Source organism: Bos indicus, chromosome 13 (assembly GCF_029378745.1).
Source record: "Bos indicus isolate NIAB-ARS_2022 breed Sahiwal x Tharparkar chromosome 13, NIAB-ARS_B.indTharparkar_mat_pri_1.0, whole genome shotgun sequence".
Lineage (NCBI taxonomy): Eukaryota > Metazoa > Chordata > Mammalia > Artiodactyla > Bovidae > Bos > Bos indicus.
Window position 1 is genome coordinate 522,512 of NC_091772.1, and position 144,179 is coordinate 666,690.

Sequence of the window (144,179 nt, forward strand, 5' to 3'; positions counted from 1 at the left end):
CGTGGCACAGAGGGCAGGCCTGGGTAGCCGAGAGTGGGGAGGCATACAAAACTCCAGCACACACAACCCTTGCAGTGCAGAGGGTAGGCCCAGGGTGCTGAGAGAGGGGAGGCATACAAACCTCTGCAGCACACACAACACTCGCAGCACAGGGGGATGGCCTGGGGAGCCAAAAGAAGAACACATAAGCCCCCCAGTGGGCCGGATGAAACAAGTGCACACAAGCCCCGCGATACAGAGGGTGAGCTCTGAGGGAAGCCCACACAAGTCTCCGTGATTCAGAGGGCATGATCAGGGAGCCAAGAAAAGATCCACACAAGCCCCTACCTAGCAAGTTTGGGACAGCAATGCAGGGCGGGACCAGGAACAGAAGCACCAGCCTTGATTTTAGGGACAAGTAGGGGGCTGGTGGCAGTGAAGATATACTGAGAGGGCTACTTTGAAGTGGCTGTGGAAATAGATTAGTCTAACACTTCCAAAGCCAGGACTGCCCAAAGACATTCTGAACACCCCAAACCCTACGGACGCTGCATTGCCCTTCAGAGAGACGAGATCCAGCTCCATCAACCAGAAAACACACAACCCAGCCCCCCACCCCCGCCAACTAGGAAGACATCAAAGGACACTAACCCAACCCCATCCATGGGGGCAGACGCCACAACCAAGAACGATGAGCTTGAGAACATTTTTTTTTTCTTTTTTCTTATAAATCATACTATTTACTCCCTCTAGTATTTCTGCCTTTTGTGGTGCTGTGGAGTTTCTCTTTTCTTTCTTTTTTTTTTTTTTCTCTATGCTTTTCTTGTGAAAAAAGTTCATTTTAAGATTTTTTTTTCTTTTTTTGTTCCTTTTTCACCCCTCTCCTTTTGGGTGATTTTTCTTTTGATACATTCAACTGCTTTTTTTAAATAGTTCTATACCAGCTATAGCTATTCCTGAATATATAAAAATCTTTTTCACATACATCTATTTATCTTTGCTTTTCTATTTTTTCTTTTCTCTCTCTTTTTTAACCCTCTTTTCCATCCCCTCCATTTCTCTTTTCCCTCCCTTGTCCTCTTTTTTTCCTTCTCTTTTTCCTTCTCCCTTTTTTCCTTGCTGGAGCTACTGTGAGCTGTGAGCTACTTTTTTCATAGCTGGAGCTACGTCCAAGGGCAGAGAAGCCCCAACAAGATGGTAGGCACTGGAGCAGCATCTGCGTGGCGCTAGAGCATCGACTGCATGATGCTGAGAGATTTTGAGGAGATATACCATATCCAAGGGCAAAGGAGAAGCCCAAGCAAGGTGGTAGGAGGGGTGAAATTGAGTTTAGAATCAAACCTCATATCCACCAGAGACATTTAGAGGGCTCAAACATACCTTGTGTGCACCAGAACCTAGAGACCCCACAGAGACTGAGACAGAACTGTGTTTGGGTGCCTTCTGAGGAGGTAGGGGTCAGTAGTGGACTGCTTTGGGGACAGAGGCTCTGGGTGCAGTAGACCTGGGTATGGGATAAGCCATCTTGCAGGAGATCGCTATTAACCCACCATAGAGCCACCAGAACTTACACAGGACTGGGGAAACAGACGCTGCGAGGGCACAAACAGAACCTTGTGCAAAACAGGGCCCAGGAGAAAGGAGCAGTGACCCAACAAGAGACTGACCCAGACTTGCCCTTGGGTATCCAGGAGTCTCTGGTGGAGGCTTCGGTCGGCAGTGGCCTGCTGCAGAGTTGGGGCCACTGAGTGGATCAGTGCATGCCTGGGACCTTTTGAAGGAGGTCTTCATTACCTCCATCAGAGTTTGGCCTCAGGTCAATTAACAGGAAGAGAATACAGCTCCGCCCTTCAACTGAAAATTGGACTAAGGTTTACTGAACCTGGCCCCACCCATCAGAACAAGACCTGGTTTCCCCCTCAGTCAGTCTCTCCCATCAGGAAGATTCCATAAGCCTCTTATCCTTCTCCATCAGAGGAAAGACAGACTGAAAACCACAGTCACAGAAAACTAATCAATCTGATCACATGGACCACACCCTTGTCTAACTCAATGAAACTATGAGCCACTGTGTAGGGCAACCTAAGATGGACGGGACATGTTGGAACATTCTGACAAAAACGTGATCCACTCGAGAAGGGAATGGCTAACCAATTCAGTATTCTTGCCTTGAGAACCCCATGAACAGTATGAAAAGGCAAAAAGATAGGACACTGAAAGATGAGCTCCCCAGGTCAGTAGGTATCCAATATATTACTGGAGATCAGTGGAGAACTAACTCCAGAAAGAATGAAGAGATGGAGCCAAAGCAAAAACAACACCCTGTTGTGGATGTGACTGGTGATGGAAGTAAAGTCTGATGCTGTAAAGAGCAATATTGCGTAGGAACCTGGAATATTAGGTCCATGAATCAAGGCAAATTGGAAGTGGTCAACAGGAGATGTCAAGAGTGAACATCGACATTTTTGGAATCAGCAAACTAAAATGGGCTGGAATGGGTGAATTTAACTCAGATGACCATTATATCTACTACTTTGGGAAAGAATCCCTTACAAGAAATGGAGTAGCCACACTAGTCAACTAAAGAGTCCAAAATGTAGTACTTGGGTGCAACCTCAAAAACGACAGAATGACCTCTGTTCATTTCCAAGGCAAACCATTCAATATCACAGTAGTCCAAGTCTATGCCCCGACCAGTAATGCTGAAGAAGCTGAAGTTGAATGGTTCCATGAAGACCTATAAGACGTTCTAGAACTAACACCCAAAAAAGATGCCCTTTTCATTATAGGTGACTGGAATGCAAAAGTAGGAAGTCAAGAAATACTTGGAGTAACAGGCAAATTTGGCTTTGGAGTACAGCATGAAGCAGGGCAAAGGCTAATAGAGTTTTGCCAAGAGAGCAAGCACATTGGTCATAGCAAACACACTCTTTCAACAACACAAGAGAAGACTCTACACATGGATATCACCAGATGGTCAATACTGAAATCAGATTGATTATATTCTTTTCAGCCAAAGATGGAGAAGCTCTATACAGTCAGCAAAAACACCACCAGGAGTTGACTGTGGCTCAGATCATGAACTCCTAACTGCCAATTCAGACTTAAATTGAAAAAAGTAGGGAAAACCAATAGACCATTCATGTATGACCTAAATCAAATCCCTTATGACTATACAGTGGAAGTGACAAGTAGATTCAAGGGATTAGATCTGATAGACAGAGTGCCTGAATAACTATGGACTTGAAAATAGAATGGAAGAAATAAGAGTTATTTTATTATTTTATTAACAGTTAATAAAATGGAAGGAACAACAGAGTTAATACAATCACCAAGGACATAGAAGAAATGAAGAATAAACAAATAGAGATGAATAACACAATTACTGAAATTAAAAATACTCTAGAAGGAACCAAGAGCAGAATAACTGAGCTAGAGGAACAGATAAGTGAGCTGGAAGATAGAATGGGGGAAATAAGTGCTGAAGAACAGAATAAAGGGGAAAGAATGAAAAGAATTGAGGATAGGCTTAGAGACAAGATTTGGCAATATTAAATGCACCAACATTTGAGTATAGGGGTCCCAAAGGAAGAAGAAAAAAAGAAAGGCACTGAGAAATGTTTGAAGAAATTATAGTTGAAAGTTTCCCCATCGTGGGAATGAAAACAGTCAGTCAATCCCAAGAAGTGCAGAGTCCCTTACAGGATAAACCCAAGGAAAAATACATCAAGACACATATTAATCAAGCTAACAGAGATTAAGCACAAAGAAATAATATTAAAAGCAGCAAGGGAAAGGCAGCAAGTAACATACAAGGGAAAACCCATACAATTAACAGCAAATCTTTCAGCAGAAACTCTGTAGGCTAGAAGGGAATGGCAGGATATATTTAAAGAACTGAAAGGGTGGGGGGGGGGGGGGAATCTACAACCAAGATTACTATACTCAGCAAAGATCTCATTCAAAATTGATGGAGAAATCAAAAGCTTACAGACAAGAAAAAGTTAAGAGAATTTAGCACACCAAACTAGCCTTACAGTGAATAGTAAAAGGACTTACATAGCCAGTAAACACAAGAGAAAGGAAAGACCTATAAATACAAACCCAAAACAATCAAGAAAATGCCAATAGGAACACATATATCAATAATTACCTTAAATGTAAATGGATTAAATACACCAACAAAAAGATAGAAAGTGACTGAATGGATACAAAAACAAGACCCATATATATGCTGCCTACAAGAGACCCACTTCAGAGCTAGAGACACATACAGACTGAAAGCAAAAGGATGTAAAAAGATATTCCATGTGAATGAAAACCAAAAGAATCCCAGAGTGGCAACCCTTATTTCAGATATTAATAGACTGTAAAGAATATTTTAAGAGACAAAGACACTGCATAATGATCAAGGAATCAGTCCAAGAAGAAGATTGTAAAAATTTATGCACACAACATAAGAGCACCTCAATACATAAAGCAACACTAACAAGCATAAGAGGGGAAATCTACAGTAACACAATAATAGTAGGGGACTTTAACACCCCACTTATCCCAATGGACAGGTCATCAAAACAGAAAATCAATAAGGAAACACAAACCTTAAATGAAACATTAGATCACATGGACCTAATTGATATATTTAGGACTTTCCATCCAAATCCAAAAGAATACACTTTATTCTCAAGAGCACATGGAACATTTTCCAAGATAGACTACATTTTGGGTCACAAATCAAGCCTCAGTAAATGTAAGAAAATTAAAATTATATCAAGTATCTTTTCTGACCACATTATGAAACTATATATCAACTACAGGGGGGAAAAAAACTGAAAAAACAAACTATGGGGAAAAACAAAGGTTAAAGTCAAAGAGATCCACTACATAGTCATAATTTGCTCTTCCCTACAACAAAATGAGCCCTTTCTTGGAAATACAGTGACTCCAGGAGTCTTGAAGCAGGAATAAAATTCTGGCCTTGTACAGAACTTTTGCTCCATGTAATGGATTCTCAAGCCCTGCCAGCAAGGAGAGCAGCAATGGCCCCTGAGAGGTTTATTCTCCAAAAGAGTTTCATTGTATGAAGATAAATACTTCATCTTCCTGCTAAAAATTAATCCCATAGGCTGCATCTTGAACAATAGCCTCAGGACCACACAATCTGACCACCCCTCATAACTCTGAGTCGGGAAGGGAATATTTTCTGAAGTTGTTTGACTCAGGGTAGATGTCTTGAGATCACTCTGTCAATCATAAACAGAAGTATGGCTTTGGGTTCTCAGCTGTGAAGAAGCAACACTGCAAATTTTCTTAGGTGCCTCTAGTGTTGTGTTAATCATTCTGCTGACCGGATCACAAACCCTTGGTATTTCCAATGATCTGGGTTGTTTACAAGTCATCTCTGGTTGGCTCTCATTGCCACTGAAGTATCATGATAAAATTTGACAAGCTGGGTTAGTTGAGGTCTTCTTCAGAGATTAAATGCTCAGTAAGCACCCTCAAACAGGAGAGGTTCAAATAAAACTTATTATTTATAGATTCTCAGAGTCTTCTAGCATTATATATGGGAGCCTTCATTTGAAAAAATACTGACAGCTTCCATCTGCCTGAGTCTGCCTCAGTCTTGCAACATTCCTATCTCAACACCTTTTGCTCTCTGCCCACTGCTTCCAACTTGTGCAAGTATAATATTTGGGAGGATTTACATATTATTCTCCTTATTTTGGAGGTGGGGTAAAACATAAATCAACCTAAATTAGTCTCTGGAATGATTGAGTGGTTGAGATCTCAACATGGGAAAGAAAAGCCCTTGTCAATGAAATTCTAACATTTATCTGGATGGGTTTGACATTCTACCACTGATGTCTCAGCCCTTCCTTCCTTCTGTCCCATCCAGTCATATCTCAAACCAGCACCAGGATTTGTTTTTTTCTTTTTTTTTTCCTCTTTTTTATTTATTTTAATTGGAGGCTAATTACTTTATGATATTGTGGTGGTTTTTGCCATACATTCACATGAATCAGCCATGGGTGTACATGTTTTCCCCATCCTGACCTTCCTTCCCACCTGCCTCCCCATACCATCCCTCAGGGTCATCCCAGGACTCCAGCCCTGAGCACCCTGTCTCATGCATCAAACCTGGACTGGCGATCTAATTCCCATATGATAATATACATGTTTCAGTGCTATTCTCTCAAATCATCCCACCCTCTCCTCCCAGAGTCCAAAAGTCTGTTCTTTACATCTGTGTCTCTTTTGCTGTCTCACATATAGGGTCAGTATTACCATCTTTCTGAATTCTATATATATATGTGTTAATATACTGTATTGGTGCTTTTCTTTCTGACTTACTTCATTCTGTATGCTGCTGCTAAGTCGCTTCAGTTGTATCCAACTCTGTGCGACCCCATAGACGGCAGCCCACCAGGCTCCCCGTCCCTGGGATTCTCCAGGCAAGAACACTGGAGTGGGTTGCCATTTCCTTCTCCAATGCATGAAAGTAAAAAGTGAAAGTGAAGTCGCTCAGTCGTGTCCGACTCCTAGAGACCCCATGGACTGCAGCCTACCAGGCTCCTCCGTCCATGGGATTTTCCAGGCAAGAGTACTGGAATGGGGTGCCATTGCCTTCTCTGTCATTCTGTATAATGGGCTCCAGTTTCATCCACCTCTTTAGAACGGATTCAAGTGCATTATTCTTAATAGCTGAGTAATATTCCATTGTGTATATGTACCACATCTTTCTTTCCACTTTATTTTTTTTATGTTTTTTTTTAATTAATTTTATTTTATTTTTAAACTTTACGTAATTGTATTAGTTTTGCCAAATATCAAAATGAATCCACCACAGGTACACATCTTTCTTATCCATTCATCTGCCGATGGACATCTAGGTTACTTTCATGTCCTGGCTATTGTAAACAGCAGCACCAGGATTTCTTACACTCAGATACCTCCTAGGTTGTGCAATTGCCTAAATATAAAGTCTAGACTCTCCAGCCCAACATTCAAACTTGCCTACTCTCCCATTCCCTCTCCAAAGGAGATCCTAACCTACTTTTCCAAGTATCTTTCCCATTTATTTTTTACTTCAAAAGTCACATTGCTTTTTGTAAAAATTACTACAGATGTGTTAATTACCAGATCCCAAAGCATTGTCCAAGTTCTTGTCTTCCTAAAGGCCTCTACCTTGTTTGGCATCTGAAAACTACTCACCAGTCCTGGTTTCTTAAATGTCTCATTGCCTTCCCTCCTACCATTCTTGCTTGGGTTTTGTTTGTTTAGTTTTATTTTTGTCTAGCTTTTTAACAACAACTACACTCCATGAAATTAAAAGATGCTTACTCCTTGAAAGAAAAGTTATGACCAACCTAGATAGCATATTGAAAAGCAGAGACATTACTTTGCCAATAAAGGTCCATCTAGTCAAGGCTATGATTTTTCCAGTGGTCATGTATGGATGTGAGAGTTGGACTGTGAAGAAAGCTGAGCACCGAAGAGTTGATGCTTTTGAACTGTGGCGTTGGAGAAGACTCTTGAGAATCCCTTGGACTGCAAGGAGATCCAACCAGTCCATCCTGAAGGAGATCAGTCCTGGCTGTTCATTGGAAGGACTGATGCTGAAGCTGAAACTCCAATACTTTGGTCACCTCATGCGAAGAGGTGACCTCTAAAACACACCTCATTGGAAAAGACTCTGATACTGGGAGGGATTGGAGGCAGGAGGAGAAGGGGACAACAGAGAATGAGATGGCTGGATGGCATCACTGACTCAATGGACGTGAATCTGAGTGAACTCTGGGAGTTGGTGATGGACAGGGAGGCCTGGCGTGCTGTGATTTATGGGGTCGCAAAGAGTCGGACACGACTGAGTGAATGAACTGAAGTGAACTGAACTTAACACTCCATTCACCCTTTCCCTAGCTCTTCTTTCTTCTTCTACCCATTTAATTCATATTTTATAATAATCATAATTGATACTATTAAGGGCCTTGTGGGGCCCCTGGGCACAAAGCCTTTGTGTCCCCCATTTCTTTGATTACAGACCTTCATTCAGCCTCCATGACCCTATCTGAGTTCCAGTGGGTAGATTCAAGCAGTTGTCAATTAGAGAAGGAGGAAACAGGAGACTATGAAGAAACAAACAATAAAGAGCAGCCTTGGGGCAAGGTTCTATTTCCCCAACAAAAGATACACACAAAATCTTTGAGCTATTTTGCAGATATTGAAACTCCTTCCACGTGGGAGAAGTTAATGATTCATGATGGCATGCTTGTCTATGTCCACAAGCATACAGACATAAAATTAGTTGGAAGTGAAGGCTGACAATGTGGACCCCTACTTACCTCACCACTAACCCATCAGAATAATGTCCATGAGCTGATCATGCCCTCTTTTGAACAATTACTATAAAACTTATCAAACTTGTCATTATCTTCCCCAAATTGAGACACTTGGTTTTGAAGTCATTAGTCTGCTGGGGCCCACTTTGCCTGGAAAAGCAATAAAGCCATCCTTTTCTACTTCACCCAAACTCTTGTCTCTGAGATTTCATTTGGCATTGGTGTACAGAGAAGTAGAACTCTTTGCTTCCTACTGCCTTGTAAGGGTATGCCACCATAATGAGAAGTACCAGTTCAAAACACTTCCTTCCTTGAAAACACCTGTGTATTTGCACTGCTGGGACAATGCAAGGAAATATGCTGGGTGTGAAAATGCTAATTTCGGTCCACTGGCAAAAAAAAGAAAAAGAAAAAGAAAATTGTTCTCACCATGTGAAAGCTAGCATGTTTCACTCTAAAACACACCTCAGAAAACTCCTTGGGTTCTGATTCTCTCTGCAGTATAGTTAGTGCTCTGTGCAAGCCGGGGAATTCTCTGCAAGGAACACTGTGCTTGGATTCCTGACTAAGAGTGCATCTCCTAGAACTCCTTGGTTCCTACTGCCTTGTATGGGTATGACACCACACCGAGAAGTACTACCTTATAACACTTCCTTCATGGAAAACATCAGTTTGTCCCCATTGTGTAGTTTTACTGCTGGGACAATGCAGGGGAATACGCTAGGTGTGAAAATGCTAGGGAGACATTATTTTGCCAACAAAGGTCCAGCTAGTCAAAGCTGTGGTTTTTCCAGTAGTCATGTATGGATGTGATTGAGAGTTGGACCATTAAAATAGCTGAGCCCCAAAGAATTGATGTTTTTGAACTGTGGTTCAAAAACACCACTCTTGAGAGTCCCTTGGACTGCAGGGAGATCCAACCTGTCTATCCTAAAGGTAATCAGTCCTGAATATTCATTGGAAGGACTGATGCTGAAGCTGAAACTCCAATATTTTGGCCACCTGATGTGAAGAACTGACTCATTGGAAAAGACCCTGATGCTGAGAAAGATTGAAGGTGGAAGGAGAAGGGGACAACAGAGGATGAGATGGTTGGATGGCATCACTGACTTGATGGACATGAGTTAGAGCACACTCCAAGCATTGGTAATGGACAGAGAAGCCTGGTGTACTGCAGCCCATGGGTGGCAAAGAGTCAGACACGACTGAGCGAGTGAACGGAACTGAACTGTGTCAAAGCTAGAATGTTTCACTCACAGAACCACCTTGGAAAACTCCTCGTGTTCTGATTCTCTCCACAATATATTTAATACCAAGTGGAAGCAGTGGCCTTCTCTGAAAGAAATCCTGTGTGTGGATCTCCTGCCTAAGAGCACATCTCTGAGAAAACTTAGGTTCCTTGTATGGGTATGCTGCTCACCAACAGAGAACAACCAGTTCACAGCACTTCCTTCATCAAAAGCATCAGTAGTCCCCAGTGTGTATTTTCAGTGCTGGGACACTGCGGGGAAATATGCTGGGTGTCTAAATGCTTATTTGTTGCTTTCTGGCAGAAACAATGTCCATACAGTCTAAAAAGCTAGAACGTTTCACTCAATCCCACCTAAGAAAGCCTCCTAGGTTCCGATTGTCTCTTCACAAAGTTAATTCTCAGTGCACGAGTTACTTTTCTAAAGGAAACCCAGTGCCTGGATGTCCTTACTAGGCGTGCATCTCTTAGTACACCTACCTTCAGAAGGCATCATATGAGTATGCCAGTGGCCACATAGTGAATTAAAAATTGACACCACTTCCCTCATGGAAAAGACCAGTTCCCCCCAAGTTTGTATTTTTGTGCTGGAACACTGCGGGGATACAGGCTGGGTGTGAACCTTCTCATCAGGGTCTGCTGGACAAAAGAGTGTTCTAACTGTGTCAAAACGGGGTCCACTGGAGAAAGGAATGGCAAACCACGTCAGTATTCTTGCCTTGAGAACCCCATGAACAGTATGAAAAGGCAAAAATATAGGACACTGAAAGATGAACTCCCCAGGTCAGTAGGTGCCCAGTATGCTACTGGAGATCAGTGGAGAAGTAGCTCCAGAAAGAATGAAGGGATGGAGCCAAAGTGAAAACCAGGCCCAGTTGTGGATATGACTGGTGATGGAAGTAAAATCTGATGCTATTAAAAAAAAAAATCTTGCATAGGAACCTAGAATGTTAGGTCCATGAATCAAGGCAAATTTGGAAGTGGTCAAACAGAAGAGGGCAAGAGTAAATGTCGACATTTTAGGAATCTGTGAACTAAAATGGACTGGAATGGGCAAATCTAATTCAGATGGTCATTATGTCTACTATTGTGGGCAAAACCCTTTAGAAGACATGGAGTAGTCCTCAGTCAAAAAAAGAGCCTGAAATGCAGTACTTGGGTGTAATCTCAAAAACGACAGAAAGATCTCTGCTTGTTTCCAAGGCAAGCCCTTCAATATCAGGGTAATCCAAGTCTATGCCCCAATCAGTAGTGCTGAAGAAGCTGAAGCTCAATGGTTCTATGAAGACTTACAGGACCTTCTAGAGCTAACACCAAAAGAAGATGTCCTTTTCATCATAGGGGACTGGAATGCAAAGTAGGAAGTCAAGAGATACCATTAGTAACAGGAAAATTTGGCCTTGGAGTGCAAAATGAAGCAGGGCAAAGGCTAACAGAGATTTGCCAAGAGAATGCACTGGTCATACCAAACACCCTCTTCCAACAACACAAGAGAACACTACAAATGGACATCATCAGATGGTCAATACCAAAATCAGATTGATTATATTCTTTGCAGCCAAAGATGGAGAAGCACTATACAGACAGCCAAAACAAGACCGAGAGCTGACTGTGGATCAGATCATGAACTCCTTGCTGCAAAATTTAGACTTAAATTGAAGAAAGTAGGCAAAACCACTCAGAGAAGGCAATGGCACCCCACTCCAGTACTCTTGCCTGGAAAATCCCATGGACGGAGGAGGCTGCAGTCCACGGGGTCACAAAGAATCTAAAATGACTGAGCAACTTCACTTTCACTTTTCACTTTCATGCATTGGAGAAGGAAATGGCAACCCACTCCAGTGTTCTTGCCTGGAGAATCCCAGGGACAGGGAAGTCTGGTGGGCTGCCGTCTATGGGGTCGCACAGAGTCAGACATGACTGAAGCAACTTAGCAGCAGTAGCAGCAGCAGGCAAAACCACTAGACCATTCAGGTATGATCTAAATCAAACCCCTTACGACTATACAGTGGAAGTGACAAATAGATTCCAGGGATTATATCAGAAATACAGAGTGCCTAAAGAACTACAGATAGAGGTTCATGACATTGTTGAGGAGGAAGGGATCAAGACAATCCCCAATAAAAGAGATGCAAAAAGCCAAAATGGCTATATGAGGAGACCTTACAAATAGAGGCCTTACAAAATGAAGAGAAGGGAAAGGAAAGAAGAAAAGGAAAGATATACCCATTTGGATGCAGAGCTCCAAAGAAGAGCTAGGAGAGATAAGAAAGACTTCCTCAGTGATCAATGCAAAGAAATAGAGGAAAACAATAGAATGGGAAAGACCATAAGTCTCTTTAGAAAAGTTAGAGATACCAAGGGATCACTTCATGCAAAGATGGGCACAATAGAGGACAGAAACAGTATGAACCTAAAAGAAGAAGAAAATATTAAGATGAGGTGGCAAGAACACACCGCAGAACTATACAGAAAAGATCTCCATGATGCAGATAATCACAATTGTATGATCACTCACCTAGACATCCTGGAATGCAAAGTCTAGTGGGCCATAGGAAGCATCACTATGAACAAAGCTAGTGGAGGTGATGGAATTCCAGTTGAGCTATTTCAAATCCTAAAAGATGATGCTGTTAAAGTGCTGCACTCAATATGCCAGCCATGGCATATTGGAAATATGGAAATTTGGAAAATGCAGCCATGGCCACCGACAGGAAATGGTCAGTTTTCATTCCAATCCCAAAGAAAGGCAGTGCCAAATAGTATTCAAACTACCACAGAATTACATTCATCTCACAGGCTAGCAAAGCAATTCTCAAAATTCTCCAAGCCAGGTTTTAAGAGTACATGAACCGTAAACTTCATGATGTTCAAGCTGGATTTAGAAAAGGCATAGGGACCAGACATCAAATTTCCAACATCCATTGGATCATACAAAAAGCAAGAGTTCCAGAAAAACATCTACATCTGCTTTATTGACTATGCAAAAGCCTTTGACTGTGTGGATCACAACAAACTGTGGAAAATTCTTCAAGAGGTGGGAATACCACCTGACCTGCCTCCTGAGAAATCTGTATGCAGGTCAAGAAGCAATAGTTAGAACTGGACATGGAACAACAGACAGATTCCAAATTGGAAAGGAATACGTCAGGGCTGTGTATTGTCACCCTGCTTATTTAACTTATATGCAGGGTACATCATGCAAAATGCCAGGATGAATGAAGCACAAGGTGGAATCAAGATTGCCAGGAGAAATATCAGTAACTTCAGATATGTAGATGACACCACCCTTATGTCAGAAAGCAAAGAAGAACTAAAGATTCTCTTGATGAAAGTGAAAAAGGAGAGTGAAAAAGTGGGCTTAAAACTCAATATCCAAAAAATGAAGTTCATGGCATCTGGTCCCATCACTTCATGGCAAATAGATGGGGAAACAGTGACAGAATTTATCTTTTTGGGCTCCAAAATCACTGCAGGGGTGACTGCAGCCATGAAATTAAAAGACACTTGCTCCTTGGAAGAGAAGTTACAACCAACCTAGACAGCAAATTAAAAAGGGGAGTCATTACTTTGCTGACAAAAATTCGTCTAGTCAAAGCTATGGTTTTTCCAGTAGTCATGTATGCGTGTGAGTGAGAGTTGAACCGTAAAGAAAGCTGAGTGCCAAAGAACTGATGCTTTTTAACTGTGGTGTTGAAGAAGACACTTAAGAGTCCCTTGGACTTCAGGAAGATCAAACCCATCAGTGCTCAAGGAATCAGTCCTGAATATTCATTGGAAGGACTGATGTTGAAGCTGAAACTCCAATATTTTGGCCACCTAAAGCAAAGAACTGGAAAAAACCCTGATGCTGGGAAAAACTGAAGGCAGGAGGAGAAGGGGACAACCGAGGATGAGATGGTTGAATGGCATCACCGACTTGATGGACATGAATTAGAACAAGCTCCAGGGGCTGGTGATGGACAGTGAAGCCTGGCATGCTGCAGTCCTGGGGTTGCAAAGAGTCAGACATGACTGAGTGAGTGAACAGAACTGAACTGTGTCAAAACTAGACTGTTTCACACACAGATCCACCTCGGAAAACTCCTTGGGTTCTGCTTCTGTCAGCAATATAATTAATACTAAGTGGAAGAAGGGGCCTTCTGTGAAAAAAGCACAATGCTTGGATCTCCTGCCTAAGAGTGCATCTCTTACAACACTTAGGTTCTTAATGCCTTGTAAGAGTATGCCACCACCAACAGAGAATTACCAATTCACAGCATTTCCTTCATCGAAAGCATCAGTTAGTCCCCGGCGTGTATTTACAGTGCTGGGACACTGCAAGGAATATGCGGGGTGTGAAAATGCTAATTTGGGTCTGCAATCCAAATGGCTGTTCTCAACGTGTGAAAACTAGTATGTTTCACTCTGAAGCACACCTCTGAAAACTCCTTGGGTTCAGATTCTCTCCTCACTATAGTTAATGCTTGGTGCAAGCAGGGGAATTCTCTGTAATAAACACTGTGCTTGGATCCTTGCCTAAGAGCGCACCTCCTAGAACTCTTTGAGAAGTACCAGTTCACAACACTTCCTTCATGGAAAGCATCAGTTTGTCCCCCATGTGCAGTTGCACTCTTGGGACAATACAGGGAAATATGCTAGGTGTTAAATGCTAACTTGGGGTCTCCTGACAAAAACGAAGTTCACCCCGTTTGAAAGCTAGAACGATTCACTCTCAAACACAGCTAGGAAGACCTCCTAGGTTCTGATTTTCTCTTCACTATAGTTAATTCTGGGCCCATACATGTCTTTTTAAAGGGAACACTGTGTCTGGAATTCCTTACTGGGAGCTCATCTCAAAGAACATTTAGGTTCATAAGGTGTCATATGGGTAGGCCACTGGCCACATAGTGAATTACCAGCTCACACCACTTCACTCACAGAAAAGACCAGTTCTTTCCAGGTGTGCATTTTTGTGCTGGAACACTGCAGTGAAACATGCTGGATTTGAACCTTCTCATTGGGGTCTGCTGGCATTATCAGTGTTCTCACCGTGTCTCAGCTAGAATATTTCCCTGTCAAACCCACCTTGGAAAACTCCTTGGGTTCTGATTGTCCCCACACTATAGGTAATTCTTGGCACAAGCAGGGGACTTCTCTGAAAGAAACACTGCCCTTGGATCTCCTGCCTAAGAGAGCATCTCCTAGAACTTGGGGATGCCACTCACTAACAGAGAACTACCAATTCACAGCACATCCTTCACAGAAAGCATCTGTTTGTCCCACATGGGTCCTTTCAGTCCTGGTACACTGAAGGGAAATATGCTGGGTGAGAACCAGCCAATTTGGGTCTGTTGGAATAAAAAGTGTTCTCACCCTGTGAAAGTGAGCATGATTCACTCTCAAACACACCTCGGAAAGCTTCCTGGGTTCAGATGCTCTTCTCACTATAGTTCAGTTCAGTTCAGTTCAGTCAGACACTCAGTCGTGTCTGACTCTTTGCAACCCCATGAATTGTAGCATGCCAGGCCTCCCTGTCCATCACCAACCCCCAGAGTTCACTCAAACTCACATCCATCGAGTTGGTGATGCCATCCAGCCATCTCACCCTCTGTCATCCCCTTTTCCTCCTGCCCCCAATCCCTCCCAGCATCAGAGTCTTTTCCAATGAGTCAACTCTTCTCTAGATTTAATGCTTAGCAGAAGCAGGGGAATTCTCTGCAAGTAACACTATACTTGGATTCCTGCCCTTAGAGCACATCTCTTAGAATTCTTTGGTTCCTACTGCCTTGTATGGGTATGAAACTGTACAGAAGTACGAGTTCACAACCCTTCCTTCATGGAAAACATCAGTCTGTCCTCAGTGTGTATTTGCACCCCTGGGACAATGTAGGGAAATATGATGGGTGTAAATGCTAATTGGGATCTGCTGGCCAGATGAGTGTTCTCAATGTGTGAGAGCAACCATGCTTAGCTCGCAAACATGCCTCAAAAAAGCCTTTGGGTACTGACTGTCTCCACACTATAGTTAAGGTTTGGCACAGCAAGGGAATTCTCTCAAAGAAACACTGTGCTTGGATTCCTGCCTAAGAGCCCATCTCTTAGAACTCTTTGCTTCCTACTGCCTTCTATGGGTATGACACCACACTCAGAAGTACCAGTTCATAACACTTACTTCATGGAAAACATCAGTGTCTCCCCAGGGTGTATTTGCACTGCTGGGACAATGCAGGGAAATCGGCTGGCTGTGAAAATGCTAATTTGGAGTCTGGACAAAAACATTGTTCTCACCGTCTGAAAGCTAGAACATTTCACTTTTAAAGCCCATTAGGAAAACCTCCTAGGTTCTGATTCTGTCTTCTCTCTAGTTCATTCTGGGTGCAACAGAATGACTTTTCTAAAGGAAATACTGTTCTTCATCTTCTTACTGTGAGCTCATCTCAAAGAACATTTAGGCGCCTAAGGCATCATATAGGTAGGCCACTGGCAGATGGTCAATTACCAGCTCTCAATACTTCCCTCAAGGAAAAGACCAGTTCCTCCCAAGTGTGTATTATTGTGCTGGAACACTGCAGGGACACATGCTGGGTTTGAATGTTTCCATTGGGCTCTCTTGGAAAATAGAGTGTTCTCACCATGTCAAAGCTGGAATGTTTCACTCTCAAATCTCCCCCAGAAAACTCCTTGGGTTCTGACTCTCTCTGCACTATAGTTAATTCTTGGCCCAAGCAGGGGACTTCTCTGATAGAAACACTGTGCTTGGATCTCCTGCCTAAGAGTGCATCTTCTGAACTCTTAAGTATGCTCCTCGGTAACAGAGAACTACCAGTTATCAGCACTTCCTTCATGGAACGCATCAGTTTGTCCCACACATGTAGTTTCAGTTCTGGGACACTGCAGGGAAATACACTAGGCATCAACCTATTGGCATCCCTGTTGGCAAGACCAACATTCCCAGCCTATAAAAGTAAGAATATTTCACTCTCAAACCCACCTAGGAAAACACCTTGGGTGCTGATTCTGTCTTCACTACAATCCATTTTTGGTGAAGCAAGTGACTTTTCTGAAGGAAACACTTTGCTTGCATCTCCTACTAGGAGCATATCTCATAAAACACATAGGTTCTTACTGCCTTGAATGGGCATGCCACTCACCACAAAAGTAACTACCAGTTCACACCATTTCCTCCATGGATAAGATCGGTTTTTTCCATGTGTGTATTTTCAGTGCTATGACACTGCAGGGAAATATGCTGGGTGTGAACCTGTCAATTGGGGTCTGCTTGCCAAAACAGTGTTTTTGCCTTGTGTCAGCTAAAATGTTTCACACTCAGAATACCTAGGAAAACACTCTGGATGAAGACTCTGTTCACTACCATCAATTTTTGCCCAAGCAACTCACTTTTCTGAGAAAAGAATCATTCAGGATCTCTTTCTTAGCAGTCATCTCATAGAACACCTAGGTTCATAATGCCTTGTACTATTCAGAAAATAAGTTTGGGAGACTATTCTGTACAAGTGGACAGCCATGCCTGTTGTTACCCTGATTGGGTGAAACTGTACTGTCAGATGTTTCCCCACAAAAATGTGGCAAGTAGCCTGTTTCTTACAGAAAACTAACAATTACTTCAAAATTTTTGTTGTAGTTAAGAGAAAAAGAACCCATGTGCTTGTCTCACAGGTTTGAGGCTGCCACTATCCACCTTTCACAGTTGGAAATACTTTTTGTCATCCAGCTACCATTCTGAGGTTCACAAAACATGTTTCCCTGACTTTTCAGAGCTTTGTAATGGCAAACCTAAGAAACTCTGTACCATTCCATGAGAAAAGCAGTCGGGGAGAATATTCGTTGAATGTTGCCTGCCATACCAGACATTACCCTGATTAGGTGAAATGGTAGTGTCAGATGTGTTTCCAGAAAGAAGTAGGAAGCAGCATGTTTCTTTCAGAAAACTCAAAAACATGAGTAGAGTAGTTGTAATAAAGAGAAAATTGAAGCAGTGGGTTTTTCTGGCAGGTTTGAGGCTTTACAGGTGGAAAATATTGCTTTTACCATAAGGGCTCTATTCAGTTTCTCAAAGCATGTTTACTGGCTGTTTTAGAGTTGTACAAAGACACACCAAGGGCACAGTGCACCATTCCATGAGAAAAAAATGTCAGGGGAGAGTGTTCTGTGAGCTTTGACTGCCATACTTGTTATTCCCCTGATTGCGTGAAACTGTACTGTCAGATCACTGTCAAGCCAGATGTAGGAAGCAGCCTTTTTATTTCAAAATCGTGACCACAACTGTTGTTGTAATGCAGAGAAAGAAACTCTGTGTTTTTCTGGTAAGTTTAAGGCTGCAACTCTCCAGTTTTCACCTGGGAAAAATAATTCTTTTGCCATCAGGTCCCAATTCCCAGGTTCAAACCTATATGTTTCCCTGCAGTTTCAGAGCTGTGAAAAGACACTCCTTGGACACATTGTACCATTCCATGAGAAAATATGTTAGGGGAGAGTGTTTTGACTTCCACAACATTTTTAACTCTGATTAGGTGAAGCTGTACCATAAGATGACTCTCCAGCAAGAAGTGGCAAGCAACCTGTTGCATTCAGAAAACCAAAAACTTGACCAAAGCTGTTGTTGTAATGAAGAGAAAAATGAACCACCATGATTTTGTCTGGTTTGAAGCTGCAATTATCCAGGATCCAAAAAAGAAAAATATTGGTTTTACCATAAGGGCCTAATTCCCAGGTTCACAAAAACATGTTTCCTGGCTGTTTTAAAGTTGTGTAAAGACACACCTAGGACATGCTGCGCCATTCCATGAGAAAAAAATTCCAGGGAAGAGTGTTCTGTGAATTTTGACACCATAAATGTTGTTACCCTCATCTGGTGAAACGGTACTGTCAGGAGACTTCACAGCAAGAAGTCAGAGACATCATTTTATTTCAGAAAACTCAAAATCATGACCAAAGCTGTTGTTGTCATGGAGAGAAAAATGAACCAGTGTGTTTTTCTGGCAAGTTTAATACTGCAACTATCCAGCTTTCAGTGGGGGAAACACTTATTTTTTTGCCATCCAGCCACAATTCACAGGTTCACAAAAGTATGTTTCCTTTCAGTTTCATAGTTGTGCAAGACGCTTCTAGGACATACTCTACCATTCCATGAGGCTTCCCAGCCAGAAGAAGGAAGCAGCCCGTTACTTTCAGAAAGCTCAAAAACTTGACCAAAGCTGTTGTAATGAAGAGAAAAGTGAACCACTGTGCTTTTCTTGCATATTTGAGGTTGCAATAATCCAGCTTCCACAGGTGGAAAATATTGTTTTTACCATAAGGGCCCAATTCCCAGGTTCACAAAATCATGTTTCCTGGTTGCTTCAGAGTTGTGTAAAGACACATCTAGCATACACTGTACCACTGTATATGAGAAAAAAGGTCACAGAACACTGTGAGTGTTGGCTGACGTACCTCTAGTTAACACGCTGAGGTGAAACTGTAGTGTCACATGACTTCCCAGCATGAAGTGGCAAGCAGCCTGTTTTTTCCAGAAAACTCAAAAAGTTGACTAAAGATGTTGTAATGCATAGAAAAATGAACCGGTGTGTTTTTTCTGGCAGGTTTGAAGCTGCAATTACCTAGCTTCTACAGGTGGAAAATACTGCTTTTACCATAAGGGACCATTTCCCAGATTCACAAAATCATGTTTCCTGGCTGCTTCAGATTTGTATAAAGACACACCTAGGACACACTGTACCATTTTATGAGAAAAGAAGTCTGGGGAGAGTGTACCACAAGTGTTGACTACCATACCTCTAGATTAGATGAAACTGTACTCTCAGATGACCTCCAAGTAATAAGTAGCAGCCAGCCTGCTGCCTTCAGATAACTCGAAACTTGACCAAAGCTGTTATTGGAATGAAGAGAGAAATGAACCAGTGTGTTTTCCCTCCATGTTTAAAGCTGCAAATATCCAGTTTTCACAGAAGGAAAATACCTCTTTTGCCATCAGGCCCCAATTTCAGGTTCACAAAACATGTTTCCCTGCACTTTCAAAACTGTGAAAAGAGACTCCTAGGACACATTGTTCCATTCCATGAGAAAAAAAGTTCAGGGAAGGGTTTTCTTGAGTGTTGACTGCCATACCTCTTGTTTCCTGATTAAGTGAAAGTATACTGTCAGATGTTTTTCCAGCAAGAAGTGTCAAGAAGCCTGTTTCTTTCAGAAAACTCAAATACTTGAACAAAGCTGTGGTTGTAATGAAAAGAAAATGAACCAGAATCTCTTCAAGACAAACACAATCCTGGTCAACTATTTGAGTTTGTTGAATGAAACAGGCTGCTTGAGACTTTTAGTTGGGATGGATGTCATCTGACAGTACACTTTCACCTAACCAGAGTAACAACATGTATGGCAGTCAGTACCCAAAGAACACTTTCCACTGGCCTCTTTTCTCATTGAATGGTACAGTGTGTCCTAGGAGTGTCTTTACAAACCTCTGAAACTGTGAGAAAGATGATTTTTTGAACCTGGGAACTCGGGCCTGATGGCAAAAGCAATAATTTCTCCCTGTGTAAGCAGGATAGTTGCACCCTCAAACCTACTAGAAAGACACACTGCTTCATTTTTCTCTTCATTTCAACAACACATTTGGTCAAATATCTGAGTTTTCTGGAGGAGAAATGCTGCATGCCACATCTTGCTTGGAATTCATCTGACAGGACAGTTTCACCTGATCAGGGTGACAACAGGTATGCCAGTCACACTCACAGAAGACTCTCCCCTGACCTCTTTTCTCATGGAATAGTACAGGGTGTTTATGGGTGTGTTTATAAGGCACAAAAACTCCAGCAAAGCATGTTTTTGCAAACCTGGGAATTGAGGCCTGATGGCAAAAGAAGTATTTTCCCCCTGTGAAAGCTGGATAATTGCCTCCTCAAAACTGCAAGGAAAACACCCTATTTCATTTTTCTCTTTATTACAGCAACAGCTTTGGTCAAGCATTTGAATTTTCTAGTAACAGGCTGCTTGTCACGTCTTGCTGGGAAGTCATCTGACAGTACAGTTTCACCTGATCAAAGTAACAACAATTATGCCAGTGAACACTCACAGAACATGCTCCCCTGACCTCACTGCTCCTGGGATGGTTCTGTGTGTCCCAGGAGTGTCTTTACATACCTCTGAAACTTCTGGGAAACATGATTTTGTGAACCTTGGAATTGGGGCCTGAGTGAAAAGGCAGTACATTCCACCTGTGAAACCTGGATAGTTGCTGCCTCAAACCTGCCACAGAAACACTCTGGTTCATTTTTCTTTTCATAACAATGACAACTTTGGTCAAGTGTTTGAGTTTTCTAAAACAAACAGGTTGCTGGGAAGTCATCTGACAGTATCTTTTCAGCTAATCATGGTAACAATAGATATGGCAGTCAACACTCATTGAACACTATCCCCTGATCTCTTTTCTCAGTGTCCTAGGAATGTCTTTACACAACTCTGATGCTGCAGGGAAATTTGCTTTTGTGAACCTTGGAATTGAGGTCTGATGGCAAAGAAAGCTTTATAGATGTCTCCTCAAACCTGCTGCAAAAACACCCTTGTTAATTTTTCTCTTCAAAACGACTTTCTTCATGTATTTTTTTCCGAAAGAAACAAGGATGCATGCCACTACTTGTGGGATGACATATGACAATTAAGTTTTATTTATTCAGGGTAACAATAAGTATGACAGTCAAAACTCAAAAAACACCGTCCCCTGATCTATTTTCTCATGGAATGGTACTGTATATCCTAAGAGTATGTTTACACAGCTCTGAAATTGCAGGAAAACATGTTTTTATTTTAACCTGGGAATTAGAGCCTCATGGCAAAAGCAGTATTTTCCCCCTGTGAAAGCTAGATAGTTGCAGCCTCAAGCCTGCCAGAAAAGCAATCTGGTTCATTTCTCTCTTAATTACAACAACAAATTTGGACAAGTATTTGAGTTTTCTGAAAGAAAGACCCTGAGTGCGATTCTTGCTGGGATGTCACCTGACCGTAAGGTCTCACTTAATTAGGGTAGCTGCAGGTGTGGTAGTCAACACTTACAAAACACTCTCCCTTGACCATGGAATGGTACTGTGTTTCCCAGGTGTTGTTTTCCCAGCTCTGAAGCTGCAGGGGAATGTTTTTGTGAACCTGGAAATTGGGGCCTGATGGTAAAGCAATATTATCCCCCTGTGAAAGCTGGAGAGTTGCAGCCTCAAAGCTGACAGAAAAACATCCTGATGAATTTTTCACTACAGCAAGAACTTTGGTCAAGTTTTGAGTTTTTGAGTCTTTTGAAAGAAACTGCTTACTTGGCACTTCTTGCTGGGAAGTCATTTGACAGTACAGTTTCATCTTATCTGGGTAACAATTATGGGAGTCAACACATACAGAACACACTTCTGTAACTGATTTTCTCATGGAATTGTACAATTCCATGTGTCCTAGGCATGTCTTTACTCAGCTTGAAACTGCAGGGGAATATGTTTTTCTGAATCTGGGAATTAGGGCCTGATGGTAAAGGCAGTATTTTTCTTCTGTGAAAACCTGCAAGAAAAATACATTGATTCATTTTTCTCTTCATTACAACAACTTTTTTCAAGTATTTGGTTTTACTAAAAAACAGACTGCTTGCCACTTCTTACTGGGAAGTCATTTGACAGTATGGTTTCACCTAATTAGCATAACAATAGGTATGGCAGCCAACACTCACAGAACACTCTCTCCTAACCTCTTTTCTCACGGGATGCTACAGTTTATCGTAGGTGTGTTTTTTCACCACTCTGAGAATGTGAGAATCTATCACATGTTTTTGTGAACCTGGGAATTTGGGCCTCATAGTAAACGCACTATTTTCCTCTGGTGAAATCTGGACAGTTGCAACCTCAACCCTGCCAAAAAATATACTGGTTCATTTTTCTCTTTATTACAACCACAACTTTTATCACATAGTTTAGTGTTTTGAGAGAAACAAGCTGTTTCCCACTTCTTGCGGGGACATCTGACATTGCAGTTTCACCTTACCAGGGTAACAACAGGTATAGTAGTCAACACTCACAGAACACACTCTCCTGACATCTTTTCTCATGGGGACACAATGTACAATTGTGTCCCTGAGTGTCTTCACACAGTTATGAAACTCCAGGGAAATATGTCTTTGTGAGCCTAGGAATTGGGGCCTGATTGTAAAAGCAGTATTTTACTTCTGTGAAATCTGGATAGAGGAGAGTGAAAAAGCTGGCTTGGAGCTCAACATTCAGAAAACTAAGATCATGGCATCTGGTCCCATCACTTCATGGGAAATAGATGGGGAAACAGTAGAAACAGTGTCAGACTTTATTTTTTAGGGCTCCAAAATCACTGCAGATGGTGATTGCAGCCATGAAATTAAAAGACGCTTACTCCTTGGAAGGAAAGTTATGACCAACCTAGATAGCATATTTTAAAGCAGAGACATTACTTTGCCAACAAAGGTCCGTCTAGTCAAGGCTATGGTTTTTCCAATAGTCATTTATGGATATGAGAGTTGGATGGTGAAGAAAGCTGAGCGCCAAAGAATTGATGCTTTTGAACTGTGGTGTTGGAGAAGACTCTTGAGAGTCCCTTGGACTGCAAGAAGATGCAACCAGTCCATCCTAAAAGAGATCAGTCCTGGGTGTTCACTGGAACGACTGATGTTGAAGCTGAAACTTCAATACTTTGGCCACCTCACGCAAAGAGTTGACTCATTGGAAAAGACCCTGATGATGGGAAGGATTGAGGGCAGGAGGAGAAGGGGACAACAGAGAATGAGATGGCTGGATGGCATCACCAACTTGATGGACATGGGTTGGGGTAGACTCCAGGAATTGGTGACGGACAGGGAACCCTGGCATGCTGCGATTCATGGTATCGCAAAGAGTCAGACACGACTGAGTGGCTAAACTGAACTGAACTGAAGCCTCAAACCTGCCAGAAAAAGCACTGTGTTTCATTTTTATCCTCACTAAAAAAACAAATTTGGTCAACTATTAGAGTTTTCTGGAACAAACACTTCTTGCTGGGAAGTCATCTGACATTTCAGTTTCACCTAAATATGGTAACAACAGGTATGGCAGTCAGCACTCACAGAAAAGTCTCCCCTGACCTCTTTCCTCCTGGAATGGTTCAGAGTGACTTAGGAGTGTCTTTACACAGCTCTGAAACTGTAGGGAAACCTGTTTTTGTGAACCTGGGACCTGGCACCTGTTGGTAAAAGCAGTGCTTTTCTCCTATGAAAAATGAATAGTTGCAGCTTCAAAACTGGCAGAAAAAAGCACAGTGGTTCATTTTCCTCTTCATTTCAAAACAACCTTGTATTTGAGTTTTTGAATTTACTGTATTTGAGTTTCCTGAAAGAAATAACTGCTTACTATTCCTTGCTGTGACATCACCTGACATTGTAGTTTCACCTGATCATGGTAACAAGTATGGCAATCAGTGCTCACAAAACACACTCCCATGACATCTTTCCTCCTGGAATGGTAGAGTGTGTCCTAGGAGTGCCTTTACAGAGTCTGAAACTGTAAGCACACATACTTTTGTGAAACTGTTAATTGGGGTCTGATGGCATAATTAGGATATTAACCTGTGAAAGCTGGATAGATGCACTGTCAAACCTGCCTGAAAAACACACTGGTTCATTTTTCTCTTTATTACAACAACAACCGTGGTCAAGTATTTGAGTCTTCTGAAAGAAAGAGGCTGCTTGCCACTTCTTTTTGGGAAGTCATCTGACAGTAAAGTTTTACCTATTCATGGTAACAATAGATATGGCAGTCAACACACACAGAAATCTCTCCCCTATCCTCTCTTCTCATGGAATGTTACAGTGTGCCCTAGTATAGTTTTTACATAACTCTGAAACTTAAGGGAAACATGTACTTGTAAATCTGGGAATTGGGGCCTAATGACAAAAGTCATATTTTCTCACTGTGAAAGCTGAATACATACAGCCTGAAACCAGCAATAAAAACACACTGGTTCATTTTCCTCTATATTACGATGAGAACTTTGTTCAAGTATTTGAGTTTTCTGTAAGAAAACTCTTTGCTGGAAAGTCATCTGACATTACAGTTTCACTTTATCAGGGTAATAACAGGTAATGTAGTTAACACTCACAAAACACAATCCCCTGACATCTTTTCTCAAATAATGGCACAAAGTGCCCTAGGAGTAATTTTAAACAGTCTGATACTGCAGGTAAATATGTTTTTGGAAACCTGAGAACTGGGGGCTGGTGGTAACAACAGTATTTTCCTCCTGCGAAAAGTAGATAGTTGCAGCCTCAAAATTGCCACCAAAAAAAAAAAAAAAAAAAATACCAATGGTTCAGTTCTCTCCTCATTACAACTACAACTTTGGTCAAACATTTGAATTTTCTGAAAGAGACGGGCTGTTTTCCACTTCTTCTTTTTTTTTTTTTTTTTTACTTTTAAACTTTACAATATTGTATTAGTTTTGCCAAATATAGAAATGAATCCGCCACAGGTATACCTGTGTTCCCCATCCTGAACCTTCCTCCCTCCTCCCTCCCCATACCATCCCTCTGGGTCGTCCCAGTGCACCAGCCCCAAGCATCCAGTATCGTGCATCGAACCTGGACTGGTGACTCATTTCATACATGTTATTATACATGTTTCAATGCCATTCTCCCAAATCTCCCCACCCTCTCCCTCTCCCACAGAGTCCATAAGGCTGATCATCAGTGTCTCTTTTGCTGTCTCATACACAGGGTTATTGTTACCATCTTTCTAAATCCCATATATATGCGTTAGTATACTGTATTGGTGTTTTTCTTTCTGGCTTACTTCACTCTGTATAATAGGTTCCAGTTTCATCCACCTCATTAGACTTATTCATATGTATTCTTTTTAATGGCTGAGTAATACTCCATTGTGTATATGTACCACAGCTTTCTTATTCATTCATCTGCTGATGGACATCTAGGTTTCTTCCATATCCTGGCTATTATAAACAGTGCTGTGATGAACATTGGGGTACACATGTCTCTTTCCCTTCTGGTTTCCTCAGTGTGTATGCCCAGCAGTGAGATTGCTGGGTCATAAGGCAGTTTTATTTCCAGTTTTTTAAGGAATCTCCACACTGTTCTCCATAGTGGCTATACTAGTTTGCATTCCCACCAACAGTGTAAGAGAGTTCCCTTTTCTCCACACCCTCTCCAGCATTTATTGCTTGTAGACTTTTGGATCGCAGCCATTCTGACTGGTGTGAAATGGTACTTCATAGTGGTTTTGATTTGCATTTCTCTGATAATGAGTGATGTTGAGCATCTTTTCATGTGTTTGTTAGCCATCTGTATGTCTTTTTTGGAGAAATGTCTATTTAGTTCTTTGGCCCATTTTTTGATTGGGTCATTTATTTTTCTGGTTTGAGCTGTAGGAATTCCTTGTATATTTTTGAGAATAGTTGTCAGTTGCTTCATTTGCTATTATTTTCTCCCATTCTGAAGGCTGCCCTTTCACCTTGCTAATAGTTTCCTTTGTTGTGCAGAAGCTTTTAAGTTTAATTAGGTCCCATTTGTTTATTTTTGCTTTTATTTCCAATATTCTGGGAGGTGGGTCATAGAGGATCCTGCTGTGATGTATGTCGGAGAGTGTTTTGCCTATGTTCTCCTCTAGGAGTTTTACAGTTTCTGGTCTTACGTTTAGATCTTTAATCCATTTTGAGTTTATTTTTGTGTATGGTGTTAGAAAGTGTTCTAGTTTCATTCTCCTACAAGTGGTTGACCAGTTTTCCCAGCACCACTTGTTAAAGAGATTGTCTTTAATCCATTGTATATTCTTGCCTCCTTTGTCAAAGACAAGGTGTCCATATGTATGTGGATTTATCTCTGGGCTTTCTATTTTGTTCCATTGATCAATATTTCTGTCTTTGTGCCAGTACCATACTGTCTTGATAACTGTGGCTTTGTAATAGAGCCTGAAGTCAGGTAGGTTGATTCCTCCAGTTCCATTCTTCTTTCTCAAGATTGCTTTGGCTATTCGAGGTTTTTTGTATTTCCATACAAACTGTGAAATTATTTGTTCTAACTCTGTGAAGAATACCATTGGTACCTTGATAGGGATTGCATTTCACTATATTGATTCTTCCAATCCATGAACATGGTATATTTCTCCATCTGTTAGTGTCCTCTTTGATTTCTTTCACCAGTGTGTTATAGTATTCTATATGTAGGTCTTTTGTTTCTTTAGGTAGATATATTCCTAAGTATTTTATTCTTTCCATTGCAATGGTGAATGGAATTGTTTCCTTAATTTCTCTTTCTGTTTTCTCATTGTTAGGGTATAGGAATGCAAGGGATATCTGTGTGTTGATTTTATATCCTGCAACTTTACTATAATCATTGATTAGTTCTAGTAATTTTCTGGTGGAATCTTTAGGGTTTTCTATGTAGAGGATCATGTCATCTGCAAATAGAGAGAGTTTTACTTCTTCTTTTCCAATTTGGATTCCTTGTATTTCTTTTTCTGCTCTGATTGCTGTGGCCAAAACTTCCAAAACTATGTTGAATAGTAATGGTGAAAGTGGGCACCCTTGTCTTGTTCCTGACTTTAGAGGAAATGCTTTCAATTTTTCACCATTGAGGATAATGTTTGCTGTGGGTTTGTCATATATAGCCTTTATTATGTTGAGGTATGTTTCTTCTATTCCTGCTTTCTGGAGAGTTTTTATCATAAATGGACATTGAATTTTGTCAAAGGCTTTCTCTGCATCTATTGAGATAATCATATGGTTTTTATTTTTCAATTTGTTAATGTAATGTATTATATTGATTGATTTGTGGATATTGAAGAATCTTTGCATCCCTGGGATAAAGCCCACTTGGTCATGGTGTATGATCTTTTTAATGTGTTGTTGGATTCTGATTGCTAGAATTTTGTTAAGGATTTTTGCATCTATGTTCATCAGTGCTATTGGCCTGTAGTTTTCTTTTTTTGTGGGATCTTTGTCAGGTTTTGGTATTAGGGTGATGGTGACCTCATAGAATGAGTTTGGAAGTTTACCTTCCTCTGCAATTTTCTGAAAGAGTTTGAGCAGGATAGGTGTTAGCTCTTCTCTAAATTTTTGGTAGAATTCAGCTGTGAAGCCGTCTGGACCTGGGCTTTTGTTTTCTGGAAGATTTCTGACTACAGTTTCAATTTCCGTGCTTGTGATGGGTCTGTTAAGATTTTCTATTTCTTCCTGGTCCAGTTTTGGAAAGTTGTACTTTTCTAAGAATTTGTCCATTTCTTCCACATTGTCCATGTTATTGGCATATAATTGTTGATAGTAGTCTCTTATGATCCTTTTGTTTCTGTGTTGTCTGTTGTGATCTCTCCATTTTCATTTCTAATTTTATTGATTTGATTTTTCTCCCTTTGTTTCTTGATGAGTCTGGCTAATGGTTTGTCAATTTTATTTATCCTTTCAAAGAACCAGCTTTTGGCTTTGTTGATTTTTGCTATGGTCTCTTTTGATTCTTTTGCATTTATTTCTGCCCTAATTTTTAAGATTTCTTTCCTTCTACTAATCCTGGGGTTCTTCATGTCTTCCTTTTCTAGTTGCTTTAGGTGTAGGGTTAGATTATTTATTTGACTTTTTTCTTGTTTCTTGAGGTATGCCTGTATTGCTATGAACTTTCCCCTTAGGACTGCTTTTAAAGTGTCCCACAGGCTTTGGGTTGTTGTGTTTTCATTTTCGTTAGTTTCTATGCAAATTTTGATTTCTTTTTTGATTTCTTCTGTGATTTGTTGGTTATTCAGCAGCGTGTTGTTCAACCTCCATATGTTGGGATTTTTGATAGTTTTTCTCCTGTAATTGAGATCTAATCTTACTGCATTGTGGTCAGAAAAGAGGCTTGGAATGATTTCAATTTTTTTGAATTTACCAAGACTAGATTTATGGCCCAGGATGTGATCTATCCTGGAGAAGGTTCCATGTGCGCTTGAGAAAAAGGTGAAATTCATTGTTTTGGGATGAAATGTCCTATAGATATCAATTAGGTCTAACTGGTCTATTGTATCGTTTAAAGTTTGTGTTTCCTTGTTAATTTTCTGTTTAGTTGATCTATCCATAGGTGTGAGTGGGGTATTAAAGTCTCCCACTATTATTGTGTTATTGTTAATTTCTCCTTTCATACTTGTTAGCATTTGTCTTACATATTGCGGCGCTCCCGTGTTGGGTGCATATATATTTATAATTGTTATATCTTCTTCTTGGGTTGATCCTTTGATCATTATGTAGTGTCCTTCTTTGTCTCTTTTCACAGCCTTTGTTTTAAAGTCTATTTTATCTGATATAATATTGCCACTCCTGCTTTCTTTTGGTCCCTATTTTCATGGAAAATCTTTTTCCAGCCCTTCACTTTCAGTCAGTATGTGTCCCCTGTTTTGAGGTGTGTCTCTTGTAGACAACATATGTAGGGGTCTTGTTTTTGTATCCATTCAGCCAGTCTTTGTCTTTTGGTTGGGGCATTCAACCCATTTACGTTTAAGGTAATTACTGATAAGTATGATCCCATTGCCATTTACTTTATTATTTTGGGTTAGAGTTTATACACCGTTTTTGTGTTTCCTGTCTAGAGAATATCCTTTAGTATTTGTTGGAGAGCTGGTTTGGTGGTGCTGAATTCTCTCAGCTTTTGCTTGTCTGAGAAGCTTTTGATTTCTCCTTCATATTTGAATGAGATCCTTGCTGGGTACAATAATCTGGGCTGTAGGTTATTTTCTTTCATCACTTTAACTATGTCTTGCCATTCCCTCCTGGCTTGGAGAGTTTCTATTGAAAGATCAGCTGTTATCCTTATGGGAATTCCCTTGTGTGTTATTTATTGTTTTTCCCTTGCTGCTTTTAATATTTGTTCTTTGTGTTTGATCTTTGTTAATTTGATTAATATGTGTCTTGGGGTGTTTCACCTTGGGTTTATCCTGTTTGGGACTCTCTGGGTTTCTTGGACTTGGGTGATTATTTCCTTCCCCATTTTAGGGAAGTTTTCAAGTATTTTCTCACAGTCTTTCTTTTTGTCTTCTGGGACCCCTATGATTCGAATGTTGTAGCGTTTAATATTGTCCTGGAGATCTCTGAGATTGTCCTCATTTCTTTTAATTCGTTTTTCTTTTATCCTCTCTGATTCATTTATTTCTACCATCTATCTTCTAACTCACTAATCCTATCTTCTGCCTCTGTTATTCTACTATTTTTTGCCTCCAGAGTGTTTTTAATTTCATTTATTGCATTATTCATTATATATTGACTCTCTTTTATTTCTTCTAGGTCCTTGTTAAACCTTTCTTGCATCTTCTCAATCTTTGTCTCCAGGCTATTTATCTGTGATTCCATTTTGATTTCAAGATTTTTGATCAATTTCACTATCATTATTTGGAATTCTTTATCAGGTAGATTCCCTATCTCTTCCTCTTTTGTTTGGTTTGGTGGGCATTTATCCTGTTCCTTTATCTGCTGGGTATTCCTCTGTCTCTTCATCTTGTTTAAATTGCTGAGTTTGGGGTGTCCTTTCTGTATTCTGGCAGTTTGTGGAGTTCTCTTTATTGTGGCGTTGCCTCACTCTGTGTGGGTTTGTACAGGTGGCTTATCAAGGTTTCTTGGTTAGGGAAGCTTGTGTCGGTGTTCTGGTGGGTGGAGCTGTATTTCTTTTCTCTGGAGTGCAATGAAATGTCCAGTAATGAGTTATGGGATGTCTATGGTTTTGGGGTGACTTTGGGCTGCCTGTATGTTCGAGCTCAGGGCTGTGTTCCTTGCTGCTGGAGAATTTGCTTGGTATGTCTTGCCCTGAAACTTGTTGGCCCTTGTGTGGTGCTTGATTTCAGTGAAGGTATGGAGGCATTTGATGAGCTCCTGTCAATTAATGTTCCTTGGAGTCAGGAGCTCCCTGGAGTCAGGGTTTGGACTTAAGCCTCCTGCTTCCAGTTATCGGTCTCATTTTTACAGTAGTTTCAAAGCTTCTCCTTCTATACAGCACCATTGATAAAACATCTACATTAAAGATGAAAAGTTTCTCTACCGTGAGTGTCACCCAGAGAGGTTTACAGCGTTATATGGAGAAGAGTGAGGAGGGAGTTAGAGGTGACCCGAATGAGATGAGATGGAATCAATAGAGGAGAGTGGGCTATTCAGTAATCTCTTTCTTATGTGCACTCCACAACTGGACTGCTCAGAGTTGTTCACAGAGTTATACAGAGAAGAGAAGAAGGAGGAAGGTGACAGAGGTGGCCAGTAGGATAAATGGGGGGAATGAAAAGGAGGGAGACAGATCCAGCCAGTAATCAGTTCCCTAAGTGTTCTCCACCATCTGGAACACACAGAAATTCACAGAGTTGGGTAGAGTAGAGAGGGGTTAGGGAGGAGACACAGACGACCTGGTGGAGAAAAAGGAGAGTCCAAAGGGAGAGAGAGCAGTTAAGCCAGTAATCTCACTTCCTAGTGAAAAATGGGTACTGAAGATTGGGTTCTTAAGGGTACAAAATTGGTAACAAATACATAAAAGCAAAAATTAAAAATCTAGAGTAGAGTTTGGAATTTCAAAAATATGATGTTAAAGAAAAGAAGAAGGAAAAGAAAGAGAGAAAAAATGAACAAACAAAAACAAACAAGGTCACGAAAATTATAAAGAAAATATAGGTACAAAATTGATAACTAATACCAAAAAGCAAAAGTTAAAAATCTAGAGTAGAGTTTGGAATTTCAAAAATACAATGTTAAAAAAAGAAGAAAAAGAAAGAGAAAAAAAACAAACAAACAAAGTTGCATAAATTATATATAAAAAAAATACAGGTTCAAAATTGATAACAAATACCAAAAGGCATAAATTAAAAATCTAGAGTAGAGTTTCGAATTTCAGATATACAATGCTATTTAAAAGAAGAAGGGAAAGAAACAGAGAAAAAGAAAAGAAAAAATAAAAAATGGTCACAGAAATTATTAAAAAAAAAACTATAGGTACAAAATTGATAACAAATACCAAAAAGCTAAAATTAAAAATCTAGAATAGAGTTTGGAATTTCAAAAATACAATGTTAAAGAAAAGAAGGAAAAAAAAAGGTCAAAAAATTATAAAAAATATGTATATATGAAGTTTGCTTTTAAAAAAAATAGGGTCTTCTTCCTTTTTTTTTTTTTGTGCAAAGTAATCAGTTATAAAAGTGGAAATTAAAGGAATATTAGAGGACTTTAAATTTTTTTTAATAAAAAAAAGAAACAATGATCGTACAAATAGAAAAAATATATCTAGGACTTTCTCCAGTTTTGTTGTGAGTATTGTGGGTTCAGTTAATTTTTGGTTAGTTCCTTGGTCTGATTTATATTTCTCAAGATCTATAGGCCCCTTCCTATGTAGTTGGTAATAACCACAGGGTTTTAATCTATTGCCTGTAGCTTCCAAGTCGGTTCCCTCTCTTATAGCTTCTTCTGTTTGCTGGTCTCTTCAGTGTCTGGTTTCTGCACTGACACAAAGGGGACGGTGGAGGACACTTTTTTTTTTTTTGGCTCACTTGTTCAGTTGTGCTGAGGGGAGGTAGGGAGGGATGCTGCAAACAAATAACACTGGCGTGTGCTCGCAGTGCCTCAGCCACACTGGGTCTGCCCCCCCCCCCCCCCCCCCCCCCCCCCCCCCGGTTCACGGCGCGTGTAGCCTCTTTGCCCACGCTGCTCAGGCTCTAGGTTGCTCCACCAGGAACCATCCGTGGCCGGCCCTGGGCTGCCTGTACTTCCCAGGTCCAAGCCGCTCAGGTTCAGGCACTTGGGTAGTCCTCAGACGCGCAGACTCTTGGTTGGGCCTGCATTTTGTGCCGTTCCCCGATCTGAGCAGCTCAGGTGATGAGGTGTTTGGAGCGCGATTGCTGCGACTTATCGCCCCCCCGCCGCTCGGTTATCTAGGTGTGCACCGGCACACCTTCTCAGGCAGATGTTGACCGTCCCGACCCCCAAGAAGTTTTAGTTAGCAAAGAAGCCTGCTTACAGTTTTATAGATAATGTCTCTGGGGCTGCGATTGTCCCCTTCCGGCTCTGGCTGCCTATCACCGGAGGGGGATGGTCTGCTGCCGGCTATCTCTGTTCAGTCCATTGTTCTGTGCGCGGGCCTGGCGATGTCATAGGTTAGGGCTGGCTTTTCGCGTGGTAGATATCCCACAGTCTGGTTGCTAGCCCAAATTATTTCACTCAGATAGCGCTCGGGGTATTCAGGCCAGATTCTTGCGATGCAGCCTGCGCCGCGCCTCCCTGCCCAGCCCCCACTTGCTAATGGCGGATGCAGGCATCTGCGCTGCTTCTTCGCTGGGGGAGTTACTGTAGGGCTCGCAATGTATGGGTTTTAATTGTTTATTTATTTTTCCTCCTGTTATGTTGCCCTCTGTGCTTCCAAGGCTCAGCATAGATTCGTCAGTGAGAAGGTTTCCTGGTGTTTGGAAACTTCTCTCTTTTTAAGACTCCCTTCCCGGGACGGAACTCCGTCCCTCCCTCTTTTGTCACTTTTTTTGTCTTTTATATTTTTTCCTACCTCCTTTCAAAGACTTGGGTTGCTTTTCTGGGTGCCTGATGTCCTCTGCCAGCATTCAGAAGTTGTTTTGTGGAATTTACTCAGCGTTTAAATGTTCTTTTGATGAATTTGTGGGGAAGAAAGTGTTCTCCCCGTCCTACTCCTCCACCATCTTAGCTCCCCCCTCCTGTTTTCCACTTCTTTGGGGATCTCATCTGATAGTATAGTTTCACTAAGCAGGGTAACAACAGGTATGGCAGTCAACAGTGACAGAACACTCTCCCTTCATTATTTTTTCCATGGAGTGGTACAGTGTGTGTAGGTGTGTATTTACACAGCTCTGAAAGTGTGGGGAAACACTTTTTTTGGATACTGGGAACTGTAGCCTAATGATAAAATCAGTATTTTCCTCCTCTGAAAGGTGGATGGCTGTAGTCTCAAACTTGCCAGAAAAACACATGGGTTCATTTTTCTCCTCATTACAACCACAATTTTGGTCAAGTATTTGAGTTTTCTGAAAGAAACAGGTTCCTTGAAAATTACTGCTGGAACTCGTCTGACATTATTAGAGTGTCACTGATCGGGATAACAATAGATATGGTAGTAAACACTCACAGAACACACCCCCTGGCATCTTTTCTCATGGAAATGTACAGTGTGTCCTTGAACTGTTTTTAGACAGCTGTGAAACTGCAGAGACACATGTTTTTTGGAACCTGAGAATTGTGGCCTGATGGCTAATATCCTTGTGAAAGCTGGAAAGTTGAACCCTCAAACCTGCCAGATAAACACACTGATTTATTTTTCTTTTCATTGTAACAACTTTCATCAAGTATTTGATTTTTCTGAAAGAAACAAGCTACTTGCCACATCTCCCTGGGAAGTTGTCTGATAGTAGAGTTTCACCTAATCAGGGCAACAACAATTATGGCAGTCAACACACAGAACACTCACCCATGACCTCTTTTATAACAGGATAAAACGGTGTGTCCTACGTGTGTCTTTACACAGCTCTGAAACTCCAAACATGTTTTTGTGAAACTTGGAACTGAGCCTGATGGTAAAAGCAATATTTTATTCCTGTGAATGCTAGATATTTGAAGAGTTACTTGTGGGAAAAAAACACCGTCGTTTATTTTTCTCTCCATTACAACAACTGTGGTCATGTATTTGAGTTTTCTGAAGTAGCAAGCTGCTTGCCACTTCTTACTGGGAATTCATCTGACACTAGTTTTACCTAATCAGTTGGTGATAAGTATGGCAGTCAACACTCACAGAACCCTCTCCTGCTGTCAGTTCAGTTCAGTTCAGTTCAGTCATTCAGTCGTGTCTGACTCTTTGCGACCCCATGAATCGCAGCACACCAGGCCTCCCTATCCATCACCAAATCCTGGGGTTCACTCAGACTCATGTCCATCGAGTCAGTGATGCCATCCAGCCATCTCATCCTCTGTCATCCCCTTCTCCTCCTGCCCCCAATGCCTCCCAGCATCAGACTCTTTTCCAATGAGTCAACTCTTCACATGAGGTGGCCAAAGTACTGGAGTTTCAGCTTTAGCATCATTCCTTCCAAAGAAATCCCAGGGCTGATCTCCTTAACAATGGACTGGTTGGATCTCCTTGCAGTCCAAGGGACTCTCAAGAGTCTTATCAAAAACCACAGTTCAAAAGCATCAATTCTTCGGTGCTCAGCCTTCTTCACAGTCCAACTCTCACATCCATACATGACCACTGGAAAAACCATAGCCTTCACTAGATGGACCTTCGTTGGCAAAGTAATGTCTCTGCTTTTGAATATGCTATCTAGGTTGGTCATGACTTTCCTTCTAAGGAGTAAGCATCAGGGAATGTTTAATAGGAGGATTCCTACGTGCTGTTTCTCATAAATCCTCTGTTCCTTTTCAGTTTCTGGAAACAGAAACCAGTGGAATGGCATGCCACTCCCAGGACTGAGGTCATAGGATGAGACAGGCTTGAATCTCCTTCAGTAAACATTCTTCTTATGACAAAACTGCTTAGTCTCAATCCTCTTTCTTGAGATATGGATTGTCTCCTGACCTTGTGACCATTATTAATCCCTTGTCCCTTGGTAATGGTTGCTGTACATTTGGTTTTCTGATCTTTATCATTGTCAAAAGAAATTCCTTGTACAAAGTCCTATATATACTCACAGAAAGATCATTAAAGCACCCTTCCTCCACCAGAGGCTTGGGTCCCCATGTCTTTCTTTCTCTCTCTCTCTTTCTGGTTAATTCTCTGGAGTGTAGAAACCCACCAAGTTCATTCTCCTGCCTGGGTTCCAAGACCTCCTCCAGAAGGCACCCTGTGCCTTTGTGAGTGGTGCAAGCCCTGCTCAAGGGTTTTATTGGTTCTCTGCATAAACCAGGGAATATTTGCTTCTTTCTTTCTTTCATTTTCTTATTGTTGACTCTGGACTTCCAGGTTCTGGTCCATTAAAGGACCGCAACATCCCACGACCACCTTTGTTATGAAATGGTAGAGTATATCCTAGGTGTGTCTCTACAATGCTGAGAACGTGCAGGGAAGCATATTTTTTTGAACCTGGGTTTGGGCTCTAATGGCAAAAGAAGTATTTTTCCACTGTGAAAGTTAAATAGTTGCAGCCACAAACCTGCCAGAAAAAATCCAGGTTCATTTTTCTCTTCATTACACTAATAACTTTGGTCAAGTTATTGAGTTTTTTAAAGATAAGGCTGCTATCCACTTCTTGCTGTGTGTCATCCGACAGTACAGTTTCACCTAATTGGTTTAACAACATTACAGCAGTCAGCACATAGAAAACTCTCCCCTGACCCCTTTGCTCATGGAATGGTTCAGTGCATTCCAGGAGTGTTTTTACACAGCTCTGAAACGCAGAGAAACATGCTTTTGTGAACATGGGAATTGAGACCTGTTGACAAAAGCAGTGTTTTCACCTTATGAAAGTTGAATAGTTGCAGCCTAAAATCTGTCAGAAAAAAAACAATGGTTAACTTTACTCTTCATTACAACCACAACTTTGGTCAAGCATTTGAGTTTTCTTAAAGAAATTGGCAAGTGAGAGGTGCTCACCACCTGTTGCTGGGTAGTCATCTGATAATACAGTATCACCTAATTAGGGTAACAACATGTATGGCATTCAACCCTCACAGAACACTCTCTCTGACCTTTTTTTCTCATAAAATGGTACAGTGTGTACCTAGGAGTATCTTTACAGAACTCTGAAACTGCCAGGAGACATGCTTTTTTGAGTCTGGGAATTGGGCCTGATGGGAAAATTAGTACATTTCCTCTGTGAAAGCTGGATAGTTACACCCTTAAATCTGCCAGAAATGCACACTGGCTTATTTTCCTCGTCATTAAAAGTACAATTTTGTTCATGTATTTTAGTTTTCTGAGACAAATAGGCTGCTTGCTACTTCTTGCTGAGAACTCAAACAGTACAGTTTCTCTTATTCAGGGTAACAACAGGTATGCCAGTCAACCCTCACAGAGCACTCTCCCCTGATCTGTTTTCTCCTGGAATGGTACAGTGTGTTCTAGGTGCATCTTTACACAGCTCTGAGCCTGCAGGGAAAACTTTTTTGGGGAATCTGGGAACTGTGTGTATTTTCCTCCTGTGAAAAGTGGATATTTGTAGCCTCAAACCAGCCAGAAAAACACACTGATTTTTCTCTTCATCACGACAAAAATTTGGTCAAGTATTTGAGTTTTCTGACAGGAACAGGATGCTTGCCCCTTCTTGCTAGGAAGTCCTCTCACAGGACAGTTTCACCTAATCAGGGCAACAAGAGTTACCTGTACACAGGTACACTTTCCCCTGACTTCTTTCCCATGGGTTCTTACAGTGTGTACTTGGTGTATCATTAAGATCTCTGAAACTGCAGGTAAGCACGTTTTTATGAACCTGTGACCTGGGCCTAATGGTAAAAGCAGTGTTTTTCCCCCCACGAAAGCAGGATAGTTGTAGTGTCAAACCTGCCAGAAAAATACACTCGTTCATTTTTTTCTCATTACAGCAAATACTTTGGTCAAGCATTTGAATTTTGTGAAAGAAACTATCTGCTTATCACTCCTTGCTGGAAAGTCATCTTATATTACAGTTTCACTTTATCAGGTAACAACAGATATGGTAGTCGAAGCTCACAAAACACACTCCCCTGACATAGTTTTCATGGAATGGTACAGGGTATTTTAAGAGTGTCTTTACACAGTCTAAAACTGCAGGAAAACATGCTTTTACGAAACCATTAATTGGGATCTAATGGCAAAATTAGTATATTCGCCCTGTGTAATCTGGATAGCTGCAGCCTCAAACCTGTCAGAAAACACACTAGTTTATTTTTCTCTTCATTACAACAGCTTTGGTCAAGTATTTGAGTTTTCTGAAAGAAAACAGGCTGCTTGACACTTATCACTAGCAAGTCATCTGACAGTACAGTTTCACCTAATCAGGGTAACAACAATTATGCCAGTCAACACTCACAGAATACTCTAACCTGACCTTTTTTTCTCATGGGATGGTAGAGTGTGTCCTAGGTGTGTCTTTACACAGCTCTGAAACATCAGGGAAACACTTTTTTTGTGAACAGGGAACTGGAGCCTGATGAAGGAAGCACTATTTTCTTCTTGTGAGAGCTGGATAGTTGCAGCCTTAAATCTGCCAGAAAAATACTCAGGTTCATTTTTCTCTTTATTACAACAATTTTGGTCTATTATTTGAGTGGTCCGAAATAAACAGGCTGCTTGCCATTTGTTGCTGGAAAGTCATCTGATAGTACAGTTTCACCTCATCAGGGTAACAACAGGTATGGCAGTCAACACTCTCAGAACACTCTTTCTTGATATATTTTCTCATGGAATGGTACAGTATTTCCTAGGAGTGTCTTTACACAGTTTGGAAACTGCAGGGAAACAAGTTTTTGTGAAACAGGTAATTGGGGCCTGATACCAAAATACTATGTCCCCCTTTGAAACCTGGATAGTTGCAGCTTTAACCCAGCCAGAAAAACACACTGGTTCATCTTTCTCTTCATTAAGCAACAACTTTGGTCATGTATTTGAGTTTTCTGAAAGAAACAGGCTGTTTGACTCCCACTTCATGCTGGGAGTCATCTGACAGTACAGTTTCACCTTATCAGGGTAACAACAGGTATGACAGTCAACACAGAACACTGTCCACTGATCTCTTTTCTCATGCAATGGTACAGTATGTCCTAGGATTATCTTTACACAGCTCTGAAATGGCAGGTAAACATGCTGTTGTGAACCTGTGAATTGGGGCCTGATGGCAAAATTAGTATTTCTGCTTTGGAAGCTAGATAATTGTACACTCTGACCTACCAGAAAAATACATTTGTTCATTTTTATCTTCATTACAACAACTGGAGTCAAGTTTTAGAGGCTACTTTGCCACTTACTACTGGGAAGTAAGCTGACAGTACAATTACACCTAATTAGGGTTACAACAGGTATGGCAGTCAGCACTTACAGAACACTTTTACTGAAAGGTTGTTGCTGAACCATGAAAGATGCTGGGATTCTTGGCATCCAGAGGAGAAGAATTCAATCAGGGCCCAGTGACGAGGCTTGATCATTCAGAGCTTTTGTGTAATAAAGTTTTATTAAAGTATAAAAGAGATAAAGCTTCTGACATAGACGGCAGAAGGGCACCCCTCTAATAGTCTTTAGCTGGATGTTATATAGCTACTAGCAGTCTGCTAATTAGAGAAAGGAAATGTCTCAAAACTCAGAGACTGGCACCAGGCCCCTCACCCACAACATGCATCTTGAGATAACATTGGCACAAAATGAGTTGTCCAGGGCCATAATCTGTTGACATGAATCTTGAAGAAAGGCAAGTTGCCAAGCAAATACAGTCTCATTAACATAGCTTAAGAGAACATTTGCATGAGTAAAACATACTGGTTTGTCAAGTTGGTTCTGAGTCTTAGGCAAACCAACTTGAAGATGGAGTCTAAGGTAAATAACATAGGGTTCATTAACATAGCTTAAGAAAAACATTGCCATAAGAAAAACACATTGGTTAGCTCAAGGTTTGAGAAAAGTTAAGCTCAGGTGGCGCCAGATGTCATCATGGCAACACATAATTTTTAAGAGAAATCTCCTTTTAAATTTGTATAGAGAAGGGGAAAAAATCTTACCACTTGTAGTTTGTTTCCTCCTGCTGCCTAAGAGAGACATAAAAAATGTCTGACGCTTGAGCCTATTTCCTCTGTTTGGAGACCCCTGGCCTTCCTGCCTGTTAACCTCTCATTACTTGATATTTTTTCTCATGAAATGGTACAGTGTCCTAGGGGTATATTTAAATAGCTTTGCAACTGCAGGGAAACATGCTTTTGTGAACTTAGGAACTGGGGCCTGATGGTAAAGCAGTAGTCTCCTCCTGTGAAAACTGGATAGTTGGTGCTTCAAGCCTGCCAGAAAAACACCCTGGTTCATTGTTCTCTTCCTTTTCAACAACAGCTTTTTTCAAGTATTTGAGTTTTCTGGTTGAAACAGCTGCTTGCCACTCCTTTCTGGGAAGTCATCTTGACACTCCATGTTCACCTTATTAGGGTAACAATACATATGGTCGTCAATGATTACAAAACACACTGCCTTCACATCTATTCTCATGGAATGGTACAGTGTGCCCTAGGAGTGTCTTTTCACAGCTCTGAAACTGCAGGAAAAAAAAATGTGCTTTTGTGAACCTGGATAAAGGGGCATGATGTTAAAAGGCATATTTTCCTCCTGTGAAAGCTGGTTAGTTGCAGCCTCATACCTGCCCCCAAAATATACTGGTTTATTTTTCTCTTCATTACAAAAATTTTAGTCACGTATTTATGTTTTCTGAAAGAAACTGCCTGCTTGAAACTTCTTGCTGGGAAGTTATCTGAAAGTACAGTTTCACCTAATCAGGGTAACAACAGGTATGGCAGTCAACACTCACAGGACACTCTTCCTTGATATCTTTTCTCATGAAATAGTACATTGTGCCCAAGTGTGTACTTACTTAGCTCTGAAACTGTAAGGAACCATGTTTTTGTAAACCTTGGATTTGGGGTCTGATGGAACAGGCAGTATTTTCCCCCTGCAAAAGCTGGATGGTTGCAGGCTCAAACCTACCAGGAAAACACACTGTTTCATTTTTCTCTTCATTAAAACATCGACTTTGGTCAATATTTGAGTTTTCTAAACAGTTTTCCAAAGAAACAGGCTGCTTACCACTACCTGTTGGAAATTTATATGACATTACAGTTTCACCTTATCAAGGTAAACAAAGTATGGTAGTCAACAATCACAAAACACACTATCCTGACATAATTTCTCATTGACTGGTACAGTGTGTCCTAGGAGGATCTTTACACAGCTCTTAAACTACAGGGAGACATACTTTTGTGAGCCTGTGTATTGGGGTCTGATGGCAAAATTGGTATATTCCCCCTGTGAAACCTGAAAAATCATATCCTCAAATCTGCCAGAAAAACACAATTTCGATTCTTTAAAACAATAACTATGGTCAAGTATTTTGAGTTTCCTGAAGGAAACAGGCTGTCTGACACTTCTTGCTGGGATGTCATCTGACAGTACAATTTCACCTAATCACAGTAAAAATAGGTATGGCAGTCAACACTCACAGAACACTCTCCTGACTTCTTTTCTCAAGCATGGTACGGTGGGTCCCAGGAGTGTCTTTATACCACTATGGAATTGCAGGGAAACATATCTTTGTGAACTGGGGAATTGAGGCCTGATATAAAAGCAGTTTTACCCCTGTGAAAGCTGGATAATTGCCTCCTCAAACCTGCCAGAAAAACACTCTGGCATTTCATTTTTCTCTGCATTACAACAACTATTATGGTCAAGTATTTGAGTAGTCTGAAAGAAGCAGGCTGCTCGCCACTTCTTGTGGGAAGTCATCTGACAGTGAAGTTTCACCAAATCCAGGTAACAACAGGTATGGCAGTCAACACTCACAGAACACTCTCCCCTAACCTTTTTTTCTCATGGAATGGTACAGTGTGTCCAAGATGTGTCTTTATACAGCTCTGAAACTACAGGCTTGCTTTAGTGCTTGGAAGTCACTCAGTCGTGTCTGCCTCTTTGTGACCCCATGGACTATACAGACCATGGAATTCTCCAGGCTAGAATACTGGAGTAGGTAGTTTTTCCCTTCTCCAGGGGATCTTCCCAAGCCAGGGATTGAACCCAGGTTTCCTGCACTGCAGGTGGATTCTTTACCAGCTGAGCCACAAGGGAAGCCCTTCTCATTCTTATGGAGTGGCACAGTATCCTGTACACACACACAGTGTGTCTTGTGTCCTGTCTTTACACAGCTCTGAAACTGAAGGAAAACATGTTTTTTGTGAACCTGGGAATTGGGCCTGATTGTAAAAGCAGTATTTTTCCTGGTGCTGAATTCTGGGGGATCTGGCTTCTGGCTGTTGCTGTGGGAGTTGACTTCAGAATTTTGAGCCACCAGAACAAAATAATTGCCCCCAGAACATTGTGAAATCTGTGGGAAATACCATGCAAGGAAGGGTCAAATAAAAAACATAGTTTTAATTTGACCATTCTACTAAAATGATACAAATATGTACAGACACAGAAATAGTGAGATGCTATAACATCTAACATCCGACACCATGACTGACTTAGGAAGTCAGAAGCTATACAAGCTGCAATTAATGTAGAATGGTTTTGAGAGGATGTGCCCATATGTGGCAGAAAGTATGCTTAAGGTGGTCTGTCTGCCAAGGGTGATGGAATGAGGCTTGGCAAACCTCCTGGTTGGAACAATTAGATAAGGGAGCAAAATTTGCTGGATTTTAATCTTAAAGCAAGAGCCTCATGAATTCTCTCTACTGATGAAGGATACCTAGGCTGAAGAGGATAAAGAAAGAATATTTACAGCCTTTAGGATCACCTAGTGGGGCTCATGCCAGAGGCCTGGAGTAGAATTAGGGAACTGGAAATCACAGCAGGGATACTCCCTCTCATTGAAGTTTTCTCATGGAAGCATAAACAAAACCCAAGTCCCAATCAGAGACCCTGAAAGACAGGTCTTCTCACAGGGTGGGCACTAATGTGCTTCCAATGCAGTAGTTTTTCAACAGCAAGTGGAAACCAGAAAGAAGTCAGCAGGAATGGTCCACGCAGGGTTCACCCTCCACCTCTGTGGTTGGACCTGGAAGGCCGTGTGTGCCCACTGTCCCCATCTGCCACAGAGGAGAGGGGCATCTAGTGGGGCCTCTGCCTCGAGGAGGTTTGTCAAATGAATCAGACTTCCCTATTTGAAGAATGGGCACTGGATCAGAGGGCCTGAGATTCTCTGGGCAGGCAGGGGGATTTGTTACTCAATCTCATATGTTTCTAGAAATTCTAGTAGTGAGTTTTCCCATTTTCTGCCTCCAGTGATGAATGTTGGCAGAAGCTGCTGAATTTTACAGTGTCTCCTGACAGAGACCCCTGACAGGGATTTTGATCTTCCTGGTATGAGCCAGGGAAGGTGGAGGCAGCAAATGGAAAGTGTAATCAGCACAGTTTCTTTTGACACATGTCCTTGCATAGCCTCTCTTCCACTTCCCCTCACAATCAAGCAAAACTCTGGCAATGTCATTTTGGTATTTACAACTTTCCTGGACTACATGGCTTAATTGTACAGTGAAAGAAACTTAGGAGCTGAGATGGGGTATCTCTATCAGAAAGGATCTATAGAAAAAGTGTCTTTCTCCAGAAAGTGTAAGAAAGGAGAGGTGGTAGCTGACAGGAAAGTGTAGGTGAGGTGAGATTGATTAATGCTCAGTCTTTGGGAATAGCAGAGAGAAGTATTTGGGGATAGACTAGAGATTAAAAGGAGGGAATAGTGTTGGCTTGCAGAAGGGGATTGATCACTTTGGGACTAAATGAGGCAGAGAAAGAAAGGAATATATGGAAATCAGAGTTTACTTTTGATTGCTAGATTATGGTCCTTTGAATGCAATAATCCACAGGGCTTTATGAGATGCAGGATTTATTTAGATCATGAAATCCTACCTCACAGCAAAGTGAAAAGTGCAAGAGAGTCCTCCACTCAACTTAAGAACTCAGTCATAACCAATTTCTTCCTCCCAGGATTTGCCTTTGCCTCCAGGTCACAGCATTCTGTTTTCAGAAACTAGATAGACCAAGGCTGTGCCTGCTCCTAGTTCATCCTCATTTCTACTGTTAGTCCTTTCAGAGATCCAGCCCAAATGAGGGGGTTAACAGGCCATCCTCTCTTTAGCCAGTCTCTGATTCCTCAGAGAGACAGCGCTCTCAGAAAGATTACTCAGCTTCTTAACACACCCACCATCATCTCCACTTCTGGAAACAGCAAATGCCCTCAGTAGAAAGCTGCCCCTAACACCAGATCACAGTCCTGACCTTTCTGTCTCCCTTAGATCCTGACCTGGGAATCCTTCATTAACCTATAAACTCTGATGCTCTTAAGCAAGATGTGTGTGTGTGTATGTAAAATGTTTCTTACTATCTGAACATTTACATACACATAAGAATGGAATGGCTGTCCCTCCATTATTCTTGCCTGGAGAATTCCAAGGACAGAGGAGCCTGGCAGGCTATGAAGGGGTCACTAAGAGCTGGACACAACTGAGTGACTAACACTTTCATATGTATATATGCATGTGTGTATATGTACATGTATATGTATATATAAAGCAGCTTTTCTAGTTGTTCTCATTAGGAGGATTGGTTAGAATTGTCTAGAATGTCATTAACGGATGTGAATGTCCCTTTACATACCCGCTGTAATGATGAGGCACAGAAAAGTTAGATAACTTGCTCAAGTTCAAATCATGGCAAATGGTAGACCTGGGATTCACCCCAGGAAGACCTGCTCCAGTATCTGATGCCTGCAGGGGTAAAATACATTGCCTTTTGGTGACATAAGAACAAATCTTGGAAAATCCTGAGGAATATATTTCTGGTATTCATTCCAATATTTCTATCAAAGATACTTGTTGTTCAGCTGCCCAGTCCTGTATGACTCTTTGTGATCCCGTGGACTGCAACACACCAGGCCTCCCTGTCTCTCACCATCTCCCTGGAGCTTGCTCAAGTTCATGTTCATTGCATCGGTGATGCCATCCACCCATTTCATCCTCTGACGCCTTCTTCTCCTCCCCTTGATCTTTCCCAGCATCAGGGACTTTTCCAGTGAGTTGTTTGTTCACATCAGATGACCAAAATACTGGAGCTTCAGCTTCAATGTCAGTCCTTCCAGTGAATATTCAGGATTGACCCCCCTTAAGATTGACTGGTTTGATCTCCTTGCTGTTCAAGGGACTTTCAGAAGTCTTCTCCAGCACCACAGTTAGAAGGCATCATTTCTTTGGTGTTCTGCCTTCGTTATGGTCCAGCTCTCACAACCGTACATGACCACTGGGAACACCATAGCCTTGACTATACAGACCTTTGTCGGCAGAGTAATGTGTCTGCTTTTCAACACACTATCTAGGTTTGTCATCGCTTTCCTGCCAAGAAGCAACTGTCTTCTGATTTCATGGCTGCAGTCACTGTCCCCAGTGATTCTAGAGCTCAAGAAGAAGAAATTTGTCACTACTTCTACCTTTTCCCCTTCTATTTGCCATGTAGCAATGGGGCCGGATGCCATGACTTAGTTTTCTTTAATATTTAGTCTTAAGCCAGCTCTTTCACTCTCCTCCTTCACCCTCATCAAGAGGTTCTTTAGTTCCTCTTTGCTTTCTGCCATTAAGGTGGTGTCATCTGTATATCTGAGGTTGTTGATGTTTCTCTTGCGTATCTTGATTCTGGCTTGTAACTCATCCTGCCCAGCAGTTCTCATGACGTGGTCAACGTACAGATTAAACAAACAGGGTGACAGCAGACAGACCTGTTATATTCCTTTCTCAACCTTGAACTAATCAGTTGTTCCATACTGGGTTTTAACTGTTGCTTCTTGACCCTCATACAGGTTTCTCAGAAGACAGGTAAGACATAAGAACAAATCTTGGAAAATCCTGAAGAATGTATTTCTGGTATTCATTCCAATATTTCTACCAAAGATTACTATAATGGTAAAGTAATTCAGGAATATGTCATAGTCAGAAGATAGCATGGGCCAGCCAAAAACTAGAAGTACTCTGCATGTCTGTTAACAGAAGAGTAATGTGTTGCATATTCATAAAATGAAATACTACATACAAATAAAAAGGATTGAACTATTGATACCTGCAGCATGGATGAAACTAAAATACATTATTCTAAGGGGGGAAAAGTGCCCTCTTCTTTTATGTTTTAAAAGTTTAAAGTTTTTATCTGATATTATCTCAGGGATTAGGGCAAATCTAATCCTTGTGTCTGGTGAAAAGTCTCCTTATGTAATTTGTAATTTTGAATTGTGAATTAATCTTTAAGTGGGCTTTATCAATGGAATTTTTATGCCAGGTCAACAGTGATTTCAAGAGTACTTAGTTTTGTCCTCCTTTTGCTAGTATACCCTCCTGCCCCAAATTTATGAAAATTTTTTGACTGGGGGACTTTTGAGACTATGAAGCTTATGTAAATCCGAACTTAAATTTGTAAAAGTCAGGCCTGTGGTTATGACTTCCCAAGGAAGAGTACTGTTTTATACACAGAGATGAGGCCAAGACAGATAAGCTTTCCCCGTGTGCTAGTGAGTAGATTTTTTTTGTTTCACTGAGGATGTAATTGGGAATTTTACACAGTTTTGGTTCCAACTTCCCACCTTGTTACAGTCAAGACCTTGTATCCCATAGCTATGTGGTCAAAAAACTACACACCCTCTGGTTACCTAGGGCCACAGCTTCCAACACTAACATCACCCCACACCATCACCCCTACTAGAGCAGTCCTAGTACTAGGTTGTGTTTATTTACTTCATGGTTTTTGACCCCTGTGAATTTTCCCTTCTTTAGTGGCTAACTTTGCCTTTAAAAAGATGTCAGCTACAGTTTAGCCAAGATTTCTAGTTTTTGTGGTGGGAGAGTTTTCAAATTTTCTTTTCCCTCAATGTTGTTCATCAAATAAGTTTTAGAAATGCTAAACTCACCTCTTCCTTGGAGATTTTTTTCCCTTCTTGTTCCTTGGAGATTTGCGTCACTAACTTGCAAAAGACAACAATTTAAATTTAAACCTTTTTTGAAAAATGTATGCTAAAACTTCTCTTGTTGTGGGTTTGCCCCTGAATCACTGTGTTGTTTGCATAATATGAATGAGGCAGTCTATTTCATGAGAAAGCTCAAAGACGGTCATGGGCTTAACTGTTTCTTGAGGTCACTACTTTAACCTGTCAATAGGATTGTGCTGTACTCACAGGATGGAGGTGGGTAGGGAGGTTGCTTTCTGCTATAGCATGAAAACAGGTAGAAGTTTTAAAACAAATGTCAACACTATTCATATGTGTTTGGAAGCATAGAAGAAAAAAATCACCTTATTTTATGCCATATAATAGGACAATTTGACTCTGTTGGGAGGTGACACTTTTCCAGAGTCAGTGGAATAAAGGCTCTGAAGGAGGGTCAAAAAACCTGATGCCACAGTATAACTATAGATTTTCCCACAGCTGCTTCCCATCTAAGAAGGAATCAAGGATGTGAAAAGTCTTAGAATACCCTGTACAATATTTTTATTAGTCAAAACAGTTGAAAGTCAATGCTTAATCCATAACCTGCTGGTTTCTAATGCTATTTATTAGATCAAGACTCATGGTCAGAATTTATTGCACAGAGAACCAGAGATTGAAGGACAATTCCATAGAGTGACAGCTCTGTAATTTTATAAAGTTGGCAGGTTGTTCCTCTGAGTCTGGGCCTTATCCTCTGAACTCTATCAAAGTAACTAATTATAATTTTAGGAATTATATGCCCCAACAGGGACAACAGGATACAAAGAATTTTGATGGTATAAAATTTTCCAAACTATAATTTTTAAGGTTAACATGATTAATCAGACATCTATTAACTAGAAACCCATTTAGGGAGATTTATAAGTTATTGATTAGATATCAAAGATATAGAAATGGGAGAAAAATCTCATGCAAGAGTTAACAAGAAACTTTCTCTCTCATTTCCTAAAAAAAGGAAAATGAAATCCCAGAATCCACTCTGAATACTTAAGAATCTCCCATTGAGATATGCTAATCCTGTTTTTCAATATTTGCAGCTTAAAAGTTGCTTGTGTTCATCAGAGGGGTTCCAAGTCCATATCTGCCTTAGAAACTTCTAATCTTTCCCTCCTGGTCACACATAGCATTCAAACTCTCCACCCGGACCAGGTTCCTTTCTTATAAACTCACATAGCATCTCTTAATTCTTTTATTTGTCCTTCTTATTACACTCATTAATTTCCGTCTCTCAAAACATGAACTCCATGAGAACATACCTCTAACATTCTGAAAACTCTGGTATCTTGAAGACCAATGATAGGAATGTTCAGAAGGAAGCCAGCCCTGAGCCTGCATGTGTTCTTCCCTCTCTGGTGATGTGACATTTATATTACTAACATTTCTCAGGAGCTTACCTTTCGTGAGGCACTTGAGTTACACAGATAGGTAAGATAAGTCACTGTAGCAGAGATGCTGGCTCGCAAACCTCACTTTTCTTGAGCACATGGCAAGACGACACAACCCAACCCCACTGAAGGTTGGCTGTAACCTCTCCCAGGACGTGTGTACAGAAGGGACTCAGCCCGGCTCTAACATACCCTGGAAGCACTCCTTGTGCTCTCACTTCTGCAATGACTGGGGCAGAGGGAACACAGCTGCCTCAGAAGCCACACATTACACAGCCAGAGTCTCCCTTGACCGTGGTCGTGCAGAGGAAAACCTGCATGACAGCCTCTGCTGTCTGGAACGGCTGAACTCGGTGAAACAGTAATAAAATTCTCCTTGTTCTGAAAGCCCCTGAGATTTGGGAGTCTGTTAACACAGGCTGTCTAGGATGGTCATAACTTACCTTCCAAGGAGTAAGCGTCTTTTAATTTCATGGCTGCAATCACCATCTGCAGTGATTTTGCAGTGTTGGGGGCCAGAGTGAGGTACTCCGCCCATGACAAAGGTCATGAGGAAGGAGGCTCGACATACGCAAAGGCGGGATCGAGCCTCAGGAATCCCCCTGGAACTCCTCGAGCATCTACCCCCATAACCAGAGCCTGCCTACTTTACTACTTTGTGCTCACCTACACCTCTGACTTTACGGGGGGCTGTCCCCCACCACCTCTTTCGGAGAAGGAGTTAACTTAGAGCTCTAGTTAATAATAATTCCTGGGCGTGATAAGAGTGTTTTAACCTACAAACTCCTCTGAAGGTTCTCTAGCCTGCCTGACAGGCTTGTCCGGCCACATGTGATTGCTCACAGCCTCCCAACCGTGAGAGGCACGAGATGCTTTAAACCTTCTAAAAACAGGTTCCTTAGAAAAGTTAGAAAACTATTAGTATAAGTATAATGGGCTGATTAGAAATTGTATTGGTGAAGGGTTTTTCATTTGTTGAGCCAATGTTTGTTGCTAAGTCTCCACATCCCCTGCCCTTACACACATTAATGAATATATAGAAGAAATAAGTATTAACCTTTGATATTAATCACGTTAGACCTTAGGCTAAGTAAATTCTTTCCTTAACTAAAACCCACTACACCCTCACCCTATAGGAATGTAACTTTATTTGGGTAGTGTCTGTTTTGAGAATAATCAGCCCTGGAGAAATAAGTGTCCTGGTTGACTGACCGCTGTCACAAGGAGAGGGTCGTAAATTGTCAGCAGGCCCCCCTGGCCAGAAGATGATGTAACACCCCTAAGACCTCTGTATACATTTGTATGAAGCACCTGACTTTGATAAGTCAGGACTGCTGACCCCGTGTGACGTTTGCATAACATCTCAGTGTATAAAAGTAGACCATGGAAAATAAAGAATTGGGATCAGTTTCTCGAAATACTGGTCTCCCCATGTCGCTCTCTCTCCCACTCTGGCTGAGTCTCCATCTGGAGCGTGGAACCCACCATGCTTACTAATTATGCCTGGGCTTCTAAGATCCGACCAGGGAGGCCTCAGTGTCTCCTCTCCTTTGGGAGAACGGAAGGACGCCTGTGGCCTACGTAAGTGGTGCAAACTTCTTGTCTTGAAGTTTTATTGGTCTCCCGCGTAAACCAAGCCACTCAGCCTCTTTTCTCCACTGAATTTTCCTACTGAGCTATCCTTATTCTATTACTCTTTATATCTTTAATTAATATCTAATTGAAGGTATTGTATCCTGATCCTCGCCTATGCCGTCTCTCCTTCGAATACCCTGGATCAGCTGGGGCTGGACCCCGGCATTGCAGCCCCCCAAAATAAAGTCAGCCACTGTTTCCACTGTTTCCCCATCTATTTGTCATGAAGTGATGGGACCAGATGCCATGATCTTCGTTTTCTGAATGCTGAGCTTTAAGCAAATATTTTCACTCTCCTCTTTCACTTTCATTAAGAGGCTCTTTAGTTCTTATTCACTTTCTGCCATAAGGGTAGTGTCATCTGCATATCTGAGGTTATTGATATTTCTCCTGGCAATCTTGATTCCAGCTTGTGCTTCATCCAGCCCAGTGATTCTCATGATGTACTCTGCATATAAGTTAAATAAGCAGGGTGACAATATACAGCCTTGATGTACTCCTTTTCCTATTTGGAACCAGTCTGTGGTTCCATGTGGTTTTTCCAGTAGTCATGTATGGATGTGAGAGTTGGACTATAAGGAAAGCTGAGCACCAAAGAATTGATGCTTTTGAACTGTGGTTTTGGAGAAGACTCTTGAGAGTCCCTTGGACTCTCAAGTTCATCCTAAAGGAAATCAGCCCTGGGTGTTCATTGGAAGGACTGATGTTGAAGCTGAAACTCAGTTCATCCTAAAGGAAATCAGCCCTGGGTGTTCATTGGAAGGACTGATGTTGAAGCTGAAACTCCAATACTTTGGCCACCTGATGGGAAGAGCTGACTCATTTGAAAAGACCCTGATGTAGGAAAGATTGAGGGCAGGAGGAGAAGGGGATGACAGAGGATGAGATGGTTGGATGGCATCACTGACTCAATGGACATGAGTTTGGGTAGACTCCGGGAGTTAGTGATGGACAGGAAGGCCTGGCATGCTTCAGTCCATGGGGTCGCAAGGAGTCAGACATGACTGAGTGACTGAACTGAACTGAACTAACACAGGCTAGACTGCCTAATCCTGTTCTAAGTCTGAAGAGGGTCACATGTCCTAAGAAGACTTAACCTATTATTGTAGAATAAATTTCAAAGAACCTCAAAGACTGGAGCAAAGAAGGGGATTGCATCTCAGTGTTGGTTTAAAAAGCTGCAGGCTTTGCTCCCACTAAGGATGTATGACCAAGTTCAAGTAGGTCAAGATACCACATAGTGGATGTTCTTCCATTAGCATGCTGAGCAAGTTTCTCTAAGGACTTGGTCGTATGGAAGTTTAATCATTTTTTTCTTACTACACATCCCTGTGTGCTTAGTTGTTTAGTCGTGTCCAGCTCTTTGTGACTCCATGGACTGCAGCCCGCCAGGCTCCTCTGTTCATGGAATTCTCCAGGCAAGAATACCGAATGGTTTGCCATGCCCTCCTCCAGGGCGGCATCTTCCCAACCCAGGGATCGAATCCAGGTCTCCCGCATTCCAAGTGGATTCTTTACCATCTGAGCCACCATGGAAACCCAAGAATACTGGAGTGGGTAGCCTATGCCTTCTCCAGGGGATCTTCCTGACCCAGGAATTGAACTGGGGTCTCCTCCATTGCAGGCAGATTCTTTACCAGCTGAGCTACCAGGAAAGCCCACACATGTCCCTACTATCTTTCAAAAATGAAAACTCTAATTCCATTATTTCACCCCAGTCTCTGAGGGAGTCTGTCCTTTGGGCTTTTCCACTGCTATACTGACAGGAAGGGTCAGATGCAGTATTCTGAATGCCCTAGGAGACCAGGTCAGTTCAGTATCCCAAAGGGTTAGTAGCATCCCTTGCCATCTGCTCCACTGCCGGCCACTTCCAGACCTCAGGAAAGAGGGGACCTGAGGGCAGTGAGTTTCCATAGACAACACAACTATGATGAGGAGAAAGCCTTGGATCTTTGCACTCATTCCTGAGTTTTTGTGAACCTCTCAGAGAAGCTAAAGCAAGGGTTCGGGATGCATCAAGTCAAGGAGGAGGAAGAGAGGAACAATGAACAGACAGGATGGAGGATGGACACATGAAAATTACTTTTTAACAAAGTAATATTTTTCACTGCCTAGGCAAATGACTTCTGTGAATTTCGTGTATGAAAAAGAACTTTTGTTTTGTTTTCTTTTTACTTAGTTATCACCATCATTATGTTTTGATGCAAGTGGAAATTTACAATAAAATGAAAACAAATAGCATCAAGGATCACATACAATTCTGTGATAAGGTGATCTGTAATTCAGGCAATGTACGCTTGAGGCTCATATCTTGATCTCCTACTCCAGTTGCTGCTGATGCCATTTGAGGAAAATACAGATGAAGAGAAAAATAAGTATCACTAGGCTAAAAAATTAAGACAATTACAAGAATATAAATAACAAATTTATAATGGATTGCAGTACAAATAAATAGTATTTTTAGTATAAAGCTACATTTGCATGAAGAAGCTACATTTGCACTGTTTAGTAACAATTATGATTAAAATACACCAGAAACATGTTAAAGTTGTTTGAGTCACATATATACAATGTCACAGTTCACAAGAAGCTTCGCTGAGAATAAGCCATCTGAAGGCCATGTGTCCTGATCTGAAACTATCAAAGGCCTTTCAAGCAAACCTCCTGGCTCAGGAAAGATGCTCAAAAAGCTGCCCCATCCAGATCGATCTGACTTGACTCCACTTTTGGTTTTCAAGATAAGCTATAATCTTCTAAAGGGGATCATAATGTAGACTGATATAAACAGATACTGAACAAGAAGGAACTTTTCTATTGGCACAGAAGATTTACATCACCATTTTCCCAAATGTTATTATTTGAAAGGATGGGTGAACCACACATTTATAAGACTGGCAGAAATAACACTTTAACACTGAGATAAAGGACATAATGAAACTACTGATACACATTATAAAAAGCACCAGTCTCCCCTTCCTTTTCTTACTTCATGCCAATTTAAGGTTTTAGGCTAAAAGCTCAGGTACGTCTTATCATTTCAACTCTTCTTTGGACTCTTTAATGTTTCTCATTCTGTAAATCAGGCTCCACTCTTAAAGGACTTGGTAATAAGTCACATGCCAAGTACTTGCCTTAAAAGACACTTCTATCATCTACCCAAATCACACATACACAAATCTTACAGAAATACCACAGCTATCAACAAGGATTTGGGCCATAAGAGTCAAAATTTGGCTTTCTCCACCATCAGAGTCAGCCTGACCAAAGCTTGCTTGCTTTTTATCACAGTAGTAATTTTGGATTTCTTCTTGTAATCAGAGAAGCTTGTGGCTAACTGGGATCTTGTGCCAAGATAAAGCGGCGGGTTTGTACTCATGGGTTCAAGCCATGTGAGTTGAATGAACCAGCTTCTCATCCATTCACACTTACAGTTAAATGGGAAAGAAAGAAGTAGACTGCCTACATGTTGCTTCAGAATGAGAACTCTAAGCAAGCTGGGGTTGTTCGCCAAGAGACAAATAATAAAAGGAAGAAATCAAGGAAACAGTAACTGGAGGTTTCAAACTTTCCCTCTAACCAGTGAACAGGCATTATGCTCTCACTTCTCACACAGAAGGCACTGCACCCATTCCCAAGTGAACAGTTTATTTAATTTACCTAACTTTGATATTCTATAACTAAGTAACTGATATTGCAATACAGGGAGGTATGATTATTTTTTGAATAAAAATCATATTTCTATGCACTTGACTTCTGGATTAAGGACTACTTATTACCTACAGGAAAAATCTATCAACTCCTATTGAAATGTTAATCTAATTTTAAATTATTTTGGGTTGATATTTTCCTTTAGTTTTATATTCAGGAAGAACTTAAAATGAACCTAAAGTTGCAAGTAGAAAGAAATTAAATTCGATTGTGTACATCTCTCATCAGAATATTAAAAAAAAAAAAAAACTGTAAAAAGTCCCCATAGCAAATACTTCAACTTTTAATGAATCCACATCTCCAAACTGTTTTCTCCTCTTCCTCTATTTTTTTATGTATTGTTGAGAAAGAAAATACATTTTTCTTATTATATAATTAAATACTATCAGAAGTCCAACTGGAAATTGGCCTTACATTTATAAAAAGCCAAAGTAGATTTTATTTCTTCATTCCATCCCCTTTAGTAAAATACTTCACTGACAGAAAAAGAATTATTTCAATATGGGGGCAGGGGATTGGGGAGAAGTATCATACAGAAAAGCCAAACTATGAAGCCTTTCTTATTCCAATACTATTGAACTTGAATTCAATTATCTTTGAAAATTTTGTTTCAGCTGATTAGAAAAGAAACAGAATCCAGTGCCAGGAGGGCAGGTTCAGCTTGTCTCTGCTCCAGAAAGGCTTCCTGGTATCAGGGAGATGGAGCTGCCTCTCTGGAGGTACCACTGGAACTGGGACTTTGGGTGAGGTGTCAGAGCCCCAGATGGTGGTCGGGCGAGAAGTGAGCACAAGTCAAGGTTTTCCCAGCCTGTCAGTTCTGTGATGGCCTCAAACTTGAGATTGTGTTGCTGTCTAAAGAGAAAAATTATCGGCAACTCTTAATGTCATCACACTGGGGGATGAGACTATCAGGTAACTAAGTGGGAAAGATGAAAAATAACCAACTCTAAAAACTGGATTCTGTCAGAATAAAAACTCCCTTTGTGTGAGGCTTGCAATAGGCTCATTCAGCCACATCAGGGCAGAGTTTCAGAACCTCCCCCTCCTCCAGTAAGCCCATGTTCAAAGTTAATACAAGGTAAGGGTTATCTAAACAGCAGATAGGAGTGTACTGCATATTTCTTCTTAAAGATTACAGAGTAACATGGAGACTTACATTACCATATGTAAACTAGATAGCCAACGGGAATTTTCTGTATAGCTCAGGAAACTCAAACAGGGGCTCTGAATCAACCTAGAGGGGTGGGATGGGCAGGGAGATGGGAGGGAGGTTCAAAAGGGAGGGGATATATGTATACCCATGGCTGATTCATGTTGAGGTTTGATAGAAAACAACAAAATTCTGTAAAGCAATTATCCTTCAATAAAAAATAAATTAAAAAGAAAAAAATGACAGAAGCTTTTTGAATTCCATAAACCTGTACTACTTATTATTCCATCTGGACTCAAGGGGTGTACAATAAACTTTAGACACCTTTCATAAGCTTGGAATCTAATATTATGAATTTATTCTAAGGCATAAATCAGATAGATGGATGGATTTTCTAAAGGACATTGGGCCCCCTGGGTACTTTTAGCAGACTAAATATTGAGATGTATGGAAATAAAATTCTTTACAAGATTAAGGAAGAAGGAAACGAAATCAAACCTTTCATTTTCAGATACACAATTTCATTAGTTCTTTCATCAAAAGCGTTATCAGTGAAGGAAAATCAGAAATGTTTTTTCAGTTATTATTAAACTGGTTCAAGAGCCAGGGAACCCCTTGAAATGGAAACAAAACAATACAGTATTCAAGGTTTCATCATAAGATTACCTTGTACTGGCAAAGACGTAGGAGATTTCTGGCTTCAAAGAATATTGCTAAAGGAGCTTTTGGAAAAAAAATTTAAAAATACCACGTTTTGGCTAAAAACAACCAAAATCTCTCCTGTAAAACCGCTACTTCTTTTTGAATCTCTGAAGGTTACAACATTTTGTTTGAGACCCTTGGCAGTCATGGCTTCATGGGCTGTGCTGCTTGATTATCTAAACCCTTAAGGAAAAATAAATACAGCTAATATCAAGCTGACTGCTGCCCGAGTCCTCTCACTGAGGAAGTACTGTTCAGAGGATGGGGAGCCCACAGGCCCATGGTGGGAAAACTGGAAATGTTAAAGGTAAGAAATAAAACACAAGAAGGGAGGTTCAGAGTTAGAAACATTTCCAAGCTTTTTTCTACAATAATCTCCAAGGCCCTCTCAACTTCTATCTCTAAAAAGTACCCCTTTATATGGTGCCTGATGGCCTGATGTTTCTTACAGTTTGACAAAAATCAATATTCAAACAAGAGGAACCAAGATGGCTGCTACACTCAGGGTGCTCAGCTTGCCCTGCTCTCACGGTAAGGGCCTGCAGCCCTGTCTGTGCCCGTGACAGTGCTCCTGACGCTGGGGACTGCGTTCTCTGGTCAGAGCTCTGTAGCCCCGAGTAAACGTGTGCTCACCCCCGGCCCCAAACAGACCCCAGCACCATGTTTGCTTTTCTGTATCCTGATTGTCATGCCTGAAAGATTCTCCCTAACATACACGAGGCTTAATGCCATGAGACTAAATGGCTAAAGATTATTGTTTAAGAGAAGCTTGCTCATTCAAAAAGAAAATAAGAATTTGGTTTAAACTGCAGACAAAAGGGGAAGTTAACATATTCTTTTGGTCTGTATTCCAGTCTCAGGCCGACGGTCCCTTGTCAGCATGCTGACTTCTGCGCTGTCTCAACGAGTCTCCCAGCGCCTCTGTGCCAGCCGGGCGGGGCTGCTCCAGGCTGTCATCTCCAATCTCACTGGACCCCTCGTCCTCCCGGGCCTCCCTCGGGGGCTCCGGGTCCCGGGCATCACTCTTCTCCTCGTCCCCGCCAGCAGCTGGGCCGTCCTCCTCTTCCTCCTCTGCTTCCTCCTCGTAACCAAGGTCCTCTTTCTCATCCTCATCATCTACAAGGCTGTCCTTGTTCTCTTCTTCATTTGAATCATCCTTTTCCTCCTCTACATCCTGCAACTGTTCAGTTAAATGAACCTCCTCTGACCTGAGATTCTGCTCTGTGGAAGAAAGAGAGGGGAACATTCTCTGATTAAACAATGGGCATTCAAAATGCTTTCACTAGTATGTAGAATCTAAAAAAATAAAACAAACGAATGAATATTATAAAACAGAAACAGACTCATACAAACTAATGCTTTGTACTGATTCAACAAACTAGTGGTTACCAACTGGAGGGGCAAGACAGGGGAAGGGGAAAAGAAGTACAAGCTACAAGGTATAAAATCTACAAGATACAAGGGTGTAATACACAGCATAGAGATAGAACCAGTATCATAACTTAAAATGGAGTATAACCTATAAAAATAATGAATCAACTCTATTGTACACCTGAAACAAATACAACGTTGGACACCAACTATACTTCAATTTTAAAAAGGTCATTCAGCAGTCGATTGCATTTTGCTGTAAAATGAAACAATGGGGTACAGGATGGCTTTCTCCATCATGAAACCATGTTACTGCAAAGGACAGATCTCTGGATGGCATCCTAGCCCCATCCAGGGTGTCTCCACCTCTCTCTGGAGACTCGCTGACCGAGCTGACTTGGGCACAGCCCAGGGGCATGGAGGGCAAAGATTCCTCTGTGCTCTGTGTTATGCACTTTGTAGAATGCTCAGCAAAACACTCACTGGTCATGGTAATTGGTTCAAACTCTGACTTAAGCAGAGCCAGTTGGAATCCTGTCCAGGAATTTTTGGCCAGAGTGAGGAGGATAACTTTCTCTCCTTCTACAGGGATTGTTAAACTGATGAAATGTGAGTTGGGGCTGTTTAAAGCCACTGAATCAGCTTCACAGAGACAGAAAGCGATCATCTTTGGGCTGAGCATGAAACCAGAACATCCTTGGATTTTTCAGCTTTGTAAACTAATAGATTTTTCTTTCTTCCCCTAAGTTACTTTAAACCGGGATTTTGTTACTTTTAAGAATTCTAAGGAATATAACATAGTTTATAATTATATATGGAAGTCTGAAAGCCTTAAAAACTTTAAGAATTAAAAAAGAAATATAAGCTTATTTAGTTAAACTCACATAAAATTCAACAATTACAAAGTCTCAGGAGTCTTCAACACTTCCCTAGCAGTCCAATGGTTAGGACTCTGCACTTCCCCTTCAGGAAGTGCAGGTACAATCCTGGTCAGGAAAGAAAGATCCCACAGGACACAAGTATGGCCAAAAAAACAAAGTCTTCCTGCAAACAACAGGAGTAAAAGCATGGAAATCCAGGGGTATTTGGTCCCAGAAACAGTGTGAAGTACTGAAAGGATTTGGGAAGACTGCTTTAATGGCTCAGAGTCATTACTGGTACACAGGAGAAACTCAGTAAGTGCCACTTCCCCTCCTGCCTTGCTCATCCCAGTTTGAATGAAGGAAAACATGTCAACTGATTAATGAAAGGCATACAATTCAAGGGAAAAAGTAATGGCCAAAATGAAATGTTCTTTAATGTAAGAGAGGAAAAAAAAGAATGCTTGCTCAAATCTATCTAGAGAACACATTTCAAGAAATTTGGTGGTGGTGAATGTTTGGTCACCAGCAAACCACAGGAAAATTCACTATGAGCACAGAAGGGCATACCACAGACTTCTAAAGATACTCTATCTCATAAACTTGTCATCCTTACCAGAATGTTCAGATAAATTCCTTGGAAGTGGCAAGTAGAAACATTCAGATATTACTACCAAGACCTGGAGGGAAAACAGTGATTTTACAGTGAGTAAATAGAACATTTACTACCAAACAACCTTAAAGTTAGGCCTTGCTTCTATAACCAGATATTCATAGATAAATACAGAGCAATTGGTCAAAAGTCCTCAAAAATACAAGGCAAGGGTATAATTAAGAATTTTCTATTTTTCAAATGTGGATATAATGCTGGAAAATACTATTAATTTCAAACAGAGGTCACAAAGTCAAATGTATACACACAGTCCACTAAAAATAATAAGCAAGTATAAGAAAACAGACACTCTCAGCCAAGTCTGAAGTGATCCTTTAAAAAACCCTACTATGACAAATGATACCACTCTCATGGCAGAAAGCAAAGAGGAACTAAAGAGCCTCTTGATGAGGGAAGATGGAGGAGGAGAGTGAAAGAGCCAGCTTAAAACTCCACATTCAGAAAACTAAGACCCTGGCATCTGGTCCCTTTGTGAAGTGAAGTGAAGTCGCTCAGTCGTGTCCGACTCTTTGTGACCCCGTGGACTGTAGCCTGGCAGGCTCCTCCATCCATGGGATTCTCCAGGCAAGAATACTGGAGCAGGTTGCCATTTCCTTCTCCAGGGGATCTTCCCGACCCAGGGATCTAACCCAGGTCTCCCGCATTGCAGGCAGACGCTTTAATCTCTGAGCCGTCCCTTTACTACATGGCAAACAGAAGGGGAAAAGGTGGAAGCAGTGACACATTTCCTCTTCTTGGCTCTAAAACCAATGAGGAAGGTGACTGTAGCCATGAAATCCGAAGACGACTACTTCTTGGCGGGGAAGCTATGACAAACCTAGATAATAGTGTTAAAAAGCAAAGACATCATTTTGCCAACAAAGGTGCATATAGTCAAGGCTATGGTTTTCCCAGTAGTCATGTACTGATATGAAAGCTGGACAATAAAGGCAGAGAACTGAAGAATTAATGCTTTTGAATCATGATGTTGGAGAAGACTCTTGAGAATCCCTTGGACTGCAAGGAGGTCAATCCAGTCAGTCTTAAAGGAAATCAACCTGGAACACTTTTTGGAAGGACTGATGCTGAAGGTGAAGCTCCAATACTGTGGCCACCCCATGCAAACAGCTGACTCACTGGAAAAGACCCTGATGCTGGGAAAGACTGAGGCAGAAGGAGAAACAGGCAACAGAGGATGAGATGGTTGGATAGCATCACTGAGTCAACGGACATGAACTTGGGAAACTGAGGGAGATGGTGAGGGACAGGGAAGCCTGGAGTGCTGCAGTCCATGGGGTCGTGTAGAGTCGGACATGACTTGGTGACTGAACAACAGTATGATAAATAAAATGAGTCTGTATATGGGTTGTCATTCACCAGTGGGAAACTCCTGATTATGTGGAAGAGTATTTCAGGGTGTAGAATTACTAAGAGTGCTGTAAGAAATTACTAGAGGTGCACTGGCAGGACCCTGAGGGATGGGATGGGGAGGGAGGGTCAGGATGGGGAACACATGTACACCCATGGCTGATTCATGTGAATGTATGGCAAAAACCACCACAATACTATAAAGTAATTAGCCTCAAATTAAAAAAAAAAGCAGTGGGAAAATAATAATAATAATTTAAAAAACAAATTACTAGAGGGACAAACTAAGAAAACATATCAATGATGTGAACTAGATCTTATTTTAAAGAGTGACTGGCCTCACCTCCAACCTTGATTGCAGCATTGACTCACTTTCTACTTACTACTACTAAGCTGCTTCCCTTGATAAACTACAAGCTTCCTAGAGGAAGGTTCATTCTGGCTCATGTTCCACACCCGGATCGTGTGCTGCGGTGATGAAACTGATGGGACGATGTGTGAAATGGGACTGAGGCAGTCGGGGTCCCTCACTCCCTACACCCTCCGCACGGCCTCCGCACAGTACTGCGCAGCAGAGAGAGACCAGCGTGGGAGGAAGCCGCCCGTTGAGAAGGGCTGCACTGGTCCTCCTGTACCGAACTAACTCTTGGGCTTCACCTTCACTGTGAACAACTGCCCAATCTTTAAAATAGGAACAGTACTTCATAAATTTAAGGGGTTCAAAACTTTTAAAACTCTAAAGTCATGTCCTTTTGATTCAATGTTATAAACATCAAATGAGTAACTCACTTTGACTATTCCCACCTGCATAGTTATTTATTACTTTACTTAATACTTGGTTCATTACATTTAAGATATCATGTTAAAATCTGGGGGGAAGGGTTCAGAAAAAGATAAAAAAAGAAGTTGTAAAGCAATATGTATCAGGCAACTCATAAAAAAATGAAGAAAGCTCTTTGATAGATACTTCAGAGATACAGAGACAACAACCAGTCCTGGGGGTGGGGAAGGATCCAGAATGACCACTTAAGAGAGGTGGCCTTTGGGGCCCTGGACACGGTTAGGAGAGGACGAGCACCACCAGTGGTCTGACTCATGTAAGCAGCACCACGCTGCACAGAGGCTGTTGGATCCAGCTGTTGTTCAGTCAGTCACTCATGTCCGACTCTGCGACCCCATTGACTGCAGCACGCCAGGCTGCCCTGTCCTTCACTACCTCCCAGAGTTTACTCAAACTCATGTCCATTGAGTCGGTGATGCCATTCAACCATCTCATCCTCTGTTGTCCCCTTCTCCTCCCGCCTTTAATCTTTCCCAGCATCAGGGTCTTTTCCAATTAGTCAGCTCTTTGCATCAGGTGGCCAAAGTATTGGAGCTTGGATCCAGAGAAACGCCTAAATGACAGACAGAGGAAACCCACGTGCAGGGCAGTGGGATGCACGAAGCACCGAGTGTTGGAGAGGAGCAAGCTCCAAGCTCTTAAACTGATGTGAACAACAAAGAGGAAAACACTTCCACCTGAAAAGACAGAGTCTGAAAACCAAATGACAGCCACATGCTTATAGTAGCTATTCACTGAACATAATGCTTTTTTGTGACTTTCTTTTTCCTTTTGCCTTTCTTAATACCAACTGAAGCAGAAATTTTTGGTTTGGTCACATTGCAAAGGAAAGAAGAAACACCTTCCAGTCACAAATAATTGGCATTTACAATAAAGCCTGGGAGGGAGTAAGTCCCACCTGTGAGATACCTGGGCCATCTAGAATGCACATAAGGGGGCCTAGAAGAGACTTACGGGACACCAGCCTCAACCCTGTCAGCTGTATGACCCTGGGCAAGTCACTTAACTGTTTTCTCACTTCAGTCAGTTCAGTTCAGTCGCTCAGTTGTGTCCAACTCTTTGTGACCACATGAATTGCAGCACGCCAGGCCTCCCTGTCCATCACCAACTCCCAGAATTCACCCAAATTCATGTCCATCAAGTCGGTGATGCCATCCAGCCATCTCATCCTCTGTCGTCCCCTTTTCCTCCTGCCCACAATCGTTCCCAGCATCAGAGTCTTTTCCAATGAGTCAACTCTTCGCATGAGGTGGCCAAAGTACTGGAGTTTCAGCTTTAGCATAATTCCTTCCAAAGAAAACCCAGGGCTGATCTCCTTTAGGATGGACTGGTTGGATCTCCTTGCAGTCCAAGGGACTCTCAAGAGTCTTCTCCAACACCACAGTTCAAAAGCATCAATTTTTCGGCTCTCAGCTTTCTTCACAGTCCAACTCTCACATCCATACATGACCACAGGAAAAACCATAGCCTTGACTAGACGGACCTTTGTTGGCAAGGTAATGTCTCTGTTTTTGAATATGCTATCTAGGTTGGTCATAACATTTCTACCAAGGAGTAAGCATCTTTTAATTTCATGGCTGCAGTCACCATCTGCAGTGAGTTTGGAGCCCCCAAAAATAAAGTCTGACACTGTTTCTACTGTTTCCCCATCTATTTCCCATGACTTGCATTCTCTCAAAAGGACAAGTCTGGGGTCAGTCTACCACTAAGGGCTGCTTCATGTCTCTAACACTACATACATAACTCCATTACACCGTCATCCTTCCCAGAAATTGGGAGGAAAATCCTCTTGTTCCATCAGTTCAGGATCTATTTTCCAATCTAAAGAACCACTCTCTCGTGATGGGACACTTTCTGAACCACTAAACATGGCACTGTTTACAAACAGGGCCTATACAGGAATGGTACCCTCCTCTCCCTCTTCCCTCCAACAGTTAGATGTTCAGGTTTCAGCTTAGCAGACAGCCAGGCATCTAAAAGAGGAGAGCAGACAGATTTGCCATCTTTCATAGAGAGTGAGAGCTACACCTCCTGATACTGGAGACCCTCTCTGTGGAAGCTCTGTGCTAGGAAGCGGTCAGCAGCATATACTGGGTTGACCAAAAAAGTTCATTCCAGTTTTCCCACAAGATCTTGGGGAAAACCCAAATGAACTACTGGCCAACGCAATAGAAAAATGGTTCACCCAAGTTGCAAAATTCAGACAGTATCTACAGCAACTGAAATGGAGATCAGATAAGACAGGCAAAAGTTTGCTGCCCATATATTCCATGGCTTTTCTGCCTGTCCGCAGCTTTGCTATTTTCCATCCTTCAAAGCAGAGTTGCCATCAGAAAGTGATGCAACCAGAGCAATCTGATGTACATTTACAGGCCTTCCCCATGTTGGTTTAAAGTGCAGAATATAGAAACAGAAAAATATACGGAAATATATTCTATAGAATATAGAAACTTCATTTCTAAAACTGAGCCCTTGGGTTACATATGAAAAATAACATGGTACGAGTACAGCCACTATGGAGAACAGTGTGGAGGTTCCTCAAAAAAACTGGAAATAGAACTGCCATATGACCCAGCAATCCCACTGCTGGGAACACGCACCAAGGAAACCAGAAGACACATGTACCCCAGTGTTCATTGCAGCACTGTTTATAATAGCCAGGACATGGAAGCAACCTAGATTTCCATCAGCAGATGAATGGATAAGAAAGCTGTGGTACATATACACAATGGAATATTACTCAGCCATTAAAAAGAATGCATTTGAATCAGTTCTAATGAGGTGGATGAAACTGGAGCCTATTATACAGAGTGAAGTAAGTCAGAAAAAAAAACACCAGTAGAGTACATTAACACATGTATATATGGACTTTAGAAAGATGGTAATGACGATGCTATATGCGAGACAGCAAAACAGACACAGATGTAAAGAACAGACTTTTAGACTCTGGGAGAAGGAGAGGGTGGGGTGATTTGAGAGAATAGCATTGAAACATGTTTATTACCATATGTGAAATAGATCACCAGTCCAGGTTTGATGCATGAGACAGTGCTCTCAGGGCCGGTGCACTGGGATGACCCTGAGGGATGGGATGGAGAGGGAGGTGGGAGGGGGTTTCAGGATGGAGAACACATGTACACCCATGGCTGATTCATGTCAATGTATGTCAAAAACCACTACAATACTGTAAAGTAATCAGCCTCCAATTAAAATAAATTAATTAACAACAAAAAAATAACACTTGAAAAATATTTCAACCATTACTAGTCTCAATAAAGACAGCAAACAAAAACCAAACTAGCAGTCCTACTTTGACTTCCCATCTTTTAAAATTATGGAAAAAAAGAAAGATGTAATGGTGAAGCTTATGGGAAACAAAGACTTGATCAGGAAATCACTTCTCTATGGGAAACGTCGTGCCCTTCCTGGGCAATGCATATATTAACATTTCATGCAAAGACTGGCACAATAAAGGACAGAAATGGTATGGGCCTAACAGAAGCAGAAGACATTAAGAAGACGTGGCAAGAATTTGTATGCAGGTCAGGAAGCAACAGTTAGAACTGGACATGAGTTGGAACAACAGACTGGTGCAAAATAGGAAAAGGAGTACGTCAAGGCTGTATATTGTCACCCTGCTTATTTAACTTATATGCGGAGTACATCATAAGAAACACTGGACTGGAAGAAACACAAGCTGGAATCAAGATTGCCAGGAGAAATATCAATAACCTCAGATATGCAGATGACACCACCCTTATGGCAGAAAGTGAAAAGGAACTCAAAAGCCTCTTGATTAAAGTGAAAGTGGAGAGTGAAAAAGTTGGCTTAAAGCTCAACATTCAGAAAACGAAGATTATGGCATCTGGTCCCATCACTTCATGGAAAATAGATGGGGAAACAGTGGAAACAGTGTCAGACTATTTTTCTGGGCTCCAAAATCACTGCAGATGGTGATTGCAGCCATGAAATTAAAAGACGCTTACTCCTTGGAAGGAAAGTTATGACCAACCTAGATAGCATATTCAAAAGCAGAGATATTACTTTTCCAACAAAGGTCCGTCTAGTCAAGGCTATGGTTTTTCCAGTGGTCATGTATGGATGTGAGAGTTGGACTGTGAAGAAGGCTGAGTGCTGAAGAATTGATGCTTTTGAACTGTGGTGTTGGAGAAGACTCTTAAGAGTCCCTTGGACTGCAAGGAGATCCAACCAGTCCATTCTAAAGGAGATCAATCCTGGGATTTCTTTGGAAGGAATGATGCTAAAGCTGAAACTCCAGCACTTTGGCCACCTCATGCAAAGAGTTGACTCATTGGAAAAGAGTCTGATGCTGGGAGGGATTACGGGCAAGAGCAGAAGGGGACGACAGAGGATGAGATGGCTGGATGGCATCACTGACTCAATGGACGTGAGTCTCAGTGAACTCCGGGAGTTGGTGATGGACAGGGAAGCCTGGCATGCTGCAATTCATGGGGTCGCAAGAGTCTGACACGACTGAGCGACTGATCTGATCTGATACACAAAAAATATCTTCATGACCCAGATAACCACTCAATATGCCAGCAAACTTGGAAAACTCAGCAGTGGCCACAGGACTAGAAATGGTCAGTTTTCATTCCAATCTCAAAGAAAGGTAATGTCAAAGAATGTTCAAACTACCAGACAATTGCACTCATCTCACACACTAGCAAAGTAATGCTCAAAATTCTCCAAGCCAGCCTTCAACAGTACAGGAACTGTACTGTTCCAGATGTGAAATTCCAGATGTTCAAGCTGGATTTAGAAAAGGCAAAGGAACCAGAGATCAAATTGCCAACATCCACTGGATCACTGAAAAAGCAAAGAAATACCAGAAAAACATCTACTTCTGCTTTATTAATTACGTCAAAGCCTTTGACTGTGTGTATCATAATAAACTGTGGAAAATTCTTAAAGAGATGGGAATACCAGACCACCTGAACTGCATCCTGAGAAATCTCAAGTACACAGGTAAAGAAACAGCTAGAATCGGAAATGGAACAACAGACTGCCTCCAAATTGGGAAAGGAGTACGTCAAGGCTGTGTATTGTCACCCTGCTTATTTAACTTACATGCAGAGTACATCACACAAAATGTTGGGCTGGATGAAGCACAAGCTGAAATCAAGATTGCCAGGAGAAATATCAATAACCTCAGATATGCAGGTGATACCACCCTTATGGCAGAAAGCAAAGAAGAACTAAAGAGCCTCTTGATGAAAGTGAAAGAAGAGAGTGAAAAAGCTGGCTTGAAACTCAACATTCAGAAAACAAAGATCATGGCATCCAGTCCCATCACTTCATGGCAAATAGATGGAGAAACAATGGAAACAGTGACCGAGTTTATTTTCTTGGGCTCCAAAATCACTGCAGACGGTGCCTACAGCCATGAAATTAAAAGATGCTTGCTCCTTGGAAGAAAAGCTATGACCAACCTAGACAGCATATTAAAAAGCAGAGACATTACTTTGCCGATAAAGGTCCTTCTAGTCAAAGCTATGGTTTTTCCAGTGGTCATGTATGGACATAAGAGTTGGACTATAAAGAAAACTGAGCACCAAAGAATTGATGCTTTTGAACTGTGGTGCTAGAGAAGACTCTTGAGAAGTCCCTTGGACAGCAAGGAGATCAAAGCAGTCCATCCTAAAGGAAATCATCCTGAATATTCATTAGAAGGACTGATGTTGAAGCTGAAACTCCAATACTTTCACCACCTGACACGAAGAACTGTCTCATTAGAAAATCCCTTGAAGCTGGGAAAGATTAAGGGCAGGAAGAGAAGGGGATGACAGAAGATGAGATGGTTGGATGGATCACCAACTCGATGGACGTGAGTTTGAGTAAACTCCAGGAGTTGGTGATGGACAGGGAGGCCTGGCGTTCTGCAGTCCATGGGGTTGCAAAGAGTCGGACATGACTGAGCAACTGAACTGAACTGATGACTCACAGAAGGAAGGAGACCCTATGAGGTCATGGAGATCAAGCTTCACATGATGACACCCATGCCTTGCTTTCAGTCCCCAGTTAAAGGCAAAGGTGATAGGGATCAGTGAACCTGAGACCTCACTGAAGGCAAAGCTTCTAGCTGTTGTGTCACTTTCAACACACATTAGAGGTACAGAAAATGCACGTTGAGCAGAGATACATGCTAGCTGTTTTACGGAAATGTATTAATAGAAAACGTATGAGTCTATTACTGCTTTGGAATTATTATTTCCTTAAATAACGTTCTCTTCCCAACTTCTTTAAAGGAACAGTATCACTTGGTCACTTGAATAGTCTAGAATCAACTCCCTTCTTCAGATCAAGTCTCTAATAACCTTCCTACACTGATAATTTGACTCAGTTTCCAAATAAACTTAGGGCCCAGATAGGCCTGACTTTTTCAACTTAAAGTCAACCTCAAAAATAAAATTCTAAACTATTTATGTGAGAAGAGTTTTCAATGTTTGGGCTTCCCTGGTGGCTCAGACAGTAAGCATCTGCCTATAACGCAGGAGGACCTGGGTTCAATCCCTGGGTTGGGAAGGTCTCCTGGAGAAGGAAATGGCAACCCACTCCAATATTCTTGCCTGGAAAATCCTATGGACGGAGGAGCTTGGTAGGCTACAGTCTTTGGGGACACAAAGAGTCGGACACCACTGAGCGACTTCACTTTCACTTCCAATAGGCCCATACTCAACTACATCCAGAATAACTCCATCTCAGAATCAGCCAGGATCTCATATTGTTTCTCCTACAGAAGCCACACACTCATGCAGCTCCAGAGCAGACAGCAGATGGGAGAAATACATTGATATCCACAAAGTTATATCCAAAGTCAAATTATTTTAGGCCAGAGGATTAAGGACACGTTAATTAGCAATAAGATCAATACAGCAGAATGGAACATACCCAGGACTACTGAATTACCCAGGACCACTTAAGTTCTATCCCTATCCATGAAGTTAACATCAGCAGTCAAATGACAAATACAAACCATATATGAGGTAAGCATACTCATGGCAAAATAAAAGCAAGCCTTCTTGGCACCCTGGAATATGACTTTGTAGCACCAAGTTATGGCTTGCTATAAAGGTGACTGCTAACATTTTCCTTAAGTTTATTTTTTAAAAGACTGTGAAAAGAGCTGAAATACATTACAAAATGTAAGGACAGACTCTAACAAACTTACCTAAAGGGTGATCCTTTTTCTATAAATTTTTAGTCATCAATTATTCCTATCTATAATATAGTGTTTAAGAGCTATGTGATTAGTATATAGTATAATAACTTCTATGAACTTCTCAAGTTTAAAGCTCAAATTGATCAAGAGTAGGTAAAGAAAAAGATTTCAAAAATATATAACCAAGAGAAAAACACACTTAAGCATTTACATTTCCCACATAATTAAGTATAAAGTATAAAATTATTCCAAGCCCTATCTAAAACTCTAGGAAGAAAGTATACAGATACCTAATGGATAGGGACTTTCAAATCCAAAGAAGACATAGTGATATGGTTTACATCTCATTTTTTCATGTAACAATGATTGTGATTTTTTTTTAAATCCACATTATCTTACAAAATCTACCTTGGGAAAACTGGAGTATAATAAGCTGGTTACATTTAGATTTTCAATTTGAGGATACAAATAGGAAAAATCATCTTGCTCATCCAAGGAACAAATTCACAGCTTTGGCCTTATCACAACAGTGTTCTAATCAAGTAGGCAATGTGTGAATTCACAGCTGACTCAGTTGTCTTGGAAACTAACTTATCAACTCAAGTTACGTCTCTATTTCTCTCTTCAACACTGCCTATATTTTGGGTGGCACATATCTTCAGAATATTTAAGAGAGGGGATTGGGGGATAATAATTTAATGAATTTTCCACTATATCTCAAATTTCCATTGAAAGTAGTATCATACAAGCAAATGTTATTTAACTGCTTAGATTATACACAAAATGATGTTTGTTTATGTGCTTTTTCTTTCTTGGCTGCTTTCTAGTTTTGCATGAAACCAACTGGCTTTAAAGACAAGAGATTCACGTTATCTCTTACCAGACCCATGAGAAGGCCAAAAATCAAGGTGGCTATCACAAAGAAGAAGTAAGAACACCAAGCAGGAACTCCAAGGGTCACTGTGAAATAGTTGTGAAGATGCTGTAAACAGAAGAAAAAAGTAAAAAAAAAAAAAAAAATACATATTTATAAAGAGAACTAAAAATGTTTGAATCTCTTTACCACTTTACTCATGTCTACAGTTCTATTTATATGAGCTCCCACAAAGATTATGCATCTATATTATTTTTCAAAAGCAAGTCAGATTTTATAACACTGAGAATCTGAGAGTAAAAATCAAGGTCGTATCTAGTAAGAGTTATACTTCTTTGAAGTTCATGACCAAACAGAACTCTGGTAGGATTGTTTATCCTTCTTCCATCATGAGATTTTTTTTTTGGTCACTATCCCCTAACAACTTATATACCTTAATGATTACTAATAATATGATATCCATAAAAAATTAAACTTTTTTTTAATTGGGCCTTAATCAATTTTTAAGTAGAACTAAATTACTACTTATGGAACATCAACCATTTAAATGTTTCCATACTTTCTTTTTCTAGTCATATTCTTATTGCTCGACACCCAGCGATCCTTTACAAATTTCCTAATCACCATAAAATTGACATTTTTCATTTAATTCATTATAAGCAAATAAGATATCATCAGCCTTTGAAGAAAGTGCACATTCCTTCTTGTTTACTATCCCCTGGGACTCTATTTTTCACTCGAACAGTAAAAAATGAGTGAGGAGATACGATCTGAGCTAGAAGTATCACATGCTAAATCATACAGTTATTACAGATAGGAACTTGCTAGTGTGGAATCAAAGCCCATTTAGACATGGACTTGAAGGATCCATGTTGCCTCATGACGGCTTTATAATCATCTATTTTAGGCCCTTTTAGCTTCAAAAAAATTCACTAAAAAGCCAATAGTTTTATGATATTTTTATGTCTATAGATAGTTTATCTACAAAATTACTGGGCACAGAATGAAATGGCTCCAAACTAAATGCCACCAGCAAACAGAAATAATGACTGAATGACTTGCTCAGAACTGATGAGGTTAATGAAAACTAGTCCAAGATTTTATTTAAATAGTTCTCAAAACTGAAGTCACTCAAGTATCTCCCATTGGCTTCTCGTTTGTAACTGTCAATACAATTAGATAATATATCTGCTTCTGGCTTAATTTTGAATAAACAAAACAGATTGTTAACTGATCTAGAATAGTCTGAGATCTCTTCTCTCCAATTGTTTATTCAGCAATAGAGACACATCTAAAGACTCCTCAAGTTTTTAAATACTGACACATGTAATTAAAGTGTTCAATAAATACTTATTGAATAAATAAAATACACTAGCAAATCCTTAAACTATTCACAGCAATGCACACAACTCCTGACTTATAAAACTGTCATCCGTCTTCTGTTGATGGCACTGGTCATTGCTCTATCTTCAGCCAGGGCAACTATCTAAGAATAATCTAGTACTCTGCAGCCCAAGTAGGCAAAAGAGATATTTAGGATATAAAAGGTTGTTTTGCTCAAACTCTGTTCAGTGGAAGTTTTAAGATGCATTGTACAGTTCTCTAGGAAATTTGGCATATTGAACATAGCTTATTTATGCTTGTCTTGATTATTCAATGTCATCATCAAAATTAAACTCTGAAATGGGCCAAGGAATTAGAAGACATGGAAAGCCAGTGTGCATATGTGCTGACCCATGGACATATGAATTCTGTAATTTGCTTTATAAGTAGTATCTGCCCATATAGTTGGAATGAATAACAACACATCCAGTTGTAAGTCCATCTGGACAGTGTCTTAAGCCCTTTTGCAAAATAAATGATTTAAGAAATGCTTAAGAAATTTTTTAAGTTATTTTCTAGAATTCAGTAAATGATGTGCCTTTGAATCACTGCATTAAGTCATATTCTCAGTGCATTCAAAAACATCCTCTTACAGATTCCACTTCAATTTTCTTGTACTGTCATACTCTAAGGAATTTGCTTGAGCTTCTTAGAGAAACTCTACCATCTTGTGGTCTTTTTAGGTGATTACTAAAAAATTACTAAAGCCTCATTAATCAAGTTGTGTTTTCAAAACTGTAGCCACAAATCTTTATCGTTTACTTTGTCTGAGTCCACAACAGTTTCAGAATACCTTTAAGACTATTAGGGTTCCTGTACTAGGCACATGAAGTTTTCTGTATACATGTTTCCAAGCAATAACTGATTAAAACCGACCTATTTCAGTTTTAGATTTCTGTGTTTCTTTGCCAGGCAAAGTAACTCTTCACTTGTGGAAAATATTGACCCGAGGTCAATATTATATGTGCTCATTACAAGGAAGCATCATATTATTTCCTTAAAATGCATGCAAATGTCACCTGCTGGGCCCAATACCTTATAATATTATATTTTTGTAATAAGTGACTGAATTAAAGCTAATTTTTAGCTATGAACAGATCTGAATGAGAGGACTACATGAAGACACTGTTTACAGCAGAAAAAAAGGAGGACATTCCAACCAGTGGTCAGATGGATTTGAGGAATGGAGCCAGGATAATGTGTCCAAGGTTCAGAGGTGGAGCTTTTTATAAGATTCACTCAAAACATAACAGAAAGGTTGAAAGTTGAAAAAAACAATTCCAGGTAGGCACTAACCAGAAAGAAAAAATTACAGTATTAATATTAGGAAAAAATGACCTTATAGAATGTAAATCCAATTGCTATGTGTCAAATTTTACAATTTCTTATAAAATTAAAATTTTTGTTCTTTTAAAAAAAATCTGGAAAGTCCAAATATACATATATATACCATATATACTGTACTTCTCAATCACTAATAAGAATATATTAACTGGTTATTCAGAGATGGATCATGTTCTGCTCTTCAAACAGCCTTTTCTCTGCAGTCCAATGCAGTCACACAGAATCCATCCATGCTGCCCAAGGCTGTGCCCTGTGCCTACAGAGGTAAAACATCAACTCCTGGCCTTCATGTGCTCCAAATGTCACACACAGAAATCATTTGCATGACATAATGAAAAATGGCAACTCCTTGTTATCACTCAAGCTATAAGTTCAGTTCAGTTCAGTTCAGTTCTGTCGCTCAGTCGTGTCCGACTCTTTGCAACCCCATGAATTGCAGCACGCCAGGCCTCCCTGTCCATCACCAACTCCCGGAGTTCACTCAGATTCACGTCTATCGAGTCGGTGATGCCATCCAGCCATCTCATCCTCTGTCGTCCCCTTCTCCTCCTGCCTCCAGTCCCTCCCAGCATCAGAGTCTTTTCCAATGAGTCAACTCTTCGCATGAGGTGACCAAAATGCTGGAGTTTAAGCTTTAGCATCAGTCCTTCCAAAGAACACCCAGGACTGATCTCCTTTAGAATGGACCGGTTGGATCTCCTTGCAGTCTAAAAAGGGACTCTCAAGAGTCTTCTCAAGCTGTCAGAAGTTTGAACAATTATTTATTTTCCCTGGTACTGTCTTTGAAAAGAAAACTACTTTATAACAATGTGTGAGGGTCACAATTAACTTCCATCTAATCTCTTTTTAAGGCTTCCCTGATAGTTCAGTTGGTAAAGAATTCTCCTGCAATGCAGGAGACCTCAGTTTGATTCCTGGGTCAGGACAATCCACTGGAGAAGGGGTTCCAGTATTCTTGGGCTTCTCATGTGGCTCAGCTGTTAAAGAATCCTCCTGCAATGCTGGAGACCTGGGTTCGATCCCTTGGTTGGGAAGATCCCCTGGAGAAGGGAAAGGCTACCCACTCCAGTATTCTACAGTCCATGAGATTGCTAAGAGTCAGACACGACTGAGCAAATTTCCCAATCTCTTCTTAACCCTCAGAACAAATTCTCTCCTGACCTGCAGTTGTAACAGATTCTTTGCTAAGCTTTTGGAGATTCCTGACACCTATTATAATTATCCTGTTGGTTTAGAGAGTATATGTCTTAAGGTTTTCAGATAGCTATCAAAATATATGACTCCTAAATATATTTAGTGTCAAAATATTGCAATAGGCTGAATCCTTACTCTCAGTTCCTGGTTTGCAATGCAAAATTCTCAACCTTTGAATAAACTTCTCACCAATAAAAGAAAATATCAGAAGAAAACCAAATGAAACTGAAACTATATGAAAAGAAGACAAATGCTAGTTATTTTTTAATATGATATGCTGCTGCTGCTCCTAAGTCGCTTCAGTCGTGTCCGACTCTGTGCTACCCCATAGATGGCGGCCCACCAGGCTCCCCCGTCCCCGGGATTCTCCAGGCAAGAACACTGGAGTGGGTTGCCATTTCCTTCTCCAACACATGAAAGTGAAAAGTGAAAGTGAAGTCGCTCAGTCGTGTCCGACTCTTCGCGACCCCATGGTCTGCAGCCTACCAGGCTCCTCCGTCCATGGGATTTTCCAGGCAAGAGTATTGGAGTGGGGTGCCATTGCCTTCTCCAAATATGATATACAAATGTCCAAAAAAGACAACTAACAGAATTTAAACAAAAAAGATTAAGTTCAAGTCACCAATTTATTTTCTGTTGCTAAAAAAAAAAAAAAACCTAAAGTAGGTATATCTTAAAAAGCAAAAACTATAATACAACTGAAAAACTGAGATATAAAAGTTCTTTTTAAATTTCTCCAAATATATACTAATATGCACAAAAAGCAGAGCTTTCATGAGCTTCATGAACTGTTGTTGTTCAGTCACTCAGTCGTGTCCGACTCTCTGCGAACCCATGGGACTGTAGCACACCAGGCTTCTGTGTCTTTAACCACGTCCTACAGCTTGCTCAAACTCATGTCCATTGAGTTTGTAATGCCATCTCATCCTCTGTCATCCACTTCTCCTCATGCTTTCAAACTTCCCCAGCAGCAGGGTCTTTTATAATGAATCCGCTCTTCGCATCAGGTGGCCAAAGTATTGGATATTCACCTTCAGCATGAGTTCTTCTAATGAACACCCAGGACTGATCTCCTTTAGGATGGACTGGTTGGATCTCCTTGCAGTCCAAGAGACTCTCAAGAGTCTTTTCCAACAGCACTGTTCAAAAGCATAAATTCTTCAGCACTCAGCTTTCTTTATAGTCCAACTCTCACATCTATACATGACTTTGTATGGAAATACCATAGCTTTGACTAAACAGACCTTTGTTGGCAAAGTAATGCCTCTCCTTTTTAATATGCTAAGTTGGTCATAGCTTTTCTTCCAAGGAGCAAGCGTCTTTTAATTTCATGGCTGCAATCACCATCTGTAGTGATTTTGTACTTGTTTCTATTGTTTCCCTGTCTATTTGCCATGAAGTGATGGGACCAGGTGCCATGATCTTCATTTTTTTCAATGTTAAGTTTTAAGCCGGCTTTTTCACTCTCCTCTTTCTCCTTCATCAAGAGGCTCTTTAGTTCCTCTTTGCTTTCTGCCAAAAGGGTGACATCATGTGCATATCTGAGGTTATTGATATTTATCCTGGCAATCTTGATTCTAGCTTGTGCTTCATTCAGCCTGGCATTTTGCATGATGTACTCTGCATATAAATTAAAGAAGCAGGGTGACAATATACAGCCTTGATGTACTCCTTTCCCAATTCGGAACCACTCTGTTGTTCCATATCTGGATTTAACTGTTGCTTCTTAGCAGGCAGGTAAGGTGATTTGGTATTCCCATCTCTTTAAGAATTTTCCCCAGTTTGCTGTGATCATACAGTTCAGGGCTTTAGCACACTCAGTGAAGCAGATGTTTTTATGGAACTCTCTCGCTTTTTCTATGACACAATGGATGTTAGCAATTTGTTCTCTTGTTCTTCTGCCTTTTCTAAATCCAGCTTGAACATCTGGAAATTCTCGGTTCACGTACTGTTGAAGCCTGGCTTGGAGAATTTTGAGCATTACTTTGCTAGCATGTGAAATGAGTGCAATTGTGCAGTAGTTTGAACATTCTTTGGCACTGCCCTTCTTTGGGATTGGAATGAAAACTGACCTTTTCCAGTCTTGTGGCCACTGCTGAGTTTTCCAAATTTGCTGACATATTGAGTGTAGCACTTTCACAGCATCATCTTTTAGGATTTGAAATAGCTCATCTTGAATTCCATCACCTCCACTAGTTTTGTTCGCAGTGATGCTTCTTCCTAAGTTCCACTTGACTTTGCAATCCAGGATGTCTGGCTATAGGTGAGTGATCATACCATCATGGTTATCTGGGTCATTAAGATCTTTTTTGTATAGTTCTTCTGTGTATTCTTGCCATGTCTTGTTAATATTTCCTTGAATATTAAGTTCCAAAATGACAAATGATGTATAATCATAACTTAGAAAAGACAAATAAAGGGAGGTAATCAGATCTAAAGATCTTCTGAAATACTTTAAAAATATATACTTAATTCCCTGACAATTTTGTCAAATCTGGCAGGATTTAGATCATCCTACATGTAGAGAGGAGCAAAGGTTACGTGATACATTCAGTATTATATAAAAATTCAGCATTTTAACCATAATAACAGTTCTAAGTTACTGAGAAGACTCAGTAAAATGATATAATCACACATAGCAGCTTCCCAGGTGGCGCTAGTGGTAAAGAACCCGCCTGCCAATGCAGGGGACGTGAGACATGGGTTCGATCCCTGGGTCAGGAAGATCCCCTGGAGGAGGAAATGGAACCCCACTCCAGTATTCTTGCTGGAAGAATGCCATGGAAAGAGAAGCCTGGTGGACTGCTATAGTACATGGGGTCACAAAAAGTCAGACTGTCTGAGCCACATAAAAGGGGCTTGCAAATTTTTCCTTAAAGGGCTACATCATGAATATTTAGGTTTGTGGGCCATATGATCTCTGTCACAACAACTCATCTCTATCACTGTACTGTGAAAGCAGTCACAGAAAATAGGTAATAAGTGAATGTGACTATGTTCCAACAAGACATTATTAAACAAAACAGGCAGCCCAGCCCACTTACAAGCTGAAGTCTGCTGATCCCCAACAGATCTTTGATTCGTAGGGAGATCATGACATGGAGAAGGCAATGGCACCCCACTCCAGTACTCTTGCCTGGAAAATCCCATGGACGGAGGACCCTGGTAGGCTGCAGTCCATGGGGTCGATAAAGGTCGGACAGGACTGAGCGACTTCACTTTCACTTTTCACTTTCATGCATTGGAGAAGGAAATGGCAACCCACTCCAGTGTTCTTTCCTGGAGAATCCCAGGGACGGGGGAGCCTGGTGAGCTCCCGTCTCTGGAGTCTCACAGAGTCGGACACGACTGAAGTGACTTAGCAGCATGACAATGAGAAATAAGAGCAAGTGAAACCACAGAAGCCCTTTCAGCTTTGACAAAGGGATTCACTACTGATCTATGAAAATATGACTTTGGTCTTTTGGTCCCTGTCCAATTTAAGTCCTTCTACACAAAGACACATTCCCACTATGACTCCAGGTAAAAGTAGTTGTGTGGCTTAAAAAGAAAAGTGAAATTATGAAACCATTTATAAGTATTCATTTTCCTATTATTTAGAAGCTACCTTCTCACTCTTAAAAACCCCTCTGCTGATATAATCATAAAAGGCCTTATTTACTCACCCATATCTTGCCAGAGATGCTAAAAAGCCCAGCCATTCCAGACATCCTAAAAAAAAAAAAATAAAGGTAAGGAGAACCAGTGGTGATGGATAGCATAATAAAGAATAAAAACAAAACAAAACAAAACCTCAAGTCACAAGGACTCCTCCTCCACTTTGTGCAAGACATCATGCTCTCTCCTGGATTCTCTTCTGTTCTGACAGAGCTTAGACCCCAGGGCCAGGTTCTGGATTACTCAGGAGTAAACCCAATCAGGTCAGCTGGTCCTTTCTTGCTGCATGGTGCGTGCCTGGCAACATTCCTAACACTGAGCAGCTGCAGGTCTCAGGGGAAAAGTCACACACTCTGCCCTCACGGCCACAAGCTCAGTGGGCACCTGAGAGGGCACCGTCTGGCTAGAATCCTCTAGGCTCATACTAGAGATGGGAGCTCATGTCCTTTCTCTCCCTTCAAACTGTACACACCCTCTCCACCCCGTGCCCTCAGCTAACACACACTCATCTGTCACTGTGCAGCCAGCAGCTGGCAGGTGGCCTTTCTCATCGTCTCAGCAGCACGTCTAGCCTGGTGTTCACCTGCATCCAGCTTCTTCTGTTCCAGTGGAGGAAACTATCCCCCCAACCACAGTCCAAACTCTCCACTTGTGCCTTGGATCCCATCCCTTCTGTCTTGCTAATGACTTGGTTTTTCCTTTCATCCCATTTTCTGCATCAGCAATTTCTCCCTCTCTGATGGACCATTTCACTGCATGAAAACACGTTCTACTCTCACTCATCTTCTGAAAGGAGCATCACTGGACCGCAGATGGCCCTCCAACTCAGCTTCTCAATCTCCAAAGAGGTGCCTACACCTGCTGCTCGTTCTTCCTCGCCTTACCTTTAACCCACTCAGATCCGGCTTCTGTCCTCACTGCTGCACTCCCTGACTCCCGTTAAGGCCACAATGACATCACATTCCATCACTCAATGTCCTGTCTCAGACTTCATCTCCCCTAACCCCTTGTAGACATGAGACACGAGGGACTACTCTCTCCTTCGTGCACCTTCTACTTGCCTTTCAGGAAATCGCACACCCCTGCCTGCCCTCCTGCCTCCCTGGCACTCATTTCCAATTTTCTTTTGCTGACTCCTTCTCTACTCAGCTTCTTACCTCTGGACTGTCTTGTGGCTCAGCCCCAAGCACTTTTCTTTCTCTCTCTCTCCAGGTGACCCCCTTCCTTCTAAAACTTAAAATACCATCTATATGCCTTTTGTGTTCCTGAATTCTCCATGGAGACCTATCTTCATGCATCCAAACTGGAAGCTCTACAAAGAAGTCTGCATCTCAAACTTAATATGCCCAATGCTGAACCCCTGATTTTCTTTTGCTCAAACCAGTAACTGGTACCAAGACCATCAAGTTCTCAAACCAAAAACCCAGGAGTTGAGTTGTGTGTGTGTGTGCATATTTGGCGTATGTGTCTGTTTGTGTATGGATCTTCCCTTTCCTTCACCTTAGTGGAGGAAACCTATTTTAAAACCTATTTTAAACCTATTTTATTTTTTAATAGTGAAACAATTATTAAAACATTTAACAACTACATTTATACCATATACAAACCTAAATTTCATTTAAAAGTATCAACTGATAGTGGTGTTGGATTCACATTAGCAATCATTACATGATCAAAGAGACTGCTTTCTTGCGCTTTATTACAAAATTTATTTTTATTAACTACTCAAGTTTCAGAATGCTTTTATTTTTTCCCTAGGTATATTCCTTTCTTTAGGGCTCCTACAGCTTCAAACAATTGTTCCTATCTTTAAATTCAGTCCTGTCTGAGTTTAATTCAACATCTATTAACAGACATTGGTTTCAATCTTTTTCTTCTTAGCTATAATTATGATATACAGGGAAACAAAAGCCATCAAAGAAGCCTAACATTTACCAAGTGTCTTTTATTTGGGGCCATGACTAGCACTGAATCTCAGTCTTCAGGAAAGAGCTGGGAAGGTGAGGACTATGATCTCATCTCCATATAGAGACTAAGAAGCCTGAGTGATGCCAAGTCACTTGGTTAGTGATTGAGACAGACCTCTCCACTGGAAGGTGGTTTTCACTTGATAATGGCTAGGTCATTTGTGGGGTGATATGTTGGCACCATGTGAATGCCCCATTACTCCACAATCTTCTAAGAGTTTTAAATCCATAATGTCAAAAGCCCTGGTCTGCCATGAGGCTACTCTTACACATCCAATCCACACAGTTCCTATAACACTTAACTGGAAAACTGTGCTTATATTCAGTATTCAGAAGGCATCTGAAGTTGTATGGCATTTAACTTTAAAAGCTTTAAAGGCCTGTTCAGCAGTCATTTGTTAACAGCAGAACTGTAATTTTATTAGCAGGAGCTTGTTCAGCTGATAAAGAATCTGCCTGCAATGCAGGAGACCTGGGTTCAATCCCTGGTTTGGGAAGATCCCCTGGAGAAGGGGATTCCATAGATGAAGGAGCCTGGTAGGCTACAGTCCATGGGATTGCAAAAAGTTAGACACGACTGAGCAACTTCACTGGTTCCTAGAAAAGGGAAGGGATACCCACTCCAGTATTCTGGCCTGGAAAATTCCATGGACTGTACAGTACATGGGGCCACAAACAGACACGACAGAGACTTTCATTTCACTTCACTTCCAAATCTGTAGTTCAGTGGTTCCCAACTTTGGCTGCTTCTCAGAAACATCTGGGGCCTCCCTGGTGGCTCAGATGGTAAAGAATCTGCCTGCAATGCAGGAGACCTAGGTTCGATCCCTGGGTTGAGAAGATCCCCTGAAGAAGGGAACGGCTTACCCACTCCAGTATTTTGGCCTAGAGAATTCCAGGGACAGAAGAACCTGGCAGGCTATATAGCCCGTGGGGTTGCAATCAACTGAGTGACTTTCACAGAAACACCTGAAGCTGCTTGACCAGTATCAGCACAGTCTCTAGGACAGTAGCCATGTGTGGGTAGTTTTCAAAAGTCCACAGGTAATTCCCCTGGGCAAGTGAGGATGCAAATCACTGCTTTCAATCATCGCAATTGCAATTCTTACCACTTCAAAAGGCTTCCCAGGTGGCACTAGTAATAAAGAACCAGCCTACCAAGCAGGAGACATAAAAGACACAGGTTTGATCCCTGGGTTGAGAAGATCCCCTGGAGGAAGGCACAGCAACCCACTGCAGTATTTTTGCCTGGAGAATCCCATGGACAGAGGAGGCTGGTGGCTACAGTCCATAGCGTTGTAAAGACCGGGACATGACTGAAGTGACTTAGCACGCGCACACACGCACACCATTTCAAATTCAGAGAGGTAGAGTTTTGGCGAATCAATAAGCTGACTTTACAGTTTTCTGAAAATGTGAAGAAAGTGCAACACTGTCAGTTTTCACTAGAAAACTAGTGCTCTTGATACTCATGCCTCCTTAAGAAGAACCCAACATCACAGATGTAAGCCACACTGTATGATTTCTGGGAAATCAGGTCCACAATAGGGTATATTTTCTGCCCAGTTCTCAAAGAGATCACACTAATATTTTATAAGTGAAAAGGAAGGCCCCAGACCTGGAATCCATGACTAAGAAATAAAGCTGATTAGTTTATGGAGGGAGCAGAGACAGCTCTAATTTGGCCTACAGGGTCTAAAACTGGTCTTAAGTAAATTTCCCTCAGAGAGCAAACTGACATCATCATGAAACACTAATGATACTCAGTTCAAATATATCCCTACACCATTTTTTTTCCAACTGGAAATTTACTCCATTTTCCAAACTATACAAATGTAAAAGTTTCAAATAAAAGCCCAAGCATTAGTAATGCCCATCTTTCTGGCCAATGTCCAACAAATATCTTTACAATAGTTGGGCATTTCAAAACCATACCACAAGGGTATGTTAACTAGAATTATGTAAGACTCACTCCTTTAACTAGTCCTGTGTTCTGCAGGTTCAGCAGGGAGGACTCTTGCCCAGCTGGCAGGTCAGGTGCAAGAGTCAACACTCTGCACCCCAGACCTACTGATGACCGTCCCTGAGGCTGAGACATGAGGCTGAGGTGAGAGGTGGGAGCAGACAAGGGCAGGGGCAGGGAAGTCTAGTTTGTTATAATAATGACAGTGAACTCATGACAGTGGGGCTGCTCATGTGAACCATTTCAGTCTCAGCAAGATTATAAACCCAGGAGTCTACCTGTGGGCCTGAGTGGGCAGCAGCTGGAAAGTGAGAGTGCCCTGGATCCCTCTCCGCTCCTCTGCTCACAGCTCCCCACCCTAGCAGGGCCATCACGAGGCAGGGTGGTGGGGAGACACTGGATCCAAGGGTTCAGAGTGGCAGGGACGCTGGGAGGGCACTGGAGCAGCACAGGGAGGCTCTGGGTAAGGAGTGAAAATGCAGAAGAGCCTCACAGGTGCTCTGACAAGAAGCTGTCAGAGGTTTCTAGGCCAAACCACAAGTACAAAGCCCTGAGCAAGGGAAGCTGAGCCCCGAACACAGTCAGAGTGAAGACTAAAACCACTTAATCCCTCCATCCGAGAAAAGTCACTGTCTCTTCAGCCTCCATGACTAAGAAGGAGGCCCAGGATGTTACTGGATTCTCGGTACTGGAAAAAGAAATGCACACCTTCCTTGTTAAATGCATGCCTTTCCAGTTGGAGAACGAAGCACACACGGGTGTGGGGCTTGCTCCTGGTATCTCAGTTTTGCAGAAAGGGCAGCAGCTGTTCTGTGGGGAATCTCTCTCACTTCACCACCTGAAGCAAAGTTGCAACAGGGCAACAGGGCCTCCATTAAGAGGCTCCCCTAACGCCTGAGGAAGCTCTCCTAAGGGCCACCAGTGCTGTGCAACAGAGTACTGCCACTGTTAAACTCAGCACCCACTCTGCACTACCACCAGCAATGGCCCTGCTCAGCAGGCAGAACACAAAGCCACTCTCACTGCGATAGGACGAGGCCAATCTGCATTACTGCCTTCAACCATGTCCCTGAGGGGGAAGCTAGAATCCTATTTCAGTCTAGTATTAATATCTATTATAACCCACTCTAAGCAGCTTAGAGCAACATCTAATCTTTGTTGTCATCACCAATAATCACAGGAAGAACTGATGGAGAAAAGCCACTCCCACTCCACGAGAGAGGCCACACCCTTCCACCTGCAACCCACAGGGGCACAGGGCACTTCAGCTAGGTTTTGCAGCCCTCATTCCACTGGCGTGAGTAGGGTCAGACTGCATAATAATAGGGTACTATATTTACGATTTTTAAAAAGAGTTCTTACCTTTTATAGACACATACCAAAATATAATAAAATGACATACTTGGTATTTGTTTCAAAACAATTGATAAAACAAGCTATAATTTGATGGTCATAATAGGTGTGTGATACGTACATGGAGGTTTACTATACTATTTTCTGTATTTTTATGTATATTTGAAAGTTTCTGTAATAAAAAGTGAAAAAAAATTTTGAGTTCTTGTACAAAAATTTGGAACAAAGTGGCTCATACCATTATGATTTTCGTATGATTTATACATTTTACAAGCAAAATAACACACTCCCTTAAAATACTACTGTAATAAGGAGAAAATGCAAATGGATGAATTTCTAAAATTTCCACACATCTACTGCTGCTAAGTCACTTCAGTCGTGTCCGACTCTGTGTGACCCCATAGACGGCAGCCCACCGGGCTCTCCTGTCCCTGGGATTCTCCAGGCAAGAACACTGGAGTGGGTTGCCATTTCCTTCTCCAATGCATGAAAGTGAAAAGTGAAAGTGAAGTCGCTCAGTCATGTCCAACTCTTCGCAACCCCATGGACTGCAGCCCACCAGGCTCCTCCATCCATGGGAGTTTCCAGGCTCCCAGTACTGGAGTGGGGTGCCATGTACATCTACTAGTAGCTACAGTTTCCAAATTCAATACATCACTCCCAAGTTAAAAGACAAACATTTTTAAAGGAATGCCTTAAAACCATACCTTTTGCAAGGGATCACCTGCAAGTTTAAGAATTAATTCTAAGTTCTTTGCATCCTCAGAATTCATGAAGTCCCCAAAATCCTGTGGATCAGTCCCTTTTCCAGCTCACTTTCTAACCTTCTGTAGTATGAAACCTGTACATCATCCAGTGACACCTCCAATTAACAGCTGGGTTGCCATGCTACACTTTTCGGCTGAAGGCCCAGATTCCTGTCCAAACACCTTGGGCCACCATGGCTGCTTTTCAGCAAGTTCTGCAAAATACAGTGACTCAAAATTTCCCTCAAAGTTTAGGTGAGCTGGTCTCACGATGACCCCGCGGGGATCCGAGGGGTGGGACACAGAGTGGCAGGGGCCCTGCCATCAGCACAAGCTGGCTTCCAGCATGCGGGACTGAGGTTTAAACCTGTTTTAAATCCACCCATGCTCTGCATTCCCACTGCCTCCAGCCTGGTCCATGCTACCATCCCTGGGCGAGGCCACTCCCCACAGTCCCCTCCAGCCTCTGCTCATGGCCTACACTGCTCACACCCCGGCTTCTCAGCAGCCACAGGCCTGACAGTCTGCCCCTGCCCTCTCTGCCCTCTGTTTATACTGCTCCCCCTTCTCTTTCACTGTGCCTCTAACCCTGGCCACCTGACTCTTCCTCAATACACTGAGCTCTTTCCAATGAGGGGCGTGTGTGAATGCTACCTCCATTCCTGGAACAGTCCTCACCTGCTCCTCACCTGGCCAGGCCCTGCGGCCCTGCAGACCCCATCCGCAGTGACCCCTCAGAGCCAGCTCTCCTAGTACCCATCTAATGGAGGCCCGTGCTCCCACAGTCAAGCCCTGACTTGGTAAGAGTTGTTTTCTGTTTTGTTTTGTGATTCTTTACATCCCTAATTTTTTCATCATCTATCTTACTGTAAGTCACCCTAGGAGACCAGAGGGGTCACATCTGTCATGTTGACTGCTAAACATCTAGCACCAAGAATAGTATCTGCATAAAATCAATGCTCACTGATTTTAAAGAATGAAAATTTGTAGAATGAAACGTCAGAGGTGAGCTGCTTTTAGAATAAGCCATGTATTTCCTATGGATGCTATCAGATCATTTATTCCTAAAATGTAACATGATTTGATCCTATTTAAGCAGGGATACTCCTTATGCTTATATATACCAACATAAAATCAATTACAAATACCACAATTCATTCCAAATGAAAACTGTGATTAAGGTATTATTGCTTGACATTATCTGCCTCACCAAGCATTATATAATTTACCATCATGGTCAAAGGTTACCCCAGCAGTATTCTGCTAAGCAGCCAAAGACACCATAGGTCTTACTCTCCACACAGATAGATACTTTAGCAATTCCTTCATGAACTCTAATTCAAGAAAAAGGTTCTCCTCTACCTTCTCAATAATTTATAAAGAAGGAGGCATGGTAAATAGTGTTCAATACCATATTTAGTAAAGCGAAAAGAGGTGACGGTGCAAAAGTTGGAGGAGAGGTCTCTGTAACCCACCTGAATCTGGATACTAAACCCTAGCATCCTAACAACCAGCTGAAACACACGGGGTCACAAAACCAGAAACACACCATGGGCCAAGCAGAAGCATGTGTCATCTGGGAAATCAGAAGTGAACATGAAAAGAAATGTAGACTTTCAAGGTCTATGGGTTGTTAACTTGAGACTGTCTGTTCTATTAGTAATACTCTGTTATTAAAAAAACAAGTTACGTTAGAGAAGCTGGGGATTTCCAGCCAGTCAGAGGCTCAACAGATTGCCACTTCTTCTCTAAGATATAGTTCTGCAAGTCTTCGTAGACTCCTGGGCCACGGTAACGGCGGAATATCCCATCTTTTGCACTATAAATTATAAAAACAAAAAATAAACCAATTAAAATAACAAGTGTTACAGATAATAAAAACGAAAATAAGTACTGGTTTACATGTGAACTCCACTCTGAATTTTAACTTCATTCAAATGAAAAAAAAAAAGAAATATTATAGTTAGGCATAAATAAGAAAGCATGCACAAATACTTATTACAAATGAGAAATTCCAAAGCAGAGAGAATTAAACATTCTATTTTATCACTACACAATTTGCAACTGTAAGCAAAGTTCTTGGCAGTGGCTAATCTGACAAGTTACTTTTTATTAATTTTGCTACAAATTATTTCAATTTTTCTCTTACATCAGCAAAACAGCAGTTCTAAAAAACTCTATCCACATTTCCAAATCAATATCATCCAAGTCCCTCCCCTGAAAACTGGGTCTCCCTGGTGGCTCAGTGGTAAAGAATTCTGTCAAGGCAGGAGACCTGGATTTGATCCCTGGGTTGGGAAGATCCCCTGGAGAAGGAAATGGCAACCCACCCCAGTCTTCTTGTCTGGAGAATTCCATGGACAGAGGAGGCTGGTGGGCTACAGTCCATGGGGTTGCGAGTCGGACATGCCTTAGTGACTAAATAGCAAATGCCTTCGGTCTTCCCTCCCTCTCACCTTCTCTCTAGCTAAGTTTCCTAAGGGAGGAGTCTACATTTTTTCCTCTTACATTAACTCATTCACTACTCCTGCCATCAGGGGTCCTGTTTCCATGACTGCATGGAAACTCCTTCACTACTCCTGCCATCAGGGGTCCTGTTTCCATGACTGCATGGAAAATGCTCATACTGGGGGTCTCCAATGACTCTTCAGTGCGGTGTCCCTGGAGCACTCTTCTGCCATTTCTCCTGTGTGTGTCCTGGACTCTGTCCCTTCCTCCCTCCTTTCCCTAAGCTTTTCTGACATGAGCTCTCCAATCCTTCTCAGTTCCATGCTCCTTGTGTTCCTTTGCAGATGTCCTAATGGTGGTCACCGATCCTTGCTGCTGCTGCTGCTAAGTTGCTTCAGTCGTGTCCGACTCTGTGCGACCCCATAGACGGCAGCCCACCAGGCTCTGCCGTCCCTGGGATTCTCCAGGAAAGAACACTGGAGTGGGTTGCCATTTCCTTCTCCAATGCATGAAAGAGAAAAGTGAAAGTGAAGTCGCTCAGTCGTGTCTGACTCTTAGCGACCCCATGGACTGCAGCCTACCAGGCTCCTCCATCCATGGGATTTCCCAGGCAAGAGTACTGGAGTGGGGTGTCATTGCCTTCTCTGCACCAATCCTTAGCCTGCTTCTTTTCCCACCGTGTCTATTCTCTCATTGTATATATTTCAACTGTTATCTAATCCCTGGTATGTACCTCCAGTCTAGACCTTTCTTATGATCCTAAAATTAAACTTTCACCTAAACTTCTCATTTGGAATTAGCATAAAACCTTCACACTGTCTTTTCCATTCTGGTCTCTATCTTCCAAACTGCACTTTATTCTAACAACCTCTCAATAGCTTTGCTAGTTAAACAATAGTCAGCACAGGCTTTCCCTTTCTTATGGCTAACCAGTCACCAATGATCCCACCTCCTCAGCATCTCTGGAAACCACCCCTGCCTGTCCCCTTCCCCCTCACGACCTGAGCCTCGCTGGCGCCATCACCTGGGATAATCCACCTGTACCTCTCAGGCAAGCCACAGAGAAATAGCTATAGTTCTCAGAAGGCATCTCCTCTTCTCCTGGGCTTTTCCATGATACATCCTCTATTTGGAAAGATCTTCTCTACTGTACCTGCTTCACATACACCTGTTATCTATTAAGAATCATCCCATCTTTCATATTGTCAAAAAACCCTCTTTGACCTCCTCACCTATTTGCTGCCTAAAATTAGATTCTCTGTAGCACCTGGACACCCCTCTCTTCTAATCACTATCGTTCAGTGCAGACTCGTCTTTCTCCCTTCAAACGCTAAGCTGAACAAATGAAGGTTATGGACAACAACAAAAGAATCCCGGGACAGACTTTTTACACACGCACCTACTAATTTCTAATCATTACAGGACCAGAAAATTATTTGAACTTACTGGAAAAATGCTGGGAGGGTAGTGACAAAGAAGCGGCCACTCAAACCTACAAGAAGCAGAAACAAAAAAGTTATAAGCCAAACTCAGACTAACACAAGCATCTAACTTAGGTTTTAAGAACAAGCAGCCTTGATCTTACTACAACCACATAAGTAAAATCGCTCCCATTACTGAATCACGTTTACTATTTTTTAAAATAAAATTTTAACCATCTTTATTTACCCAATACTCTCCAGTCACTGACATAAAACTTGCTTATTTTCGATGTGTTAAACTGGAGTTTTCTGGCTTATATAATACTAAGAACTGTATGGTGGCTGAAAGAATAGGTTGTAAAGACATGCAACCTGGGTTAAAAAACTAAATTCTCCACTTACTAGCTTTGTGTCCTTAGAAAAGTGACTTAATCTTTCTGATTATCAGTTACCTCATATATAAAATGGGGATATAAAAGCCTAGCTGAATTGTTCTGAATATTAAATTATTCAATAAATTATACATATTAAATCAGCCATATATTTAAAAATAACAAATATGACATAATGAAATCATGTATAATCTTTGCACATTCATAAATTTTGCAAGTACACTCAAGAAATTCTATGTACAATTCAGCTCAGTTGAATTCAGTTGCGCAATTGTGTCTGACTCTTTGCGATCACGTGGACTGCAGCACGCCAGGCCTCCCTGTTCATCACTACCTTCCGGAGCCTACTCAAACTCATGTCCATCGAGTCGGTGATGCCATTCAACCATGTCATCCTCTGTCGTCCCTTCTCCTACTGCCTTCAGTCTTTCCCAGCATCAGGGTCTTTGCCAATGAGTCAGTTCTTCGTATCAGGTGGACAAAGTACTGCAATTTCAGCTTCAGCATCAGTCCTTCCAATGAATGCTCAGGATTGATTTCTTTTAGGATTGACTGGTTGGATATCCTTGCAGTCCAAGGGACTATCAAGAGTCTTTTCCAACACCACAGTTCAAAAGCATCAATTCCTGGCACTCAGCTTTCTTCATGGTCCAACTCTCACATCCATTCATGACTATTGGAAAAACCACAGCCTTGACTAGATGGACCTTTATCGGCAAAGTAATGTCTCTGCTTTTTAATATGCTGTCTAGGTTGGTCATAGCTTTTCTTCCAAGGAACAGTGTCTTTTAATTTCATGGCTGAAGTCACCATCTGCAGTGATTTTGGAGCCCAAGAAAATAAAGTCTGTCACTGTTTCCCCATCTATTTGCCATGACGTGAAGGGATCGGATGCCATGATCTTAATTTTTTTAATATTGAGTTTTAAGCCACCTTTTTTATTCTCCTCTTTCACTTTTATCAAGAGGCTCTATAGTTTCTCTTTGCTTTCTGCCATAAGGGTGGTGTCATCTGCATATCTGAGGTTATTGATATTTCTCCATGCAATCTTGATTCCTGTTTGTGCTTCTTCCAGCCCAGCATTTCTCATGATGTACTCTGCATAGAAGTTAAATAAGCAGGGTGACAATATACAGCCTTGACGTACTCCTTTTCCTATTTGGAACCAGTCTGTTGTTTCATGTCAAGTTCTCACTGTTGCTTCCTGACCTGCATACAGATTCCTCAGAAGGCAGGTAAGGCGGTCTGGTATTCCCATCTCTTTAAGAATTTTCCACAGTTTGTTATGATCCACACAGTCCAAGGCTTTGGCATAGTCAATAAAGAAGAAGTAGATATTTTTCTGGAACTCTCTTGCTTTGTCAATGGTCCAACTGATGTTGGCAATTTCATCTCTGGTTCCTCTGCCTTTTCTAAATCCAGCTTGAACATCTGGAAGTTCGCAGTCCGTGTACTATTGAAGCCTGGCTTGGAGAATTTTGAGCATTACTTTACTTGCCTATGAGATGAGTGCAATTGTGTGGTAATTTGAGCATTCTTTGGCATTGCCTTACTTTGGGATTGGAATGAAAACTAACCTTTTCCAGTCCTGTGGCCACTGCTGAGTTTTCCAAGTTTGCTGGCATATTGAGTGCAGCACTTTAACAACATCATCTTTTAGGATTTGAAATAGCTCTGCTGGAATTCCATCACCTGCACTAGCTTTGTTGGTAGGGATGCTTCCTAAGGCTCACTTGACTTCTCATTCCAGGATGAATGACTAGGTGAGTGATCACACCTTCGTGATTATCTGCATCATAAAGATCTTTTTGTATATTTCTTCTGTGTATTCTTGCCATCTCTTCTTAATATCTTCTGCTTCTGTTAGGTCCATACAATTTCTGTCCTTTATTGTGTCCATCTTTGCATGAAAATCTCCCTTGGTATCTCTGATTTTCTTAAAGACATCTGTAGTCTTTCCCTTTCTATTGTTTTCCTCTATTTCTTTGCATTGATCACTGAGGAAGGCTTTCCTATCTCTCCTTGCTCTTCTTTGGAACTCTGCATTCTAATAAGTATATCTTTCCTTTTCTCATTTGCCTTTTGCTTTTCTTCTTTTCACAGCTATTTATAAGGCCTCCTCAAGTAATCATTTTGCCTTTTTGCATTTGTTTTTCTTGCAGTGGTCTTGATCACTGCCTCCTGTACAATGTCACAAACCTCTGTCCATAGCTCTTCAGGCACTCTGTCTATGTGATCTAATCCCTTCAATCTATTTCTCACTTCCACTGTATAATCATAAGGGATTTGATTTAGGTCATACCTGAATGGTCTAGTGGTTTTCCCTACTTTCTTCAATTTAAGTCTGAATTTGGCAATAAAGATTTCATGATCTGAGCCACAGTCAGCTCCCAGTCTTGTTTTTGCTGACTGTATAGAGCTTTTCCATCTTTGGCTGCAAAGAATATAATCAATCTGATTTCATTGTTGACCATGTGGTAATGTCCATGTGTAGAGTCATCTCTTGTGTTGTTGGAAGAGGGTGTTTGCTATGACCAGTGCGTTCTCTTGGCAAAACTCTATTAGCCTTTGCCCTGCTTCATTCTGTATTGCAAGGCTTTATAACAAACTTTCCTGTTACTCCAGGTAGTTCATGACTTGCTACTTTTGCATTCCAATTCCCTATAGTGAAAAGGACATCTTTTCTGGGTGCTAGTTCTAGAAGGTCTTGTAGATCTTCATAGAACCATTCAACTTCAGCTTCTTCAGCATTACTGTTCGGGGCATAGATTTGGATTATTGTGATATTGAATGGTTTGTTTTGGAAATGAACAGAGATCATTCTGTCGTTTTTGAGATTGTATCCAAGTACTGAATTTTGGACTGTTTTGTTGATTATGATGGCTACTCGATTTCTTCTAAATTATTATTGCCCACAGTAGTGGATATAACAATCATCTGAATTAAATTCACCCATTCCGGTCCATTTTAGTTCACTGATTCCTAAAATGTCGATGTTCACTCTTGCCATCTCCTGTTTGACCACTTCCAATTTGCCTTGATTCATGGACCTAATATTCCAGGTTCCTACGCAATATTGCTCTTTACAGCATTGGACTTTACTTCCATCACCAGTCACATCCACAAATGGGTAATGTTTTTGCTTTGGCTCTGTCCCTTCATTCTTTCTGGAGTTATGTCTCCACCAATCTCCAGTAGCATATTGGGCACTACCACCTGGGAAGTTCATCTTTCAGTGTCCTATCTTTTTGCCTTTTCATACTGTTCATAGGGTTCTCAAAGCAAGAATATTGAAGTAGTTTGCCATTCCCTTCCCCAGTGGATCACGTTTTGCCAGAACTCTCCACCATGACCATCCTTCTTGAATGTCCCTACATGGCATAGCTCATAGTTTCATTGAGTTAGAGAAGGCTGTTGTCCATGTGATTAGATTGGGAGAGCTATTAGCTTTTGTTAATTAACCTCACTGAGCCTGTTTCTGAGTAATATATAAATAGTTTGTTCTTCCTAGGATTGTAATGATGCTAAAATGTATGTAAGTGCTCAACACAATTACAAACTGAAATAAATGCTTACTAAATGTTAGTTATTATCACCAAAGAGAAAAGTAGAAGGAAAAAAAATTTTTTAAGTAAAACTAATCTTACTTTCAAAACTGAAATGAAGTTGTCAATATAATAGAATATAAATAACTTTTATTATTATAAAGTTAAAATGTCAACACTAACTAAAGTACAGTAAACTAGTTTCTATAATAAATTAGTGATTCTGAGAACAATGCTTACTCTTGGCCATGGTTTTACCTCTAATCTAGTGCAACAGCCATGGATGTTTTCTGAGCAGCTGCTGTTTTCTGTCTTGGGCAACTAAGCTCATCCATATAAAACAGAAGGTTCAAGTAGACACTCATTAAATTTAATTTTCCAAAGTCAACTGAAACATCACCTGGTCTACACAGTATTAAAAAGGCAGCATATGTAATCTAAGGCCTGTGCTCTCTTTGACTTCTACATCTCAGATGTAAAAATGCAATGTGTTTATAATCTCCAGTCTTTATAATCCTGAAATCTTACTTTCTACTTAAACTACCTAAAAAAATCTCTTATTAAAAACACCAACAGTTGAGTTACAGGCATAGCTAAAGAGTATGCATGAACACTTCAAAAATTCTTGCTTTCCCTTCTTTTTAAAAAGGAATGAAATTATCCCTTACTAGCATTCCTGCACATGGCAATCCTGGTGAAAGTTACAGTAATGCAGATTTGCATCCAGTTCTTCAACTGTACACAGAAATATCCAATAAATATCTCAATTGTGGGAAAAATAATATCATTGCAATGGTTTCCCACTGCTTATTCCAGAGGTAAGATTTTGTAAAAATGAAGCAAATACTTGCTTCCAAGAATACAGACAAGATGTCCTGGAAGTTTGCCAATGAGTCAGTACCACATAAGACACTCTCTCTTCATTCTGCTTCCAGGACTGCCTACTTCTCCATCTCCTTCCTACCTCACTAACCTCTCCTTTTCAGCTTTTCTCCTTTCAGCTTCTAAATGTCAGAGTGCCCCAATTCTCAATTCTGAAAACACTGCTCTGCATATATTCCCTGGTGTTGGTGTTTAGTCACTCAGCTGTGTCCGACTCTTTGGGATCCCATGGACTGTAGCCCACCAGGCTGCTATGTTCATGGGACTTCCCAAGCAACAGTACTGGAGTGGGTTGCCATTTCCTTCTCCAGGGGCTCTTCCTGACCCAGGGATCAAACTCAAGTTTCCTTCTTTACCACTGAGCCACCAGAGAAGCACACATTCCTTAGGTAATCTCAATTCAACCCTTTGCTTAAAATACCATCTACCTGATAATTCTTAAATGTCTTTCTCTAGCTCATCTCTATTTGGATTTCTACTAAACATCTCAAAGCTAAACCCCGTTCCAAACCTGATCCTCTTTTAGTCTCTTCCATTGTCACTCTTTTCACAAGTGTTGCAACCAATCTATCAGGAAATCCTTCTGGGTATTCCAGCCAAATGCGTATGTTCAGTCCACCCACTTAACACTGTTGCTTCCATCCAAGCCCTCATCCCTCCACTCTAGGCTACTGAACTGACCTCTGAAATTTTCTTCTGGCTTATACTTCCAACCTCTTACAAATTTTCACATAGCAGCCAAATGAATACTTCTAAAACATGAATCAAATCATGTAACTCCCCCACTAAAAACCTTCCAGTTAGCTTCCTTTCTATCATACTTGATATAAAACCTAAACACTTTGCCATGGCCAACAGAGCCTACATGATCTGGTTTCTAGCTACATCTCCAGTCCCATTTGTCTCAAGGACCCCACTGGCTATATTGTTTCTCAAATAAGCCAAGTACCCCTACCTGCACATACTGTTTGCTCCACCTGGAATGCTCCTCTCCTAAACCTCATTGAAATTCATTTCATTACTCTGTCAAGACCTACAGTTAAAAAGTCCTTCCCTGGACATCCGATTAAAACAGTGGCTCCCACCATTTTTACATTTTTACCTTGCTTTCTTTTTCATTACAGCCCTTACCACCCCCAGACATTATTTCCCATTTTACTTTTGTGACTGTTTATCCCCTTCACTAGAATGTAAACTCAATGCGGAACTATGTTTTTCCTTCTTATTCATTTGCATCTTTATTCACCTGCATCATTGATCTTATTGCTGGTATACAGAACAGGGCTTGGTGCATGATACCAACTCAAAAGTTTGTTGAAGAAACACATTATTTCTAAACTCTATTAAAATATTATTTGAAAGCATTACATTTGTATTTTAAAGTACAATTACAAGCATAAAATAATATAATCTAAAGTGAAATATTCTCTAGGCCACACAGTCATGTGTGTGAATTTTGTATCCTAATTTTTTTTTTTAATCAGTTACAGGTTCAGTAGCTACCATTTAAAAAAATTCTAGAGTTTCTACTTTAAAAAAACTAAGACATAAAACAACCACATTTTGATTTTTTTGGTCTTTATTTCTTCCCTATTTTCATGGAACACTAGACCAGTGACTTTTTTCCTTCTCTGAAGATGTATCATATTTATATTAATACTATGAGTCAATGATGAATTTGCTCTTAAAATATTTTGTCATAGTCAATTTCTCTTATTTCATTATACATTTAATCCATTCATAAGGGAAAAATAGCTATAAGTCTACATTTTAGAAGGAAAGACTATATTTATTAATAGTTAGGTTTTAGATCTATGAATTCATCACAAAGCTGTTTAATTTGTTTAATTCAAACTATGCTGTGAATTTCCAGCAGGTAACCCAAAAGGCTGAAATAAGAATAGGCCAGATGCTGCATTGCTAAGAAACTCATCATAAAATGGGTCTGGTACTCACAAATTAACAAGACTTACACCTGACTTCACTGGACTCAAACTTTTAAAAACACAAAAACACGTTTACAGCAGATATGTAATTGTAATGATTTGATCTCCAAATATAAAAACTCATTAAAATAGCAGAAAGTCAAAGTGAAAGTCATGTCCAACTCTTTGCGACCCCATGGACTGTTATACAGTCCATGGAATTCTCCAGGCCAGAATACTGAAGTGGGTAGCCTTTCCTTTCTCCAGAGGATCTTCCCAACTGAGGGATGGAACCCAGGTCTCCCTCATTGCAGGCTGATTCTTTACCACCTGAGCCACAAGGGAAGCCCAAGAATACTGGAGTGGGTAGCCTTTCCCTTCTTCAGTGGATCTTCCTGACCCAGGAATGGAACCAGGGGATTCTCTACCAACTGGGCTATCAGGGAAGCCCATATAATAGCCCAAATCATCAACTAATAATGATAACTGTTAGTCCCCTCAGTCGTGGCCGACTGTTTGCAAACCCATGAACTATAGCCTGCCAAGCTAATTTATCTAAGGAATTCTCCAGACAAGAATACTGGAGTGAGTAGCCATTCCCTCCTCCAGGGGATCTTCCTGGTCCAGGGATCAAACCCGGGTCTCCTGCCTTGCAGGCAGATTATTTACTGTCTGAGCCACCAGGGAAGCCCAATAATGGTAATTGTCCATCTCTAAATAGCAGATAGGCATTAGTGGTTTTGGATTAAATGCTTAAAAAAGGCGGAGGCTTAAGGACTCAGAGCTTGTAGCAGAAATCTCTCTCCATGGGTTTGTCAACACATAGATATTAACTGACACCATTCATTTTGTTGTCCATGTAACTGGTAATTCATTATTTTTTGATTGTTAGACTCACAGCTACTACAGAGAAGGAAGAGCTATATTTCCATATCTACTATCTTTTTCTTTCCTGTGAAAGGATGCAACAGGTAGAAATTAAATGTAGATAGGAAAAAATTACTTATACAGTTTGAAAATTGTCAAATTTGAGATTTAAATCATAAAAACCCAACTCTTCTAAATTTACATATATTACAGTTATTTTTAAACTATAAATACAAATTTATTGTATTTTTCCAGAATTCAAGTCTGTATCTCCCTCTTTTGAAAAATTGCATCACTATAATTTTTTCATTATTATTCATTTCCATTATTCATTCATTATTTCATTATTATTTAATTTTCATCATTAACAACTAATGAATGTAGGTGGTGAAAGAATTAGAAACTTACCATTCTGGAACTCTTAATAAAATATCTTGTTCAGGTAAGATCATCACAGATCTTAAAACCCTAAAGTATCACCCCATAGATTACCTGCCAGCTATAAAGTGTGGTCTTTCTTTATAATTGAGATGTGTAGTGTCATCACCTTAACCAAGTGCTCAAACTCAACATGACAGTACATGTCTTCTGATGGGATACAATATAAAGTCACAGCATCACTCCTCCGGAAGTGTTTAACTCAAATCATCCCTTTAGACAGAAGTTCAAGTTTACAGAATATGCAGAAAATATAAGAGCAAGTTAAATGTCACCAATAAAGAAACATCTAGGAAAATCCCTAGCTTGTTCTCTTCAGAATAATAACGGCATGGAAAAAAAACGGAGTATTCTAGATTGATAGAGACTAAAAACACTTAACAATGAAATGTAACTGGTGAATCTTGACTGGATCCTGGTTTAAAAAACTATAAAAAGACATGGAAAATAATTAAGGACACATTAATATGCTGAAGTATTGAAGGGTGAAGTCTCACGATGTTTGCAACTTACATTCAAATGACTTAGCAAAAAAACCATAAAAATATATACACACATCTGTATGTGTAAATATGAATACACAAACAGATACATATATGCTAAAATATTGTTTGTTGATTTTAGGTAGTCAGTTTATGGTAATCAATATTCTAGTCTTTCAACTTTCTGCATGTGTGAAAAATTTCAAATTAAAAGCAACACACTTTTGTATTTAATGTTCAACATTTACAGTACCTGGTTCTTGAATGACATCTACTTTCCCCACACTGATCTGAAGTATTTCACCATTCTTTGCAAATGTCTCCCATTCTGAATCAGTCTGCTGACAGGATGGACACCAAGGGGCATAACTATAAAAGAATAATAGCTATTCAATACACATAAAAACATCAATAAAACAAAATAGAGAAACAGAGTATTTAAACTGACAAATTCTTAACTAAAAGGAGGCACAAAAGCAAGTTTTTCCAAAGTTGCTTGATACAGAAGTATATTTCCCCCCTAGAATTTAATGTCATGAATATCAATTTCCTAGGGGAAAATTCACCAAGTTTAAGATTTTTCACAATTACTATACACTTAAAATACTTTATTTCAATGTTATTGCTATAATCAACACAAATTTCATCACTTTACAGATACTTTTTGATATTTGAGGATGAACACTATTTTGAAAGTGCTACTAAAGAAGGATAATTTTCAAAAGGATACCCATAAACTAGCTAAACCAGTTTCAAATCCATAAAAGCTATAAATGTGATGAGCAAAGACCAGAAGACTTGTAGCTAGTGGGTCCCCAGAACGTGAGTCACTTCCAAAGCTCTGTGGCAGTTCTGAAAAGCATTTGAGAAAGAAAGTATAAGCTATAGCTAAACCAACTCTTGACACTAAAGAGTTAGAAAAACATGTGTCTTTAATTAGAGCTCTGCTATTTACATTTATTTTTTTCCAAGGACCACCTTAGAAGCTAAGGCTACAACTCTGGAGAAGACTAATGCATCTCCTCTCCTTATGGATTTTACAGCTCAAAGAGGTAATTAGAATCCAAGAGGCAAATATGAGTACAGAAAAGATGCTATAGAGACCCTCAGAAGCTGGGTGATCTCAGAAGGGCCCAAAGAAAAAGAACATCTGTGCTAAAGTAGGAGTTAGCAGCCAGAGAGGGATCAGGAATGTCCTCATCAAAGCAGAGTAAACAATATATGTGAAAATGCAGAGAAATGAGCATTTAAGAGTTGTATAAGGGGTGAGCACTATATTTGAAGCTCTCTGGTTAGCCCTATGGAGGTAAGAGAATTATGATCAGATTTACATTTTGTAAAACTCACCCAGCACTTCTGTGGATAATGGATCAGGGAAGAATAAGATGGAAGCAAAGAGAAGAGGTAGAAGGCCAGCCCTGTCTAGTTCCATCTTTAAAAAAAGACTAGAATAGCCAAGTCCAAGATCATTCTAAAAAGTCACTAATCATGCTATTACAGCTCACTGTCCAAGCCCTCATGTTTAGGCGACAGGGACCAGAGAACATAGTCCAAGGAACAATCTGCTGACATGACATCTTTGAACGTGGATTTTTCTAAAGGCACTTTTATCCCTACATTTCCAAGGCAAAATACATCCTGGTATATAGTAAGTGCTCAATAAATGTTTACAGAATAAGAAAATGAGCCAACTTTAAAGAAAGTTATATTCTTCACCTGAGAAACTTTGTTATTTTCTAAATATCCAAATGGCAGACTAGATTGGGGTAAACAATTGGTAAACTCTAGGGTAAAAAGGAGCATTATTAAGTCCATTTCAAGAGGGATTTCAATATATTGGATAAGAATTCTGCTGAAGGAATCAGAAAGACCAACTACAAATTAAGCATGTGACTTTGAGCAAGTTAATAATCCCTCCATGCCTCAGCTTTCTCAAATGTTAAATGAGATAGTAACAGCAGCTACCTTAGAAGGTTATTGAGAGATTAGATGATGCATATAAAGCAGACACATATGAAGAAAATCATTAGAGTAAATGACATCTGTAATAAGTGGTTTGGTTTCAGAGACATTTTTATGGTGCATTAGCAAGCTCATCTGAACCTTACAATAGAAGAAGAAAGAGAAAAACAATAGAATGGGAAAGACTACAGATCTCTTCAAGAAAATTAGAGACACCAACAGAACATTTCATGCAAAACTGGGCACAATAAAGGACAGAATGGTATGGACCTAACAGAAAGAGAAGATATTAAGAAGAAGTGGCAAGAATACACAGAAGAACTGTACAAAAAAGATCTTCATGACACAGATAACCATGATGTTGTGATCACTCACCTAGAGCCAAACATCCTAGAATGTGAAGTCAACTGGGACTTAGGAAGCATCACTACGAACAAAGTTAGTGGAGGTGATGGAATTCCAGTTGAGCTATTTCAAATCCTGAAAGATGATGCTGTGAAAGTGCTGCACTCAATATGCCAGCAAACTTGGAAAACTAAGCAGTGGCCACTGGACTGGAAAAGGTCAGTTTTCATTCCAATCCCAAAGAAAGGCAATGCCAAAGAATGCTTAAACTACCACACAATTGCACTCATCTCACATGCTAGTAAAGTAATGCTCAAAATTCTCCAAGCCAGGCTTCACAGTACGTGAACTGTGAACTTCCAGATGTTCATGCTGGATTTAGAAAATGCGAAGGACCAGAGATTAAATTGCCAACATCCGCTGGATCATCGAAAAAGCAAGAGAATTCCAGAAAAACATCTACTTCTCTTTTATTGATTACACTAAAGCCTTTGACTGTGTAGATCACAACAAACTATAGAAAATTCTGAAAGAGATGGGAATACCAGACCACCTTACCTGCCTCCTTAGAAATCTGTATGGAGGTCAAGAAGTAACAGTTAGAACCAGACATGGAACAACAGACTGATTCCCAATTGGGAAAGGAGTACGTTAAGGCTGTATATTGTCACCCTGCTTGTTTAACTGATATGCACAGTGCATCATGCGAACTGCCAGGCTGGATGAAACACAAGCTGGAATCAAGATTGCCAGGAGAAATATTAATAACCTCAGATACACAAATGATACCACCCTTATGACAGAAAGCAAAGAACTAAAGAGCCTCTCGATAAAAGTGAAAGAGATGAAGGAAAAAGCTGGCTGAAAACTCAACATTCAAAAAGATCATGTCATCTGGTCTCATCACTTCATGGCAAGTGGATAGGGAAACAATGGAAACAGAGACAGATTTATTTTGGGGGGCTCCAAAATCACTGTAGATAGTGGCTGCAGCCATGAAATTAAAAGATGCTTACTCCATGGAAGAAAAGCTATGACCACCCTAGACAGCATATTAAAAATCAGAGACATTACTTTGCCAACAAAGGTCTATCTAGTCAAAGCTATGGTTTTTCCAGTAGTCATGTAGGGATGTGAGAGTTGGACTATAAAGGTGGCTGAGGGCTGAAGAATTGATGCTTTTGAACTGTGGTGTTGGAGAAGACTCTTGAGAGTCCCTTGGACTGCAAGGAGATCCAACCAGTCCATCCTAAAGGAAATCAGTCCTGGGTGTTCATTGGAGGGACTGATGCTGAAGCTGAAACTCCAGTACTTTGGCCACCTGATGTGATGACCTGACTCACTGGAAAAGACCTGATCCTGGTAAAGTTTGAAGGCAGGAGGAGAAGGGGATGACAGAGGATAAAATGGTTAGATGGCATCACCGACTCGATGCACATGAGTTTGAGCAAGCTCCGGGAGTTGTTGATGGACTCGGAAGCCTGGCATGTTGCAGTCCATGAGGTTGCAAAGAGTCAGACATGACTGAATGACTGAACTCACCGAACCTTACAACTTCACTGCTGTAAGGCCACAAGACAGGTTCAGGGAGACTTGCTGAAGGTCACTAAGACCACACAGAGCAAGAACCCAGATGGAGGTATTCCTGTGATAAAAGTGTTCAAGGAAAATAAGATCCAACAGAGAGACAGACACACAGACAGCAGGAATAAGACATACCTGGTGGCTCAGACAGTAAAGAATCTGCCTGCAATGCAGGTGACCCAGGTTTGATCCCTGGGTTGGGAAGATCCCTTGGAGAAGGGAATGACTACCCAGTCCACTACTCTTGCTTGAGAAACTCCATTACAGAGGAGTCTGGCTGGCTACAGTGCATATGGTCACAGAGTTGGACATGACTGAGCAACTAAGCATATGCACTTATATATATATATACATTTTATATATATATATATATATATATATATATATATATATATACACATTATATATATATATATATATGAAATTCTGAAGTACAATTTAATGAACTCTAGATATTTTTTGCTTTGTTTCCCTAGACCTCTTTTTGCATACAACTCATGGACACCTTTGCTATATCAGTAATCATTAAATGATACAAATTTCATCATCTAATGAAATCCTAGTACCTAATCTCCAGATAAATTATTATATAAATCAGGATTTGGGTGAAACTGACCCTCAAAAATACAAATATCATTGAGATAATTTTAGATACTCCATTTTCTTTGTAGCTGCTACCCAGTGGTTTGTGACACTTTAATGTTATTATTTCTTAGATTTAATCAGTTTATTGTGTTGGAATGTACCAAGGTCATCCATTAACCAAGTGTGTTCTTTGCTAATGGAGAGAAACCATCCCTGAGTCTTAGATGAGGGAACTGGTCTATTGTTGTTGCAACTTTTAAAGTTACTAATATTGTTTTGTATCTAAATGATCCCATTTAGAGTCTGTTGTTCATTGTTCAGTTGCTAAGTCTTGTCCATCTCTTTGCCACCCCAAGGACCACAGTGCAGTCTACAGTACACCAAGCTTCCTTCAAACCATTTCATCCTCTGTCGTCCCCTTCCCCTCATGCCCTCAGTCTTCCCCAGTATTAGGGTCTTTTCCAGTGAATCAGGTCTTCACATCAGGTGGCCAAAGTATTGGAGCTTCAGCTTCAGCGTCAGTCCTTTCAATGAATACTCAGGACTGATTTCCTTTAGAATTGACTGTTTTCATGTCCTTGCAGTCGAAGGGACTCTCAAGAGTCTCCTCTAGTGCAGTTTGAAAGCACCAATTCTTTGGTGCTCCGCCTTCTTGATGGTCCAACTCTCAAATTCATACATGACTACTGGAAAAACCACAGCTTTGATTATACAGACCTTTGTTGGAAAGTGATGTCTCTGCTTTTTAAGATGCTGTCTAGGTTTGTCATAGCCAAGAGTCTTTTAATTTCATGGCTGCAGTCACCATCTGTAGTGATTTTAGAGCCCAAGAAAATAAAATCTGTCATTGTTTCCTCTTTTCCCTCTTCAATTTGCCATGGAGTGATGGGGTCCAATGCTATCATCTTAGCTTTCTGAATGCTGAGTTTAGAATCTACTACAAGATTCTATAAGATTTTATTTTCTTGGGCTCTAAAATCACTGCAGATGGTGACTGCAGCCATGAAATTAAGAGGCTTGCTCCTTGGAAGAAAAGCTACGACCAACCTAAACAGCATATTAAAAAGCAGAGACTTTACTTTGCCAACAAAGATGCATCTAGTCAAAGCTATGGTTTTTCCAGTGGTCATGTATGAATGTGAGAGTTGGACCATAAAGAAAGCTGACCACCGAAGAATTGATGCTTTTGAACTGTGGTGTTGGAGAAGACTCTTGAGAGTCCCTTGGACTGGAAGGAGATCCAACCAGTCAATCCTAAAGGAAATCAGTCCTGAATATTCATTGGAAGGACTGATGCTGAAGGTAAAACTCCATTACTTTGGCCACCTGATGTGAAGAGCTGACTCATTTGAAAAGACCCTGATGCTGGGAAAGATTGAAAGCGGGAGGAGAAGGGGATGACAGAGGATGAGATGGTTTGATGGCATCACCAACTCCATGGACTTGAGTTTGAGCAAGCTCTGGGAGTTGGTGATGGACAGGGAAGTCTGGCATGCTGCAGTCCATGAAGTCGCAAAGAGTCGGACACGACTAAGTGACTAAACTGAAGTATAAGTAAAATACCTCCAGGGCCCAAAAGAATAAAAAGAAGGAAAAGCACCATGATCCTAATGATGTTTCTCTTTTCTCTCCCTCTCCCTCTTCTCCCCTACCCTCTTCTGTGTCTCTTCCTCGTTCCCACCCTCCCTTCCTCTCCCTCATTATGCATAGATAAATGTAATTTGTTTTAAGTACATATACATGAATAAGACTAATTACAATGGACTGAACACATTTATATTAAAAAACAGGTCATAGTGGCAGTCTTCTAAGAACTATAATAGAGTTGACCTGCTCTAATTTTGTCTTTTACATATAAATTAATCCTTTAAAATTCTCCAAGAGCAATTAGTACCTTTATAGTCATGGAAACTGGAAAAGAGCATTTTTAAACTTTTTGAAGGTGACAGTGGCAGGTAAAATTAGTATGCTTCATAAAGACATTTGAAGTATTATATATTCCAGAAAGCAAAATATTGCTAAATCCATGAACTTAGGTGTCAGTCTAGTGTTTTTAACCATTACTGGGAAACAGAATTCAACAGCGAGCTTTTGTTCTCTATATTGGTATTCACATACAAATCACACATGTACATCTGCTACATGTAAGGTGGTTGAAGGCCCCTGAGTCTCTGACTGCATAAACTCACTGAATTTTGTATGAGATTTCATTAAGCATACTAAACATTTCAAGAGAAAGAATTAAATATATTTTCTAGAAATAAAATTTCATGAAAAATAATTTTTATTCCCCAATAATGGTCAATTTTTCTTTTGTCTTGACTTAAACTTTACCAGTGTTTCCCAGTACATTCTCATTTCTTATCCTTGTAGACATGAGATGAACCATGACTACTACTACTACTAAGTCGCTTCAGTCGTGTCCGACTCTGTGCGACCCCATAGACGGCAGCCCACCAGGCTCCCCTGTCCCTGGGATTCTCCAGGCAAGAACACTGGAGTGGGTTGCCATTTCCTTCTCCAATGCAGGCAAGTGAAAAGTGAAAGTGAAGTCGCTTAGTCGTGTCCGACCCTCAGTGACCCCGTGGACTGCAGCCTTCCATGCTCCTCCATCCATGGGATTTTCCAGGCAAGAGTACTGGAGTGGGGTGCCATTGCCTTCTCCGTGAACCATGACAGATACAGTTAATTTTCACTTTGAACTTACTTTGACCAACATACTCAGAAGAATCTGTAACACTGAAGACAACATCCATATACTAGGATCATCTTTCTATATAAAACTAAATCACAATGTCAACAAATAATGCCTTAACTATAAGTGCTATTCTTCTTTCTGGAAAATCTGGATAAACTCTTATTAGCCAAGAGTTGAAAGTATTATGCTCAATTTTCTTTCTTAGAAGACCATTTCTAAGACATGCTATCATAAAATGTAGAGAAAAAATAAAAACTGACAGCTCTGTGAAAACCATGACACCTGCTAGAGAAATTTAATAATTTCACTAGAATTAATACTCCACAAAGGCAGCAACTGGTGCCTTGCTTGTAACCTAAAACAGAGCCTGGCGCATTCCAGGTCACAACAAATATGTATTATATCAATGAACAAAGGGGAGATGATAGTGAATATCCTCGAGTACCAAGGATACCAGGAAACCACTGTTCCTTCAGTGATACACTAGATCTTGATTAAAGATTAAAATATATTATTTGTTCATTCACTGAGTCAAAAGTATTTATTGAACACCTAGAATTTGACAGTTATTATGATTTTGTAGATAAACAGGAAAAAGAAAAACTCTGTTCCTCTACTTAAAAGCTTATCGTCTACAGGAAGAATAAGAAAAAAATCAAGTACAAAAACATATAAATTAATTTATGAATTGTGAAATACGGCCACGATAGATACAAACAAAAACTGTGGAAAATTCTGAAAGAGATGGGAATACCAGACCACCTGATCTGCCTCTTGAGAAATTTGTATGCAGGTCAGAAAGCAACAGTTAGAACTGGACATGGAACAACAGACTGGTTCCAAAGAGGAAAAGGAGTACGTCAAGGCTGTATATTGTCACCTTGCTTATTTAACTTTTATGCAGAGTACATCACAAGAAACGCTGGACTGGAAGAAACACAAGCTGGAATCAAGATTGCCGGGAGAAATACCAATAACCTCAGATATGCAGATGACACCACCCTTACGGCAGAAAGTGAAGAGGAACTCAAAAGCCTCTTGATGACGGTGAAAGTGGAGAGTGAAAGAGTTGGCTTAAAACTCAACATTCAGAAAACAAAGATCATGGCATCCGGTCCCATCACTTCATGGGAAATAAATGGGGAAAGAGTGGAAACAGTGTCAGACTTTATTTTTCTGGGCTCCAAAATCACTGCAGATGGTGACTGCAGCCATGAAATTAAAAGACGCTTACTCCTTGGAAGGAAAGTTATGACCAACCTAGATAGCATATTCAAAAGCAGAGACATTACTTTGCCAACAAAGGTTCGTCTAGTCAAGGCTATGGTTTTTCCTGTGGTCATGTATGGATGTGAGAGTTGTACTGTGAAGAAAGCTGAGTGCCGAAGAACTGATGCTTTTGAACCGTGGTGTTGGAGAAGACTCTTGAGAGTCCCTTGGACTGCAAGGAGATCCAACCAGTCCATTCTAAAAGAGATCAGCCCTGGGATTTCTTTGGAAGGAATGATGCTAAAGCTGAAACTCCAGTACTTTGGCCACCTCATGCGAAGAGCTGACTCATTGGAAAAGACTCTGATGCTGGGAGGGATTGGGGGCAAGAGGAGAAGGGGACAACAGAGGATGAGATGGCTGGATGGCATCACTGACTCAATGGACATGAGTCTGAGTGAACTCCGGGAGTTGGTGATGGACAGGGAGGCCTGGCGTGCTGCAATTCATGGGGTCGCAAAGAGTCGGACACGACTGAGCGACCAATCTGATCTGATCTGAGATACAAAAAAGGCACAGTGAGAAAGAAGTTTCCTATTGGTTGGGGTACAGGGAAGGCAGGCACCTGTCTGAATGGTGAGGTGTCAGAAATGAGCTCAAAGCAATGCTCTTCATTTGCAGAATTTAGAGAGATGGTAAATCCATAGGTGGGCCTCTGAATCCTTTAGGGAAAAGGCTTCCCCTTACATGGATCAGGTACTGAGAGCCTAAGCACAAGTCAGCCAGGCTCTGTGCCTTCCTCCAGGTTTCCCCATGGCATAGCTACTCTCCTCAGCTTGTACTGGGGACTGTAAACCTCAGGCGAGCGTTCTAGTCCTAGCCATACCCACCACTTATCAAAGATACGGCTTACAGCTTTAACCTTCCCAGTTTTAACTCCTCGGTTAATGAGAATGAGAATGATACTGCACCAGATTGCTGTAATGCTCAAATTCTGAGATAGGGCATTCAGAACATGTGATGTGAGCAATGTAACTGTTTAATGTGATTGAAATGACAATGATGACAATGGAGATGATGTGGAAACAATCTGAAATCAAATACTGATACTTCTATGTTAGCCTATAAGCTCCTCTTTTGCATGTTTATCCATAACAGTACCCAGGGCAGTGGTTTCTAATTAGAAGCACTTAGAAGTGTGTATAGGGGACGGACTAAAACTTTGTTGATGTCACATGACTGCTAGGATGTCATGGGATACCAGGGGTACCAAAGGTTTTGCAGTGTGTGAGCCATCCTCACATATCAAACAGCTGTGTAAGCCAAAATGTCAATAGTATCTGGTGAGAATTGCTGAGGAACACTCAACAGAAAGGAAGCACCCATTAAATATTTGCTAAACAAGTGCTTCCTATGCTACTTATCTCCTTCACACACAGTAGACTGCCAGTCTCCTGAAACTGAGAAGTGTAATTCATTCATCTTCATGTTCTCAAGTCCCTAACTTTGAATCTGACACATCACAGGCATCTAATGACTATCTTTTATACTTTCAATCAACAAATCATGACAATCAATGAAACTGCAAGAAATTATAACTATCTAACAACTATGGTTTTTCCGGTGGTCATGTATGGATGTGAGAGTTGGACTGTGAAGAAAGCCCAGTGCCAAAGAATTGATGCTTTTGAACTGTGGTGTTGGAGAAGACTCTTGAGAGTCCCTTGGACTGCAAGGAGATCCAAACAGTCCATTCTGAAGGAGACCAGCCCTGGGTGTTCTTTGGAAGGAATGATGCCAAAGCTGAAACTCCAGTACTTTGGCCACCTCATGTGAAGAGTTGACTCATTGGAAAAGACTCTGATGCTGGGAGGAGTTGGGGCAGGAGGAGAAGGATACGAAAGAAGATGAGATGGCTGGATGGCATCACTGACTCGATGGATATGAGTTTGAGTGAACTCCAGAGATGGTGATGGAAGGGAGGCCTGGCGTGCTGCGATTCATGGGGTCACAAAGAGTCAGACACGACTGAGTGACTGAACTGAACTGAATTGAACATGGGTAAGTTAAGGCAACAATGCTCTGACTAAGTATAAGAAGAATACTAGAGAAACAATGGTAAATCCAAGAGATCCTAGGGAAATAAATGAGGGTTTCCTCCATCACCAGACTCACTAATTTCCATTCTGAAACATGATCATAAGTTAATTTAACACAAAGACTCATTTCTCCTCTGGATATCCGTTTAAGTATATGGGCCAAAACTAAGCTTTATGGATGTCTATTGATGTCTTTGGGGGAAAAAGCCACCAGAAGAGTATGGAAAATTGTATTATATTGCATACTTTCAAAAAAGAACAAAAGTAGTATTCTCAAGAACTTATTTGATGGGGGCAAGCAAGTGTTTAAAATAGTAAAAGCTTCCAAGAGAACGCACTGGTCATAGCAAACACCTTCTTCCAACAACACAAGAGAAGGCTCTACACATGGACATCACCAGATGGTCAACACCGAAATCAGATTGATTATATTCTTTGCAGCCAAAGATGGAGAAGCTCTATAGAGTCAGCAAAAACAAGACCGGGAGCTGACTATAGCTCAGATCATGAACTCCTTATTGCCAAATTCAGAATTAAACTGAAGAAAATGGGGGAAACCACTAGATCATTCAAGTATGACCTAAATCAAATCCCTTATGATTATACAGTGGAAGTGAGAAATAGATTGAAAGGACTAGATCTGATTCACAGAGTGCCTGATGAACTATGGACAAAGGTTCAGGACATTTTACAGGAGACAGGGATCAAGACCATCTCCATGGAAAAGAAATGCAAAAAAGCAAATGGCTGTCTGAGGAGGCCTTACAAATAGCTGTGAAAAGAAGAGAAGTAAAAAGCAAAGGAGAAAAGGAAAGATACAACCATCTGAATGCAGAGTTCCAAAGAATAGCAAGGAGAGATAAGAAAGCCTTCCTCAGTGATCAATGCAAAGAAATAGAGGAAAACAACAGAATGGGAAAGACTAGAGACCTCCTCAAGAAAATTAGAGATACCAAGGGAACATTTCATGCAAAGATGGGCTCGATAAAGAACAGAAATGGTGAGGACCTAACAGAATCAGAAGATACTAAGAAGAGGTGCCAAGAATACACAGAAGAACTATACAAAAAAAAAAAAAAATCTTCACAACCCAGATAATCATGATGGTTGTGATCACTCACCTAGAGCCAGACATCCTTGAATGTGAGGTCAAGTGGGCCTCAGAAAGCATCACTACGAACAAAGCTAGTGAAGGTGATGGAATTCCAGTTGAGCTATTTCAAATCCTGAAAGATGATGCTGTGAAAGTGCTGCACTCAATATGCCAGCAAATTTGGAAAACTCAGCAGTGGCCACAGGACTGGAAAAGGTCAGTTTTCATTCCAATCCCGAAGAAAGGCAGTGCCAAAGAATGCTCAAACCACCGCACAATTGCACTCATCTCACCTGCTAGTAAAGTAATGCTCAAAATTCTCCAAGCCAGGCTTCAGCAATACGTGAACCATGAACTTCCAGATGTTCAAGCTGGATTTAGAAAAGGCAGAGGAACCACAGATCAAATTGCCAACATCCGCTGGATCATGGAAAAAGCAAGAGAGTTCCAGAAAAACATTTATCTCTGCTTTACTGACTACGCCAAAGCCTTTGACTGTGTGGATCACAATAAACTGTGGAAAATTCTGAAAGAGATGGGAATACCAGACCACCTGACCTGCCTTGAGAAACCTATATGCAGGTCAGGAATCAACAGTTTGAGCTGGCATGGAACAACAGACTGGTTCCAAATAGGAAAAGGAGAACGTCAAGGCTGTATATTGGCACCTTGCTTATTTAACTTATAGACAGAAATGCTGGGCTGGAAGAAGCACAAGCTGGAATCAAGATTGCCAGGAGAAATATCAATCACCTCAGATATGCAGATGACACCACCCTTATGGTGAAAAGTGAAGAGAAACTAAAAAGCCTCTTAATGAAATTGAAAGAGCAGAGTGAAAGAGTTGGCTTAAAGCTCAACATTCAGAAAACAAAGATCATGGCATCTGGTCCCATCCCTTCATGTCAAATAGATGGGGAAACAGTGGAAACAGTGTCAGACTTTATTTTTTGGGGCTCCAAAATCACTGCAGATGGTGAATGCAGCCATGAAATTAAAAGATGCTTACTCCTTGGAAGGAAAGTTATGGCCAACCTAGATAGCATATTAAAAAGCAGAGACATTACTTTGCCAACAAAGGTCCATCTAGTCAAAGCTATGGTTTTTTCAGTGGTCATGTATGGATGTGAGAGTTGGACTGTGAAGAAAGCTGAGGGCCGAAGAATTGATGCTTTTGAACTGTGGTGTTGGAGAAGACTCTTGAGAGTCCCTTGGACTGCAAGGAGATCCAACCAGTCCATCCTAAAGGAGATCAGTCCTGGGTGTTCATTGGAAGGACTGATGCTGAAGCTGAAACTCCAATACTTTGGCCACCTCATGCGAAGAGTTGACTCATTGGAAAAGACTCTGATGCTGGGAGAGATTGGGGGCAGGAGGAGAAGGGGACGACAGAAGATGAGATGGCTGGATGGCATCACTGGCTCGATGGACATGAGTTTGAGTGAACTCCGGGAGTTGGTGATGGACAGAGAGGCCTGGGGTGCTGTAATTCATGGGGTCGCAAAGAGTCAGACATGACTGAGCGACTGAACTGAACTGAACAAGGCAACTGAATGAATAATATTATGAAACAATGAGAATAGAGAAAATAAAACATCAGAAGAGCATTTAAAGATTAGATAATCTTCCCTAACCCAAGAAAGAACAAACTTTTCAAAAGAGGTTAAAAGAAAGAAACAGCAAGCCAATCATAGAAACACGGCAGAAACAGGAGTAAAATGTATAAAATAATATATGAAATTAAATACAAACAGAAAAACTGAATGTACAAAAAGTCCACAGCATTAAAGAAAATGTTAATATACTGTATTGGTGTTTTTCTTTCTGGCTTACTTTACTTTGTATAATAGGCTCTAGTCATCCACCTCATTAGAACTGATTCAAATGTATTCTTTATAATGGCTGAGTGCAGATGGTGACTGCAGCCATGAAATTAAAAGATGCTTACTCCTTGGAAGGAAAGTTATGGCCAACCTAGATAGCATATTCAAAAGCAGAGACATTACCTTGCCAACAAAGGTTCTTCTAGTCAAGGCTATGGTTTTTCCTGTGGTCATGTATGGATGTGAGAGTTGGACTGTGAAGAAGGCTGAGTGCCGAAGAACTGATGCTTTTGAACTGTGGTGTTGGAGAAGACTCTTGAGTCCCTTGGACTGCAAGGAGATCCAACCAGTCCATTCTAAAGGAGATCAGCCCTGGGATTTCTTTGGAAGGAATGATGCAAAAACTGAAACTCCAGTACTTTGGCCACCTCATGCAAAGAGTTGACTCATTGGAAAAGACTCTGATGCTGGGAGGGATTGCGGGCAGGAGGAGAAGGGGACGACAGAGGATGAGATGCCTGGATGGCATCACTGACTCGATGGACGTGAGTCTGAGTGAACTCTGGGAGTTGGTGATGGACAGGGAGGCCTGGCGTGCTGCGATTCATGGGGTCTCAAAGAGTCAGACACGACTGAGCGACTGATCTGATCTGATCTGAATACTCCATTGTGTATGTGTACCAGAGCTTTCTTATCCATTCGTCTGCTGATGGACATCTATTGCTTCCATGTCCTGGCTATTATAAACAGTGCTGCGATGAACATTGGGTCTCTTTTAATTCTGGTTTCCTCAGTGTGTATGTCCAGCAGTGGGATTGCTGGGTCGTATGGCAGTTCTATTTCCAGGTTTTTAAGGAATCTCCACACTGTTCTCCATAGTGGCTGTACTAGTTTGCATTCTCACCAACAGTGTAAGAGGGTTCTCTTTTCTCCACACCCTCTCCAGCATTTATTGCTTGTAGACTTTTGGATTGCAGCCATTCTGACTGGCGTGAAATGGTACCTCATTGTGGTTCTGATTTGTATTTCTCTGATAATGAGTGATGTTGAGCATTTTTTCATGTGTTTGTTAGCCATCTGTAACACCAATACAGTATACTAACGCGTATATATGGAATTTAGAAAGATGGTAATGATAACCCTGTATGCGAGACAGCAAAAGAGACACAGATGTATAGAACAGTGTTTTGGACTCTGTGGGAGAGGGCAAGGGTGGGATGATTTGGGAGAATGGCTTTGAAACATGTATAATATCATATGTGAAACGAATCGCCAGACCAGGTTCCATGCATGATACAGGATGCTCTGGGCTGGTGCACTGGGATGACCCAGAGGGATGGTATGGGGAGGGTGGTGGGAGGGGGGTTCAGGATGGGGAACACGTGTACACCCATGGTGGATTCATGTTGATGTATGGCAAAACCAATACAATATTGTAAAGTAAATATATATATATATATATATATATATGTATATATGTATATATATATATATGTGTGTGTGTGTGTGTGTGTATATATGTATATATATTTTGCGGAGAATTTTTCAGGTTTTAAAAAAGGTTTCAGAACAGAAATGGTAAATACAACAAATATAGTTTTAGTTGATATTTTTCTTTAACAGAGAAGTGCTTTTTTAAAAATTGAAAATTCAACTGCAAGGATACAAAAAATTGAGTGTTTGAAAGACAAAGAAAACACAACAAATTAAATTTTACAACAGGGTTTTTTTGGATCTTGGAGAAAACAGACACTGCTAAGTCCTTAAAAATAAATTATTGACACTGATCTAACCAAGAATTGTGTTATAGGAGCTTGGTACGAATTGGGACAGAAAAGAAAAAATTCCCAGAGGAGAGGTAGCATATAAACAAATGAACAAATGAAGAACTGTCATTCAAAATAATGTTAAAATTTTAATACTGGGTTGGGCCATTGTGAACAAAATTTTCGCCAACTAACATTATCAGAAAGCCTCCTAATTTTCTTCTTTAGAGATATTAAATATATCACCAGTGGATACTTAACAATCTCCATTTATTCTGACCAGTTCATCTAAACAAAGTGATAACTTATTGGATGCTTGAAAAAATTCCTAGAAATTTATAGTAGGTCTATAATAGTACTGAAGTTAAATTTTATTTTTTAAATGTTGAATTTTGTCAAAGGAGTATCACAAAGAGCCAAATTTTCTTCAGGATAAGCACACAGATTCTTGAATTTGGATATACATAATGGTTTAAATCCTCTTTCCTTTATAGCCTCACTTTGTATTGACCTATTCTGAAGTGAACTCGATGGAAAGAGAACTTCTAAAAAGATCTCAAGTGTCTATATAGCTTACAAGTGTCATCCTGAATCAGAGCCCAAACATTCTCCATGTCCAGCCCTATCTGCTGCATCTTGACCTGCATACAGATTTCTCAGGAGGCAGGTAAGGTGGTCTGGTATTCCCATCTCTTTAAGAATTTTCCAAAGTTTGTTGTAATCCATATAGTCATAGGCTTTGGCACAATCAATAAAGAAGAAGTAGATATATTTCTGGAACTCTCTTGCTTTGATGAACCAACAGATGGCAATTTGATCTCTGGTTCCTCTGTCTTTTCTAAATCCAGCTTGAACATCTGGAAGTTCACAGTTCACGTACTGTTGAAGCCTGGCTTGGAGAATTTTGAGCATTACTTTGCTAGCATGTGAGATGAGTGCAACTGTGTGGTAGTTTGAGCATTCTTTGGCATTGTCTTTCTTTGGGATTAGAATGAAAACTGACCTTTTCCAGTCCAGTGGCCACTGCTTAGTTTTCCAAGTTTGCTGGCATATTGAGTGCAGCACTTTAACAACATCATCTTTTAGGATTTGAAATAGCTCTGCTGGAATTCCATCACCTCAACAAGCTTTGTTCGTAGTGATACTTGAGACCCTCTTGACTTCGCATTGCAGGATGTCTGGTTCTAAGTGAGTGATCACACCATCGTGGTTATCTGGGCCATGAACATCTCTTTTACATAGTTCTTCTGTGTATTTTTGCCACCTCTTTTTAATATTTTCTGCTTCTGTTAAGTCCATACTGTTTCTGTCCTTTATTGTGCCCATTTGTGCCTGAAATGTTCCCTTGGTATCTCTAATTTTCTTGAAGAGATCTCTAGTCATTCCCTTCCTATTGTTTTCCTCTTTCTTTGCACTGATCACTGAGGAAGGCTTTCTTATCTCTCCTTGATATTCTTTGGAACTCTGCATTCAAAGGGGTGTATCTTTTCTTTTCTCCTTTGCCTTTCACTTCTCTTCTTTTCACAGCTATTTGTAAGGCCTCCTCAGACACCTATTTTGCATCTCTTTTTCTTGGGGATGGTCTTGATCAGTGCCTCCTGTATAATGTCACAAACCTCCATCCATAGTTCTTCAGGTGCTGTGGGCAAAAATCCCTAGAAGAACTGGAGTAGCCCTCATAGTCAACAAGAGAGTCCAAAATGCAGTACTTGGATGCAATTTCAAAAATGACAGAATGATCTCTGTTCATTTCCAAGGCAAACCATTCAATATCACAGTAACCCAAGTCTATGCCCTGACAAGTAATGCTGAAGAAGCTGAAGTTGAACAGTTCTATGACGACCTACAAGACCTTCTAGAACTAACACCCAAATAAGATGTCCTTTTCATTATAGGGGACTGGAATACAAAAGTAGGAAGTCAAGAAATACATGGAGTAACAGGCAAATTTAGCCTTGGAGTACAGAATGAAGCAGGGCAAAGTCTAACAGAGTTCTGCCAAGAAAACGCACTGGTCACAGCAAAAACCTTCTTCCAACAGCACAAGAGAAGATGCTACACATGGACATCACCAGATGGCCAATACAGAAATCAGATTGTTTATATTCTTTGCATCCAAAGATAGAGAAGCTCTATACAATCAGCAAAAACAAGACTGGGAGCTGACTGTGGCTCAGATCATGAACTCCTCATTGCCAAATTCATACTTAAATTGAAGAAAGTAGGGAAAACCACTAGACAATTCAGGTAGGACCTAAATCCAATCCCTTAGGATTTCTGTTCCCCTTCATCCCCTGGGTAAACCGCTTACCCACCCCAGCCATAAAACACTTCCTCCCAAAGCAGCGGAGAAGCCAGGCAGGGTGACGCCCTACACCCAGGGCCCTCATGGGGCAGGCCAGACACGCCTGCGCAGCTGGGAGGTTGGGCTCAGCCAGGCCAGGCAAGTCCCTGTCTGCGTGGGTCTGGGCCCAGGTCGAGACCTTGGGCAGTGCAGGCTTGGAACCGTGCGGCGGGGGCGGGCAGGCACACTCACAATTTCAGCATCCACTCGCCCTCCATCACCAGCGTCCAGTTGGAAGCTGTCATGGGCCGCACCAGGCTCCGCTCCGGCGGCAGCGCGGCCTGCTCCAGGTCGGCCTCCGCCTCCGCCACCGCCACGACCCAGGCGGCCAGGAGCGCCGCGAACAGCGGGCCACGGCGCCCGCCCGCCATACCGGGACGCAGAGCCGGGCTCTTCCCGGAGCTACGGAGAAGGGCGCGGCGGGCTCGCAGACCCGGCCTTCCCAGATGGTGCGCCGAGAGGCCCGCCCGGCCCGCAGACCTACCCGGCCCGCTGCGCCGGCGGCGGCCCGCCTCTAACAGGCCCGGGCCACCGAGGCCACGCCCCCTTCCGCCTAGTCTCGCCGTTGCCCGGGGCGTCGGTTGCCTTGGCAACGGCCGTCCTTTCTTCCGGACGGCAGTGTTGAAGATAAGCAGTGACCCAATGTTGCATAATCAGAGCCTCACTGGCTACTGCCAAGTAACGGGTTGGCGCATTTGGTTTCTTTCTCAAGAGAAAAGTGGCCAATAATTAAAATATGCATCCTCTATTCAATGATAGCAAAAATAGCAACAGTGGACTGCAAATAAACTGTTTTACTGTAATGAAAAAGAAGGGATGCGTTGGGCATCCCTTACTGAAAAGGAGAGGAAATTTAAAGTACTCTTTGCATGTGTATAACGAAGTAGCACTGCCTAATAGTAAATAATGAAACCAGACCGTGCAGTTTTAATTTTTACAAAAATGAATTTAATTTCACACAAAAAAATATTGTTTAAAGCATGGATGCTAACAGATAAAATGAATCAGTTTATAGGAATAGTGCCAGTTGCAATAAAATGGACCTCGAGCTCCTCTTGGCTACACATTTGTCAGATCCAAAATGAGAGTAACCTTAAATTATTTGCAAATCTCTTTCCAGATACCCGTTTGATGCATCTGTACCTTGAGATTACCACACCCAAGAATGTATGACAATTACCATTAGAGGCCAGGTGTGCTTTTACAAAGTGTGGTTTAAAAGAATTTATTACATATGTAAAGCATAGTGTGGTCCACTTATCATGAAAAACAGTCATTTCTGTCCTGGGCTTAAAGACAACTATACAACTAAGAGTATTGCAAGGAACATGAGATCAGTATCCAATCTGTACTTACAGGTGAGAAAGAGAAAGGTGAATTTTGCCGGCAGAGACAATCATACCTTAGCTGACATAACAACAACAGCTGAGTTGTTCTCAGTTGTGTCTGACTCTTTGCAACCCAGTGGACTGCAGCACGCCAGGCTTCCTGTCCATCACCAATTCCTGAAGCTTGCTCAAACTCATGTCCATCGAGTCAGTGATGCCATCCAACCATCTCATTCCCTGTCATCCCCTTCTCCTGCCTTCAATCTTTCCCAGCATCAGAATCTTTTCCAATGAGTGAATTCTTCACATTAGGTGGCCAAAGTACTGGAGCTTCAGCTTCAGCATTAGTCCTTCCAATGAATATTCAGGACTGATATCCTTTAGGATGGACTGGTTTGATCTCCTTACAGGGACTCTCAAGAGTCTTCTTCAAAAGCATCCATTCTTCAGTGCTTAGCTTTATTTATAGTCCAACTCTCACATCCATACATGACTAGTGGAAAAACCAAAGCTTTTACTAGATGGACCTTTGTTGGTAAAGTAATGTCTCTTTTCTTAATATGCTGTCTATGTTGGTCATAGCTTTTCTTCCAAGGAGCAAGCATCTTTTAATTTCATGGCTGCAGTCACCATCTGCAGTGATTTTGGAGCCCAAAAAATAAAATCTGTCACTGTTTCTGTTGTTTCCCCATCTGTTTGCCATGAACTGATGGGACCAGATTGCACAATCTTCATTTTTTGAATGTTGAGTTTGAAGCCAGCTTTTTCACTCTCCTCTTTCACTTTTCATCAAGATGCTCTTCAGTTCCTCTTCACTTTCTGCCATAACGATGGTGTCATGTGCATATCTGAGGTTATTGATATTTCTCCTGGCAATCTTGATTCCAGCTTGTGCTTCATCCAGCCCAGCGTTTCTCATGATGTACTCTGCACATAAGTGAAATAAGCAGGATGACTGATAGGACCCACATGGGGTCTCATTGATAAAATGGCTCATTATGTCAACCTCGCAAACAAAGAATAAATCACAGTGTTCTGTGAGACTGACCAAATTGTCCAAATGGCATCATGTTATTTCACTGGTGCCTAACTTCTCAAATCTGCGAGAGGACCAGATTCCAGACCTCTGGCTATGTGACCATCCCTTCAAATAATTTTTCATTGGTGGGGTATAAGAAGGACTCCGTCATAAAGGGAGAACGCTGGTTCTCCTTAAGAGCCAGTCGCCCTCTCTTTTCTCTCTAATAAATTTCCTTTTCTTGCCTGACTGCCCGGCTTGCTCTTTTTTTCTCTGCACTCTCCTTACAGCAACAATACAGCCTTGATGTACTTCTTTCTCAATTTGGAACCAGTCCACTGTTCCATGTCTGGTTCTAACTGTTGCTTCTTGACCTGCATACAGATTTTTCAGAAGGCAGGTAAGGCTGTCTGGTATGCCCATCTTTTGAAGAATTTTCTGCAGTTTATTGTAATCCACACAGTCAAAGGCTTTGGCGTAGTCAATAAAGGAGAAGTAGATGTCTTTCTGGAACTCTATTGCATTTTCAATGATCCAATGGATGTTGGTAATTTAATCTCTGGTTCCTCTGCTTTCTCTAAATCCATCTTGAACATCTGGAAGTTTTTGGTTCACAGACTTTTGAAGCCTCACTTGGAGAATTTTGAGCATTACTTTGCTATCATGTGAGATTGTTGCAGAAACCAGTACTATGAGAAACCAAGCACCACACGTGGAGAGTTGGAGATCTCAGGTTTATTATGCCGGCTGGCCCAGAGGAGTTAACAATCCAAGCTCTGAGCCCCAAACAAAGGAGTTATAAAGTTTTTACACACGAACAGGCATAATTAAGCAGGCTTGTGGGTCTGCAGGGGCTGGGTGATTGCAAAGAGCAGGACAAGGGTGAGTGAAATAAGCTCTAGTTCCTTGTATTGTGAGTCTCCATTTTCTGAGACCTATGTGATCCAGACTTTGCAAGGAGCAGGCTGAGTTATAGAGGCAGAAGCAGTGGGAGGTTATGTAAAATTTTAACTTTTCTTCTTTAAGATGAGTGCAATTGTGTGGTACTTTTAACATTCTTTGGCATTGCCCTTCTTTGGGATTGGAATGAAAACTGATCTTTTCCAGTCCTGTGGCCACTGCTGAGTTTTCCAAATTTGCTGACATATTGAGTGCAACACTTTCACAGCATTATCTTTTAGGATTTCAAAGAGCTCAACTGGAATTCCGTCACCTCCACTAGCTTTGTTCCTAGTTATCTTTCCTAAGGCCCACTTGACTTCAGACTCCAGAATGTCTGGCTTTAGGTAAGTGATCACACCATTGTGGTTATCTGGGTTATTTGGCCTCAGGCCAAGAAACAGGGAGGAAACACAGCACCACCCATCAAAGAAATTTGGATTAAAAAGCATGGCCCCGCCCATCAGAACAACACCCAGTTTTCCCCCACAGTCAGTCTCTCTCATTAGGAAGCTTCCATAAGCCTCTTATCCTTATTCGTTACAGGGAAGACAGACTGAAAACCACAATCACAGAGATCTAACTAAAGTAATCAAATGTACCACAGTCTTGTCTAACTCAGTGAAACTCTAAGTCATGTTGTGTAGGGCCACCCAACACAGACAGGTCATGATGGAGATTTCTGACAAAATGTGGTCCACTGGAGAAGGGAATGGCAAACCACTTCAGTATTCTTGCCTTAAGAACCCCAGGAACAGTGTGAAAAGGCAAAAAGATAGGACACTGAAAGGTGAATTCCCCAAGTCGGCAAGTGCCAAAACGCTACTGGAGAAGGGTGGAGAAATAACTCCAGAAAGAATGAAGAGACGGGGCCAAAGTGAAAACAACACCCAGTTGTGGATGTGACTGGTAATGGAAGTAAAGTCCGATGCTGTAAAGAGCAGTATTGCATAGGAACCTGGAATGTTAGGTTCATGGATCAAGGCAAATTAAAAGTGGTCAAGCAGGAGTGGCAAGAGTGAACATCAGCATTTTAGGAATCAGTGAACTAAAATGGACTGAAATGGGTGAGTTTAATTCAGATGACCATTATATCTACTACTATGGGCAAGAATCCCTTAGAAGAAATGGAATAGCCATCATAGTCAACAAAAAGTCCTAAATGCAATACCTGGGTGCAATCTCAAAAATGACAGAATGATCTCTGTTCGTTTCCAAGGCAAACCATTCAGTATCACAGTAATCCAAGTCTATGCCCCAACCCACAAATGCCAAAGAAGCTGAAGTTGAATGGTTCTGTGAAGACCTATAAGACCTCCTAGAACTAACACCAAAGAAATGATGTCCTTTTCATCATAGGGGACTGGAATGAAAAAGTAGGAAGTCAAGATATCATACCTGAATTAGTTGTTAATTGTAGTTGCTCAATTCTATTTGGAATCAGTCCTTATCCTCAAAATATAGGACCCAAATTTACAAACCATTGCAAATTTGGATGAAGTCCTTGAAATAAATGTTACCAAAAATCAGCTATCTTTTACAGATCAATCCTATAAACTCAGTGGAAAATATTTTGTTTTTAAAAAGAAATAGCATACACAGAAATTCTATTATTCTTTTCAGTGTCCCTTATATATGTAAAGGGCTTCACTGGTGTCTCAGACGGTAAAGAATCTGCCTGCAGTGCGGGAGACCTGGTTCAGTCCCTGGGCTGGGAAGATCCCCTGGATAAGGAAATGGAACCCACTCCAGCATTCTTGCTGGAAAATCCACAAGACAGTGGAGCTTGGCAGTGGGGTCATAAAGAGTCAGACACGAGTGAGTGACTTCACTGTCTTTCTTTTGTATATGTATATGATTGGCAAAATATTTTTTTTCTTAAAAATAGAATCTGATATTAGGAAATTACTATTAATTTTGTTGGGTGTGATAATAGTGTTATGACTATATTTTATAAAGTCTTTATTAGTTACAGATAGTAAATTATTTATGAGTAAAATGATACGATGTCTAGAATTCACTTTAAAGTACAGCAGAAATAAAATTTGGGGGGTTAGAAGGAAGATGCATGAAACAAAAGTGGCACCACATCAATCAAAGCTGAATCTAAGTTCATTTTTGCTATTCTCTCTACCTTTGTGCAGGCTGGAAAATTTGCAAAGTGAAAGAGAGTATCATGGCTGAAGCTCTTTCTTATTTCTAACACAAATGGCCTTCAGACTAGAGTTAGTAGGAAGGTGTCTAGCAAGAATGTGTGGGCAAGTGAATGTGGTGGGGTGGCATACGTGAGGGATGGCACTGGCCTGACCCTTCTTACCTTTGTGACTTGGGGCTAAAATCATTTAACACCAGTTTTCTGTTTAAATGCAGGTAATAATAGAGCCTACTGCAGATGGTGGCTTTAAGATTAAATGAGATAAATAAAATGCCAGTGTCCAATCCTTCTTTGCGTTTAAAGCATGGGATCACAGTTTATAGAAGATTGGTACATGGTAATGGGAAAAAGAGTTTTTGTCCCTAGGGTAGTTTCCAATGATGGCACTATGAGGCAGCTATGGTTATACAAAAGTGCATGGTTCCTAATAGGAAATGAAAGTGAGGTAACAAATAGTCCAATGGTAGAAAGTTCAAATACATGGTAATGAACAAAGACCTTGGTAAAAGGTAAAATTGGTAATATAGGGCTTAATATTATGAAGATAATCAACGAGGGTTGAGGAGATTGTATTTAGGTTGTAAACTCTGTAATAATAGGGCATAGAAGTAACGCACAATGGTTTTCACAAGAGGATGGGGAAACTGGTATGGAAATATTAAATAAGCTACACAGTGCTGTAAAAATTAGTCCATAAAGTAATAATAGCACAGGAATTGAATTACACAAACAGATTTGCTAAATGTCTTATAGGAACAAGAGGGAGAATTATTAAATAGGACACTTCCTGGAACAGATGGTAGAAGAAGCCATAGATGATTCAAATAAGCTGAGTTGTCCCAAGCTAGTGACTAGAAATGAACCCATAAGGAGCCTTGCTAGGCCTCTAAGAAACAGCAACTCCTGGATGACCTCTTGGGAAAATCAATTAATTTTTTTCAGAACTAATAAGTGAGTTCAGTGAAAGCTGCATACAACAGAAATAGACACAGATCAATTCTCTTCTTCTATACCAGTAAGAATTAGTTTTAAAATATAATATGGACAAACATCTCAACAAAATCTATAAAACTACCTAAAGAAAGAAGGAGAGAAACATGCAAGACATATGAAGAAAGCTAGAGGATTTTGTATGGTTATGTCAATTTTCCCAAATTAATCTATAAATCCAATGCAATAGGATTCAAAATGCAACCAAGTTCTTTTACCTAGCATTCTAAAAATTTATTTTAAAAAGCTGATGCTTAAGTCAAGCTAACAGAATTAAAAAAAAAAAAAAACAGTGATGTAGGTCTTGCCTGAGTATTAAATCTGCTATAAAGTTACAGTAAAGCAGGGAGGTATTTGTATAAGAACAAGCAAATAGATGGATGGATCAAAGTAAAGACTCAAGAAATGAAACTATATGTATGTGGATATTTATATATGTTAAAGGTGGTATAGTTAACAAGATAAGGTAGATTTAGGTTGCATTAACAAATAACAAACCTCCCAAATTTTGGAGGTTTGACTCAGAAAGCTCCTTTCTATGTCGTGTAAAATCCACTTCTGTCTAAGATACTCTGGGGAAACTGAACATTACGCAGGCTCTACACAATCCAGGCTGCTTCATTCTCACAACTCTGCCATCTCAATGCAAGGCCTTCTCCGTGATTACAGCAGGGAAAGGGGAAAGAAAAGGGCTGCAAGGGGCTTCAGGCTTCCTTAGTCCAGAAGTAGCACATCCTGGTTCAGCTCATGATTCGCTGGCCAGAATTAATTATGACTGCCTCACTTGTAGGATGGGCTTCCCAGGTGGTGCTAGTGGTAAAGAACCTGCCTGCCAATGCAAGATATGTAAGAGACTGCAAGTTCGATCCCTGGGTCAGGAAGATGCCCTTGAGGAGAGCATGGTAACCCACTCCAGTATTCTTGCCTGGGGAACCCCATGGACAGAGGAGCCTTGTGGGCTACAGTCCCTAGGGTCACATAGGGTCAGACATGACTGAAGCATCTCAGCATGCACTTATACTAAGGGTGGTCATGCATGAGAGCTTGAATATTGATGCACACTAATAATGTCCAGAAACGGCATCTCAAATCTGTGGGAGCAATTTGATGAATCCACAATAATGTTAGGACAATTTCCTCTCCTTCGAGAAAAAAATAAATACCTCTGACTCAATCTATATACCAAAATAATTTTCAGATCGACTAGCAAAAAAAGCATACCATAGTAAATGCTCTTGGAAAAGTTTTGGGATGATACTTTTATGATCATCTGATGGGGAAAACCTTCCTGAGTAACAAAAGAAACACTAAATCCATAAAGGGATTCTGGTAAATTTGCTACCCAGTTAGACAATTTTAAGTAAAGCCAAACTGTAAAATGACCTGAAATATTTACACCACATAAAGGTTTAGTATTCCTGAAATTCAAGAAATTTTACAAATAATTAATAAAAAGATATATAGCCCAATAAGGAAAACAGAAAAGAATATAAATACAGAGAAGAAATCCAAATGCCAGATGAATATGAAAAACCGTAGATACATACTGCAGGTCACAAAAAGGACATTTCATAGTGGCAAATGCAGTTTATTTGATGATTCCCTGTGATTTCCCTTGGAGTACAAACTGCTGTGATGACGACCAGCCACCCCAAAATTATAAAAATTCTTCAGTGAACTCTAAATACAATAGCTCCCTTTCTATAACTACTTATCCCCTCACTGTTTGACTATATTCTCTGATTATATGATATTTGGGAACCTGGCAAGCATGTCAGTTTTAAAGTAGGGTTAAGTGGAAACTGGAAATGAGAGGGGCATAAATTTTATTCAAAGCAATTGTGTGCTACAAATCTGGCAAATTGTACATGAAAAGAAAAAACAAAACTCTCATGAATCAAGTTTAGATATCATGTGTGATGTTAGGTAGTCTCTAATAATAATCAGGCCCTAGATATTCGAGTAAACCAGCTGATATCTTCATTTCAGTCAACAAATTTTGTGGAGCATGTATTGTGTGTAGGCTTTGTGCTAGGTTCCATGAGATCAGTAAAAGTGTGTCTCCACTCTTAAGGAGCGAGGTATTAATAACATTAAATAGTAATGATTGAAATAATGCTCAGAAAACATTAAATATTCAATGGTCTAGAGCATTTTGGGTATATCGTTCCTTTTCTCCTTTGCCTTTAGTGTCTCCTCTTTTCTCAGCTATTTGTAAGGCCTCTTCAGACAACCATTTTGCCTTTTTGCATTTCTTTTTCTTGAAGACGGTCTTGATCACTGCCTCCTGTACAATGTCACAAACCTTCATCCATAGTTTTTCAGGTTCTCTGTCTATCAGATCTAATGCCTTGAATCTATTTGTCACTTCCACTGTATAGTCATAAGGGATTTGATTTAGGTCATACCTAGTTGCCTAGTGGTTTCCCTACTTTCTTCAATTTAAGTCTGAATTTGGCAATAAGGAGTTCATGATCTGGAGGCGGTCCTAAGATGGCAGAGAAATAGGACGGGGAGACCACTTTCTCCCCCACAAAGTCATCGAAAGAACATTTGAACAGTGAGCAAATTCCACAAAACAACCTCTGAATGCTGGCAGAGGACAGCAGGCACCCAGAAAGGCAGCCCATTGTCTTCAAAAGGAGGTAGGACAAAATATAAAAGATAAAAAGAGAGACAAAGGAGGTAGGTGCCGGTGCCAGCCGGCAAAGTCGATCAGGTCCCGAGAACGTGCACGGCGCAGCTGAGAAAGAAAACTACAGCAAAAGAATTCTACAGCAAAGATGGGGTCGAGAGGTTCAGACACATCTCCACGAAGGGAAGCGGTCTGACACCAGCTTTATTCAGCATCTTATATTTATACAGGAGAGCGTGAGACAGACAAGACAGTTAACTTTTTTCTTGGTTGACCTATACATCTTACAAACAGTTACAAGAAATCTTGAGAGCATGGGAATGGCACCCTGTTATTATTTCTTACACCAGATAACATTTCTGTGTGAGTGAGAAGTTTGTCCAGAACTCCAGGTGTCTGCAGTAAATAATCACCTAATCTCTGGGGTGGCGGGACAGAGAGCTATGTTTGCAAGCAAACCCTCAAGGACTGAGGCAGCTCCTAGAGCTGTGTCCTTCAGACAAAGGACCCCGTTCTCACGGGCAGCTCCCCGCAGGTAGGGACGGAGATCTGTCTCAGGAAGGGAGTCTTAAAAGAGAAGTTTCCAAACACCAGGGAACACTCACCAGCGGGTCTGTGGGGAGTTTTGGAATCTCAGAGGGCAACATAACTGGGAGGAAAAATAAATAAATAAAACCCACAGATTATGTGCCTAACAGCAACTCCCAGTGCTCGGAGCCACCACCAGCAAGTGGGGACTGAACAGGAAGGCGTGGGCTGTATTGCTTAGGATAAGGACTAGGCCCAAATGCCCGGAGGGCAATCTGAGGGAACTAATGTGAAATAGCAACCCAAATTGTGGGATAGCCAGAGAGAGAAAGGAGTTCATGATCTGAGCCACAGTCAGCTCCCAGTCTTGTTTTTGCTGACTCAATATAAACTTTTCCGTCTTCAGATGCAAATATAAACAATCTGATTTTGATATTGACCATCTGATGACATCCATATGTAGAGTCACCTCTTGTGTTGCTGGAAGAGGGTGTTTGCTATGGCCAGTGCCTTCTCTTGACAAAACTCTGTTAGCCTTTGCGTTGCTTCATTTTGTTCTCCAAAACCAAACTTGCCTGGTACTCCAGGTATCACTTGACTTCCTACTTTTGCATTCCAGTCCCCTATGATGAAAAGGACATCTTTTTGGGGTATTAGTTCTAGAAGGGATTGTAGGTCATCATAGAACCTTTCAACTTCAGCTTCTTCAGCATTAGTGGTTGGAGCATAGACTTGGATTACTATGATAGTGAATTACCTTGTGATTTACCTTGGAAATGAAGAGAGATCATGCTGTAGTTTTTGAGATTGCACCCAAGCACTGCATTTCGGACTCTTTTGTTGACTATGAGGACTACTCCATTTCTTCTAAGGGATTCTTGCCCATAGTAATAGATATAATGATCATCTGAAATAAATTTGCCCATTCCAGTCCATTTTAGTTCACTGATTCCTAAAATGTTGATGTTCACTCTTGCCATCTTCTGACTGACCACGTCCAATTTACCTTGATCCATGGACCTAACATTCCAGGTTCCTATGCAATACTGCTCTTTACAGCATCGGACTTTACTTCCATCACCAGTCAGATCCACAACTGGGTGTTCTTTTCACTTTGATTCCATCTCTTCATTCTTTCTGGAGTTATTTCTCCACCCTTCTCCAGTAGCATATTGGCACTTGCTGACTTGGGGAGCTCATCTTTCAGTGTCATATCTTCTTGCCTTTTCATACTGTTCCTGGGGTTCTTAAGGCAAGAATACTGAAGTGGTTTGCCATTCCCTTCTCCAGTGGACCACATTTTGTCAGAACTCTCCACCATGACCCGTCTGTACTGGGTGGCCCTACATGGCATGACTCATAGTTTCATTGAGTTAGAGAAGGCTGTGATCCATGTGATGAGTTTGGTTAGTTTTCTGTGATTGTGGTTTTCATTCTGTCTGCCCTCTGATGTATAAGGGCAAGAGGCTTATGGAAGCTTTCTGATGAGAGACTGATTGTAGGGGTCTTGTCCTGATGGGCGATGTCATGCTCAGTAAATCTTTAATCCAATATTCACTTAACTATGGTAGGGTTAATGTCAGTAATGGTGACCTCCTTCAAACAGACTTATCCATGCACTGTTGTATTCAGTGCCCCTGACCCCACAGGAGGCCACAGTTGACCCACACCTCCACTGGAGACTCCTGGAGTCTGACTCACAGGCAAGTCTGGCTCAATCTCTTGTGGGGACACTGCTCCTTTCTCCCAGGTCCTGGTGCACACAAGATTTTCTTTGTGCCCTTCAAGAGTCTGTTTCCCCAGTCCTGTCTAAACTACGTAATCAAATCCTACTGGCTTCCAAAGTCAAATCCCTGGGGGTTCTCAGTACCTTTGCTGGATCCCCGGGTTTGGAAATCTGTTGTGGGGCCTAGAAATTTCTGAACAGTGTGAGAATTTCTTTGGTATAATTGTTCAGCAGTTAATGGGTCATCTGCTTAGCAGCTCTGTTGAGGGGCTAATGGATACCTCCTGCAAGATGGTTTATGCCGCACTCTGCGTGTACCAGGTCTGCTACAGCCAGAGGCTCTGTTCCTGTGGCAGACCACTGCTGATCCATGCCTCTGCAGGAGACATTTAAACACTCAAAGGCAGGTCTGGCTCAGTCTCTGTGGGGTCTCTGGGTCCTGGTGCACACAAGGTTTTGTTTAAGCCCTCTGAGCATCTCTGGAGGGAATGGGGTTTGATCCTAAAGGTGATTTTGCCCCTCCTAACATCTTGTTGGGGCTTCTTTTTGCCTTTGGACATGAGGTATCTTTATTTGGTGGGACCCAACTTTCTCCTGTCAATAGTTTTTCAGCAGAGAGCTGCAATTTTGGAGTTCTCCCAAGAGGAGATGAGTGCAAGTCCTCCTACTCAGAAATGGCATGGACCTAAAAGAAGCAGAAGATATTAAGAAGAGGGGCAAGAATAAACAGACAAACTATACAAGAAAATATCTTATCAGTTCAGTCACTCAGTTGTGTCTGACTCTTTGCAACCATATGGGCTGTGGCAAACCAGGCTTCCCTGTTTATTACCAATCTGCAGAGCTTACTCAAACTCATGTCCATTGAGTCAGTGATGCCATCCAATGATCTCATCCTCTACTAACCAACCTTCTCCTCCTGCCTTCAATCTTTTCCAGCATCAGTGTCTTTTTCAATGAGTCAGTTCTTCATATCAGGTGGCCAAATTATTGGAGCTTCAGCTTCATCATCAGTCCCTCCAATGAATATTCCAGACTGATTTCCTTAGGATTGGCTGGTTGGATCTCCTTGCAGTCCAAGGGGCTGTCAAGAGTCTTCTCCAACACCACAGGTCAAAAGTATCAATTCTTCAGAGCTCAGCTTTCTTTATAGTCCAACTCTCACATCCATACATGACTACTGGAAAAACCATGGCTTTGACTAGATGGACATTTGTTGGCAAAGCAATGTCTCTGTTTTTTAATATGCTGTCTAAGTTGATCATACCTTTTCATCCAAGGAGCAAGCATATTTTCATTTCATGGCTGTAGTCACCATCTGCAATGATTATGGATCCCAAGAAATAAAAGCTGTCACAGTTTCCATTGTTTCCCCATCTATTTGCCATGAAGTAATGGGGCCAGATGCCATGATCTTTGTTTTTTACCTTTTGAGTTTTAAACCAGCTTTTTCACTCTCCTCTCTAATGACCCAGGTAACCATGATGATGTGATCCCTCACCTAGAGCCAAGGGGGCATTTCATGCATAAATGAATACAATAAAGGACAGAAATGGTATGAACTTAACAGAAGCAGAAAATATTAAGAAGAGGTGGCAAGTATATGCAGAAGAACTATACAAAAAAGATCTTCATGACCCAGATAATCATGATGGTGTGATCACTCACCTAGAGCTGGACATCCTGGAATGCAAAGTCAAGTAGGCCTTAGGAAGCATCACTATGAACAAAGCTAGTAGAGGTGATGGAATTTCAGTTGAGCTATTTCAAATCCTAAAAGATGATGCTGTGAAAGCGCTGCACTCAATATGCCAGCAAATTTGGAAAACTCAGCAGTGGCCACATGACTGGAAAAGGTCAGTTTCATTCCAATCCCAAAGAAAGGCAATGCCAAAGAATGTTCAAACTACCACACAAATGCACTCATCTCACAGGCTAGCAAAGTAATGTTCAAAATCCTCCAAGCCAGGCTTCAACAGTATGTGAGCCAAGAACTTCCAGACGTTCAAGCTGGACTTAGAAAAGGCAGAGGAACCAGTGATCAAACTGCCAACACCCATTGGATCATCGATAATGCAAGGGAGTTCCAGAAAAACACCTACTTCTGCTTAATGAACAAGCCAAATCTTTTGACTGTCTAGATCACAACAAACTGGAAAATTCTTAAAGAGATGGGAATACCAGACCCCCTTACCTGCCTCCTGAGAAATCTGTATGGAGGTCAAGAAGCAGCAGTTAGAACCAGACATGGAACAATGAACTGGTTCCAAATTGGGAAAGGAGTACATCAAGTCTGTATATTGCCACCTTGCTTCTTAAATTCTATGCAGAACACATCATGCGAACTGCCAGGCTGGATGAAGCACAAACTGGAATCAAGATTGCCAGGAGAAATATCAATAACCTAAAATGTACAGATGATACCACCTTATGGCAGAAAGCAAAGAGGAACTGAAAAGCATCTTGATGAAATTGAAAGAGGAGAGTGAGAAAGCTGGCTTAAAACTCAACATTCAAGAAACGAACATCATATCATCTTCTCCCATCACTTCATGGCAAATAGATGCGGAAACAATGGCAACAGTGAGAGACTTTATTTTGGGGGGCTCCAAAATCACTGTAGATGGTGATTGCAGCCAGGAAATGAAAAAAACGCTTGCTCCTTGGAGGAAAAGCTATGACCAACCTAGACAGCATATTAAAAAGCAAAGCTGTTACTTTGCTGACAAACGTCTGTCTAGTCAAAGCTATGGTTTTTCCAGTAGTCATGAATGCATGTGAGAGTTGGACCATAAAGAAGGCTGAGTGCCAAAGAATTGGTGCTTTTAAACTATGTTGTTGGAGAAGACTCTTAAAAGTCCCTTTCACTGCAAGGACATTCAACCAATCAATCCTAAAGGAAATCAGTCCTGAATATTCATTGGAAGGACTGATGCTGAAGCTGAACCTCCAATATTTTGGCCACCTCATGCGAATAACTGACTCATTGGAAAAGACCCTGATGCTGGGAAAGATTGAAAGTAGGAAGAGAAGGGGACAATAGAGGATGAGATGGTTTGATGTCATCACCAACCTGATTAACATGAGTTTGAGCAAGCTCTGGGAATTGGTGATGGACAGGGAAACCAGGGGTACTGCAGTCCATGGGGTCACAAAGAGTCAGATACGACTGAGTGGCTGAATTGAACTGAATTGGGAGCATTTTGTAGTAGGAAGACTTAAGAATATGCCATATTGCACTTTAGAGCTACTCGAATATGGAGAAAGGAATAGAACAGATAAAGAAGAGAAACAGAAAATTACAGATGGAGATAATGCCCTGATAATAAGAAACTATTAAAACCTCCAAATTCTCAACCTTAAAGAGAAAAGCTAAACATCTAAGCCATGTTTATTATGAACAAATATCTGTTGTCTTTTGTATTTGAAACCTGGGAAATCAGGAACTAATTGTATGCATGCACTTAACACATTTAGTCAAGATATGTTTTTACTCTAAAGAAGAAATTGGAAAGCATCAAAGATGTCCTTTGAGTTTATTGTTCAGCTTCAAGGCAAGAAAACCTGTTAACTAAATCATCAGTTCTTGGTATCGATACAAGAATTCACTTTACAGATCTCATTTTGGTAATGTTTTTGATATTTGAACCAGATATTTCCCAAAGACTTAATTAATGTATTTAGATAGTGTTTCCTTTTGTTTTGTTTACATTTCAGTGAGGGTAAAGAGACAACTGTTCACCATTTAATAAACTTTATATTCCTAAGTATAATTTTTACCCTTATTTCAAACTCCTCTCCCTCTGTCATTATGCACAATTTCAAAATCCAAAATTAGAAACAGACAGGGACTTTCCTGGTCATCTAGAGTCCAGGTTCAGTCCCTGGTCAGAGAAAGAGATCCCATGTGCCACAACTAAGATCAGGTGCAGCTAAATAAATTACTAAATATTTTTTAAACTTAAATACAGATAGGCATTAAAATATTAGATAATGCAGGCCAGGTATTGAATGTTTTGCTTTTTACCTAACAAAATAATCTAGGATATTTGAAAGATGATAGTGAAAGTCACTCAGTCGTGTCTGACTCTTTGCAACCCCATGGAATATACAAACCATGGAATTCTCCAGGCCAGAATACTACAATGGATTGCCTTTCCCTTCTCCAGGGGAACTTTCTGACCCAGGAATTGAACTTGGGTCTCCTGTACTCCAGGCAGATTCTCTACTAACTGAGCTATCAGGGAAGCCCCTAGGATATTTACTAGGCAGTAATTTATATGTTACTTATAAGAGCTGAGAAAACAGGGTACATTCTATAGGAGAAAATACAACTAAAATTTGACTGAAGCAAAAGTTCACATTTCACAAAAATTACTAGTAGTACCACTAAAGCATTAGCATAAAGAAAGAAAATGAAGTTGTTCAGTCGTGTCTCTTTCTGACCCCATGGACTGTAGCCTTCCAGGCTTCACCATCCATGGATTTTCCAGGCAAGGATACTGGAAAGGGTTGCCATTTCCTTCTCCAGGGGATCTTCCCAACCCAGGGACCACATTGCAGGCAGACTCTTTGACGTCTGAGCCACCAGGGAAGCACAAAAAAGATCCTAATGACACAGATAACCACTGTGGTGTGATCACTCACCTAGCGCCAGACATCCTGGAATGCGAAGTCAAGCAGGCCTTGGGAAGCATCGCTATGAACAAAGCTAGTGGAGGTGATGGAATTTCAGCTGAGCTAGTTCAAATCCTAAAAGACTATGCTATACTAGTGCTGCACTCAATATGCCAGCAAATTTGGAAAACTCAGCAGTGGCCACAGGACTGGAAAAAATCAGTTTTCATTCCAATCCCAAATAAGAGCAATGCCAAAGAATGTTCTGAGTACCATAGAATTGCACTCATCTCACACGCTAGCAAAGTAATGCTCAAAATTCTGCAAGCCAGCCTTCAACACTATGTGAACCTTGAACTTCCAGATGTTCAAGCTGGATTTAGAAAAGGCAGAGGAACCAGAGATCAAATTGCCAACATCCAATGGATCATCAAAAAACCAAGAGTGTTCCAGAAAAGCATCTACTTCTGCTTTTTTGACTATGTCAAATCCTTTGACTGTGTAGATCACAACAAACTGTGGAAAATTCTTAAAGAGATGGGAAAACCAGACCTCCTTACCTGCCTTCTGAGAAATCTGTATGCAGGTCAAGAAGCAACAGTTAAAACCAGACACGGAACAACAGACTGGTTCCCAATCAGGAAAGGAGTGTGTCAAGGCTGTATATTATCACCCTGCTTATTTAACTTATATGCAGAGTACATCGTGCGAAATGCCAGGCTGGATGAAACACAAGCTGGAATCAAGATTGACAGGAGAAATATCAATAACCTCAGATATGCAGATGACACCAGCCTTATGGCAGAAAGTGAAGAGGAACTAAAAAGCCCCTTGATGAAAGTGAAAGAGGAGAGGCAAAAAGCTGGCTTAAAACTCAACATTCAAAAACTGAAGATCATGGCATCTGTTCCCATCACTCTGTGGCAAGTAGATGGAGAAACAATGGAAATAGTGACAGACTTTATATTCTTGGGCTCCAAAATCACTGCAGACGGTGACTACAGCCACGAAATTGAAAGATGCTTGCTCCTTGGAAGAAAAGTTATGACCACCCTAGACAGCATGTTAAAAAACAGAGACATTGCTTTGCTGACAGAGGTCTGCTCTAATCAAAGCTATGGTTTTTCCAGTAGTCATGTATGGATGGGAGAGCTAGACTATAAAGAAAGCTGACCCCTGAAGAATTGATGCTTTTCAACTATGGTGTTGGGAGAAGACTCTTGAGAGTCCCTTAGACTGCAATGAGATCAAACCAGTCAATCCTAAAGGAAATGAGTACTGAATATTCATCAGAAAGACTGATGCTGAAGCTGAAAGTCCAATACTTTGGCCACCTGATGCAAAGAACTGACTCACTGGAAAATACCCTGATGCTGGGAAAGATTGAAGCCAGGAGGAGAAGGGGATGACAGAGGATGAGATGGTTGGATGGCATCACTGACTCTATGGACATGAGATTAAGCAAGGTCCGGGAATTGGTGATGGACAGGGAAGCCTGGAGTGCTGCAGTCCATAGAATTACAAAGAGTCGGACCGAATGAGTGACTGAACTGATACAGTGGACTATTAGCTATATAAAAAGAACAAAAGAATACCATTTGTAGCAACAAGGATGGACCTAGAGATTGTCATGCAGAGTGAAGTAAGTCAAACAGAGAAAGACAAATATCATGTGATATCACTTATATGTCAAGTCTGAATCAGACACACCTATGCAGTGCTGGGAGCCACAGCAGTTTGTTGGCGAGAACAGGGCCGAGCACAAAGGCACCTCCCACCCGAGATGGAGTCACGCCGGATGGTGCCCACACCAATCCTCAAATCAAACTCTGTGCAGCGGGCACAGCGCTTCCCAACTCCCCAACCTCGGCCTGCCAGCATTCAGATGTTCCTCACCAGCGAGCAGGAGGGAGATGCTTCAGAATTACAGACGTGGTAGGATAGATTCTGTGTAACACCGTTTAGCCCAATTGTCAGTGATTTGCTGGATCACTGATGCTACTAATCACTTGTGGGATTAACAACCCACGACCCTGAGGCTGAGAAGCTCAGATTAGTTGAGTTTGCCAATTTCTGTGTGGTAACTACTCCCACATGATTGATTTCAAACTGCCAACTTGATGTCCAAGAACTAGTAGCATTTCTGAAAATTGATCAGTTGGCTTTTACAATCTCGGGCAAGACGCCTCCAGAAGCCCACTTCAAGCACTGATCATACTATGCTACCACTTAATACAATGCTTATCCTTTGTTGTTCTGAATACTATAGAGGTGGATGTAAAAACTTTAAAATACTTTATATGAATATAGGTGTGTGAATGTAAGAACACATGAATATATGTTTTGCAGATTTGTGAACTTAAAATATTACACAGGATTCAAGTCTGTGCTTTGGAGCACTTATTAAATTTCTTTTTTTTTTTCAGTTATTTTAAAACATAACTAAAGAACACATATTTTTAGATAAACTGTTAAAGCTCTTTAAAAAAATGTTTTTAAGTGAACTTTTCAGTTAAGTTCAGTTGCTCAGCAGATTTAACTGAGGCAGAGGAACAGAAACGTGAGCTGGAAGATAGAATAGTAGAAGTAACTGCTGAAGAACAGAATAAAGGGAAAAGGATGAAAAGAGTTGAGGATAGCCTCAGAAACCTTTGGGACCATATTGAACACACCAACATTAGAGTTATAGGGGTCCCAGAGGATGAATTTTAAAAAGGCACTGAGAAAATTTTTGAAGAAATTATAGTTGAAAACTTACTCAAAGTGGGAGATGAAATAGTCAGTCCAGAAGTGCAGAAAGTCCCTTACAGGATAAACTCAAGGAGAAACACGCCAAGATACATATTAATCAAATTAACAAGGACTAAACACAATGAAAGAATATTAAAAGCAGCAAGGGAAAAGCAACAAGTAACATACAAGAGAAAACCCATATGATTAACAGTGAATCTTTCAGCAGAAACTCTGCAGGCCAGAAGGGAATGGCAGGATATATTTAAACAACTGAAAGAAAAAAAATCTAAAACCAACATTACTCTACCCAGCAAAGATCTCATTCAAAATTGATGGAGAAATCAAAAGTTTTATAGATAAGCAGAAATTAAGAGAATTTAGCACTCCAAACCAGCCTTGCAACATATACTAAAGGGACTTATATAGCCAGTAAACACAAGACAAAGGAAAGACCTACAAAAACAAACCCAAAGCAATCAAGAAAATGCCAATAAGAACATATGTATCAATGTTTACCTTAAATGTAAATGAATTAAATCATCAACCAAAAAATACAGACTGACTGAATGGATACAGAAACAAGACCCATATATAGGCTGCTTACAAGAGACCCATTTCAGACCTAGAGACAAATACAGACTGAAAGTAAAAGGATGGAAAAAGTTATTCCATAAGAGTGGAAACTAAAAGAAAGCTGGTATGGCAATCCAATTTCAAATAAAATAGACTTTAAAACAATGACTATTAAAAGAGGCAAAGAAGGATACTACATAATGATCAAAGGATCAATTTAAGGAGAAAACATAGCAATTGGAAATATTTGTGGACCCAACATAGGAGCACCTCAGTACACAAGGCAAACATTAACAGTCATAAGAGGGAAAATTGACAGTGACACAATAATAGTAGGGCACTCTAACACCCCACTTACACTAATGGACAAATCATCAAAACAGAGAATCAATAAGGAAACACAAACATTAAATGAAACATTATACTAAATGGACCTAACTGATATCTTCAGGACTTTCCATCCAAATGCAGAAGAATACACTTTATTCTCAAGTGCACATGAAACATTCTCCAGGATAGACCACATCTTGAGCCATAAATCAAGCCTCAGTTAGTTTAAGAAAATTGAAATTGTATCAAGTATCTTCTCTGACCACAATGGTATGAGACTAGATATTAACTACAGGAAAAAAAAAATTCAAACTCATGAAAATTAAACAATATGTTACTAAATAACAAAGATGTTACTGAAGAAATAAAAAGGGAAATCAAAAAATTCCTAGAAACAAATGACAATGAAAACACGATGACCCCAAACCTATGGCATTCAGAAAAAGCAGTCCTAAGAGATCCTTCATACCTCAAGAAACAAGAAAAACATTGAATAGACAACGTAAGTCTACATTGCTGGGAAAGGGGCAAAAAACCCCAAAGTCAACAGAAGGAAAGAAATCATAATGATGAGAGCAGAAATAATTGAAAAAGAAATGAAGTAAACAGTAGTAAATATTAATAAAACTAAAAGCAGTTTCTTTTTTTTTTTTTTTTCTCTAATTTTATTTTATTTTTAAACTTTACATAATTGTATTAGTTTTGCCAAATATCAAAATGAATCCGCCACAGGTATACATGTGCTCCCCATCCCGAACCCTCCTCCCTCCTCCCTCCCCATACCATCCCTCTGGGCCGTCCCAGTGCACCAGCCCCCAGCATCCAGCATCATGCATCGAACCTGGACTGGCAACTCGTTTCCTACATGATATTTTACATGTTTCATTGCCATTCTCCCAAATCTTCCCACCCTCTCCCTCTCCCACAGAGTCCATAAGACTGTTCTATACATCAGTGTCTCTTTTGCTGTCTCGTACACCGGGTTATTGTTACCATCTTTCTAAATTCCATATATATGCGTTAGTATACTGTATTTATGTTTTTCCTTCTGGCTTACTTCACTCTGTATAATAGGCTCCAGTTTCATCCACCTCATTAGAACTGATTCAAATGTATTCTTTTTAATGGCTGAGTAATACTCCATTGTGTATATGTACCACAGCTTTCTTATCCATTCATCTGCTGATGGACATCTAGGTTGCTTCCATGTCTTGGCTATTATAAACAGTGCTGCGATGAACATTGGGGTACACGTGTCTCTTTCCCTTCTGGTTTCCTCAGTGTGTATGCCCAGCAGTGGGGTTGCTGGATCATAAGGCAGTTCTATTTCCAGTTTTTTAAGGAATCTCCACACTGTTCTCCATAGTGGCTGTACTAGTTTGCATTCCCACCAACAGTGTAAAAGGGTTCCCTTTTCTCCACACCCTCTCCAGCATTTATTATTTGTAGACTTTTGGATCGCAGCCATTCTGACTGGTGTGAAATGGTACCTCATAGTGGTTTTGATTTGCATTTCTCTGATAATGAGTGATGTTGAGCATCTTTTCATGTGTTTGTTAGTCATCTGTATGTCTTTTTTGGAGAAATGTCTATTTAGTTCTTTGGCCCATTTTTTGATTGGGTCGTTTATTTTTCTGGAGTAGAGCTGTAGGAGTTGCTTGTATATTTTTGAGATTAGTTGTTTGTCCGTTGCTTCATTTGCTATTATTTTCTCCCATTCTGAAGGCTGTCTTTTCACCTTGCTAATAGTTTCCTTTGATGTGCAGAAGCTTTTAAGGTTAATTAGGTCCCATTTGTTTATTTTCTTTGAGAAGATAAACAAAATTGAAAACGCACTAGAAGACTCATCAAAAATAAGGGAGAGGGGATAAGATCAACAAAATTAGAAATGAAAATTAAGTTATAACAGACAACACCGAAATACAAAGGTTCATAAGAGAATATTATGAGCAGCTATATGCTAATAAAATGGACAACCTAGAGGAAATGGACAGATTCTTAGAAAAGTTCAAACTCCCAAGACTTAAATAGGAAGAAATAGAAATTATAAACAATGCAATTAGAAACAGTGAAATCAAAACTGTGATCAAATATCTCCCCAAAAACAAAAGCCCAGGGCCAGATTGCTTCACAGGGGAATTAGATCAAACATTTAGAGAAGAGCTAATGCCTATTTTTCTTTAATTCTTCCAAAAAGTTGCAGAGGAAGGAACACTTCCAATCTCATTCTACGGAGGCCACAATCACCCTGATACCAAAACTAGGCAGAAACAACACACATAAAAAAAATTACAGACCAATATCATATCATTGATGAATATAGATGCAAAAATCCTCAACAAAATTCTAGAAAACAGAATTCAACAACACATTTAAAAGCTCATACACCATGATCAAGTTCAGTTTATTCTAGGGATGCAAGGATTCTTCAATACATGCAAATAAATCAAAGTGATACACCATATTAACAAATTGAAAGATAAAAACTATGTGATCATCTCAATAGGTGAAAAAATGCCTTTGACAAAACTCAGCACTCGTTTATTATTTTAAAAAAAAAAAAAACACTTCAAAAAATAGGCATAGAAGGAACCTACCTCAACATAGTAAAGGCCATATATGATAAGCCCACAGCAAACATTATTCTCAATGGTGAAAAACTAAAAGCATTCCCTCTAAGATCAGGAACAAGACAAGGGTGTGCAGTTTCATCATTATTATTCAACATAGTTTTGGAAGTCCTACCTATGGCAATTAGAGAAGAAAAATAAATAAAAGGAATCCAGGTTGGAAAAAAAGAAGTAAAACTCTCACTGTTTACACATGGCATGATGTTATACATAGAAAACCCAAAAGAAATTATCAGAAAATTACTAGAGCTAGTCAGTGAATTCAACAAAAGTTCAAAGAACACAAGGTCAATACACAGAAATCAGTTGCATTCCTATATATTAACAATGAAAATTCAGAAAGAGAAAGTAAGGAATCAATCTTATTTACCATTGCAACAAAAAGAGTAAAATACCTAAGAACAAACCTACCTAAGGAGAAAAAAGACCTGTAAACAGAAAATTGTAAGACACTGATGAAAGAAATCAAAGATGACATAAACAGGGAGATATTCCATGTTCCTGGATAGGAAGAGTCAATATTGTGAAAATAACTATTACCAAAAGCAATCTACAAATTTAATGCAATCCCTATCAGACTATCAATAGCATTTTTCACAGAACTAGTAAAAAATTTCACTATTCATATGGAAACACAAAAGTCCCCCAAATAGCCAAAGCAGTCTAGTCTTGAGAAAAAAGAATGGAGCTGGAGGAATCAACCTTCCTGACTTCAGACTATACTACAAAGCTAAAGTCATCGAGATAGTATGGTACTGGCACAAAAACAGAAATATAGACAAATGGAACAAGATGGAGAACCCAGAGATAAACCCATAAGGCCATGGGTAACTTATTTTTCACAAAGGAGGCAAGAATATACAATGGGGCAAAGATAGCCTCGGCAATAAGCTGTACTGGGAAAACTGGACAGCTACATGAAAAATAATAAAATTAAAACACTTCCTAATGCCATACACAAAGATAAACTCAAAATGGGTTAACGATCTACGTTTAAGACCAAAAACTATAAAACTCTTAGAGAAAAACATAAGCAGAACACTCGATGTCATAAATCATAGCAAGATCTTCTATGACCCACCTCCTAGAGAAATGGAAATTAAAAGAAAAAAAAATAGGGAACTAATTAAATTTAAAAGCTTTTGCACAGCAAAGGAAACTACAAACAAGGTGAATAGACAACCCTTAGAATGGGAGAAAATAATAGCAAATGAAACAACTGACAAAGAATTAATTTCCAAAATATACAAGCAGGTCATACAACTAAATACCAGAGAAACAAACAGCCCAGTCAAAAAGTGGAATGAAGAGGTAAAAAGACATTTCTCCAAAGAAGACATACAGATGGCTAAGAAACACATGGAAAGATGCTCAACATCACTCATTATTAGAGAAATACAAATCAAGACTTCAATGATATACCACCTCACACCAGTCAGAATGGCCATCATCACAAAGTCTACACACAATATATGCTGCAGAGGGTGTGGAGAAAAGGGAATCTTCTTGCATCGCTGGTGGGAATGTAAACTGATACAGCCACTATAGACGATGGTATGGAGATTCCTTAAAAATCTAGGAATAAAACCACCATCTGACCCAGCAGCTTTCCTGATAGCTCAGTTGGTAAAGAATCTGCCTGCAATGCAGGAGACCCTAGTTTGATTCTTGAGTCAGGAAGATCTGATGGTTAAGGGATAGACTTTGACTGTGTGGATCACAATAAATTGTGGAAAATTCTGAAAGAGATGGGAATACCAGACCACCTGACCTGCCTCTTGAGAAACCTATATGCAGGTCAGGAAGCAACAGTTAGAACTGGACATGGAACAACAGACTGGTTCCAAAGAGGAAAAGGAGTATGTCAAGGCTGTATATTGTCACCCTGCTTAGTTAACTTCTATGCAGATTACATCATGAAAAACGCTGGCTGGAAGAAGCACAAGCTGGAATCAAGATTGCAGGGAGAAATATCAATAACCTCAGATATGTAGATGACACCACCCTTATTGCAAAACGTAAAGAGGAACTAAAAAGCCTCTTGATGAAAGTGAAAGTGGAGAGTGAAAAAGTTGGCTTAAAGCTCAACATTCAGAAAACGAAGATCATGGCATCCGGTCCCATCACTTCATGGGAAATACATGGGGAAACAGTGGAAACAGTGTCAGACTTTAGTTTTGGGGGCTCCAAAATCACTGCAGATGGTGACTGCAGCCATGAAATTAAAAGACTCTTACTCCTTGGAAGAAAAGTTATGACCAACCTAGAGAGCATATTCAAAAGCAGAGACATTACTTTGCCAACAAAGGTCCATCTAGTCAAGGCTATGGTTTTTTCTGTGGTCATGTATGGATGTGAGAGTTGGACTGTGAAGAAAGCTGAGCACCAAAGAATTGATGCTTTTGAACTGTGGTGTTGGAGAAGATTCTTGAGCATCCCTTGGACTGCAAGGAGATCCAACCAGTGCATTTTGAAGGAGATCAGCCCTGGGATTTCTTTGGAGGGAATGATGCTGAAGCTGAAACTCCAATACTTTGGCCACCTCATGTGAAGAGTTGCTCATTGGAAAAGACCCTGATGCTGTGAGGGATTGGGGGCAGGAGGAGAAGGGGACGACAGAGGATGAGATGCCTGGATGGAATCACTGACTCGATGGACCTGAGTTTGAGTGAACTCTGGGAGTTGGTGATGGACAGGGAGGCCTGACATGTTGTGATTCATGGGGTCGCAAAGAGTCGGACATGACTGAGTGACTGAACTGAACTGAAATGACCCACTTCAGTATTCTTGGGCTTCCCTTGTTGCTCAGATGGTAAAGAATCCACCTGCAATATGAGAGACTTGGATTTGACCCCTGGGTTGTGAAGATCCCCTGGAGAAGAGAAGGCAACCCACTCCAGTAATCTGGGCTGGAGAATTCCATGGACTGTATAATCCATGCCGTTGCAAATAGTCGGACACAACTGAGCAACTTTCACTTTCACTTCACTGACCCAGCAGTCCCATTCCTAGGCATATACCCTCAGGAAATCAAAATTGAAAAAAGACACATGTACTGCAATGTTCGTTGCAGCAATATTCACAATATCTAGAACATGGAAGCAACCTAAATGTCCATCAAAAGATGAATGGATAATGAAGCTATGGTACATATATAAATGGAATACTAGTCAGCCATAGAAAGGAACACATTTGAGTCAGTTCTAATGAGGTGGATGAATCTAGAGCCTATTATACAGAGTGAAGTAAGTCAGAAAGAGAAATATAAATATCGTATACTTATGATATATATGAAATCTAAAAAGATGGTACTGATGAATTTATTTCAGGGCAGCAATGGAGAAACAGACATAGAGAACAGACTTATTGGCACAGGGGGAAGGGAAGAAGGAGAGGGTGAGATGTATTGAGAGAGTAACATGGAAATTTACAATACCATATGTAAAATAGATAGCCAATGGGAATTTGCTGTATTACTTAGGAGTCTCAAACAGGGTTTCTGTGACAATATAGAAGGGTGGAATGGGGAGGGAGATTGGAGGGAGGTTCGGGAGGGAGGGGAGGTAGGTGTACCTATGGCTGATTTTTGTTTATGCATGACAGAAAACCACAAAGTTCTGTAAAGCAATTATCTTTCAATTAAAAAATAAATTAAAAATTAAAAAAAAACTAAAAGAAATAGAGGCTGAATTTTATCAAATATGTGTTCTTCACCTTTTAAAAATATCACAGAATTTTTTTCCTCAAAAATTATCATGTTGCACTGTATTAACTGACATGTGAATATGAAAGCAACCTTTCATTCTTAGGGAGAGCTATCTTATATTTCAGTTCAGTTCAGTTGCTCAGTCATGTCCAATTCTTTGCGACCCCATCAATCACAGCACGCCAGGCCTCCCTGTCCATCACCATCTCCCGAAGTTCACTCAAACTCATGTCCATCGAGTCAGTGATGCCATCCAGCCATCTTATCCTCTGTCGTCCCCTTCTCCTCCTGCCCCCAATCCCTCACAGCATCAGGGTCTTTTCCAATGAGCAACTCTTCACATGAGGTGGCCAAAGTATTGGAGCTTCAGCTTCAGCATCAGTCTTTTCAATGAATATTCAGGGTTGATTTCTTTAGGATTGACTAATCTGATCTCCTTGTAGTCCAAGGAACTGTTGAGAGTTTTCTCCAGCACTATAATTTGAAGGCATCAATTCTTTGGCACTCACCCTCCTTTATGGTCCAACTCTCACATCTGTACATGACTACTGGAAAAACCATAGCTTTGACTATATGTAACTTTGTCAGGAAAGTGATATCTCTGCTTTTTAATTTTCTGTCTAGGTTTGTCATAGTTTTTCTTCCAAAGAGCAAGCTTCTTTTAATTTCATGGTTGCAGTCACTGTCCACAGTGATTTTGGAGGCCAAGAAAATAATCTGTCACTGCTTCCACTTTTTCCTCATCTATTTGCCATGAAATGATGGGACTGGATGCCATGATCTTAGCTCTTTGAATGTTGTTTTAAGCCAGCTTTTTCACTCTCCTCTTTCACCCTCATCAAGAGGTTCTTTAGTTCCTCTTCACTTTCTGCTATTAGAGTGGCATCATCTGCATATCTGAGGTTATTGATATTTCTCCTGGCAGTGTTGATTCCAATTGATGATTCAGCCAGCCCATCATTTGTCATGATGGACTCTGCATATAACCTTAATAAACAGGGTGACAATATACAGCCATGTCATATTTCTTTCCCAATTTTGAATCAGTCCATTGTTCCATGTAAGGTTCTCTCTGTTGTTTCTTGGCCCACATACAGGTTTCTCAGGAGACAGGTACGTTGGTCTATTATTCCCATGTCTTTAATAATTTTCCATAGTTTGTTGTGATCCACACAATCAAAGGCTTTAGTGTAGTCAGTGAAGCAGAAGTAGATGTGTTCCTGGAATTCCCTTGCTTTCTCTATTATCCAACAAATGTTGGCAATTTGATTTCTGGTTCCTCTGCATTTTCTAAGTCCAATTTGAACATCTGGAAGTTTCAGTTCGTGTAGTGCTGAAGCCTAGCTTGAAGGACTTTGAGCATAACCTTACTAACATGCAAAATGAGAGCAACTATACAGGTAGTTTGAACATTCTTTTGCATTGCTCGTCTTTGGCACTGGAATGAAAACTGAACTTTTCCAGGCCTGTGGCCACTTCTGAGTTTTCTAAATTTACTGGAATATTGAGTGCAAAACCTTAACTGCATCATCTTTTAGGATTTGAAAGAGCTCAGCTGGAATTATATCACCTCCATTGGGCTTGGAGCTATTACTGCTTCCTAAGGCCCTCTTGACTCAGACTCCAGGATGCCAGGCTTTAAGTGAGTCATCACACCATTATGATTATCTGGGTCATTAAGATCATTTTTGTATTGTGCTTTTGTGTATTCTTGGCACCTCTTTTTAATCTCTTTGCTTCTGTTAGGTCCTTACAGTTTCTGTCCTCTATCATGCTCATCTTTGCATCAAATGTTCCCTTGGTATCTCCAATTTTCTTGAAGAGATCTCTAGGTTTTCCCATTCTATTATTTTCCTCTATTTCTTTGCACCGTTTGTTTAAGAAGGCCTTCTTATCTCTCCTTGCTGTCTCTGGAACTCTGCATTCATTTGGGTATACCTTTCCCTTTCTCCCTTGCTTTTTGCTTCTCTTCTTTGCTCAGCTATGTGTAAAGCCCCCTCAGACAACCACTTGCATTTCTTTTTCATTGGCATGGTTTTCATCACTGACTTCTGTAATAATGTTATGAACCTCTGTTCATATTTCTTCAGATACTCTATCAGGTCTAATATCTTGAGTCTATTTGTCACTTCTACTCTATAATCATAAGGGATTTTATTTAGGTCATACTTGAATGGCCTAGTGATTTTGCCTTCTTTCTTCAACTTAAGCTTGAATTTTGCAATAAGGAGTTCATGCTCTGAGCCACAGTCAGCTCCATGTCTTGATTTTGCTGTATGAGCTTCTTCATCTTCAGCTACAAAGAATATAATCAATCTGATTTTAATATTGACCATTTGGTGATGTTTATGTGTACAGTAGTCTCTTGTGTTGTTGGAAAAGGGTGTTTTCTATGATCGGTATGTTCTCATGACAAAACTCTTTGCCTGAGTCATTTTGTACTCCGAGGCCAAACCTGCCTGTTACTCCAGGTATCCCTTGACTTCCTGCTTTTCCATTCCAGTTCCTTATGACGAAAAGGACATCTGTTTTTGGTGTTAGTTCCAGAAGATCTTGTAGCTCTTCATAGAACCATTCAACTTCAGCTTCTTCAGTATCAGTGGTTGGGTTATAGACCTGGATTATTGTGATATTAAACGGCTTGCCTTGGAAACAAACTACAATCATTCTCTCATGTTTGAAATTGCACTTAAGTAGTGCATTTCAGACTCTTTGTTGACTATAAGAGCTTCTCCATTTCTTCCTAAGGATTCTTGCCCACAGTAGTAGATATAATGGTCATCTGAATTAAATTCTCCCATTCCTGTCCATTTTAGTTCACTGATTCCTATGATGTTGATGTCCATTCTTGCCATCTCCTGCTTGACCATGTCCAATTTACCTTGATTCATGGAGCTAAAATTCCAGGTTCCTGTGAAATACTGTTCTTTACAGCATCAGACTTTACTTTCACCACCAGAGACATCCACAATTGAGCATTGTTTCCACTTTGGCCCAGCTGCTTCATTTTTATGGAGCTGTTAGTAGCTGCCCTCAGCTCTTCCCCAGTAGCATATTAGACACTTTTGGACCTGGAAGGCAGATCTTCTGGTGCCATATATTTTTGCCTTATCATACTTTCATGGGGTTCTCAAGGCAAGAATACTGGAGTGATTTTCCATTCCCTCCCCCAGTTGACCACATTTTGTCAGAACTCTTAACTAAGACCCATCCGTCTTGGGTGGCTCTGCAAGGCATGGCCCATAGTTTCATTGAGTTATGCAAGCCCCTTTGCCATGACAAGACTGTGTTCCATGAAGGGCATGTTCTTGTTTAAACTGTACTAAATACTAAAATCAGTAGGTGTGGCATATAGCCTGTTGTCAACCATCTGAAAGACACTTAGAAACAGTTTGTGGCTTTAATTTATTAGAGGCCATTGTCACATTGAGCCATGTGCATTTATAGAATAGTTTCAACCTCACACGTATTACATTATAAACCCTTCACAAGCTCAGATTTGTAAGTGAGCAGCTGGTGTTAAGAAGTACACAGTGAAGAAAATTTCAGTTAATTTGTTATCAGAAAGTTACCCCTGACCCTATATTGCAGATGGGAAATATTTTGCAATATTTAAAATACAAAATTTGTAACATATACAAACACTTCTATTTGTTAAAATGGGATTTTATTCCAGAATGACCAACTTTGAATTCATAAGCAAGTCAGGAGAGAGGATGTAGAGACACCCACAGGTTTTGTAAAGTGAGTTTGTTCATTTTGTGATAATTCATTGGGTTATACACTTCTGTTTCATGTGCTCTCTCTCTCTCTCTCTCTCTCTCTCTCTATCTCTATATATATATATATATATATATATGTAATGTTTAATGTTTATTTAAGTATCTACTTGCATTTTCTGCCCCCTTTATTTTTTCATGGCATTTTTGTTGTTGTTGTTGTTGTTTTGTTTATTTTTAGGCCATGCCATGTGGCGTGCAGGATCTTAATTTCCTGAACAGGAATCAAACTAATGCTCCTTCATTGGAAATGCAGAAACTTAACCACTGGACATCCAGGGAAGTCCCCGTATACTTTTATATATGCATGTATTACGGTATCTGAAGTATTGGAAATTTTCATATTCTTGAGTTTGTTTAACATATGACCATGTTGATCATGTTGGAAAATCAATACATTAGGTAGGTTATAAAATACCACAGTAGTATAATATCACGTTGGAAAAATACACAAGCATGTTCATGCACTCATAAAAAACTGAATATATATTCACCAGTGATTTTCTAGGCTGTTAAAGAATAGTGTGTAGCTACAACTAGTCTAGTTATAGATAGTACTATATTAGTATATAGGAACAATCAAGAGTTCCTTGATTTTTTACCACTTCAGTATTTATGTATAGTTTCAGTTTTCTGTTGATGACATCTAGTTTATTTCTAAACTTTACCCTCCTAACATTGTTGCAATGAATAATCTTTTACACATAATGTATTGCCTGAGTGCAAGTCTATCTATAGAAGAGTTTCCTAGAAATAGAATTGCTGACTTAAGGGTATATGCATTTGTATCTTTAACAGCCATGGCCCAATGGTCTTTCAAAGAGATAGTTTCAATTTTATGCTCCCATAAGCAATACACAAAAGTACCTGTTTCCACATCACACTATGTATGAAAGTACTTTCCTGTCAATGAAATTTGTTTGTATTCTGTTCCCCACTCCCCAAAATTTGCTTAATGCAGAAAATATTAAAGCTACATGACAAATAAATACTTTGGATGGTATTATAAATGATCACCTACCCCCCATTTTTTGCTTGGCTTTTTTCTTAGATTTTCAAATTAACAAGAAAAAAAATCAAGCTACCGAAGAGTATGCATAATATGCTACCATGTGTATAAAAATATTAGAAAAATTATATTAGTGTATATTTATGTATGTTCAGAGAAGTTCTCTAGAAGTCGAAATAGTTCATAAATTCCCATGAATCAAAGAGTTATTTCCTAGTCCTGAGCTTTGTTAAGTATGTCAAGGGCATACAGAACCAAAATGCTGAGATGAAGCAGACAGAGGTCTGTGAAGTTACGGAGCCTCCCCTTCTATCCCACATCAGCTGGAGCTTCATTCTCACTGTGGGATCCCCTCCCACAGTGGGAGCATTCAATTAGAAAGCATCTCCATTTTATACCTAGATATAGCCCACCTGACATTCTTCTTAAATGCCCATCTCTATGAAGCTGGGTTACATTTACTATAGGCTTTCCTTAGCCAGGAACATCCACCAAGGGCCTTTAAGAAATAGTGCCTCTGCCTTCCAATAGGAATCAGTAATTCTGCTTACCTGGAGGTCCAGGAACGGAGGTCCCTTACCTGCCTTTTCCATGGGGGTAAATCCTCTGTAAAGACATGAGCAGATCTCAGGCAACTGATTTAACTCTTTCTTCCTGAAGGATAAAGTACCATGCCTTAAAAAAGTTTAATAGCTGGGAATAGGGTGAGATGGAGGTTTTAAACTGAATATATTTTTTGTCCATATAAATGTATTACCTATTAAATGATCATATAAATACAAATAGCAAAAATAGTAAGTTAGAAACATCCAGTTTATAACCATGAGAATATGATATTTCTGGATCTTTATTTTGTCTGTACTCATGGAAAATATTTCTATGTTATGTTTAAACACCACTAACTTAATTCTGGTAATGGAATATTTGGCACAGGAAAATTTGAGAATGAGAAAGAAAGTGTAACAAGATTAAACTCTTTTGGCTAAGAACAATACAGATCCTTGAGTTTGGATTTGAAGCTTTGCCTAATAATAGCTTATTTTTTCATCCTAAACTATATTAGTGGATTTTATGGGCACTCTGGTGGATTAATGACATTTCAATTTTTAGGGGTGACCATTGTATTTTATTGTGTTTTCTTAAGTAATGATGAGGCTTCAGGACATTGTACTAGCCCTGTCCTTGTCACTTTATTGCCTTAGCAAGGCATAACTTTTTTGTCTTAGATGCAGATGTAATATGTTACAGACCTAGAATTTGGGCCACTTCTTACTTGTATGACTTCAAAGTTATTCAGCTTCTACAGGTTTCACTAATATTCTTCCCATCTGTAAAATGGGGAAATCAGTGACAACTGTTTCAGCCCAGATCCTTAGAAAACAAAGCCTGAGGCCAGATCAAAAGCAATGATGCTTAATGTGTTGGGTTCATGAAAGTCTGAAACAGTACAAAGTCAGGAGGTACGGAGTCATGGAGGTATGGAGTCAGGAGGTATGGAGTCATCAGCAGAAGTATCCACCTGGCACAGACATCCTGGATAACAGGAAAGAGTATCCTTGCACCAGATGAGTTCTTCAGAAGAAGGAAAAAGAGGGAATGTTTTGGCTAGGTGTCACATATCTCCTCTTTCCCACTGGAAAAAGTTCCCATCAAATGGACTTCAATCCCCTTCACTGCCAAGTGGCATCATTTGGCCCTTTCAGCTGCCTCTTGGGATGCTGTAACCCAAGTCCTGTGGTGTAATATTTTATCAAAATCCTCAAGTGTGTGGAGGAATCAGAACTTTAGATGGCCTGCCTAGCTACAAATTATATATTTCATCACAGGTTATATTTTTTGGAGATATCTATTCTCAATTCTCCTACATCAAGTCAGATAAGATATGAAATTCAATGTTTTGTGAGAGAAATATTATTTGATTATATCAAAAAACCTATAGCTTTACCATCATAATTATGCCCAATATCTATACATTTTCACAGCCCAGCTGTGTTCTATAAAAATAAACTATTAATTAAAATC

At 40.6% G+C, this 144,179-nt stretch overlaps 1 protein-coding gene and 1 pseudogene across 1 annotated transcript; both read right to left on the minus strand.

Annotated features, from left to right (window-relative positions):
- Positions 1-51,649: 51,649 nt before the first annotated feature.
- Positions 51,650-111,982, minus strand: TMX4 (thioredoxin related transmembrane protein 4). The gene is made up of 8 exons (XM_019972863.2): positions 111,654-111,982; positions 94,207-94,322; positions 85,448-85,493; positions 83,244-83,372; positions 75,533-75,578; positions 67,953-68,054; positions 57,645-57,708; positions 51,650-56,018 (listed from the first exon to the last, which is right to left on the minus strand). Exons 1-8 carry the CDS (start codon positions 111,830-111,832, stop codon positions 55,654-55,656), a joined length of 1,047 nt encoding a protein of 348 aa, XP_019828422.2. The 5' UTR covers positions 111,833-111,982; the 3' UTR covers positions 51,650-55,653.
- A 27,564-nt stretch (positions 111,983-139,546) lies between these two features.
- On the minus strand, positions 139,547-140,466 carry LOC139186635 (craniofacial development protein 2-like; annotated as a pseudogene).
- Positions 140,467-144,179: the final 3,713 nt, after the last annotated feature.

What these genes read in the sequence shown, in the direction of transcription:
- TMX4 (XM_019972863.2), bottom strand. Translation starts at nt 111,832, where the DNA reads ATGGCGGGCGGGCGCCGTGGCCCGCTGTTCGCGGCGCTCCTGGCCGCC. An exon ending in GGCGAGTGGATGCTGAAATT is followed by an intron (nt 94,323 to 111,653) that starts GTGAGTGTGCCT and finishes ATTCTTTTATAG; the next exon opens with TTATGCCCCTTGGTGTCCAT. An exon ending in GAATTTATCTGAACATTCTG is followed by an intron (nt 56,019 to 57,644) that starts GTAAGGATGACA and finishes TTTCTTCCACAG; the next exon opens with AGCAGAATCTCAGGTCAGAG.